Genomic DNA, 143,562 nt, shown 5'->3' with positions numbered 1-143,562 from the left:
GGAGGGAGAAGGTGTCTGGGCGTAGCTGGCCGGGTGTCACAGTGACTGTCATTCAGAAAGCCATATGATTTATTTGCATTACTGCAAATTAACAAAGAGGATGTTTATCTCTCCTCCCAACAACAGGGGCGCAGAAAATTAACTCCCAACCTATTGTTAGGAAGTTCTGAAGATGCCAGTTCAGGAGTAGGACTTGCACCAGTAAGAGTTCCTCTAGAGCAGTGGTCCCCAACCTTTTTTTGGGCCACAGACCAGTTTAATGTCAGAAAATATTTTCACGGACCGGCCTTTAGGATGGGACGGATAAATGTATCATGTGACCGAGACAAGCGTCAAGAATGAGTCTTAGACAGATGCAACAGGGAATCTGGTCATTTAAAAAAAATAAAATATCTTTCAGACTTAAATATAAATAAAACGGAAATAATGTAAGTTATTTATTCTTTCTCTGCGGACCGGTACCAAATGGCCCACGGACTGGTACCGGCCCGTGGCCCGGGGGTTGGGGACACTGCTCTAGAGGACGTGGACACTCTGCACTATGTATTCTGGAGATGCTGGCCAACTCAGCTCGGGGCAGGGGCTGTGTGAAGTTGAGCGATAAAACACAGGTAAATTGTATCTGTTCTCGAGGTGTACAAAATACAAAAGCCAGGTAAATGTAGTCAATATTCTACATGCAATTAGAGGATAGAATAAAGAGATTATTCATAAGGAAGAGTATAAGGAAATAGTTTTGACTTGGTCAGCATTTCAAGAACGTAATGTCTACAGACAGGTGGAAAACGGTGTCTGCAGAATCCAGGCTATGGAAGCACTTTGTCTGGTTAGTAGAAGCCTCCAACGTTTTTAAAATGTGAGCTCTGCGTAGGTGGGGAGTACCGTTTCGTTTGCTCCACTCCCCAGGGAAATAGTTTTGACTTGGTCAGCATTTCAAGAACGTAATGTCTGCAGACAGGTGGAAAACGGTGTCTGCAGAGACCAGGCTGTGGAAGCACTTTGTTTGGTTAGTAGAAGCCTCCAACGTTTTTAAAATGTGAGCTCTGCGTAGGTGGGGAGTACCGTTTCGTTTGCTCTACACCCCACAGTCCCTGTCTCTGGTGTTCCCTGTACTTCACACGTAGCTCTGACCTTCAAGGCCCCTGAGGACATCTAGGATTGCAACCCTGGCTTAGAGGAACGGGGTGTGGGGGGGGGCCCAGCAGGGAGGAGGCAGCCGGCCTGGACTCAGGCCAGAACTGGGGCGCCCTGGAGGGGTGTGGGGTGAGGCTGCTGTCTACAGACCGGGTTGACTCAGGCCGAGGGACCATGTGGGAAAAGAGGTCACAAGACGCTGAGGGGTGGTGAGGCCTTGAGGAATGCTGTAGATCTGATCCTGCTATTGAGAGCTCTGGAGGGCGAGAGACGCAGGAGGTCCTGGGATAAGAGGCAGGACTCAGCCTGGAAACGCTCAGGGGAATCTACTTCCTGTTCCCTCCAGGATTGACTTCTGCAGATATGAGACTGGAACTGCTTTTCTGAAAAGGGACAGTGGACTCTGGAGTCAAACGTTCCACCACTCCAGGCCGCGCCGTCTCCCTGTGTGTCCCGAGCCATGTCGAACGTTCCACCACTCCAGGCCGCGCCGTCTCCCTGTGTGTCCCGAGCGATGTCGAACGTTCCACCGCTCCAGGCCGCGCCGTCTCCCTGAGTGTCCCGAGTGATGTCGGGGGCCTGAGAGAAGCAGCCCTCCACATCGAGGACACGATCTTGGGAGCACCGCGAGGGACCGACACCCTGCACCGGGCTCAGTGCTGGCCCTGCCGCCGGCACGGGCCGCAGGCTCACTGGGGACACGGTGACTTCATTGCTGCCCCTTAGTTTTCTCATAATAATTTAAAGGGATTGCACGAGGCAGCCTCAGAAGATTTGTTCAGCATTAGTGCCCAGTGATTGGAGCTCAGGAAAGAAAGAAAGAAAGAAAAAAAAAAAAAGCCAAGACCCAGCTCTTAATAAATCAAGCAAGCTATCAGTCAAGCAGGGTGCCTTTGAGAACAGTATGGGCCGCATTGCATTATGGGAGGAAACGGGGTGGGGGGTGGGGGGTGATCAGGAGCAAGATGTCTAATGAGACGTGCCTAACCGTGTGGCCTCAGGAAAGCCACTGAACTTTTCTGGGGCATCTATTTCATTTGCAAAATGTTGATGCTGAGACATGTGTGGCAGGGTTGGTTTTTTTCTTTTTTCTTTTGGAAATTAAATGAGATGGTGTTTGTAAGTTCCTATTTCATCCGTGGGGGAGTCACTCCTGGAACCCTGGAGTCCTGCCTGGAGGAGGGCTCTAAGTGAGAAGTCGCCGGATCCCAAGACATGACGGTTCAACCCTGCGAGAAGAACCCCAGGAACACATGTGCTGACGCTTCTTTGATGAACTCAATTAAATCTCTGACCAATTAGCCCTGTCCAGATAGCTCGGTTGGTTAGAACTTCATCCCAAAGTGCAAGAAGTTGCTGGTTCGGTCCCTGGTCAGGGCTCACACAGGAACAGATCGATGTTCCTGTCTCTCTCTCACTCTCCCATCCTCTCTCTTTAAAACCATAAATGCAAATTAAACAAAACAACACCCTGACCAGTGAGGATGCCGCTCGCAGTGTTTTTCTGCTGCTCTGCTGTCCGAAGAGGCCGGGAGAACGTGGTCAGGATGCCGGGGCTGCTTCCAGAGGAGTGGGGGAGAGCGGGGTGTTCACGGGGGCCGCCAGGCCGGTGCTGACCAGGAGCCTCTGAGCAGGAACAGCCCTGCCGGACCGCCACCCGGGCCTGCCTGCCGGACCAGGACCTCTCTGGAACCTTGTTGACATAAGTCGTCCTGTTCCCCCCGCAGTCATGTGGCCACCTTCAGTAAAAAGCCATGCTTTTCATCACAACTGTGGGATACGACACACGCCTGCCCTTCACGGGCGTGGTCCGTGGGGAAGGAAGAGAGCGGGGAGTGGAGATGGGATGGCTCTAGGTGACGGAAGCCCTAGCAGGTGCCTCTGTGACGTCACCGTGTGCTCCAGAAATCCTCAGTCCGGAACCTAAACCAATACTAAGCTAAGCTGTTCACCAGCCAACTAGAAAGGGCCGTGTTAGAGGGTAGCCCACCCTTAGATAAAAATCTGCTTTGGCTAGAACTCAGCTCGGGCTGTGAGGCAGCATGTCACTAAATGTGGCTTCGTCGTTTGAGAGCATAGCAATTTCTTTGATTTCTGTCTTCCTGAAACGAGGCCTAGGCCTACTGATCAAGCTTTAGCATTCGTGGGGGGCTGTTTAAAACTCAGCCATAGATTCCTTGGACGGACGTTAGCCGCTTAGCTGAGGGAGAGGGGAGGAAGGCTTGGGGGGGTGAGGGCGGAGGGGAGGCTGGGTGGGCGTTCAGGAGGGGGGGGCCCAGCACGTGGCTTCTAGGTGGTGATCAGAGGAAGAACACTGAGCTTCCGGCCCAGGCAGAGGGGCAGCTGGCCTGGGAGCTGGGGGCAGAGCGGGGACTTGGGTAAGGAGGAGGCAAGTGAGGCCACCAGGTGCCACGTTCCAGGAGGCAGCCATTGCCAGATTCCGGGGAGTGAGGGGCTGGTACCTGAGACCGCATGTCTCCTGCGGGTTTGCAGCAGGGATGCCTGGGGGGCTTATCCTAGTCCAGGCCCCGGACGAAGCTGGAAAGACATTCTGGTTTCTCCAAGGTGGCTTTCAAATTTACTTTGGTTTGGTTACCCAGATAAAAATCAACGTAGCACAGTTTTGGGGAAGAAAGCCTCAGATGATTACAGAGTTTATGCGAAAGCAAAGGGAGATCACAGCTTAACAGAAGTAAGCATTGGTCATTTGAGATAAAACGTATGCTTAGATGAAAAGATAATGGAGTGAGTCCAGTGGTCAAGGTCCAGTCTCCTGAGATGCAGTGAAGGGTTCCGGGAGACTCGCTCTTAGGAGTGGGGCTCCCCAAAGAAGCAGGGGTCCCACATCTCATCTTCCACCTGGAGGCTCACCGTGCTGCTAGCGCCGGTGTGGAGTGACCTCTTGGGAGGCTTAACTGGTGCTGCAGGGGTTCGGAGCTCATCTGAGCCCAGGGGCTACGTCAGCCCTCGGATTTCTGCGAGCAGGAGCCCTGCAGGGTCATCCGCTGCTAAGGAGCGATAAGGGGTGGGGGGCAGTGTGCATGGGAAGAGGAGGAGGAAGAGGAAGGAAAAGAGGAAGGGGAAGGGGAAGAGGAAGAGGAAGAGGGAGGGGAAGGGAAGGGAGAGGGGATGGGGGAGTGGAAGGGGGGAGAGAGGGGGGGAAGGAGAGGGGGAGGGGAAGGGGAAGAGGGAGGGGAAGGGAAGGGGGAGGGGAAGAGGGGGGGAGGGAAGGGGAAGAGGAAAGGGAGGGGACAGCCCCACCTGCAGCTGCCCGGGTCCTTGGGAAAAACGGGAGGTGGATTCGCAGGGTCCTGGATCATCTTCATGTAAAAGAAGATGAAGGAGAGGGTTGGGCGCTCAGGCCGCCTCCGGTCCAAGGGAGCGTGTAGGCTGAGGGACCGGATCAGTTTCCTCGGGTGGCCATAACAACGTGCCTCAAACCAGCAGGCTTAGACTGCAGACGTTTGTTTTCTCGTGTGAAGACTAGAGGACCAAGATCAAAGGAGTTGGCCAGTCTGGTTTCTGCGGCCTCTCTCCTCTCTCCGTGGCTTGCAGCCGGCCACCATCTCACGTGCCCTCACAAGGCTGTTCCCTCTGTGTGTGTGCAGTCCTGCTGGCTCTCTGTGTGTCTAAATGTCCTCTTTTTAAAGGGACAAGAGTCAGCTTGAATTAGGGCTTACGGTGACAGCTTCGTTTTAAACCGATCCTCTCCCTGGAGACCATTTCTCCAAAGACAGTCACGATCCGAGTGCCGGCGTTCTGGGCTTCAGTAGATGAAATGGGGGGGACACACCATTCGGCTCATAACAGGGACCCGGCTGGTCAGTGGGGCTGGAGGGAGACACAGCTGCCTCTCTCTGAGGTGGCCCCAGACGGCATGGGGTGGCTGAGCACGTTCTGGGGAGATCACCCCCCACATGGAGGCCCCCGGTCAGCACAGTGCCCCAGTAGCGGTGTCGGTGTGGGAGGGGCTAGATGAGCCAGAGCCCGACCCGGGGGGCCTCCTGAACACCCACGGGGGCCAGAGACATCGGAGGGTCTCGGCTGCTCTGATTCCTGCTGCTCTCTGCTGTCCCTCCGGGACCCTGGGCCGGATCTCTGCTGTCCCTCCGGGACCCTGGGCCGGATCTCTGCTGTCCCTCCGGGACCCTGGGCCGGATCTCTGCTGTCCCTCCGGGACCCCGGGCCGGATCTCTGCTGTCCCTCCGGAACCCCGGGCCGGATCTCTGCTGTCCCTCCGGAACCCCGGGCCGGATCTCTGCTGTCCCTCCGGAACCCCGGGCCGGATCTCTGCTGTCCCCCCGGGACCCCGGGCCGGATCTCTGCTGTCCCCCCGGGACCCCGGGCCGGATCTCTGCTGTCCCCCCGGGACCCCGGGCCGGATCTCTGCTGTCCCCCCGGGACCCCGGGCCGGATCTCTGCTGTCCCCCCGGGACCCCGGGCCGGATCTCTGCTGTCCCCCCGGGACCCCGGGCCGGATCTCTGCTGTCCCCCCGGGACCCCGGGCCGGATCTCTGCTGTCCCCCCGGGACCCCGGGCCGGATCTCTGCTGTCCCCCCGGGACCCCGGGCCGGATCTCTGCTGTCCCCCCGGGACCCCGGGCCGGATCTCTGCTGTCCCCCCGGGACCCCGGGCCGGATCTCTGCTGTCCCCCCGGGACCCCGGGCCGGATCTCTGCTGTCCCCCCGGGACCCCGGGCCGGATCTCTGCTGTCCCCCCGGGACCCCGGGCCGGACCTCTGCTGTCCCCCCGGGACCCCGGGCCGGACCTCTGCTGTCCCTCCGGGACCCTGGGCCGGAGCCGGAGCCGGGCTGCACCCCCCCCCCAGCACCACGTCCGGGGGGCAGTGCCGGGTCTACACCCCGGAGAAGGGAGAGGATGCGGGGAACTCAAACGAATTAAAACGAAATGTAACTGAAAGGGCAGGACAGTTCTAGGCTCAGGAGTGCTGAGGAGGGAAGGAGACGGGGAGCTCCGTGGGAGAGCCGGGCTGGGACACAGATAAAGGTGTCTCAGTGTCATCGCCCCTGAGCTGATGTTTCTCAGTGAACCGATGTCCGTTTCTCTACTCAGAGGAGGGAGCCCGTCTGGGGAGACGCAGCCAGCTGTTCTCGGCAGGAATCTCTGGGGAAGGAGAGTCTGAGATGGGGGTGGGTCTGGGGAGAAATTGTACTTTTTGTTCTGTACCCTTTCAAGTTAGAAAGAAATCATGTGCCTATATTACTGAAAAAACCCTCAAACAATGTAAAACTAAGGGATGATTAGAACCATCTGATACTAATAGAGCAGAAGACTGACCTAAGAAATAGCCCCAAAGACACGTGTTAGCTCCTCATTTCAAAGGAGTTTCTCATAAGTGGGAAAGTCACTGTTGGGAGGTGAACCAGGGCACGTGTCAGGGTGAGAAGGGGAGGCTTGCTGGGCGTGAGGGGGCCTGCCCCGCGCCCTAGAGGAAGGTGTGTACCAGACGGAGGAGGGCTGGCTGGACCAGAGCTCGGATGTGGAAACCAGGGTGAACCGAGGGCGGCTGCCTGAAGGCGGTAGAGGCTGTGACAGGAGCAGGGCTCCACTTGGCACGATGCCTTTCGAGGTCAACCTCTTTTGTGTCACGTCGACGCGGCATGTTTTTGGCTCAGCGCTGAACCCTGGGGTTTGGGATTCACATGGTAGTGGAAGGCGCTGAGTCAACAGGCGGTGCACAGTGATGTGGCCAGTGACATTTCTTGTAATTCCTCGCACGTATGTTCAGACAATAGAAATCGGCACCCAAATGGCAGACGAGGCTTCTGGTAAAATAATAGAAAGAAAAGAGAGAAGGTTCTCACACATCTTCATTTTATGCATGTATCATTCATTTCCACACACGTGGTTAATTCTGCTCTCAGGTGCGTGGAGGAAATAAAAACCGTGGAGTCATACGCACTCTGTGCGCACAGACAGCGGCTGAAGAGTGGGACGGTGCCCCCGTTGTGTTCCTGGAACAGAATCAGGCCTGGGTGGAAGGGCTTCTGAGGAGGAAGCCAGGTGCAGAGCTGGGCGTGGGGCTGCACGCAGTCGGCGTGGCCAGTCCCCACCAGTGTCCACTACGGCTTTCTCCCCTTGATCCCCAAAGAGCTGATAGGGGGGGAGGGCGGGCTCTAAAATGATAATACAAACAGTCAAACACGCAGGGCCCTGCCTTGTGGTGGGAGGAGTCTTTGCTGTGGTGCAGCCCAGGCCAAGCAGTCTACTGGGGCTTAAAAAATAAAAAAAGCAGCTGTTGGCTTTATCTTGATGCTGGTTATGCATTCGGGCCACTGGACCCGTGGGTCCACCCGTCATGCTCCACAGGGCTGTCTTCCCAAGGGGGGATTCGGGGACCCACCCCTTGGCACATGCACACTCTATTTCCGTTGGGTTTGAACATGGCAGCGCTCTAGGGACAGCTAGGAATGCTTCCAGCACGCGGGAGAGCCGTCACTCAGAAAAGCTGGAGCCAGAGGAAGAAAGATTTGAGTGGAAAGGAATGGATAAAAATGGAGGTATGTTGAACACATGGAGCAGTTACTATGAACCCACGTGGAAAACAGTGTTAAATAAGAACAGTGAGTTGGAGGAGTCATGCGATAGGCTGGTCTTTAGGTCAATCTTCTAAAGCACCCGGCACTACCATATATTACCTTGGGACAGTGACAGATGCAGGGACAGTATAAATACACGGACAGGAACAACAGACACCACATCGGAATAGGGAAGCAAAGTGGGATGAAGGATTCGGGAAACGTATAAGAGGAATTTCAGACGGTATCTGTTGGCGCTCTTTGACTGAGCTCTGGTGAGGATGGGACAGGGGTGGCGGAGGAGGGGACAGCGCTGGTCGGGAGCATCGCCGTGGGAACAGAGCGGCTGCTCCATTTTTTGTCTTCTTTTTGGTTGGTCGTGTCTTTGCATCTCTGAGCCAGAGCAGACGGGGGTGGGGGGTGGGGCAGAGCCTCTTTCTACCTTCTTTTCAGTGGTCGGGTTTCCTGCCCTTCGGTGCCAGCACAGGCGTGGGTCACCAGCTGTATTTCACAGCCCGGTGCTCAGGGCTGGGCAAAAGGTGGTCATTTCTTCCAGATTTTGGCAATAAATTACCAGTTCTATTGAATAGTTTTCACTACTGTAAGTTTCCATCATGGTTCTTATTTTTATTTATTTATTTTTTTTGTATTTTTCTGAAGCTGGAAACGGGGAGAGACAGTCAGACAGACTCCCGCATGCGCCTGACCGGGATCCACCCGGCACGCCCACCAGGGGGCGACACTCTGCTCACCAGGGGGCGATGCTCTGCCCCTCCCGGGCGCCGCTCTGCCGCAACCAGAGCCACTCTAGCACCTGGGGCAGAGGCCAAGGAGCCATCCCCAGCGCCTGGGCCATCTTTGCTCCAATGGAGCCTCGGCTGCGGGAGGGGAAGAGAGAGACAGAGAGGAAGGAGAGGGGGAGGGGTGGAGAAGCAGATGGGCGCCTCTCCTGTGTGCCCTGGCCGGGAATCGAACCCGGGACTTCTGCACGCCAGGCTGACACTCTACCACTGAGCCAACCGGCCAGGGCTATTTTGATTTTTTTGGGGGGGGGATATATTATTAAGCAAGTCCCCCACATGACGGACAGAGAGCAGGAACAAGCTCCGTGCTGTCCTCCGACAGGAACAGCAGTCGTGTTCGGGGCCGACCCTGACGACCTCATGGAAGACTGGTTCTCTCCCAAAGGCATCTGCTCCCCATGCCGCCAGTTAACCTCAGTGGTTAAAATGAAAACATAGGGAGGTGACTGGAAGGGGCTCAAGTCCGTCCGTAGTTCCCAGGAACGTTGTTGGGCGTGAGCTCAACGTTGTCACCAGCCCTGCTGGTCTCAGTAACGATTATGGAAATAACGGACCCTGACAAAATCACAGCGGTCTAATGCCAAACCAGTTCCAGTCAGGTTGCAGAAGTAACTAACTGCCCACGAATGACCACACTTTCTGTAAGTTCTTACCTCAGGCTGGAAGGAAGCTCCCTTCCCCGAGGGCACAAAGGAACCGCTGTGAGAACGTCTCCCAGACCAATGGACAAGCCTAACTGGACTCCAGCAACCTGTGCCAGCCATTCCCCTACATAACCCCTCCCCCACCTCTGCTGGGGGGGGGGTTGTCCTTCAGACACGACCGCCTGCTGCTCAAACGAGCCTCAAATAAAATATTCTTCTTGTGTGTGTGTGTGTGTGTGTGTGTGTGTGTGTGTGTGTCTGTGTATTTTTCTGAAGTGAGAAGCGGGGAGGCAGATAGACTCCCACATGCGCCTGACTGGGATCCACCCAGCATGCCCACCAGTAGGTGATGCTCTGCCCATCTGGGGTGTTGCTCCATTACAACCGGAGCCACTCTAGTGCCTGAGGCGGAGGCCATGGAGCCATCCTCAGCGCCCGGGCCAACTTTACTCCAATGGAGCCTTGGCTGCGGGAGGGGAAGAGAAAGATAGAGAGGGGGAGGGTGGAGAAGCAGATACGTGCTTCTCCTGTGTGCTCTGGCCGGGAATCGAACCTGGGACTTCCACACGCTGGGCTGATGCTCTACTGCTGAGCCAACCAACCAGGGCCTAAATATTCTTCTTGGTTAGTTTTGCTCCCCTGCGCCTACTTTCCAGCTGTGTCTAACTCACATTCTCCAGAATTCCCAGCTCACAGGGTTCTGGGTCAGGTTCTGTGAGTGAGGAGTGCTCGAGACAGCAGGCGTGGGGAGCGAGGGGCAGGCTTCCTCTCCGCCCGATGGGGGGTCGAGGGCACGCGGCAGTCTCAAGGTTTACTTTGAGTTCTGGGCACTCTTTTGCACTCTGCTTCGCTGTTGCCTGCACCTGAGATCTTCAGCAGATGTTTTCTGAGGTTTCCATGAGCCTTCCGACCCCTGAAAGCCTCTGGTGGTTTTTCCCTGACCTTCGCTGCCCGGGAAAGTTCACCCGATTGTGTGAGCAGTTGTCGAATTGATTGAATTTAAGATGCCATCGACTGTGTCAGTGTGAACGAAAAGAAGTCTACTAATTAGATGGAAAATTTTTAGCCTTAAGATTTTTATTCCATACTTCTTAAAAAGGCTCTTTTCGGCTGATGTAGACAGGTTTAAAAAAACACACATCACAATCATACATACGTAAAAAATGGAAATAAAAGGCGCAATACATTTGCTGCCGTTTCTGAAACGTTCACATTCAGAGGTTTGCTCTTGTGAGTTATTCTTCCACGTGGAGGTCTCGACCTGTGTGTTTTTTTTCGTCATCAGGAAGTATCGGGGCGTTAGTGTCGGATTGTTTCTTAAAAGAGCGTTCCACCATTATCCTCTTCCTGTCTTTTCTTCCCGGCTGCTAACAACTATTCCGCCAGTTTAACTGTTGTCTTGTTTTTATGTGAACTCCATGGTCTGTTCTCAAAGAATTAAATGGTTTGCGGATTCAAAGTGTGAGGATTTGCAATGGCTCAGTCTGCCTCCAGGAATGACCCTACGGTCCTGCACTTCTCAATGAACTAATTCTCTGTGGTCTAAGCCCACATTCCAACAACACACCAAGAGCTGCCCTGATTGGTGGGTTGTGTAGGCTTCCTGGATATCCCCTCTGAAGACCCTCAGCTAGCCCTGTGGTAACCCAGCTATGTTTCTGAACGTACACAGTACTCTAACATCCTGGGGGGGGGGAAGATCTCTCTCTTGTATACCATTTTAAAGTTTAAAACGAAATGTAAGACCCATGGGATGTAAAACAGCGAAAGTGAACCTTACTCTGAACAGGGACCTTGAATGATAGAGACGTGTCCATGTTGGTTCACTGATGATAATAAATGGATGCCACACTGGTGTGAAATGTTGGTGGGGGAGAGCATGCTTGTGTGGGGGCCACAGGAACATGGCAATAGACAGGAAGGGCGAGAGATGAGAAGCATCAACTCATAGTGGTGGCACCTTAGTTGCTCATTGATTGCTTTCTCATACATACTTTGACTGGGGGACTCCGGCCAAGTCAGTGACCCCTTGCTCAGGCCAGCGACCTTCAACTTAAGCCAGTGATCTTGAGCTTCAAGCCAGCGACCTGTGGGCTCAAGCCTGCGACCATGGGGTCGTGTCTATGATCCCACGCTCAAATGGGCGACCCTGTGCTCAAGCTGGCAACCTTGGGGTCTCGAACCTGGATCCTCAGCATCCAAGGCTGATGCTTTATCCATTGCACCCCTGCTGGGTCTGGCTGGGCTGCTTTTTATAACCTGTGTCATGAGCTCCAATCTCTTAGGCACCTTTAGTGGTGATAGCATCAGCTATGAGGTTTCTTGAGCATTTTCTATTTAACTAAACAAATACTTTCATTAATTTTCGCAATTGAATCACTTGTTGCTGGAAATGAAGTAACTTTCCAGTAGGCAACATGTTTCTGAGAAGTTGATATGTAGGGCCTGAAGAATAATGCTGGGTGGAGCATGAATTAGTATTCTCTCTCATCTCTTCTGGATGATTTGTCTGTTTTTCCTGCTCTTATTTCCCTCTGCATTTGGGGTTCCCTTAAGTGCGGAGCCCGAGATGAGGATATGGGTGCACAGAGAGCATATTGAGGAGGTGACCTCTGGAGGCAAGTGACCCTCTAGGGCCCTGGTCGGCAAACCGCGGCTCGTGGGCCACATGCGGCTCTTTGGCCCCTTGAGTGTGGCCCTTCCACAAAATACCATGTGCGGGCGCTACCTCGGTAAGAAATGTACCTGCCTATATAGTTTAAGTTTAAAAAATTTGGCTCTCAAAAGAAATTTCAATCGTTGTCCTGTTGATATTTGGCCCTGTTGACTAATGAGTTTGCCGTCCACTGCTCTAGGCCACTAACTCCCCCTCCCCTCCCCCTGGGGGCTTCTGCTGTCCCCCATACCCTGATTTCCAGGCTTCTCGAGGTATAAAAGCTGAGACACCCTCACTGTTTTGCTCAGAGGGGAACGGTGATGCAGACGGACAGACGGCCCCCGGGAAGCACTCCGCTGGTTTTGGTTTTGCTCAGGAGGTTGGCTAGACCCCCGAGCGTCAAGTTGAGACTTCGCATGAGCTTGTGACGTTTGTTCTCCCGACCTGCATGCGTTTCTGCCGCTGTACCAGCCGCGGGGGATGGATGCTGCTTCTCTTCCCCCAGCCTGATGTTTTTTGCTTTCTCCGGTCCCCTCCTAAGCCCCGTCAGCCCACAGCAAGTGGGTCACCTGGCAATGCCGTGCGGAAGTCAGACCCTAGTGGGTCTGGCAGACGCGCGTCCATTCAGCAGAGCCTGTTGGCGTCTCTGCACGCCGGATTCCGGACTGCGGTCACTCCGCCCAGGCGTGGCCGTACCAGGGGCCCTGCTAGAGCAGCCTGCCAGGGTCAGTCCCGTCCTGATTCACGCTGTCGGGAGAGGTGTTAGGTGCTATTGGGAACTTAAAAAAGTCCATGCAGCTGTGGCTGGTTCCCAGGACTGTAGGTGCAGGCTCAGGCGTAACCCTAGCCTGCATCTGGGGCAGATTACCAAAGTCAGCAGCCCAGACTCCGGGAGGAGCTGAGAGCTGAGAAAAGCCCCGCGAGGAAGCCAGGTCTCCCCAGTGAATCTGAATCAGGGATCAATATTTACTTACTTATTTTTATTTTTTTATATTTTTCTGAAGTGAGAAGCAGGGAGGCAGAGAGACAGGCTCCTGCATGCGCTTGACTGGGATCTGCCCGGCATGTCCACCAGGGGGCGATGCTCTGACCATCTGGGGCATTGCTCCGTTGTAACCGGAGCCATTCTAGAGCCTGAGGCGGAGGCCATGGAGCCATCCTCAGTGCCTGGGCCAACTTTGCTCCAATGGAGCCTCGGCTGCGGGAGGGGAAGAGAGAGACAGAGAGGAAGGAGAGGGGGAGGGGTGGAGAAGCAGATGGGTGCTTCTCCTGTGTGCCCTGGGTGGGAATTGAACCTGGGACTTCCACACGCCAGGCCGACGCTCTACCACTGAGCCAACCGGCCAGGGCCGGGGGATCAGTATTGATAAGGCCCCCAAGACACTTTCGTTTTGGAGCCTATGTCTCGCAAGCAAATGCCACTTTAAAATGTGAGGCTGTTTCTCTCTGGTCACCAAACTGTCTGGTCAGTAGTTGAATTCTGTAGCTCTTAAGAGCAGGCAACCTGATGGTGGGCTGAGGTTAGAGTGTAAACAGGTCCAAATGCGATGATTGCCAAGGGGGTCAGTCGTTTAGCCGTCCTTGGGGAGGCGTGGCGGCGTATTTGGACAGGGGCGGCTCAGTTTCCGAGTGCCCGGCAGCTCTGGGTAGGAGCCGTAGATCTGGTTGGACCCGTTAAGGGGAGAATGTGGTGGTTTGCTTTCTGGGGCAGCTGGACGTAGTATGGGCCATGTACTCGGGTCCAAGCCATTGTGTCACCGGGCCTGCCGGGCGATGCTGCCCAGCTCCTGGGTGGACCTGTGCCCTGTGGGGCCATGCTCCCCTCTTCTTGATCACTGGTGAGAGCTGTACCATTGGCTTTTTCAGGGGCTGAGGTGGGATGGGAGCAGGGGTCTCTGGCGTCTGAGAAGAAGAGTAAACCTTCCTTCAATTTACTCATTCTCTGTGAGTCTCTGTTGTCTGTGAACTCTCACTCGTTAGACGGGAAACAGCTCACGTTCAGATCCAGAGCCCTTGAATGAGGTACCACAAGGATTTATGGTCACTGTTGGGAAGCGCTGTGCTTGGGTCTCAGATCTCGGTTCAAATCTGAATGCTGCCTCTCTGGTGAAAACCGTGGGTGATTCTCTGAGATCCTCTGAGTCTTGGTTTCCTCCTCTATGAAATACACCTGTCTCTTAGCATCACCAGGAGATTAAATGAAATGATGATGTAGAGAGCCTGTCATGGGGGCCCAGAAATATCAGATCTCTTCTAATCTAGCTGAATGTGTCCATTGTGATACTTGAAACGAAAGCCTGAAAAATCCAATTTACTGAAAAAAAAAATTTACATGTTATTTAAAACAAGAACTACTATGAGAGAGGAAAATTTTTAGATTTAAACTGAGATATTCTAAAGGTGGAAGTATGACTTTTCTTTTCTACATGCAGTTGTTTCCAGCCATTATTTTATCCACATTAGGTGGAAAACCAGTATATCATAGAGAAGAGATAGCTTTGGTAGAGAGCAGGGGTCGGGAAACTTTTTGGCTGAGAGAGCCATGAATGCCACATATTTTAAAATGTAACTCCATGAGAGCCATACAACGACCCGTGTACCTTACGCATTATCCAATAAAAATTTGTCCTGGAGGACAGCTGTGATTGGCTCCAGCCACCCGCAACCATGAACATGAGCTGTACGAAATGAATGGATTGTAATACATGAGCATGTTTTATATTTTTAATATTACTTTTTTTTTATTAAAGATTTGTCTGCGAGCCAGATGCAGCCATCAAAAGACCCACATCTGGCTCGTGAGCCATAGGTTCCCGACCCCTGTATAGAGGCATCTGAGGAACGGCGGCTAATTAAACACATAAGTTGGGGCAGACCGTGTACCCAACGTATTTTGGCACATACAATATTTCCTCTGATAGACGGAAGCTGTTACTCTGAGCTGGGCCTGAGTTGTTATTGAGACGGAGTGTTCTTCATCTCACCAACGATAATGACTTCATCCCGTCGGACGCCGTGTGTCCGGTCTCGGCTGCGAAGGAGACTTGACTGCTTTCTAGCTTTCGGTGCGAAGGGCTCGGTAGACTATTTTTCTAAGATCCTGTTTTCGAAAAGAATGTGAAATACTTGTTGGTTTATATTTATATTCAAAACTCTAAATTCATTCCAAACATAAGCAAGTCTCTTAATTGGGAATTCCAGCCTCCCTCCCCCCCATAACATTCAGTTTTGTGTGAAAGCCAAGAACTTGAGCAGCACAAACAGTAGATCAGCTCAAAGCTTCTTTTCAAAATGCCTTGATGTGTTTGGTCTCTCTGCCCTCCCAGTTACCTGATGCATTTGTGTGAGAAAAAGGCATCGTTCTGGTCATGGGCTAAGTAGGTGTATTTTGAGGGAAAAGCAAAACAAAACCCTAACCCGTGCTTCCAGAAGGCGTTGTCTGGGTTTATTTCGGCTTCAAGGTTACTTAGTGTTTGTAAGGTGACTTCCTGAGGGGCGAGTTCTACGTTGGTTCAGCTTTGGTTCCTTCATTTCTGAGTCTCCGTGTGGCTTTGAGAGGTTTGGGGCTTCAGATCTGTGACCTCTTCAATTAGGGGCACGAATGAGAGGTTGCTGACGTTCTCTGAAGCTCAAGATTCTATTTTTTGTTTCTGTTTTTTTTCTGGCTGTCACTGTGTCAGGTGCCATGGGTGGAGTGACAGCACAGATGGTGGTCGTCAGTGTGGGTGGGCGGGGCGGCGAGTCTAACGGTTCATTTGAAATAATTGTTAGACTCCATGTAAAATATTGGACATCTAATCGCAAAGTGATCACTACTATAATAAATAGTAATCTTTAGTTTACCTGGTGAACATACAGTGTGTCCGTAAAGTCATGGTGCACTTTTGACCAGTCACAGGAAAGCAACAAAAGACGATAGAAATGTGAAATCTGCACCAAATAAAAGGAAAACCCTCCCAGTTTCTGTAGGATGATGTGGCAGCATGTGCGCATGCGCAGATGATGACGTAACACTGTGTATACAGCAGAGCAGCCCACGACCATGCCAGTCGAGATGTGGACGGTACAGAGGAAAGTTCAGTGTGTTCTGTGGCTCACTAAATTCGAATCTGTGACCAAAGTGCAACGTGAATATCGGCGCGTTTATAACGAAGCGCCACCACATAGGAATCACATGACTTGGTGGGATAAGCAGTTGAAGGAAACCGGCAGTTTGGTGGAGAAGCCCCATTCTGGTAGGCCATCAGTCAGTGACGAGTCTGTAGAGGCTATACGGGATAGCTACCTAAGGAGCCCTAAAACATCTGTGCATGAGCTCACATCGAACTGCACTGAATAGGTATGAAACTGGGAGAGTTTTCCTTTTATTTGGTGCAGATTTTACATTTCTATCGTCTTTTGTTGCTTTCCTGTGACTGGTCAAAAGTGCACCATGACTTTATGGACACACTGTAGTTCCTAGAAGATTGGAAGGGGAGAGGAAGGAGTCCTACTGATTGATTTGTTTTCGTCTTGAGAAACATTTCAGTGCAGCCTGGTGACTAACCAGCCCACTATTTCCAGGACCGTCTCTTAGTTTGAGCATGGAAGGTCTTGCATCTTGGGAAACTCCTTGCTTCTGCATTAACCAGAGCAGTTGGTTACCATGATGTTTTATATAGTTCTTCTAAAAATCTTCACAACAGCCTTGCGACGTAAGGATCTCTCTCTGAGGTTCACAGAGGGGCCATGGCTCTGGTCAAACCTAACTCAGGTGTGACGTCAGAAGCCTGGTGTGCTCCATTTTACCTGTTGTACAGTCAAAGGTACCTGACTTCTTATTCAGTCTTTTAAATTGTATTTCAGGAGACTCTTTGGTTTGGGATAAAATAAAGGAGGGAAAGAGCTTTAACTTCTGCAAGGTTATTTCAAATAGAAACGAGTAGGTAATTAGGCATATCCTGGACAGGGCAGAATCAGGAGGCTGCCCGCCGGGTGTGAGCCCCGAGGAAAGACATCCCCTCTGAAAGGCTTGCTTGCTTATTGCCAACCAGGGCTCCTCAAACTTTTTATAAAAACCGCCTACTTTTGCAGTGCTGGTCAACCTGGTCCCTACCGTGCAACCAAACAGCGCCGCGATTGGCCCATCATGAAAGCTGGAACGCCCACTAGTGGGCGGTAGGGACCCGGTCGACCAGTACTGCAAAAGTGGGTGGTTTTTATAAAAAGTTTGACGACCCCTGCCGGGGGCAGGGTTAAGACAGGGCAGGAGATTTCAGTAATTCTGAGAGTAGAGCCTGTTCATTTGTGGGAGGGGCTAGGGAAGATCGAATTTCACTACTTTTTTTTCTTCCTGACCTTTTTCTTTCTATCTTTCTAGTCTTCTACCCAAACCACCAGGCACGTGCTCCTTATCTTTCTTCATGTCTTCCTTGTCTTTGTAAAAAATCAATTAGAGCAGATATAATTGAGCTTGGTCACGTGGCAGCAGCAAGGGAGGCCTGAACAGAAGACGGACCTCAGGTTGTCTCAGCACCGTAGGAGCTTTCTAAGTGACAGCCAAGGACCACGTCAGCTAGAGCCCTTTCCTTAATGTTCGCGAGACAAACTCTGTTAACTCCGAACGTATTTCTGCAAATGCTTCTCCAGGGTTGGCTCAGGTTCACCATTAAAGGGAGCTACTGCTCGTTGCCTAAGGAATTTTCACAGTGGATTCCAAAACAGATGTCCACAGTAGACCCAGTGGGCCTTGGGCAAGGTCACAGTTCTGACGTTCTAAAAATGAATTGGAATATTGATATTTAATAGAAATACTTAAAACAGTCAATAGATCGATACATAAAAAGTATAAACTATAAGTAATAAAATCATGTCAGTTATCTTACAATTTGAAGAATCAACAAAATGTCAAAGTAGAGACCCTTATTACACTTACTTATTTATGTCTGTTTTAGAACTGTCTCAGTGGTTAGAGGATTTGAAATACATAATTCTTTGTTCAAATACTTGGTTTAGTTATTTATAAACATTTTTTATGGATGGTGGCTATTTGAATGAAAACGTTCCTATTTCATTTATTTGATGCTCAGTCTACAATTCTAATTGAAGATAAAAGCCCTGTGAGTAAATTACTTTTGCAAACCGTCTGCACAGTTCAGTAAAGATCGCTGAAATTATTGGTAAAAAGTTACTGAATGGTAGAAGGAAATGATGGAATTATTTTATAGCAGCAGTTCTCTGTGTGGCTCCTGAGCCAGCAGCATTGCAGTTCCTGAGACTTGCTTTGTTTTAAATTAATTTTTTATCTTTTTAGAGAGAGAGAGAGAGAGAGAGAGAGAGACAGGAAAGAAGAGAGATGAGAAGCATCAATTTTTCGTTGCAGCATCTTAGTTGTTTATTGATTGCTTTCTCATATGTGCCTTGACCTGGGGGGGCTACAGCAGAGCGAGTGTCCCCTTGCTCAAGCCAGCGACCTTGGGCTCAATCAGCAACCATGAGGTCATGTCTATGATCCTGTGCTCAAGGCGGCCATCTTGGGGTTTTGAACCTGGCTCCTCGTTGTCCCGGGCTGACACTCTATACACTGTACCACCACCTGGTCAGGCCTGAGAACTTTTTAAACATGAGAACATAGTGCTTTATCCCAGACCTATTGCTTCAGAAACTCTGGGGGGGGGGGGGGAGGGGACAGCTCAGCAGTCTGTGCTTGCATCCGCTTCCCGGGCGATTCCAGCCTGCGTCCACGTGGGAGAGTCCCTGGTCTAGATCAGGGGTCTCAAACTCAACTCAGCATGTGGGCCGCAGAGCAAGATCACAGCTGTTCGGCGGGCCGCACTAGGTCTACAAAAGGCAACTGTTACACAACACTTTTCTCACTGCAGTTGAAAACAAAAAAAAAATCAGTACAACAAGCACAATTGTACATGCAGTTTACTCAGTGTCACAAAACGACCAGAAACTGTAGTTCGCATCACAACTGCTGTTAACTAAGCTAATATCTAGCTAGGATGCTAGAGAAATGAAAAATACAAGTAGGCCCCTAGGCTTACTTAATTTTATTCAAAATATTTTGAACTTCGTGGATTAGTGTGCGGGCCGCACAAAATTGTTCGGCGGGCCGCATGCGGCCCGTGGGCCGCGAGTTTGAGACCCCTGGTCTAGATGATCCAGGAGGGCGTGTGCTCGGTGGTTAGCGACATTTGAGTATCAGAACCTATATTGATGACTCACAAATGAGATGCCCTCTTTCTCTCTCCGCCTTCTAGGGAAAGATCGTCGGACAGTGTGGTGCAATGAAAAGAACTTGTATTTTGATGTGTGAAGATCTAGTTTCAGTTTGTACCTTGATGCGTGCAGGTCATGCAAGTAATTTGAGTCACGGTTGCTAATCTACAAAGTGTGGATGATGAACAGCTTCCTCTCAACCCGGTCGCACAGGGTTGTGATCCAATGCAGATAGGCTCGTGAGGGCCATTCTTACATTCCCCGGTGCTATGCAAATGTTACCTTTCCTATGATCGTGACTGCCGGTGTGATTGCAGTTCTCAGAACCTTTTCTGCTCACCCCTACCTACCCTTTGACCCATTAACACTGAACTGCCTTTTGAAATTTAAGTTTTGCAAAGCAGAGATTGAAGAAGCAAGAAATTGGGGGATTTAAAAATAAGAAAATAAAATGCATCAGCGTTCTTTATTTTCTTTTATCTAATAAAGGAGAGATAAGGATTTTTCCTTTGTTTCATGAGGAGTCTTTTAAAGCCTTTAATCCACAGCGTAACGTGAGTCAGAAGCACTCTTCACTTGATACCATGGCAATAATAATGCATTTGGAACATTAAGTGTCAAATTCCCTTCACATATTTCAGAAATTGTTCTATCATTTTCTGGTTTAACCTCTCTTGACACCAGTGAACTTACGGCTTGTAATTGAAGGATAAGTGAGCAAAAAAAGCAGTTCAAGTGATAATCTATCCATTTCAATCCCTATTTTCTGGACGGAGACCTTTTATGCTAAGTTCACGTGAGAGTAAATTTTTATGACAAAATTACCACCCGCACGTCGATGTTACTCAGGCAGATTGGAGTCTGTCCGGGGCTAATGGGTTTTGTGACAATGAGGGGCGAGAATCTCCCAAAAGCTGAGCCTGAGGAACTTCTGACAGCAGCCTTGATATCGCTGCTGAGATTTTCAAGATGCTATTATGACTCATTTCTATTCATTACAGAAAAATGGCTTGGTATTTTAATCATGAAATATAATTGTGTTGAAAAGGAGTGAGAATTGTCAAGGCATAATCTTTGAGATATTGCCACGTATTCGTATTAGCCACACTCGTGTGTAAGTGTGGCTGCTTTGAATGTGGCTTTACATCATAAAACCTTCCCATTTGGAAGGCTGCATCTACTTGTTACTCCTGATTTGAGTTCCACTCCGAATTTTCTGCGTTTATCACTAGTTGAATGAAAAATAGGCGTCTTCTACAACCAGAGGTAATCTGGACTTCATATAATTCTCTATCAACCTTTTCTTCACTAAATGCTTCCATTTCAATGGGTTAAATTTTGGGGTGTGTGTGAAAATATGCAAAGTTGCCTCAAAATATTGTAACATGTGCAGTGACAAATATCATGGCATCTATAAGAGTCATGCATTTTCTTCTCTCCCCACCCTCCAGCTTTATTGAGATATCATTGACATAGACGTTGTATAATTTAAGGCAGGGGTCCCCAAACTATGGCCCGCGGGCCACATGCGGCCCCCTGAAGCCATTTATCCGGCCCCCCGCCGCACTTCCGGAAGGGGCATCACCATCTCATTAGCCAAAAGCAGGCCCATAGTTCCCATTGAAATACTGGTCAGTTTGTTGATTTAAATTTACTTGTTCTTTATTTTAAATATTGTATTTGTTCCCATTTTGTTTTTTTACTTTAAAATAAGATATGTGCAGTGTGCATAGGGATTTGTTCATAGGTCTTTTTTATAGTCCGGCCCTCCAATGGTCTGAGGGACAGTGAACTGGTCCCCTGTGTAAAAAGTTTGGGGACCCCTGATTTAAGGTGTACGACCTGATGACTAGTTCCATGTATATGTGGTGAAATGATTATCGCAACAGGGTGAGCTCACATCTTTACCACCTCACATAGTTACGTTTTTGTGTGTGTGTGTGTGTGTGCGTTGAGAACATTTAAGATGGACTCTTAACAACTTTCAAGCATATGGTACCCAATGTCCATCCATTTGGAATGAACAAAGGAGTTTAAGCACTTCTGTAAGAACAACTTGCTAAGGGAACACCTGAGAACAGAGAGAATTTGTGTATGCTCAGTGATCTGTTGTAAGTTTCCTGGGGATTACTTGTTAATCTTTTCCATCTAAAGAAAATCAGGCATAGGTGCTTGCTTTAAAAGAGAAACCGACTCGTGTGAACGAGACTTTTGTTTTCCTGGCCCACGAACACTTCCGTAGTGACAGCGTGTATCCAATGTGTAGGATATGGGGAGGGGACCTCTGATAAGACATTTTAAAATCAGCATGGGGTCATAATGTCCCTTGGAAACTCAAATTTATTTACATTAGTGAACACAGTAAAATCTTTTATTTATTTATTATTTATTTTTAATTGAATTCATTGGGGTGACATTGGTTAATAAAATTACATAGGTTTCGGTGTACGATTCTATAATACGTGAGCTGTATGTTGTGCTGTGTGTTCTCCACCCCAAGTCAAGTCTCCTTCCATCACCATTCATGCTGTTTCTCCTCTTTGACCTCCTCCTCTACCTTACTTTCCTATAGATTGGAGATGTGTGTCTCAGCCGTAGACCAGTGCCAGAAAATAATTTCAAAATATAAAACAATGCTTCTTGAGTAAATTTGGTAGTAAGAAAACTAGAAAAGGAATGATGATTTAGAAGATGTGTGTGTGTGTGTGTGTGTGTGTGTGTGTCACATATCGTAGGAAACAACGTAACTTGAAACTTGGGTACAGTCCTTTCCCTGATAAATGAGAAACAACACAGGGGGAATCACAACATTGAGTACCCAGACTTTCCCATAAAGTTTTAATTTTAACATAGATTTCTTTTACTTGTTTACATTCACACTTGATCTGAAGTCAAAAAAGCAAAATCCCCTGAGATACCCTGCAGACGCTATTTAATTAAGATAAGAAATGGTCTTGTTAGAATTTTTGATTTTTTTCCTCACTCAAATGATATTCCTCTGATTGAGAAACACAATTGTTTCTTGCTTAATAAAATAGTACATAAAACTCCTGTGTCCTTTATCAACTGACTAATGAATGAACACAGGAAGATGGTCAACAGTTGGGATTATCCCCTCAACTCCTCCACCTGTACACCCAATGGAATTAGAAATATTGATGCAAATTTCAAGGTTAGAATTTCAGTTCTTTCTCAGTTGAATAAGTGTGAATAAGTGTGTGAATCCCATAAGGCATGTTTAATGGACCGAGTTTCCGTTTCCATATTCTGAGCCAGTTTTGAGTGCTAGAAATTTAGGTGTAGATTCCCTATTTTTCGTCAGGCACAGTTTTGTGTCTGACTTCTTGGCTCTGTCATTTTCTCCCTCTGACACTTGTAAAGCAGTTCTGTCCGTTCATGTTGGTGTCCCCCAGACCCGTGGTCCCCAACCTTTTTTGGGCCACGGACTGGTTTAATGTCAGAAAATATTTTCACGGACCGGCCTTTAGGGTGGGACGGATAAATGCACAAAATAAAAATTATGCGACCGGCGTAAAAACTGTGGTATTTTAAAATATAATTGTTGAACTTATGAGACAAGCATCAAGAGTGGGTCTTAGACGGATGTAACAGAGGGAATCTGGTTCATTTTTTAAAAATAAAACATTGTTCAGACTTAAATATAAATAAAACGGAAATAATGTAAGTTAGTTATTCTTTCTCTGCGGACCGGTACCAAATGGCCCACGGACCGGTACTGGTCCGTGGCCCGGGGGTTGGGGACCACTGCCCCAGACGATCTTACATAGGAAACTTTTACCTGCCTCCTAACTAAAAGAAACACTACCACCCTGTAGATTGAATGACGCTCTTTCTTTTATGGGCCCCTAAAGGGGTCATGAGGCACATCCCCGACTGTTGACCCGGTTTCTCAGGATTTAAGGATCCTCAAAATTTTAATCCAAAGTGTTCTGAAAAGTAAGTTTATAGGAAGTTAAGGCACTTTCTACTCGGCTTGAAATTCTGTCAGGCACCTGAGTTCTGGACTTCTAGAACGTAGACGCCACGGGTGTCCCATGATGAAGAACTTCAGCATTAAGGTCGGGAACAAGGTGCTCTGTGACACTCTCTTAGACAACAGGATTATAGACAGTGTACAGGTGATCAGTTACCCCACTGCCCTCGGTCAGCATGACTTCCTCCTTCAACTGCATTGCATTTCCAGGCTTCGTTCTTATCTACTGTGGGGGCCGGGCTCATGGGGACCAGTCTGTCTTGGCTGGGTCTGTAACTGCCAAGGGATGTTCCGGCAAGTGGCTCCCCCTGGTTAGGACAGGTTCAGTTAAACTACTTCGAATTTAATGTATATTATATTGGTGGCAACTGGATGGTTAAAGTGCTGAGACTTGTCTCGATATGAACCATTTTATTTCCTGCTAGGACATCCTTTTGCTGTCGTGAAGATATAAACAACGCCTCCTTGTATTTAAAAATATACATCTGTCAGCAAACTATGTTCTTGAAAATCGAAGATTTTCTTTCTCATTAATAGAATGCATGAGAAATATTCACGCGTGATTATTAATATATAATAAAGGAGAACATAGAGAATACATTGTATATAAAAAAGCAGAAGATGCATTTTGGAATAGGTTTTATTTTTATTATATATATTAGTACATAAAACGATAAAGCCACATTGTAAAAATCTGATTCTGAAGACACCAAGGGTTCTTTCTCAGTTCTTTCCTGTGACCCACAGTGTGTCTACTTTGAATATATATATTTAAAATAATAGTGCTGGGTTCAAACTTGATGCAAAGCAAGGTAGTTAGAAGCTTTTCTTTAAAAGCTATTTGTTACGTTGCTCCTGAGAGAAAATACAAGCAAAAAGAAATAACATAGAACTTAAACGAGCAAGCGTCTGGCGACATGGCGGCTTTGTTTAGGGGTGATTGAAGATTGACATTTCGGTGACCCGGAAGAATTAAGTGGCTTATTCCAATCTGAGGACACTTCTTCAGGAAGTAAGCTTGAGGATGGACTTGGCAGCAAATTCGACGGCTAGTACAGTCTCTTCACAGGCTGACCTCATCTGAGATTCTGGAAGGAGGAAGCTCACCTGGCCTTGACCTCGGAGCTCAAAGGCAAGCGCCTGTTTGATGCCCAGGTGGTAAGCCCAGTCTGGAGGACAACCTGCCGTCAGGTCTGTAATGCACGAGCAGTAAATATTTAATTAGAAACAAACGCTAATGTTTTCCTTGACATGGAAATTCCCTGGTGTAACATGAGCAATAAAAAAAATAATGATGTGTACAGTGAATGGAGCTAATGAATGGGAGTAGTGGTCTGCAAGTATCGAGTGCTGAGTAAAATATAATCATAGCTTTGGGTCTCACCACACATGTGAAATAGGTGCCGCCGTTTCAAAATCACACTTCGCTTGGGTCAGGACGCTAAATTGTGTTTGTTTCCCGGGCACGCTCTGTTGCAGGAGAAGGTGGTCTGAGCAAGGGAAAGCAACTGAGGGAATCCTCTGAGGAGGGGTCGCTGGTCACTGCAAACCCACCAAAGAAAACCACATGCGCAAGCTATGCAAAAATCACACTCTTCCTAACAGTCTTCTTCTGTTCACATTGCTAGGGTAAACTCGTTTATAGTTAAAAGACCAAGAAAGTTACCTTAAGGATGTATTTAATTCCCTCATTCAACTTTTACAAGTCAACGTTTATGAAATTTTACTAAAAAATATTATCATTTGGTAAAAAGATTGAGAATATGAACATATCCAGAATTTATATAATGTAAGTTTTGTATAAGTGCATATAAATACTAAAATGCGCTTATGTATGTTTTGCTTTACTGAATAGAAAAACGATTTTTTTTTGGTACTTGAAATAATTTATGTTCCAGGATAAGTAAGTATTGAGTTGAACTGACATGAACATTTTAGGTTCAAAAGATAAGAATTCAAAGCTGTGATGAAAAAAGAGAAGGAATATTTTGGTGGAAAGAGAGGAGGTTGGCTCTTAAATGATTCATCCAATATTTATTAAATAGGTACAGTGCACTTCATTGGCGCCGCAGAGGGTGAGTGGCGCAGGGCGCAAAGATAAAGACACCACCAGTGTCTCTGGGAACTTAGAATGTAGGGGAGAGAAGTCCAAGATGCAGAGCAAGAGAGACTACAGAATACACAAGTAGCGTTGGAAAGGTGCAATAGCTTATGAGTGTTTTATTTTTATTTTTTATTTTTTTAATTTTTGTATTTTTCTGAAGCTGGAAATGGGGAGAGACAGTCAGACAGACTCCCGCATGCGCCCGACCGGGATCCACCCGGCACGCCCACCAGGGGCGACGCTCTGCCCACCAGGGGGCGATGCTCTGCCCAGCCGGGTCATCGCTCTGCCGAGACCAGAGCCACTCTAGTGCCTAGGGCAGAGGCCAAGGAGCCATCCCCAGTGCCCGGGCCATCTTTGCTCCAATGGAGCCTTGGCTGCGGGAGGGGAAGAGAGAGACAGAGAGGAAGGAGGGGGGGGGTGGAGAAGCAAATGGGCGCTTCTCCTGTGTGCCCTGGCCGGGAATCGAACCCGGGTCCCCCACACGCCAGGCCGACACTCTACCGCTGAGCTAACCGGCCAGGGCCTGTTTTATTTAAAAAAATTTTTTTTTTATTTACAGGTACAGAGAGAGAGAGAGTCAGAGGGACGGACAGACAGGAACGGAGAGAGATGAGAAGCATCAATCATTAGTTTTTCGTTGTGACACCTTAGTTGTTCATTGATTGCTTTCTCATATGTGCCTTGACCGTGGGCCTTCAGCAGACCGAGTAACCCCTTGCTCAAGCCAGCAACCTTGGGTCCAAGCTGGTGAGCTTTTTGCTCAAGCCAGATGAGCCCGCGCTCAAGTTGGCGACCTTGAGGTCTTGAACCTGGGTCTTCTGCATCCCAGCCCGACGCTCTATCCACTGTGCCACCGCCTGGTCAGGTGCTTATAAGGATTTTAAAGAAGAGATTGTGTCTGGTGAGGCAGCCGGTGTTTCCTGCTCGATGGCTGCTCTCGTATCGCCTTCATGGCGGAGGTGGTATTTGAGGTGAGCCCTTGCAGAACGGGGCGCCCTTTCAGATGGAGATGGAGAAAGGCATTCTGGCCAACGGGCCACAAGGACTGAAAAACATGGAGGCATTTTTGGGGGGACCAGTGACATCCAGTGCGACTGGAACAAATGGAGCAGTGAGAATTTTTAGGCAAAACCCGGAAAACCTGACAAGTCAGGACAAGGTGTTATGTAATTAATATTTAGGTAAATTATTGTTAGGACTTAAATCTGCCATGTTATTTGATTAATTTTTTGTTCTGTTTTTATTACTCTAAAATGGAAATTTATATTTAATATATTTAATATTTATATTTTATTTATTGTCTTCCTCTTGGTTACACAAGCATTTTTAGAATTCCCTTTTGATTTATTATAATAATGCTGTTGAGTATATCGCTTTGTACAGTTTTCTTAGTGCTTGTTGCAGGTATTAAAATATACATACACAACTTGTCAAAATGCATCAGTATCAATATTTTATCACATCACGTGAAATACAGAAAACTTGCAGTGGGGTTCTTTACCCTTCCCACTTTTAAATACAATCATCTTGAGTAGTTCTCCACATACTTGAGCATCATATCATGGAGTTATAATTTTTATTCAACCATCAGGATGAGAAAGATCACCTATTTCATTGATTGATTGATTGATTCATTCATTCCCTAATCCATTCTTCTTTCTTCTTTTCTACAGTTTCAAGTCTTTTTCTGTTGTCATTTCTTTATTTGGAGAGCTTTTTCTATTTTCTAGCCATTTTTAAAGGGTAGGTCTGCAGTTGACAAATTCTCTTAGTTTTCCTTTGTCTGAAAATGTCTTTATTTTTCTGCATTTCTGATGGATATTTCTGGTCAAATACAGAATTTGGAGTTGATAGTTCCTCTAGCACTTGAACGATGTCACTTTCTTTGGGCTTTTCATGGCTTCAGATGAGAAATCTGTTGTCATTTGAATTGTTTCTCCCCTGAGTTATTTCTCTCTGGTTACCTTTAAGAGTTTCTTCTTTAGTATTTGGTTTTAGAATTTTAATTACGATGTGGCTTGATGCGGAGTTCCTTTGAGTTTATCCTGTTTGGGTTTCAGTCAGCTGAAGGGGGAGGGGAAGCAGATGGGTGCTTCTCCTGAATGCCCTGCCCGGGAATCGAACCCGGGACATCCACACACTGGGCTGATGCTCTACCACTGAGCCAACCAGCCAGGGCCTAGTTATTGTGCCTTAACTCTTCTCAGCTATCTCTCAAAGCTCCAGAGTGCCGGGAAATTTTTTGGTGGGCGTTCTATAAATTCTTGTGGCAGTTATTAGGTAGGCACTCCATAAATTGAATGATTGCGATTCAATAGCGTGCCTAACTCTGCTATGCTCATAACTTGCATATACAGATGTGCAAAGTATGAGACTAACAATCCTTTGATTTTCTAGTTGCCATTTGCAAAGTTGGTTCCTGTTTGGAACCCTTTTTCTCTGATGCAGAGAATATCTGTGTGCTTTTCTTGCTTATGATGTAAGAGTTGCTATGATGTCATACCTGGGTGGTGTACCTGGCCCTGCTGTTTCTCAGTGTCCACTAAGTGGGCGGCTATTTTAGACTGTTTGTTCCAATCTGTTCTCTTGTTCTTGAATTTGCTTGCTTTCTGTCCATGCATGTGGCTGGGTGTATCATTTGCTTTGTAAAGCTGGGTGTCATTCACTTGTATGTACAACGAATTCTTGACGTGGCTATGTCGCCACAGGATCAGTGTGGATGCTGGTGGTTGGCTGTGTCATTGTACTTTTTCTTCCATCCTTAGACACCGCTGGTTGATAGGTGAGCGCTGATGAATGTTCTCTAGGCATGGGACTTGCCTGTTGTATGTTTTTTTTTTTTTTTTAAGTCATTTGTCCAACTCCGCAATAAGTTAAAGGGGCCTCCAATAAGTTGGCTTCGGAAATACTTATGTGATGGCTATGGCATTTTCAAATTTCATGGCAGTTGTTGAGGGGCTAGACTTCTAGTTCAGAGTTTACACTTTTAGCTTGGGTTAAGGCAGTGGTGGATAAGGTGTGGCCAGCTAGACTCATCGCAAGGAATCCATAGGTTCATATGCACGTGTTCCCTTTTTCACTCCACAAATTCTAAAGGTATAATGGAAGTAAGAGCGTGTGTATTTGGGGGTGGTAGTTGTCCACTAAATTCAGTCTTCATGCTAAAAATATTGGCTATCATGGCCCTAAAGAGTGATGCAGTGAAATCAAGTGTAGTCCTGTGGTTTTCAGTGCACCCAGTCTTTTTGAAGAAGTCGGGGCACCAGTCTCGCGGAGTGACTTTATAGGAACCACTTCTGATGTTCATGTCCTGCCCTGTGCTAGACAGTGTACGGTCCAAGAGGAGGCCAGACATATAATCCTTGCTTCTGAGGAATTACATTTTCTTAAGAACTTAAGGTTTTATAAGCCATTTCATTGGGAATTTTCTGTAAAGTTTGGGCCTACGGACTGCAGCTTGGGGCTGGGCTGGATTGGAGAAAAGGGGTTTTTTACTCAAATATTTCCTAACTAACACCCATGGGATCTGGCTATAAGAGCAGACATAATTTTTATTTCCCAGGGTCTGAATGAACGGTTTTGATTGGTGAAAACCTAATGAATTTATTTTCATTGCTTAAAAAAAAAAAAAAAATAGAGAAACCTGATTAGGTTAGCTGCAAAAAACAAATGGGAAAGCATTCAATGCTCAGGGGTCAAAATCACGGGCTTCGGTTTTTGTGAAAACCTGGGAGTGAATGAATCCCAGTTGAGCTCGGAGCAAGTCCTGCCCGAGTCGTAGCGTGTTGTGAGATTGTGAAGATCCAGGGCTGAGCCTGGTGCCTGACTTGTGAGAAATAGAAATCGATCATTTAAGACGCACGTGACGTCCTTTCCTAATCCGCCGTGGAGATTTCCGCCCAGCGCCACGGGAAGTGGCCGGTGAGAAGGACAGGAACCCGGTTTCGTAGATCCAAGTGGCTGAAGCTGTTGGCCTTCCCATTTTCCCACCAGGCGCTAGGGAGAAGGCTGTGCTTCTGTGGGGACTAGCCCAAGTAAAAGAGTCCAATTCAAGTTAAATGATAAAAAAAAAAAAAGTACCAACTTTGCCCCAGCTAATTCTTATGATTCCTAGGAGGGTACAATGTTGTGCAGTTAGTGGGAGACAGGCAGGGAGAGGAATTAAATTGTAAATTCGTCCTGATTTAATAACGCCTATTGATCTTGTAACCTTGTAAAAAAGTTCAGTCTAATTGGTTTGTAGAAAAACATCATCCTCACTGCTGGCTGATTTTATCCGCCACATTCACACGTAATTCAAAATCACCTGTTGAAAAGAAAGGTTAAGTGAGCAATCCCAAATGTTCTTATCCTAATTTACAAACTCTATACTTTAACAAACTATAGCAATGATCCCTGAAAGTATAGTCTTAAACTCTACACTTTAAAAAGAAATTTATAAAAAGGAATTAGGGAAACTGACACAATAAGTAATAGGAAGAACTTACAAATCGTTGCTGCTGTCAGGCCATACATGTAGCGGGTTTCATATTCATACCGAGTCGATAACACACCGGTGCCCACCTGTGCAACATTAACATTGGCCTGGAGAGTAGGGCAGTTAGGGTACCATGTGAATGCCATTAGTTTACTGGGGATTAGAAGAGTCAGTTGCACTGCTTATTTGGCATTTGAAGATCAAGACAGAATAAGTGGATACAGGAGAAATTTACTTTTAGTAAAATACATTGTCCTTGTGACGACTTTCTCAATGTGAAATCAGTTATCCGCGGTCAAGTCTTACCTCATTCTGTGTTTCTGTACCTCCTTTTCTCTCATTCCTTCCTCTCTCCTTCCCTCTCTGACTTCCTCCCTCTGTTCATTCTATCATTCCTTATCATAAAATATATCTTTCTTCTTCCTGTCAGATTTTTTTTTTTTTTTGCTGGCTTCACATTGTTTTTCTTTTAGCTTTGATATTTTATTTTACTTTTTAAATGAACTGTATTGGGGAGACCTTGGTTACTCAAATCATCCATGTTTCAAATATATATTTCTAATAATACAGGATCTGTAATTGCACTGTGTGCCCACCACCCAAATTCAAATCATCTTCCGTCACCATATATTGGGCCCCTTTACCCCTCATGGCCCACCCTCTTCCCCCTGGGAACCACCACACTGTTGCCACTGTCTGTCTGTTTCAGTCTCTATCTCCCATTTGAGTGGAATCACATGGCGCTTACCTTTCTCTGCCTGACTTGTTTCCCTGAACGTCATAGCCTCCAGGTCCGTGCACGTTGTCACTGGCTTTGGTCTCTTCCAAGCCACTGTCCCTCAATGCTCTTTCCTTTGTCTTTACAGTTTCGTCATCGGAGAGGGGTTTTCTCCACGCTGGATTTTAGCATGCCGGGGCAAGAGATGGGGTGGGCTCCTCTTTAAGGTAGTTCTGTTCAATTAGAGTTTTTCTTCCAGAGTAAGCACTTCGTACCCTTCAGTACACAGTAGTGTTTTGTGCTACGAGAAGGATATGTTAGAACAAACGTTCGTGGAATATAGTCACTAACATAGTTGTCGTCTAAATGAAGTTTTTTTTTTTTAAAAAAAAGTCTATTTGTCTAATGTGTAGAACCAAGAAATATTTTTTTTTCATTGTCAATTTAGTTGCCATGTGAAATCTCTTACTTTACCCAAATGGTTTGTTGTGTATATCTGTGTTTTTTTAAATACATAATGCCATTTTCCTAAGGACAGATTAAAATTGCATTGCTGTGTCTTTGTATAAGTTATTCATACTCATGGATTCAGAGTCTCAACGAGATTGGTTAAAGAAATGACTCTATGGGCCATACTCTCTTTGTTGTACATACACAGATGGTTTTAATGATTGGTCCAAACCTCTGCTTCAACTCAAATCAGATGCTGTTCGGAAACAATTGACTGAAGTCAGAATGACAACTATGATCTCTTAAAGAATTTTTAAAAAAATTCACGAGGCAATATTTGAAGCACAGCTTTTACAGGATGTGTTATACTTGCCAACTGCCGTGGGATCTGGGACACTGAACTTTCTCTACTTCACTTCTTTTATTCGACAGCAATTAAAAAGATTTACTTCTTTATATGGATATTTGTTTATTCACACTGCCAATTCTTGTAATTCACTGAAACCCACATGTAGAATTAAATTCTTTTTTAAAGCTAACAAATTCAATTTTGTAGAATGAAAAAGGATGCTTAAGGGATCATAGTTTTGGAAAGACTGCTCTTTGTGAGGGAGTTTCGCAAACATTCTTTGGATAGTAGGAGAATTCATGTCCTTTCCAAGTTTATCTGGAGGATGAAAAGGCAACGGGTCGCCCCACATCTGGGGTCTCGGGGATAGGAACAGCAGATGTCTTTGCTGTTCTAATTGGCTTTAGCTGTATGTGGTTCTATAGCACGACGTACTGTCAAAGTTTAGTGGTCTGTGTAGTAATGGAATTCTACTCAGACGGCCTCGACGTTTCCGACTGGCTTTTTCTTAGAATCCCGTTGAAAGGTTTTAGTAACGGTATACTTTTGCCACGGGAAAAGTTAATCTCAGAATTCTGATTTTGGACTCCAAGGTAAACGTCATTAGTTCTTTTCTTTGGAATCAAAATGTGGAAGTCTTTTAAACGCAATCCAAGCTGTTAATGAAGAACAGACTGAAAGTCAGTGGTGGTGTCAAAGCCTAACCCAGAGGCTCTTCTCTGCATCCCAGTCCTTGTGGTTGGGTGGCGGTTCCGACGTGCGTCCGTAGGGAACAGTAGCATCTGGGGTAGGGGTGCAGGGTGATGCAGGCTTTGAGTGGTCGCAGGTGGCTCCGAGTGAAGGTCGTGACAGCTGTGGCCTCTTCCTCAGACTCTGGCGTGGGACCCCGATAGGCTTCCTGACATGGGTCCTTGGCGTCAGGAGAAGCTGCAGAGGACATGGGAGGGGGTGCGGTCACGGCCTGCTCCCCCCCCCCCTCAGCACAGCCCCCGCTCCTCCTAGTGGGGACTCACAATGTGTTTTTGAAGTTTTTTTGTTTTTGTTTTTGTGACAGAGATAGAGAGAGAGAGTCAGAGAGAAGGACAGATAAGGACAGACAGACAGAAAGGGAAAGAGATGAGAAGCATTAATTCTTTGTTTTGGCTCCTTAGCTGTTCATTGATTGCTTTCTCACATGTGCCTTGAAGGGGGGTGGGGCGCTACAGAAGAGCGAATGACCCCTTGCTCAAGCCAGTGATCATGTGGTCATGTCCATGACCCCACGCTCAAGCTGGTGAGCCCGCGCTCAAACCAGTGACCGTGGGGTTTCAAACCTGGGTCCTCTGCATCTCAGTCGACGCTCTATCCACTGCGCCACTGCCTGGTCAGGCCAACGTGTTTTAAGCATTGTACCCTTCCAGGGTTACAAGACCCTCTATGTTCCTGGTGTCATAGTGGCTGCAGACTTAACTTCGCACACTCAACTCCAGACCTAGCGCACTGGAATAGTCTTAGCCTTAGTTTATTTCTCTCCCTTTTCCCCGAGTCACAAAGATAAAACCCCCAAAGCAGCCCAGAGCCTGGAGCCAGACAGACAGATCCCAGTTCCAACTCAGCCCCAGCTCTGACTTGCTGGAGACGGGCTGCCATCCTGGAGGCTGAGTGTCTTCACCCTGTGCTAGCAGTCAGCCTTCAGTTAGGGAAGCGTCTCTTATCATATTCTAAATGGTAGAATGGAATTACAAGCTGAGCTGGTATTTTCAACCAAGTCAGGTAACGAAAAGAAAAGGAGGTGAGTTGAGGTAGTGGTCGTTTCTCCTGGAAGTTGTGTAACGATGAGGTCATGTTTGTGTGGCCACTGAGAGTCACTTGATGTGGCAGGTCCTTGCTTGTCACTGCATTTCCACTAAACCTTTGCAGTCTCTTTCCCGCAGATATTTCCTTTGACTAAACATCTGCAGAACTACCTGCGTGCTGGTTTTAACCCCTGGTCTGTCTCAACTTGTATCACAGCGGGATGAGGAAGGACCTGAGACCTCGCTTCAGGCGATCGGAAGTTTTGAGCATCTGGATGGCGGCTAATTTTTAGCAAGCTAACTATATTAAGAGATGGTTTGAGAAACAACCCCACGTCCCACTTCCTCCCATCCAACGAAGCATTCATAACGCTCCTGTCGGAGTCAGAATCAGCTTTCTTTCTTTTTTTTTTAGATTAGAAAATTAGAACTCACCCAGGTAATACCCATCTTTACTGAAATAAGCAGGTGGTTTAAGTCAACCTGGCCAGTGTTTATAGTCTAAACACTATAGCGCTTTCCCTTGAGGCCAGGTCAACTCTCAGTTCCACGAGGCACTGACGTTCCCCTGGAGGTCGTGCCGACGCCCGTGGAGTTTTGGTTCTTGGACCGGTTTTTTCCTCCACACGTGGTCCTGCAGGACGAAATGATGGAGGAGTTCAGGGTCCATCATCTCAGATCCTCTCTGTGAGCACCGACACGACAGCTTTCTCGGAAATCTAGTTCAACCGAGGCCCTTTGCTACAAAGAAAAATACATCGTTTTCTTATAATGTCACATACTGCTTACAAAACTTAGGGGGTATTGTCTAGCTTCATGTTCATTTTGAAAGTAACCCCTAAGTTTTGTGAGCAGTCTACTTTCAGGAACATTGCTTTTGGTATTACTATCCTGACTAGTTCAGCTCGTTTTCACCGGGTAGCTGAAAGCTGTGTAGTTATTTTAACCAGCGTCACCCCCATGCCATGCAATTCAAAAAAAATAAAAATAAGCACTGTGGATTAGTTTGTAGTATTAGAAAAGACCAGTGATGTCCGGAAATTACCTGTCATTTAAATTATAACTTCATTACATCTTTTTCCATTTATAAATTCGGATATGACACAGGTCAAATTGTGACTGTTGGAGCATACTTTGCAGAAAAGAACTTTATGTGATAGTATCTGTCTGAAAGTTAATTATTAATCCTATTTAGCAATAGTAGGAAAACAAAGAACCCTGTTACAAGACAGAGAGATATCTGTGTCTCTTTTTATTTTAGTTTTAATATAATTATTCCTCCTCAAATTCTGTCCCAAGTTGATGGGATACAGTGTCTTTTGCTTTGAAGTCAATGTGTTTATAGTATCTTTAAATGCCTTGTATTCTTAAGTGGAATATGCTTTTGCCATATCATAAAACACACATTTCCTTTATAATAACTGCTTTATTTCATTTTTCCACATTACAAGCTTCAGCAGCAAACATTTCATGTTATTTCAAGGATGCCAATGTACAGTGTGTCTGTAAAGTCATGGTGGATTTTGACCGGTCACAGGAAAGCAACAAAAGATGATAGAAATGTGAAATCTGCACCAAATAAAAGGAAAACTCTCCCGGTTTCATACCTATTCAGTGCAGCTTGATGTGGGCTCACACACAGATTTTTTATGGCTCCTTAGGTAGCTATCCCGTATAGCCTCTACAGACTCGTCACTGACTGATGGCCTACCAGAACAGGGTTTCTCCACCAAACTACTTGTTTCCTTCAACTGTTTATCCCACCGAGTAATGTTATTCCTATGTGGTGGCGCTTCATTATAAACGCGCCGATATTCACGTTGCACTTTGGTCACAGATTCGAATTTAGCGAGCCACAGAACACACTGAACTTTCCTCTGTACCGTCCACATCTCGACTGGCATGGCCGTGGACTGTTCCGCTGTATACACGGTGTTACGTCATCATCTGCGCATGCGCACATGCTGCCACATCATCTTACAGAAACTGGAAGGGTTTTCCTTTTATTTGGTGCAGATTTTACATTTCTATCGTCTTTTGTTGCTTTCCTGTGACTGGTCAAAAGTGGACCATGACATTACGGACACACTGTAGTTAGGAAATCATACTTGCCTTAGTCTGAAATTGAGATTTTTAAAAATATACTTTTCTGAATTGGAATGAACTGGTTACCCAAGTCTTAAATGTAATGCATAGCAATCAGTGTGCATTAAAGTCAGTAAATATAATAATATATCATCTAAATTCAAAGAAGACACTACAGAATAGTACCTGTGTCCATGACTGAATATGTCCATCAATGTTGAATACAGGAAGAACGTAAAAGTTCATTTGGTCCAGGAGTTTGGTTATAATTTTGTTTTTTTCCATAAGTTTTGTTTGCCTGTAAGAATAGGGAAAAAAATGAAGCTATTGGTGGAAAGTTAAGCTACCATGTGGAAAGCTGTGGTTATCATAGGGATACGACCATTCCTTAAGTCATTTGCCCAAGGTGACATGATTTCAAGCATATGTCTCCTAAACTGCTCAAAAATCAATGACTCATAGAGATGACAGAAAAAAAAATGACACTTATTCAGACTAATGAAATGAATTGAACTGAGCATTCTTCAAAAAGTTCATTTAATTATTGAGACTGACAGCATTTCAGACACAGCATGCAAGATACAGTTCACAGGAGGCGAAGAGACCAAGTGAAAAGTTAGAGCAACTCATGTCAAATGGCTTATTTCCCACACACCCTTTAGGTAAATATGGATTGAGTCTGTAAGCATAAGAATATGTAGATATTGGAGAGGATTCATAAATTAATTGTAAACAGGATAAAAGAAAAAGCGCTCTATTGATTAAAAAAACAACACGTGTTTAGAAATTGACTTTTTTTTTTTTTAATCACATCTAATTGAAAAATTTCTAACTATCTGGAATTTCTATGGCTACCTAAAAAATCTCTGTCATCATTTTTGGAAAATCTCTTCCAGGGACAACTCTTCTGGAGCCAGGAGATGTCGTCTAGCAGTCCTGTGATGGGTGTTCCCTCATGGGCTGAGTAAGTGGAGCCACGCCATTGCGTGGACCAGGGGTCCCCAAACTTTTTACACAGGGGGCCAGTTCACTGTCCCTCAGACCGTTGGAGGGCCGGACTATAAAAAAAACTATGAACAAATCCCTATGCACACTGCACAGATTTTATTTTAAAGTAAAAAAACAAAACGGGAACAAATACAATATTTAAAATAAAAAACAAGTAAATTTAAATCAAGAAACTGACCAGTATTTCAATGGGAACTATGCTCCTCTCACTGACCACCAATGAAAGAGGTGCCCCTTCCGGAAGTGCAGCAGGGGCTGGATAAATGGCCTCAGGAGGCCGCATGTGGCCCCCATGCCGTAGTTTGGGGACCCCTGGCGTGGACGGATCGCGGTTACCCGCAGAGCCATTCCTAGTGAAGCCGTTCGTGCCCAGAGAGCCGCCGTCATGCCTCGTTCACGCGTGTGCTGTATGAAAGAGCAAGTTAGACGTAGCCGGAGCCAGAACACCGTAGAAACAGAAGGAGAGGAGGAACAAACCGAGACTTGTTTAGAAAGGGAGTTTTCCCGCTGGGAAAGGGATTTGAGGCATGCCGCGGGCAGGGGCGGGCAGCGCAACGCCTACCCAGGAACTGAGGTTCTCTGCTTAGAGCTCACTGCAGAAAGACCACCTCGGTAGCTTGTAAATGGTAAGATAGTTTCAGATTTTCCCTCTCAGCTCTAGGGAAAGCTCTCCTATTGTGACAACAACAACAAAAAAGTTGTTTCTTTTTTCATTTTATAAGCTGTCAGCTGGAGTTGAAGAAGCCGGAGGAAGGTGTCAATTTTAATAAACACCGAATGCTGAGTAAACACCCAGCGCATTTATTTCCTGACAGCTGGAAGGGCGGGCTCGCCTCGTTCAGCGGATCTGCGCCCACTGGGGAAGGGAGGGTGCGGCTCAGTGCCCTGCGGGAGCCCCGACCGTGAAGGGGAGCTGGGTGCGTTCCATCTCACTCACCCGGTGGACACACCACTGCCGGGGAGAGCCACGCGCCTGCATGAATGCCCACGCTCCATAAAAATAGCCTTTCTCCCTTGGTGCTTTTTCCCAATCTATTTAGAAATAAAGGCAAGTTATTGTTTGGCACACATTCACACATGCATCTCTGGCTGTCCCATCATTCATTCGTATTCTCAGAGCCATTCCCCTCCCCCCACCGTCCCCCTCTCCCCATCTCCTGCTCAGGGAGCAACTGTGTGAGCCACAGGGTGTTGTTCTCAGGGAGGACGGCGGCGGCTGTCCTTAAATATCTATACATAATTCATAATCTATCACAGAGGATATATTTTTCAAAAGTTTTCCTTAGTGTCAGTGTTGCTTTTAGGTGTTTTTGTTTTTTTTTTTAAACCACAATCTACTTTTCTTATTATTTTACTGCTGGTCTTCTTGCATATGTTTGGTCAGAGACATAGATGATAAAGTTGCTTCTGTTTCTGCCACTTTCTTTTCTTTCTTTCTTTTTTTTTTTTTTTCTTTTCCTGTCTTTATAACCGGGGGGATGTTTTGCTTGGAGTGGAAAGGATTTTGTAGTCGTGTTTGAAGTGAGAAGGAGAAATAGTGCCTGGATGTTTGAAGGGCTGTCATTTTGAGCAGAGGTCAGATTTGTTTTGGGTGCTTGGAGAGAATGAGTGGATGGGAGTTCAGGACAAGGACGGGCCTCCCAGCTACTAAGGGGATGTAGCGGGGAGCAGTGTCTTTGAACGTACAAAAACCCAGCAGCAGCAGAATGGCAATTGTTAGCTTGATTGTAGACGGGAATTCCCCATCAACATGGATTTGAATGCCTTACTTAACTTCTGGGACCCTAGGAGACTATGATTCTTTTTTTTTTTTTTTTTGTATTTTTCTGAAGCTGGAAACGGGGAGAGACAGTCAGACAGACTCCCGCATGCACCCAACCGGGATCCACCCGGCATGCCCACCAGGGGGCGATGCTCTGCCCACCAGGGGGCGATGCTCTGCCCCTCCGGGCATCGCTCTGCCACGACCAGAGCCACTCTAGCGCCTGGGGCAGAGGCCAAGGAGCCATCCCCAGCGCCCGGGCCATCTTTGCTCCAATGGAGCCTTGGCTGCGGGAGGGGAAGAGAGAGACAGAGAGGAAGGAGGGGGGGGGATGGAGAAGCAAATGGGTGCTTCTCCTGTGTGCCCTGGCCGGGATTCGAACTCGGGACCCCCGCACGCCAGGCCGACACTCTACCGCTGAGCCAACCGGCCAGGGCCTATGATTCTTTTTTTTTTTTTTTTTAATGAGAGGAAAGGAGACAGAGAGACAGACTCCCATATGTGCCCCAATTGCGATCCACTCAGCAAGCTCCGTCTGTGCTGATGCTCAAATCAACTGAGCTATTTTTAGCACCTGAGGCTGATGCGTTCCAACCCAGCTATCAGCCCGTGGGGCTTATGCTCGAACCAATTGAGCCACTGGCTGCAGGAGGGAAAGAGGGAGAGAAGAGGGAGGGAAGGAGAGAACAACATGGTCGCTTCTCTTGTGTTCCCTGACTGGGAATTGAACCCAGGATGTCTATATGCTGGGCTGATGCTCTATCCACTGAGCCACTGTCCAGGGCCATTATGATTTAAAACATTTTTTTTTAAATTGAGTTTAGAGAGAGAGATAGGAAGAGGGGGAGGGGAGAGAGAGAGAGAAAGAGAAACAGCAATTTGTTGTCCCACTTATTTGTGCATTCCTTGGTTGATTCTTGTATGTGCCCTGACCTGGAACGGAATCTGCAACCTTGGTGTATCAGGACAACACCTTAACCAACTGAGCTACCCTGCTACGGTGTGAGTCTATGATTCTTGAAGTTCTCTTTTCTTCGTGACATTTTAATCATCAGTTTCACTAAAGTTTAATGGGTGGAAAACTGTTTTATACACTAGAGACATCATAAACTCTTATAATAAAGATACAGGATAAGATATTTGTCCATTGTGCCTGACAAATGGTTTAACCAGGAACTATCTGATTCCCCCTAAAACCGCCTGTGACTTCTATTCTAGAATGGATGTCTAGAGTTTAAATGTTCTTCAAAAACCAAGACTTCTTATTGTATCAAAGTTAGCTAGGTGTGTCAAAAAGTAACTTTGAAATTCATGCTTTCCAACAATAGTAAGAATCCGTAGTTCTTGGAGTTGTTTTTACTTTGAGAACATACAGTGGATTGTCTTCAACCGTAGTTCCAATTTTAATACGAGAGACCATTTCAGAGCGCTTATACACCAATTTTTCAGTGCAAGCCACAATCTTAAGAGCAAAATCAAATCGAGGAATTAGAGTGAAAGAAAATGAAATGACAACAAAGGTTGGGGATAACTCTTCCGTTTTTTCTTTTGGAAGCACAGACTTTTATTATATACTGCACCTGACCCCCGGTATTGTATTTTGCATAGCTGTGCCTGCCTGAGACGCCTTCTTTAACATCCACCTGTTTCTCAGTCGCTTCTTGTAGATCATGAATCAAGATTCTGTGTGATGGGGGAGTGATAAGGTGCACGTTTACTAGAGCAAGGAAAACACGGTTATCTTCCATTGGCAGACGCGTTCCCTTTTCTCTATCTCAGATCAGGTTTTCTCTGTGTCTTGATTATGCTCTTACCATTTCCTTTAGATATGTCACTGTATCTGGCTTCAGACCTTTCTCTTTATCTGCAGCTGTGCCAGGCAAGATCACACTTAACATGGGCTTGTCCAAACCCAGAGACTGCTGTAGGTGTGGGATAGCTCACTAGTAAGCTACATTCATTGCATGTTGAAATAAGGTTGCAGATATGTTAGAGTCAATAAAGTGTTTTGTTGAAATTACTTCTTAAATTGTGGCTACTCAAATATTTTAAAATTATACACGTGGCTTGCTTTATACTGCTATTGGTCAGTGCTGCTCTATAATCTAAACACCACCTTTCTTCAAAGCGCACACACATCCACAGGTACGCAACACTGGCCACAGTGGATAGATAGTCTTACGCACAAATTTACTGGCTGTCCCAGGAAACATGAGTAACCATAATAATAAGCACGTACTTAGCGCTTACCATGTGCCAGGCATTGCCCTAACCAACTTACATACATTAATTTATTTAACTTCCACTCTGAGATTATTATCCTCATGTTTACAGATGAGAAAGATAGGGCACAATAACATGTTTCAATAACCTGCCCGTGGTTACAGAACTAGAAAGTGGCTCGACTGGTTTGGAGAGTGTGACATAAGATGCAAGGGGAGTCATCGGAAGGCTCGTGTTGGGGACCGAAAGGCTTCTACTCTCTTATCTATTTCGTCTCATCCTGAGTTGCCTCCTCCCCTCCCATCACCTCACTGAGTCACATGGCTTTAACTGCAGACCAACAGTCATCCATGTTTGTATCTCTAGTTCCGGCTTCTCCCCTGAACTTACCTCTCTCTAACCTCTTCTCCTATGTCACCTGTGACTTGTACATCCAACTGCCGACCTGACATTTTCACCTGGACATCCATTTATTTAGTATGATCCAGGTACTGCTTTATACATATTGTTTTATTTTATTTTTTTGAGTGAGAGGAGGGGAGATAGAGAGACAGACTCCTGCATACATCCTGACTGGGATCCACTTGGCAACCGTTGTCTGGGGCTGATGCTCAAATCAACCAAGCTACCCTCAGTGCCTGGGGCCACACTTGAACCAATTGAGCCTCTGGCTATGGGAGAAGAAGAGAGAGAGAAGAGAGAGAGGGAGGAGGAGAGAAGCAGATGATTGCTTTTCCTTATGTGCCCTGACCAGGGATTGAACCTGGGATGTCTGCACGCCAGGCTGACGCTCTGTCCACTGAGCTGGCTGGCCAGGGCCTATTTTATTTTTATTTTATTCTATCTTATTAACATTATCACCATTTTACAGATGGGGACATTGCTGTTCAGGAAGCTTAAATATAATTTGTATGTGGTGAAGTCGGGAATTTGAATGTCAGCTTGTTTGACTTCAAGATTTATGTTTCAAAAGTTCCACTGTCATCATATATACAAATATTTTTGTATATTTTGTGCCTGTTTAGGAATTTTTTATTTTGCTCTAGTGATTTATTTTTCTACTCTTGTGTAAGCAACAAACCTTATTTAATTATAGTTTTAATACTGAATTTTAGTATTTCATAAAGTGTCTCATTCTTATTTCCCAATTTTTTGAGTAATTTCACCTATTTTTAATAACTGTTTTATTAGAATCATTTTAGAAATTATTAGAAAAGTGGGCTTTTGATTAGAACTGTATTAAATTATGAATAAATTTGATAAAATATAATAAAGCATAATGTAGATTTTTTGATTTTTTTAGTAAAATTTTATATATTTTGTTTATTCATATATTTTTATTAGTCTTATGAGTGGCTTTTTTCCCACTAAATACATGAACTGATTATTATTTATATAGTAAAAAACATGGCTTTGATTATGTTTATTAGCCATTGTCATTTAAAACTATCATTTTATTTCTGATATTTTTTGGTTTTGTGTTCAGGGTTTTCTGTGTAGTTATTCTATAAAATATTATACTTTTTAGTTTTTTTCTAATGTTTATTTCTTTTGTTTTCTTGCTTTGTTGCATTGGCTAAGCTCTCTGAAAAGGAAAAATAATGGTACTGAAAGAGGGTGTTCTATTGTGTTTTGGTTTTAACAAGAAAAATCTGTCTTTCACTATTAAGTATATATGTATATAATGTTGATTGCCATTTTGAAATTAACATGGCGGTGTCTTTGTGATCAAATTATTACTGTCCGTTGATGTGCGGTTGCAATGAAAACTTGTTATTAGATATCTTAGTATGTTAAATATTATGTTGCAACCAGGGGAGATTTGCACACATTCTCACAAAATGCTTTGTTCATCTTGTTTTCGATCTGGCTATACAAAGCTGGTTTAACCTAGGAGGAATGCAGTGGACACGGGGAACATGACTCAGCAGAAGCAAGCATACCGTCAGTAGGTGTTAGCTGACAGCAAATAAAGCAAAGTAGAATTACATAGACAGGGGACACAGGAAACCCAGGGTCAAATGGAAGTTCACAAGATCCAACTTATTTTGGAACCAAGCCCCTGGAAAGATCATTCATTCTCTTACAGCGCGGGATGAAAATTCGTGCTCCCAATGATAATCTCTCAACCCAGAGTGAATGGTACGCAGTACACGCTTGATTCTGCAGGGTAGTGTGGTTTGTAATGGACACGTTTCTGAAGGATTTTCTGAAGTTGTACTGATCTGAACAGTTTTTTTATTTGGATTGTCTCATTTTTCCCATTGACTTCATGTACAAGAGGCATTACTCTACTTTTGTTGATGGAACGCATGTGTATTTTTCTTTTATTATCAGTGAGTTCCTAAGTAGGAAGATGCTGTTTATTTTTAAACATTTACTCTAGCCCCTTAGGACAGTATCATGCACGCCCTAACTTCCGTGAATTCTACCAAACAGGGAAGCAGGACTTTAGCGGGAAGAGGCTCCGTGATCAGACATTCTCGGGCTCTAACCCCCCGTTTGGCTGCCAAATACTTAGTGTGACCTCGGGCAGGTGAGCTATATCTATCGGAGTCTCCGTTTCCTCCCTTGTACAACGGTACCAAACGTGTCAGCCAGGATCGCGGTGAGGGTGAAAGGAGGTGAACTCTGAGAGGTGCCTGGCATGCCACAGACCCCCAGCACACCTCAGCGTGACCGTGCGGAGGAGCCACTGAACCGACAGCCACATCACTGCTGTGACATGTCTTCCCACCAGGCTTTGATGCTATGGACTTGTTTGACTCTGCTGATTTCTCCGATTTCTCATGATAATGAAGCCGACTACGTGTCAGTTTCTTGTCGCTGATGGACTGGCTGATCTGAGTTTGGAGGCAGAACGTAACTGAAGTCTACTCCTAATTAGAGTTTATTTAGCACATGAGACCAAGTACCGCTCATGAATATGGATCCCATTAACAACACTGACAAGCACGTTATTATGCACATTAGACGCGACTCACTGTTTGCTTGGCTTTTGACTTATGATGAATCTGGTATTTCTGAGGAAGAAAAAAAAAATCGTGCCAGTTTTGGAATCAGGTGGGGGCATGTTGCACTAAAACTCACACCAAGCCTGAGAAGTTTGGAAATTATATTTTGGTTGGCCGCTCTAGGCGTAACGAACTGTTTCGTAGGCTGTAAAGCGGGCATCTGGCTTTTTGCTCTACCTGCGTTAATAGGAATAGAGGAAACGGGCCAAGGAGACATTCTCTGGTCCCAAAGGTTGATTTGTAACATAAGGCAGTATTAATTAATCACAGGAAGCTGGTATCTGAGAATATTTTTAGACTTAACACATATCGATGTGGCTCTTGTGGTAACAGCAGCGAAAGAATGTGGTGTGAGCTGAAATACGACCTTCCCACACGGGCAGCTGCACAAGGACGTCAGGGCAGCACCAGATTGGTGCTGATCGGGACTAGAAATCAAGCCTGAGGCTGAAAATTCAGAACGAGGGCCAGATGTTATTTTCATGAGCCCTTCTAATAACCAGCAGCCGGGCCGGCACAGATGGAACCAAACGACTTTCCCTCAAATATTATTTCAGCACTCCAATAATCGTTTAATTTGTTACAAACATTTCTGAACGTCGGTGAAAAGATAAATATTATCACTGAGGATTTAATGATATGAGTGGCTATTGTTTATCCAGTCTTACGTGCCAGGCCCTCCGCTCAGCATGGTGTTTTCCGTATTTCCATTTTATCTTTCACTCTTCCCTCCAACGCTGTTTGTTGGGTACCATTGTCATCCCCCATCTTCAACTTCTCTGCAGGTTAGGGAGATTTCCGCGGTTCTCACAATGGGTAAAATATAGAAGTTGGGATTTGAACCCGGAGATGTCTGACATCTAGCTGTGAACCATGATACAAAACTACCTTCGTTACCAGGCGTGACAACCCTGGGTAGGGCCATCAGACCTGCAGTTTTTAAGAGATTTTTTTTTTTTTTTTTTTTTTGTATTTTTCTGAAGCTGGAAACGGGGAGAGACAGTCAGACAGACTCCCGCATGCGCCCGACCGGGATCCACCCGGCACGCCCACCAGGGGCGACGCTCTGCCCACCAGGGGGCGATGCTCTGCCCATCCTGGGCGTCGCCATATTGCGACCAGAGCCACTCTAGCGCCTGGGGCAGAGGCCAAGGAGCCATCCTGGCTCCGATGGAGCCCCGGCTGCGGGAGGGGAAGAGAGAGACAGAGAGGAAGGATGGGGGGCGGGGGCGGTGGAGAAGCAAATGGGCGCTTCTCCTATGTGCCCTGGCCGGGAATTGAACCTGGGTCCCCCACACGCCAGGCCGACGCTCTATCGCTGAGCCAGCCGGCCAGGGCCAGACCTGCAGTCTTTATTCGACCGAAGCTTGTGCAAAATCTGTCCAGGGGATCGGCTGTCCCAGAAAAACTGTGTCGCCACGTCAGGGCGCAGATGAGAGGTTCAGAGAAGAGGCAAGATGAACCTTAGTTTGATAGTGTCAAGGGACCCTCCTTCTGCTGCTCTTAGGGAGGAACAAGGACGGGATGATGGAAAAGTGTAGGCAGGTGTCCATAGTCTCCCCCCTCCCCCACAGTTTCACTCTCCAAGGTTTCAGTGGTCCGAAAATATGAACTGGAAAGTTCCAGAAATAAACAGCTCATAAGTTTTTAATTTGCACGCTGTTCCGAGCACCTCAGTTCATCTCATCACGTGGGCACCGTGACATCGCACATCAGGTCGTCGCAGGAAGAGGGTGACTTCCACAGTCACGGAACTCTTACGAGAGAATCCTGTTGTAATCGTTTTCTTTTGTGATTAGCGATTGCTAGCCTCTTACAGGGCTTAATTTATAAGTGACACTTCATCGTACACGTGTATATACAGTATAGGAGAGGAGACGGTATGCGCGTGTGTGTGAATGTGTGTGTACCGGCAGCGGGAAGGATGTTTCAGGGAGGCCGAGTCGTCGTTATGGTGCCTTATAAACTGCTCTGAACCGCCCGCGCCCACATCCCAGCAGGACAGGGGCTGCTCAGCAGTGTGATCTCAGGTTCCCAGAAGGTCCCGTTTATCCCAGTGACTCCCTAACTGTGTGACCGTGGACAAAAGTCGGTGCTTAGTGTCACGGGTTCCCCCACATGCCTCTGCGCCGGGTAATAAATGTGAAGGCACCAATTGGCTCACTCGGAGGGGACGGGAGCATCTGTTGATAGTGGTAGCCATCCCCTTGCAGCACGGTGTGTGTGCGCGCGCACTCGCGGGCACGCGCACCTGTGTAAACACGTGCCAGTGGCCCCTCCTCCCCTTGGCCGACGAGAAGTAGAGGAGCCAGGCAGAGTGGCTTTGCAGTCCCCGTCGGTCCTCACGACACCCCTAGGAAGCAGCATTGTGCGCACACTCGCGGGCACGTGCACCTGTGTAAACACGTGCCTGTGGTCCCTTCTCCCCTTGGCTGACGAGAAGTAGAGGAGCCAGGCAGAGTGGCTTTGCAGTCCCTCCCAGTCGGTCCTCACGACACCCCTAGGAAGCAGCATTGTGCGCGCACTCGCGGGCACGCGCACCTGTGTAGACACGTGCCGGTGGCCCCTCCTCCCCTTGGCTGACGAGAAGTAGAGGAGCCAGGCAGAGTGGCTTTGCGGTCCCAGTCGGTCCTCACGACACCCCTAGGAAGCGGCATTGTAAAGACGGAAGAAGTGAGGTGGAAGGAAGTTCAGTTCATGGCTCGTGTTGAACACCCACAGCTCGGTTTGCAGGGGACCGGACCCAGACGGACTCCCTCCAAAAGCCCCATTGGGACCGAGCACACTCCCCTGCTTTCTGCCGCGGCCAGCATCTCCTCAGCACTGGAGGCCGGTCTCAACGCGCCTGTTTGACTCTTGGGCAAGTGATATATAAAAACATAGAGCAGTAGGACAATGAATGGGATGACACGTTAGAATGATTTACTGTATTTTTTCGCTCCGTAAGACACACCTTTTTTCCCCCCAAAAGCGGAGGGGAAATTGCCCGTGCATCTTATGGAGCGAATGTTCATTTCTTTCAGCTGCTGCGGGTTCCCGGACAAATAGAAGAATATTTGCACATTAAAGTCTCTTCTCATTTGTTAATAACAGTGCTGATGGTTGTTAACACTGCTGCTGAGCTTACATTGTTGATATATTATTGTGGTATATTTTATTAAATGTTTTAACACACCATTTGGTTCAGAATATTCTTTTCCTTATTTTCCTCCTTAAAACCCTAGGTGCGTCTTACGGTCAGGCGCGTCTTATGGAGTGAAAATTACGGTATTTAATTCAAATGCCTATTTCTAAGACTGTGTCTATCCTTAGAGTTTGTGTCTGGCTGAACATTACTAGCTAATTAGACATTTACACGAAGTGTTGACGATGGCTGTGTCCTTTGGGTAGAGGTGTCTTATATCTCCCACATAATCTCACGTGGGTCTTAATAAGATTTTACTTCACTGCTATCATTTGAATTTTACTATTGCATCAATAGTGGTTTTCCGAATGACCTTTTATTAGCAACTCTTTTATCTTCTCGTTTTAACTTTTGATCAAAGAAAAGATAATGCAAAATGTCTCTAAAATACAGATATCTAAAATATAAAAAAGTAGTGAAAACACCGGGGCTTTTTAACTGCCGAATCTCACTCTGAGGTCTGCTCCTTTAGGCTCAGTTGAATGGGCGGACTTTCCTTCCGGTATTTTTTTCTCCAGTCTGTTCTGGTTGGTTAATATATACTTATTATTATTATTATTATTATTATTGTTATTTGATTTGGCCTTTCATGATTTTGTAAAAATATAAATAAAAAGAGAACAGATAGGCCACTTTAAAATCAAATTTGTTTTAGTAATTTAATTTTCTGAAAATTAGAAGAAATCACACACAGCGGCTTTTTTTTTTCCCCTTTTTTTTTTTTTTTTTTTTGTATTTTCTGAAGCTGGAAACCGGGAGAGACAGTCAGACAGACTCCCGCATGCGCCCGACCGGGATCCACCCGGCACGCTTGCTGCGGGAGGGGAAGAGAGAGACAGAGAGGAAGGAGAGGGGGAGGGGTGGAGAAGCAGATGGGCGCTTCTCCTGTGTGCCCTGGCCAGGAATCGAACCTGGGACTCCTGCACGCCAGGCCGACACTCTACCACTGAGCCAACCGGCTAGGGCTCAGCGGCTTTAAACTAAACAGTGGTTTATGCGCACTTTCCAATGAAGAGTGTCTAAACTATCATGTCAAACCGGCCTGGTCAGGTGGTTTTATTGAGACCGGTGCCTGGGTCCAACCTGGTGTTCCTGTTCTTAGAACCCTCTTCTGTTACTGACTGACACCATGGAACGCATAAAATTAATATGCAAATAAAATTATCTGCATAATTAGTACTTGGAGACAAGATTTTAAACAGTTCTTGTCTGCAAGGATCACTTTACATATTTATATTTCTGAGGAAGGTAACTATCTAATTATGTGGCTTTCCTACAACCATGGCTAATTGGGACCAATTTCTAGAAATCATGTCCTAATTAGATAAAACTAATTTGTGGAGGTAGTTTACCACTTTGGCTCTTGACGTGGATAACGAGGAAGGATCTTGGCATAAGACACTGAAGGACACACTACTATTTATAAGAGTCTGAATTTAGAGATCAGGTTTCTGTTTGCAGTCGGAATGATCTGGGGCCGGGAGAGGCCGCGGGCGGGCCAACGCGGAGAGGGAGCTGAGGCGAGCTGTCTGATAACTGGAAGGAAGGCAGCCACCTGCCTGGCTGTCTTTAGCCATCCTGACTTATTCCTCTGTCCGCACTCCTGTGAAGCAACTGGCTTTTTGTCTCCATTCCCAAGATATTGAGGAGGACACAGTGCTTCATTTTTACCCTGCTGTTCAAGCCAAATTATACAAAACTGGCCAGTTACCGTTGATCTCGGCCTGGGCTGGATATGTTGTGAGAATTAGTTGATCGCAGGAATCCATGTCGGGTCTATACTAACGAGGCCAAGTGAAGAGTGTCGTAATGAGGCCCCCCCGTTTGAGAAGCCTGGCTGTGACGTGAGTGGAGACACAGTCCCCCCCGGGGGAGGGGTGGTGTCTAGGGGGAGGGGCGGTGTCTTCTACATGGAAGAATCCGGACGCCATCTGAACCTTGTTCTTCAAGCCCTACTCATTCCTGTGACCTTGGAGGTGTATTTCTAAAGCGTCTACTCTAATTTAATGGTGCAATTTATAATAAAAAAAAGCATAGAAAAGCACGCAGCGATATGGGACTTGAAGAGAGGTAAATGCTGGTAGAAATTAATTTGGAACATGCTCTCCCTACTGGGCAACTTCATTGGTTCCCATCACTCTGGAAACCAGAGCGAAGACGAGGAGATCAACAATGACCTGCTCCTTTTCTTTTATCCCCGGAAGAGCCTTGAGCAACAATGTGTTTAACTTGTCTGCCGTGGGTCCTTGCTGAGCTTCTGTGAGGTTTATATTTATTGATGAGGTTTCTATTTATTGCCACAGTGTAGCAATATCATACATGCAGTCCAGGGTGGTGGTGAGCAGCAGGGGATCCCGCTCTGCAATAGATGGAAGATGATCATACATCTTGTCTCAGCCGGAAGGGGAGGCCTTTCGAGTGACAGCACAAGCTCCTTTAGCGGGGGGCACGGAATTGCAAGTCAGAAAGGGACTCACTCGTGCTTCTAGCAGGGGGTTGGCTGTGTGGTGAGGGTCTGAATAAAGGGGACTCCCGGGATGATAACAAGAGCTGGGGCGTTCAAACGGGACCCTTCCGTCCACCAGATTGCTAAATGTCTGCCAGTATAAAAACACATTTTGCTTTCTGTGTTGTGTGCTGATTTGTAACATTCCCGGCCAGGCTCCCTTCCTGTTCACCGCCACAGGGTCCAGACAGTGCACGGGCCCGCGGCTGCTTCTCCACGTGTTCCAATCTCCCCTCATTTTTTACGGGACTGCAGTGACGCGGGTCGGCATCTTTGGCTATTCGAGATTCTGTGACTTAAAGAGGAACTGTTTGGGTCTCCTTCTCAGGTACCAGGAGAAATCGAACACAAGGATGTGGTGCTGGTGGTCACCAGGGGTGTCTGGACGCTGGGTGATGGCCCATTGGGGTGAGGAGTGTGGCTCGACTATCCGTGTCTGCTCACCTCTCGCGGTCCTCACTGTTGAGGGGTCAGGGAGGGCGGAGGCAGAGAAGTGCCGTTCTTGAATATCAGAGCCAACCTAAGATGGAAGCTGAGCGGCCAGGTTTGATGTCGTCACCTCTACAGGCACTCTACAGGCAGCCCTCTCTTAAGTCTGTTTGGAAGTGACTATAGATTTTATGTCATGTAAATATAGTTTCATTTTTTACCCCCTCATTAAAAAATAAGACTTCCCTTTTTTTTTTTTTTTTTTAATTTTTCTGAAGCTGGAAACCGGGAGAGACAGTCAGACAGACTCCCGCATGCGCCCAACCGGGATCCACCCGGCACGCCCACCAGGGGCGACGCTCTGCCCACCAGGGGGCGATGCTCTGCCCCTCCGGGGCGTCGCTCTGTTGCGACCAGAGCCACTCTAGCACCTGGGGCAGAGGCCAAGGAGCCATCCCCAGCGCCCGGGCCATCTTTGCTCCAGTGGAGCCTCGGCTGCGGGAGGGGAAGAGAGAGACAGAGAGGAAGGAGAGGGGGAGGGGTGGAGAAGCAGATGGGCGCTTCTCCTGTGTGCCCTGGCCGGGAATCAAACCCGGGACTTCTGCACGCCAGGCTGACACTCTACCGCTGAGCTAACCGGCCAGGGCCAAGACTTCCCTTTTGATGACAAGACTCCCCCAACTTTGAATATTCAACGTTTTTGAATAGTGACTGTTAGGACTTACTGGTAGTGCATTTTACTTTGATCCAAGCTGACTGGATGGACTGAGATTCCTTCTCCCGAACTCGGACGTCCACTGTCATGTTGGCAGCCACGTGGTGGGGGTGGGGCATCTGATTGCCAGAAGTGCAGCTGGGGAAACAAGTTCAGTGTTAGTCTCAAGCTTATGAGGTTTCTGCAAATATACTCAAAGATCTGCTGACTATGGCAGGGCGAGGAAGGAGCCATTTGTGCCAGTCGCACGGAATGTATAACTATTATACAAAAAGAATGAGCACCTTTCGGTTAATTTGTCTGGTTCCACCATCCTGGGGTTGAGTGGGGTCGCTTCATAATTGATTTAGCCCCAGCCCCTGGCTCTGATTGGGACTCTAGGTTCCATATAAGGTTCCCAACTCCCCTTCCCAATTCAAGCCTCAAAACCAAGTGTCCCCGTAAACTCTGGCGTTCCTGGAAGGTGTGTGTCTAACAGAAGGTGAACTCTCCAGTCCTGCCATTGTTCTAGAATGTGTCCACGGGCAAGTTCGAGTTCCTAACACTCCTTGAGTTTCAGTGTGTCCCCCTAAAAGGTGGGGCAGACAGGGCTGCCGTGGGATGTTACCCAGACTGTGACGTGGCTGTGGGGTTTGGGACATGCGGGCACTGGACAGCTGCCCACTCCCTTCTCTTCCCCCCGCTGCTGGGAGTTTCAGAAACGTCGGTGCACGGGCCCAGAAGGATAGCGCACGGTGGGAGAACTGAGCAGAATCTGATTCTTGTTCTTCGTCAGATCGTACTCCGTTGCGAAGTCTTATGAGGTCCAGCCCTCCCACCTGGCAAACGGGAGGGAGGGGCCCGTTTGCTCCCACCCCACCAGGCTGTGGGCACGGCCGAGTCTGCTGGACTGCTTCCGAGCTGGGTCCAGGGGACCTCCAGTTACTCGTCATGAGACCGCTGTGACCTCACTAATGTTTATTGGCTTCTTTTGATCAAAGAGCAACAGACAAACCGGGCATATGAGGGGTGTGGCGAGTTACAGGTGAGTTTGGCAAGGCCGCCTAACCACAATAGCAGCGTCCCTGTCCTCACAGGGAAACGTGTGACAGGCATCCAGAGGGCTCAGTGAACTTCCACGAGCACTTATCAAGCCCTGGGCACAGAGCTGGCGGCACCACTGAGGAGGCTCCTAAAGAGACTAGAAGAAGCGGGAAGCGTCGTGTGAGAGATGTCCACAAATGCAGTCCACACCTGCTAAGCCTGCTGAGTGGGGGGAGCCCGGTGCCCCGGGGCACAGGAAGAGTCCGAGCTGCGTCACCAGAGCTGATGGGCAGAGCAGACTTCCCACTGGAGCCACTGTCTGAGCTGGTCTTGGAGAATAATAGGATCTAGCCAAGTAGAGAAGGAAACATTTTTCCTGAGTCAAGGGGTTCAGGACCAAAGTGGGTGAGTCTTTGCTGTTCACAGAGTTTCAGAGGAAGAGGGCGGGGGAGGAGAAGCCGCAGAGAGTGGCAGCTGGGCAGATCACGAAGGACTTGGCCACTCCAATACCGATAGAAAAGGCTTCTCCAGTGTCTATTACGGCCAGGCCCGCCACTGACCACTTCCCTAGTAATTAGTTCATGTGGTCCTTATAACAAACTTAGGAAATAAGTCGGATTATGGGGTTTTCTTTGTGTGTGTGTTTTTTTTGTAGTTTTCCAAAGTTAGAGAAGCTGGAAGGCAGTCAGACTCCTGCATGCTCCCGACCGGGATCCACCCGGCATGCCCACCAGGGGGCGATGCTCTGCCCATCTGGGGCGTTGCTCTGTTGTGGCTGGAGCCATTCTAGCACCTGAGGCGGAGGCCATGGAGCCATCCTCAGTGCCTGGGCCAACTTTGCTCCAATAGAGCTTTGGCTGCAGAAGAGAAAGAGAGAGACGGAGAGAAAGGAGACAGGGAAGGGTGGAGAAGCAGATGGTCACTTCTCCTGTGTGCCCTGGTTGGGAATCAAACCCAGGACTTCTACACACCAGGCAGACGCTCTACCACTGAGCTAACCGGCCAGGGCTATAATCTCATTTGATGAAGAAGGAAATTGAGATCCAGAGAAGTTAAGGAACTTGCCTAAGATCGCAGAGCTGGGTGGGGACTTCTGAAGACCATATTCTCTCCATGATAGGCCACTTCTCGTGGAAAAGTGTCCAGTGGAGAGTCACGGCCACCCAGCTTTAGAGAGCCCAGTTGAGCTGTGGTGTGGACTGGCTCTCTGGAAGGACGGGCCAGTACCCTGGATACTACTTAAGGGGCTGTGGAAATTGTCCCAGGAAGAGGTAGAGCCAACATGAACTTGGCAGTGGCAGGGGAATGGAGAGAAAAATATGGACTTGGAAAACATTTGGGAATTAGAGTGGGTGTAACTTTTGATGAATTTGAGGTGTGGATAAGGGTATGGGACTGAGACAAATCCCAGGTTGGGTTCTGGGTTTAACTCTGATGTGCAATCTTGATTCTTTAACCAACCCTCTATGAACTTCAATTCTGTTTTCAACGGGTTAAACTAGGACCCTGACACTGAAACTGTTGGAGAATTTGAAACAATGTATGTGAGATGGCTGGCACAAGGCATGTTTTTGTATAGGAACAACTGATAAATGACAAAATATGTATGTTAGTTGGATTTTAAAAAGACTGATCTAACTTTAAGAGTTTCTTTTGCTCTGGCCGATTGGCCCAGTGGTAGAGCATTGGCCTGGTGTGTGGATGTCCTGGGCTTGATTCTTGGTCAGGGCACACAGGAGAAGTGCCCATCTGTTTCTCCACCCCTCTCCCTTTTCACTCTCTCTATCTCTCTCCCCTCCCATAGCCATGGCTCGATTTCTTCCAGCAAATTGGCCCCTGGTGCTGAGGATGGCTCCAGTGGCCTCCACCTCAGATGCTAAAAATAGCTTGGTTGCCAAGCAACAGAGCAACAGCCCCAGGTGAGCAGAGCAGCCGCAGGTAGGGGGCTTTGCCTGGTGGGTCCTGGTCAGTGCGTATGCAAGAGTCTGTTTCTCTGCCTCCCTTCCTCTCACTTAATAATAATAATAATAATAATAATAATAATAATAATAATAGAGTTTCTTTAAAACGGACCTGCTCTTGGAAAGGGTCACATCTTGACATGATCATCCAGCTCCTTCAAGTTATCAGTTAATATGTGAACAGAACCGTGGTCACAGTGAAGGCGGGGTTGGGTGGGAGGAGCACAGTGGAGGTGACAGGCAGTCGCAGGGAGGGGAAACGAGGCCCCAGGAACGTGTCAGGAGCAGCCCCTTGGGGCGCAGTTTCAGCGAGAGGAAGTCCTTGTGTGCAAGGCTTTGGGGAGGGAAGGTGGAAGTGGTCATCTGGGGGAAACACAGAAACAGACACAGAGGCAGGGAAGCCCTGGCGACTGGTGAGGTGCCCGAGCGCTCCTGCCACCCGCCTCCCCCTTGTCTTCGGGCGTTCACCCGAGATGGACAGGAAGCCGCTGCTACAGGACAGGAGGGAAAGCCGCCCGGTCTCGCCAGTGCTTGACCGCGTCGCTCTGGCCGGGTCCTCGATCCTCGAGGGCGTGTCTGCTAGTTCCTCATCCCGGGGCTTCAGGCGGAGCGCCGTCTCCCTGTCACGTGGCAAAAAGACGAGAAAACGAGAGCTGTCAGGAGGGGGGCCTTACTCCTCCTCCCCCCCCGCCCCTCCCCCCCCCCCAGGGCAGCACAGGGAGGCGAGGCTCACCTGTCAAAGCGGACAGGGCCAAGCGCCAGGGGGGGTGGCGACCACAGCCACGGGCAGGAGGAACCGCATGGCCCCTCTCTGCCTGCCCCCAGCCCCCGCTGGGTTTATGCCTCTGCTCTTACCTGGACCAGCGCCTCATTTCCTGGTGGGGTTCTGGTGCATGAGCCCTTCCCCCCGCCCCGTGCTTTCTCGTGGGGGGCCGAGGGCCAGGGTGGCAACGTTAACACCGAATGCTGTGCTACTCACATGCTTTTCATAATAGTGAACACTCATTTTACAGACGGCGGAGCAGCAAACTCCTTTGCCCAAGGCGACAGAGTGGGTGCGTTCACAGCGCTGGGATTCGAACCCAGTTCTTCGCTCTAAAATAACAGCTCTACCGTATGCTTGAGTTGAACGATGGAAGGACTCTGTCTAGATTTGCCTTTGGCAAGCTGAGACAAATTTGGCTACCTGGCCACAGGACCTTGGAGGGGGACCCTCAATAATGTGAGATATGTATTTGAAGCTCCGTGGTAAATCATTGAATTAAAAACACTAAAATTACAAAATATTTTGAATGTACTAAAAATACACGGCTCACAAAAATGAGGGGGTGAGGGAATGTGCAGATTCTCCGGTACTGCAGCCTTTTATAGAGTGCGTTTTCACCAGTGAAATAAAACTTGGTTTTGCATCTCATTTGCATACTCAGACAACTTTCTTTGACTTGTTGTTTGCTTTTCTGATGTTCTTGTTTAATAAAAAAAAAATCAAATGTTTCTTTTTTTTTTTATCGCTTCTTATTCATTTTGAAACATCTCCTGATTTTTGTGAGCAGTGTATTGTAAGTCACCTAGGAAATCTTGATGCGTTCACCATGCAGAGTTTAGGATGGCTGCAGCTTTGCTGGGTTTGCTCTGTGCCTTTCTTTGTGCAGGAGTAAGCGTTACAGAAAGAGGTGAAGCACCCACAACCCCTCTCCTGTCCCCTCTTCTATCTCCTCTCCTGTCCCCTCCCCTGTCCCCTCTCCTCCTCCGTCCTCACAGGCAGCCCCATTCCCACAGTCACTGGAGGACTCCGGAGGGCAAGGTGAGGTGGTCGCTCATGTGTGTGCCCCTTGGCCGCTCTCTTCAGGATGGAGGCACTGCCGGCGCCTGTTAAATGCTTTCTGAAAGTCGCCTGAATGAATAGGCCATTTTAAGCAGTCTCTTGGGGTGGGGGGTGGGGGTCTTTAGGCTTGAACACAACTCAGTTAGTTATGGGTCATTTGGGAGATGGTACCGCCTTTACCCAGAATCTTAGGTAATCTAACAGAGGGAGTGCATTTATCTAATCAGATAAGTTATCAGAATTTCCTTTTTTTCTTCTTCTTCTTTTCCAAGTGAGAAGAAGGGAGATAGAGACACAGACTCATACATACACCCTGGCTGGGAGCCACCTGGCAACCCGCTTCTGGGACTGATGCTCTGCCCATCTGGGGCCATGATCACAATGGAGCTGTTTTTAGTGCCTGAGACAGAGGCTCCACCAAGCCATCCTCAGTGCCTGGGGTTGTTGTGCTCGAGCCAATCAAGCCATGGCTGTAGGCGGAGAAGAGAGAAAGAGAGAAGGGAAAGGTGGAGATGGGTGCTTCTCCTGTGTGCCCTGACCAGGAATCCAACTGAGACTTCCACATGCTGGGCCGATGCTCTACCACTGAGCCAACTGGCCAGGGCCTGAACTTCCTTTGGAAAACTACCTTTTCATATGGACAAATACATAAATGGTCATATGTAAAACTTCTCAGGATCAGTCATGGTTGCATATTTTTATTATCAAAATAATGTTTTGGGGGAGATTATACATTTTAAGTAGCAGCAATAGCTTCATTCCTGTCCGTCTGATAGGTGTGCGTTGTGACGTAAGTTTTTCTTCTATTCCTTCTGACATCCCCTTGCCCCAATCCTGCAAGTAAAGAGAGGAGGGTTTTACAAATGGCTTCTGTGTCACTGACATGGGACAAGCTCATCAGCACTAGAAACTCCCAAAGCAAATGCTTCTTGTTCCATTGATTCGGAGGGTGCATTGGGCAGGGGTACAGAGGAGAAGACAGAGTGTGACTTTGGACTTAGACAGATAGAACCCCAGAGTAGCTCCCAAACACTGGCCACTTTGCGTTGAGCAAGCTGCCCAGCCATTGGGGGCCCTGGGTTTCTCGCCCAGCCGAGCGGGAGGGCTCACGGCACCCTGGCAAGTGACACTCAACACTGGTAGCCACTTAGCCTTTGACTTCCACTTGGCAAGAGATATGCAAATGTCACTCTCAAAAGGGGCTGTGGGGGTTAAATGAGGTAGCTCACTCATTTAATGTCACTCACAGGTAAGGGACATGGTGAGTGGTAGGCACTAAACAACACAGTGTGGCCGCCAGGTGTTCGATGAAACTGTCGGATTTCCTAAACAGACCCACAGCTGCCACCGACAGGCGGCAGAACGGATGGGGGTCAGCGTGCAGCACATGACAGGCTAGCGTGGTGGCCGTGACTTCGAGGGGTGAAGTAGCTCTCTATCTGTTTCAAGGTTAGACTACTTCAAGGATTCTTTTAATGTAATAGCTTTGCTTTGGAAGCATTTTATTTTCTGATTCTCCAAGTAATAAGTGCCTAAGAACAATAATTTAACAAAATACAGAAAAGTGGAAAGAAGAAAATAGAAATCACCGGTAATTCTAACATTTTGACATCTTTTTCTTGGAAGCTTTTTCTGTGTGACTAGTTTTAAAACTGTGTAGAAAAAAGGCTCCTATATCTGTTTTTTTATAGGTCAAGTAGGAAGGATCCTTGTATTTTATTTTGGGATCCAAGTAAGTGTCTGAAGGCTCCTGATATTTGTCAGGATGAGACTCTGAGGATAAATAGTCTTTGACTTCTTAGTATCTGTTGCATATGGACAGCTTCCTGTTTCCGGAATAAGATGTAGATACATGACACTTTCAAGACCTCCTATTTCTCCCCATTCTCTGTAGCCTCAGAGGGATCGTACAGCACACGGATATCAAGAATATACTGGAGAGCCTGACCAGGCGGTGGCGCAGTGGATGGAGCATTGGCCTGGGATGCAGAGGACCCAGGTTGAAAACCCTGAGGTCGCCTGCTTGGGCTCATCCAGCTAAAACACGGGGTTGCTGACTTGAGCGTGGGATCATAGACATGACCCCATGGACACTGGTTTGAGCCCAAAGGCCGCTGGCTTGAGCCCAAAGGCTGCTGGCTTGAGCCCAAGGTCGCTGGCTTGAGCAAGGGGGTCACTGGCTCAGCTGCAGCCCCCCCCCCCCATCAAGGCACATATGAGAAAGCAATCACTGAACAACTAAAGTGCCGCAGTGAAGAATTGATGCTTCTCATCTCTCTCTCTTCCTGTCTGTCTATTTTACCCATCCCCCCTGATTTAAAAAAAAAAAAAAAAGAAGGAGGAGGAGAGGTAAGCTGACAGCCAGGGTTCCTGGGGTGAGGGCCAACTGGACCGGGACCCTCAGCGGAGTCTGGTCAGTCGGGCAGGAGGGTTCACGGCACCCCAGCAGAGGGGAGGACTAGAGCAGACTCTTCTCTCTGTTTATCTCAGGCAAGTGACATGCTTAGCCCCTTAGCTGTTAACTTTCATTTGACAAGAGATATAGGAGAAAATGTCTGCAGCACAGGGAATTACGGTTCCATGGTACTTTGAACAAGAATATTTGTGTATTTGCTTTCCTAGTCTTTATTCATCTTCTGACAAATTCCTGGTAACTTTAGACAAGCTCACCTATCTTCTTAATTTTCATTTCAAAGCACTCACTGTAGGGACTGTGGAGGGTTCTTTTCAGTTTATCTACGTGAGTCCTAAGCTTTGTGTCCCAGCGTCCCTCGGTCCGAGGTGCTAGCGGCAGGAAGGGGGTGCCCCGTGGAGCTGTGTAGGAGCTGAAGGTTGCTCCTCCAGCCAGCACGGAAACTTCACTCGGGGACTACAGCTGAGCTAGCTCCCAAGTCACCACAGATAAATCACATCTGTGTGTTTTTGTTTTTTTTTTTTAAATCACCATCAGTAGTGCTTAAGAATTGATGGGAATTGCTTTGTTGGCCCTTAATGATGTCTCTTTTGATCTTCCTATTTAAATAATGTATTACTAAATTATTTGGTGATCGCTTGACAGATTGTGGTAGCCTCCCTGCTACCATCTAGTGGACAATTACTGCAACTAATCATATTTTGGTTTGACGACTTCTAAACACAGCGTTGTGACTTCAGAGTATTCTTTTTTTAGTTTTTCTGTCACATACTGTCATTTTTTCAGTTGATTTTTTTTATTGGTTAATAACGTTATATACACTTCAGGTGTACAACATTGTAAGTCGGTATCTACTGTATTGGGTGCTCTTTTGATGGGAGCACAGAATAGAATTATTTTTTTGAATAGAATACTGTCATAGATGTTCCCATGTGTTATGCTAGATGTGGAATCCTGTTTTCCTTGAATCTTCATAGAAAACAATGAACTGATACGGGGATGGGGGTCCTCAGGTTACGACAGCCTGGACATACGACATTTTGAGTTTACAACACTCATTCTCGTAAACACTTAAAAGAATTGGGATGTGATTTTTTCGGCTCTTAAGGATGCCTTACACTGCTATAGGCAGATTTTGGAAGAGAAGTCATCAACCTTCCAGACTAGCCTGGAACAATTCTCTAAGGAGGTAGAGAGGCCTGCAACAGATCCTGTACCCTCTACATCAGCTGCTTCTCGAGATGAAACACCTGTAGCACAGGTAGAATCATCCCCAGTGTCTCCTGCATGTCCCTTAGGCAATCCTGACTCACCTGACCCAGTATCTCCAGCACCTTCTGCAGGTTCTCCTGCCTCTCCAGCTTCCTCCTCCCGATAGGTCACTCTCTCCCACCTTGTAATGTCCCTTCTAGTGTGCAAGCCCACCACGGGAATGAAGGGGAGGAATTTATTTTACACTCAGTTTTTGTCAAATTTTTTCTGTTACTACAGCACAGTGTACATACAGTATATTTATGTCCTTTCCCTTTTTCTGTGGTTTTGTTGTGTTTTTACATTCTAGATTATGCTTTTACAGCTATGTTAGGATAGGTAAGTGACTTAGGCTAGGGTGTGTTTCGACTTACAACAAAATTCAGGTGATGTCCCTGTCGTCAGAAAGGCACTGTGTTTTCACCCGAGGACCCCCGGTATATTGTCCTATGATTTTTAAAGCAAGAGACGCCCTCAGATGATAACTAAACATGTGTTACATTAAAATTTGAACTTTGCACAATACACCCTGACATTCGCTTGTTCAGTTCTAATTCCGGGAAACTTCAAGGCAGGGAGTGATTTTGGGGGGCAGCTGGGGTTTCTGGTACACCTGGTTTTACCTCCAGTCTGCAGTCCACACCTGACCTGGTTGGTGTTTTGAAAAACGATCATGTCCTATACCACTTAATGTCTTTCACTGCGGTCCATTGTTGCAGTCCTTGAGATGACCTGCCTGGAGGGGGGGTCCCCACCGCCTTCCTCAGCCCACCCACCAGGCCCTCCTTGCCTGGACCGAGTCTCCCCCTCTCTGGCCTCCTTCCTTCGTGTGTTCTGAGTAGTCACAGGGCCTGGAGGGGGACTCCTTCCCTCCCGCTCACTGTGACGTCATCTCCGGGTTCTGTGTGTCCGGAGAGGATGTTCCTCCCCTCATCAGGTGGGCAGACCTTTCAGTTATTTCATTTCTAAGGCAGTTTGTCCCGCCCTTCCTTGCTGAATGTAAATGAACGACTTGGTAATGGATAAGTTACATCACTGTTTGTCTCAGGTCTGTCTTTCCGAGGGGCCTGTACAACCACCGTGGGCAGAAGTGTTCTCTCTCTGGTCACTCTGTTCTCGGTGGCTTAGCCGAGGGCTGGGCACGGAGGAGGCAGCCAGCTCATCGTGTCACCGGAATGAGCTGAGGTCTGTTCTCGGTGGCTTAGCTGAGGGCTGGGCACAGAGGAGGCAGCCAGCTCATCACGTCACCGGAATGAGCTGAGGTCTGTTCTCGGTGGCTTAGCTGAGGGCTGGGTACGGAGGAGGCAGCCAGCTCATCACGTCACCGGAATGAGCTGAGGGAGAGGGAAGCCAAACCCAGACGGGGCCTTGTCACCGACACCAGGGTTGACAGTCCTCAACTGCCCCTCCTCTTTCTTCTTCATCACAGCCTGTTCCTCTCTGCACTTTGCCGGAGCTGGCCAGCGCCCTGAGGACTCGGCCCCGGTGGGTGGCTGACCCATCTAGTCACCTGCTCACAGCTTGCATAGTCATGGGTTCACCTCACTGTTCCCCAAAGAAGTAAGCAATGTTCTTCGGAAGGCTGGCTTTTTTCAATGGTAATGATTCACTTTAATTATGACAACTTGGCCCTGGCTGGTGGCTCAGTGAATGAAGCCCAGACCCGGCATGTGGACATCCTGAGTTCGATCCCCAGTCAGGGGCACACAGGAGAAGCAACTATCTGCTTCTCCACCCTCTCTCTCTTCCCCTTCTCTCTCTCTTCCTCTCCTGCAGCCAGTGGTTCGATTGGTTCAAGCATTGGCCTCAGGCTCTAAGGATAGCTTGGTTGATTTGAGCATCGGCCCTAGACGGGGGTTGTGGGTGGATCCTGGTCGGTCGGGGCACATGTGGGAATCTATCTCCCCTCCTCTCACTTACAAAAATTATTATGACAATTAGTAAAAGATCCAAGAAATTTAATAGACCCATAAGCTGAAAAGAAGGATTGGGAGGTGATATTATTCAGGCAAACAAGAGTGAGAACCCAGGACAGAAAGGACGGCGGCCGGCGGCCTGCCCGGCTAGTACGGGTGCTCCAGGACGTAGCCGGCGATGTGCTTGATGGCCAGCATGGTCTCCTCACAGGTGGGCCGGATCTGGGACTCGGGCAGGGCGAAGCCGTATCTGCCTTTGTCCCGCAGCTCGAAGGTGAAGGCGTACTTGATCCCTTGGTCGTACGCCCAGTCGTCAGAGCCCCCAGCAGCAGGGTCTGCAATGTGCCGACAGCAGAGAAAGAAACCTTTACATCTGAGAAGGACATTAAAACAAACAAACAGACAGACAAACAAACATGCCAGCTTCCTTTTATAATTACAAATGTTTCACTGCAAAATAACAGCCAACTAAATAGCTGGCTGTTTAGTCAAAGGGATCATTAAAGATGTATGGGTTTTTAAAAAAAATTCGGCCCTGGCCGGTTGGCTCAGTGGTAGAGCATTGGCTTGGTGTGTGGATGTCCTGGGTTTGATTCCTGGTTAAGGCACACAAGAGAAGTGCCCATCTGCTCCTCCACCCCTCCAGCTCTCCCTTCTCTCTCTCTCTCTCTTCTCCTCCCGCAGCTATGGCTCGATTGGTCCCAGTGCATCGGCCCCAGGCGTTGAGGATAGCTCCATGGAGCCTCTGCTTCAGGCACTAAAAATAGCTCTTTTGCAAACATGGCCTCAGATGGGCAGAGTAGCAGCCCCAGACGGGTTTGCCAGGTGCATCCCGGTAGGGGCGCATGTGGGAGTCTGTCTCTCTGTCTCCCCTCCTCTCACTTAGAAAAAAAGAAAAAGAAAAAAAAAAACTAGTCCACTGTCCCCTCTTAGCCTGTCTTGTGGGAAGGAGATGCGGTTATTACACCTTAGGATGCGTGTACTTGTCCTAGAGAAAAGTCTCGGAGTGCTTGTCTGCTATGGTAGTCTATGCTAGAGTATGTCATTTGTTACAAAATAGATATAATTTCTGGGAAAAGAGTGCGTATCTCCTAGGAGAATAAGAAAAGCTGCTGGGTGACTGGCGAGAGGAGAGGACCCCGCAGGCCGCGGACACGGCGGGCGCTGAATGATGCACTCGCAGCCGCTGGAGGGCAGGGCTGTGCCTGGGCTCCTGTTCCTTCAGGTCTAACGTGTTCACCCGATGACAGGTACGATGTCACTGCTTCCTCGAGTGTGGACTCACTTATTCATGCCCTTGGTCGTTTATTCATGCGTTCATTCCTTCCCTCATTCACCTATTTCATTCAGCCTGTGACTACAGCTCCCACTGAGCGTCAGGCCGTGGGGTCAGCTCTGGAGAGGCCAGGATGCAGAGGAAGACGGGGCCTCGCCCCCCCCACCCCCCCCAGGCCTTGCAGAGTGATGCCCGGCCTCGCTGAACCAGCCTCAGGAAAACAGACGAGGCGTGCTCAGCCTATGAACAGATAGACGGGTTCCTTCGGCTGGACGCTTTTAAGAAACCGAGGGCCGTTTGAAAAAGGACAAGGATACAGAAAACTGTATTCCACGTAAAGCTTTGAGGGAAAGAAAGCCGTGGGACTGGGGCCTCCTCAGCTGCGTTGGAGGCCCCTTTGATGACGGGACGGGGACTTTTTTCTTGTATCTCTCGTCCTTTCAGAGCGGGGCTTACAGAAAGGGATCACGCAAAGCCAAAGGCAAACACCGGCAGACGCTGAGCACAAAGCCTGCGGGAGGGGCCTCCGGGGAAAGCCGAGGCTCTGACACCGACCCCCCCCATGCTATGCTGTGTCTCCTGTCACTCGTGCCGACACCCCGAGTGACCGCTTTGAGCCTGCCGAGGCCTCACACCTGCAGGCTGCTCAGCCAGGGAGACACTCACTCCTCTGTTCCCCTCTAACAGTCGTCCTTCCGGGTGGAGCTTCTGCTGTCCTCGTCCCGGGAGGCCGCCCTGACACGCGGGCTGGGTGGCTAGCCTCTGTGTGTCCTCCCGGGAGCCGCCTCTGTCCCCGCCCAGCTCACTGGTGCCCACACTGCCCGCGTCCCCTCCCCGGGAGCCGCCTCTGTCCCCGCCCAGCTCACCGGTGCCCACACTGTCCGTGTCCCCTCCCCGGGAGCCGCCTCTGTCCCCGCCCAGCTCACCGGTGCCCACACTGTCTGTGTCCCCTCCCCGGGAGCCGCCTCCGTCCCCGCCCAGCTCACCGGTGCCCACACTGTCTGTGTCCCCTCCCCGGGAGCCGCCTCTGTCCCCGCCCAGCTCACCGGTGCCCACACTGTCTGTGTCTCCTCCCCGGGAGCCGCCTCTGTCCCCGCCCAGCTCACCGGTGCCCACACTGTCTGTGTCCCCTCCCCGGGAGCCGCCTCTGTCCCCGCCCAGCTCACCGGTGCCCACACTGTCTGTGTCCCCTCCCCGGGAGCCGCCTCTGTCCCCGCCCAGCTCACCGGTGCTCACACTGCCCGGGTCTCCTCCCTGGGAGCCGCCTCTGTCCCCGCCCAGCTCACCGGTGCCCACACTGTCTGTGTCCCCTCCCCGGGAGCCGCCTCTGTCCCCGCCCAGCTCACTGGTGCTCACACTGTCCGTGTCCCCTCCCCGGGAGCCGCCTCTGTCCCCGCCCAGCTCACTGGTGCTCACACTGTCTGTGTCCCCTCCCCGGGAGCCGCCTCTGTCCCCGCCCAGCTCACTGGTGCTCACACTGTCCGTGTCCCCTCCCCGGGAGCCGCTTCTGTCCCCGCCCAGCTCACTGGTGCTCACACTGTCTGTGTCCCCTCCCCGGGAGCCGCCTCTGTCCCCGCCCAGCTCACTGGTGCTCACACTGTCCGTGTCCCCTCCCCGGGAGCCGCCTCTGTCCCCGCCCAGCTCACCGGTGCTCACACTGTCTGTGTCCCCTCCCCGGGAGCCGCCTCTGTCCCCGCCCAGCTCACTGGTGCTCACACTGTCTGTGTCTCCTCCCCGGGAGCCGCCTCCGTCCCCGCCCAGCTCACCGGTGCTCACACTGCCCACGTCCCCTCCCCGGGAGCCACCTCTGTCCCCGCCCAGCTCACCGGTGCTCACACTGTCTGTGTCCCCTCCCCGGGAGCCACCTCTGTCCCCGCCCAGCTGACCCCGCCCAGCTCACTGGTGCTCACACTGTCTGTGTCCCCTCCCCGGGAGCCGCCTCTGTCCCCGCCCAGCTCACCGGTGCTCACACTGTCTGTGTCCCCTCCCCGGGAGCCGCCTCTGTCCCCGCCCAGCTCACCGGTGCTCACACTGCCCGCGTCCCCGCTGAGCCCCCTCTGATGACCATGCGGCCCCTTCCTTCCCGTCCCCTCCTGCCTCCCTTCTCTCCTTCTCCCCTTCCTTCCCCAGCGCCTAGCAAGGGGCCGGGACGCTCCGTGGGCGATTACAGAGAGCGAATGTTTCCGTGGCGTGCACGTGATATCATTTTCTCCTATTTTTTTTTTTTTTCCCCCTGAGCAGAAAACTGATGGCCTATTTTATAATAAATTCATGGTCAGGCAAAAGCCACTTTTTTTTTTTTTTTTTTTACGTGATTGGAAAGAAAAGGCCCTGGACGCATGCATCTGTTTGTTCTTAGGTGCAGTTCTGAGGGAGACTCACAGATCGTCGTGGCCCCGGGGCCGTACGTGTACTTGGTGCCGTGCAGGGTGGCCAGCTCCTTCACGGTGGCTTTAGCCAGGGCGTTCTGCAAAGGAACCGCAGTCGGTGAGAACGTGAATGACAGACAGGCAGACAGACAGACAGACATCCACACGGTATTTGTAAGACGTCGAAGGGGCGTGAATCACAGCCCCGTTAAGGTTTTATACTTAGTGACCCCCCCCCCCTCCCCATTCCCGTTCTTCCAGCTGACGCAGTCCTGTGGTCCCCGGGGTGGCCACCTGAGGGTGGCCTCGCTCTCATGCCCCAAGCAGTCACTCCAGCTCCTGCTATCACACGGAATGTGTCACCTGGTGTCAACACCATTTGCCAGCTCTCCCGCCCCTCCCCCCCCCCTCCCCCGAGTTCTCGGTGATTTTCTCTGTCTTTCATCTCAGTGTCCCCAGGGTCCAGCCCAGCGGTTGTTGGTTGTCTCTTGGTGGTTGTTCAGGAACGCTTTGTTGGAGCTCGGAGGATGGTCACACTCTTTTTACTCAATTTGACAGCGAGGTCCTTTATTTTATTTAAATCATCGTTCCAGTAAAGTATGAGGTCTAAGAATGAGTTTGTGTTTTCGTCAGAAGACAAGTCTTTTGCTTCATTTTCTTTTTTATTTACAGAGAACTTAGTTTTTCTTTTTTTGCTGGAATTTTTATTTCAGCTGGTTAAAAAAAAAAACGATTATTATTTTTTTTAAACCTTAGTTCAGGCTAGAGAAGCAAGGCGATGGTGTCTGTAACTGCCCCAGACATCACATTTATTGACATGATATAATTTCAAGTGTGTATTAAAGGTTAGGTCACATCTAAGGATGAGCGTGGCCAATTCATTTCGTCTCTGGAGCTTGTCAGAGAAGAGCGTAGGAGGCGAGGAGGTCTTCGTGGCTGTGCAAAGAGGTTGTCTGCCTGTTACAGGCAAGAACACAAAAATCAAACACATGCAGAATAACCTCAAAGACAAACACACAAACCACCCGGAATGGAGGCGGGTTACCAAGCGAAGATACAGCCGTGACGGGATTATGGGTGTCAGGGCCGAAGCGCATTAGAAGCTGCAGGTAGGAATGAACAGTCCATGCCACGTGCAGCGTCAGCCTACAGAGGCCAAGGACCCGGCCGTTCCAAGGCTGGGGGAGGGGCAGCGTCAGCCTACAGCGGCCAAGGACCCGGCCTTTCCAAGGCTGGGGGAGGGGCTCCTTCCAGCTCGGAAGGCTTTTTAGGTGGAAAAACGAGCGGCCATATATATTCCATTTCAAAACGCGGAACATCGAATTCCAGAATGAAAAAAGTTAGCAACTATTACCTCAGGCGGATTCTTTTTCTTTTTTTCCTGAGAAGCAGCATCCCCCTCTGAGAAGCACTCAGCTCACCCCGTGCCCCCCACTCAGCTCCTGAAGAAGGGCCCTGTGCCCAGCTCTCTCCCCCCGGTCAGCGCCCTAACACCGACCGCATGCGTGTCCTGCGTAAAGGAAGTCACCGAGAAAGCAAGGCCGCCGTGGGAGGTCTGGGGAACACACCTCTGAAAACTGTACGGAATAAACCACAATTCCTCCTGCTTAGGAGACGAGCTGTATTTCATACCTCGGCATCACAATGACGCTCGGAAAACTGTGAGTTTGGCGATGAGATCAGAATAACTCTATTTACAAAGCAGCCACTTCCTGTAGTGTTCTCTCTAAGGTTAAAACCAGCTCAGTAGAGTCTCCCATCAAGTTGAGGAGGGCGTGTCCGTACGACTTCCAGGATGCCAGCTCCCAGAGAGCGAACACTTCGTCCACCCAGTGGGAAATTAGAACATTAAAAAAAGAATTATAAAATTTAAATGAAGATTTCCTGGTTTAGTTGACTGAAATGATGCAATTGCTTTTTTTTTTTACAGAAAGAGAGTCAGAGAGAGGGATAGACAGAGACAGACTGACAGGAACGGAGAGAGATGAGAAGCATCAATTATCAGTTTTTTATTGTATACTGCAACACCTTAGCTGTTCATTGATTGCTTTCTCATATGTGCCTTGACCGTGGGCCTTCAGCAGGCCGAGTAACCCCTTGCTCAAGCTAATGACCTTGGGTCCAAGCTGGTGAGCTTTTGCTCAAACCAGATGAGCCCACGCTGAAGCTGGACACCTCGGGGTCGCGAACCTGGGTCCTCGGCATCCCAGTCCGACACTCTATCCACTGTGCCACTGCCTGGTCAGGCTGCAATTGCTTTTTTTTTTTTTTTTAAATATATTATTCTCAGACTTTTGGACAGTCACTTGAGAATTTTAGGGTTTAACTTCCTTTTCCCCCCCCAAAACCGGTAAACTAAGACATGCCATAGGATGTTTACTGATGTGATCTAAACGTCTAGTTCTGGTTCAGTCTTATTCTGACCAACAACACACTAGGGTTAGAGCTTCTCACTACCTGTTAGGATAGGGCCTTGTGCCAAACAGAACCAGAATAATCTACAAACATTGCCTATGCTCAGAAAACATTTAAAACCGTCCTTTAGAGATAAGAAACATGGGGAGGTACTAATTCTTTTGGGAGGTAAACAGTTTGTTTTGACTCTTCTACAATTTCTTTAACTTGCCATTACCCAAGGACCTCTCCCATTAGTTATTTTTCTGGAAGGCAGAACCTCTGATCCTGAAAAACTTTTATTCCTTCCCTGGTTACCTTCTTCAGGCTTTTTTGTCTCTTCTGTTTCTGTTCCACTCCACCCCACACCCCCTTGAGCCTTGAACTGCTACTTTTATTTAGTAGAAATATGATTCAAATAAGTTCTGGCGAGCTAAGGGACAGCACTGTAACTAAGTTAGCAACACTCTACCGAACACTTGAAGGCTGCTGTGCTGTGTGGCGGTTTAGTGTTCTCACTGTAACAACAGCTGCAACATGATAAGTATGTGATGTAAATGATATGCTGACTAACAGTGGTAAACAGGTGACAGTATATACATCTATCAAGTCATATTGTACACCTTACACTTACATTAGTGCTGTATGTCAATTATGTCTCAATAGAGCTGGAAAAAAAAAAAAAGAAAAGAGAGATGATTCTTTCGAGTTAGTTCCAAATAGGAAAAGCTATGAAGACTAGAGAAGATTCCAGACAAGAAGATCCTTGTCGTCATCTGCCGAACTCCTGTGTGTCCGTGGACCTTCAAGTCTCTCCATCTATTTACGGGTGTAACATAGCATTCGAGTTATCTGAGAAAATCGAAGGCACTTACTCACGATCTGTCCCCTCACTGGACTTCATCAAGTTTCCAAGTTCAGTCACAACAACCGTTAGGGTCATGCGAAAAAGTCCAGTTTGCCCTTTTTTTTTTTCTCAAAATGATAAGTTCTTTGTAAGGCTCATGGGCGTCTTTGGGAAACAGTTGCTCCGCCCTCGATGCTGAGCAGTATCTGAGGTTGATGTTATCTCCTGACCAACGGCTGTCGTTCTGCTGCCGAGGCTGGTGCACGTTGCGGGAACATTTCGTTTCTGCCTGAGCGGTGGCTCTCCTTGTCCTCGGTGGCTCTCCTTGTCCTCAGCTGCTCTCTCACCTGGGTATCGACCTCATCACCCATCTGATGAGCATCACCTCAACACCACACCTGTCAGTGGCTCTCACCCTCTCCCGAAGGCAAGCCCCCTTTCTTGACGGCAGAGCGTGGGCTAGTCCCTCCCTGCTCCCTCAGGCTCTGCCACTTACTGTGTCTCCCCACGGTTCTTCTGAGCCAGCTTTCCCTGGCCTCCTCTCTGTGCACCCTTCCCTGCCTCTCCTTACCTTCCTGACTCTGGGTATCCTTCTCCCTTGGTTGAACTCCCTGTCCTCTCCTTGTTCACACGGAGAATTGCTCTTGTTCTTCAAGATTCGGTTTTAGTACCACTTCACTTTGTGAAGCTATTTGAACTCTCTTAGGGAGCTTTGAGCCCCCTCCCCTGTGAGGGCTCACACCTCTATCATAGCTTTTACCACTCTGCTAGAATACATTTTTTTTTTTTTGCATGTATTTGCTCCCCCACCCTAGGTGACCTCTTTGTGGGAAGGGATTCTTGGCTATTCATTTTGTATCCTCAGCAGATTACACAGTACTCAGCACATGGTTGGTTGATTGAGACTTGTTCTAAGCCTTTGAGGCATTACAGGGGGGACCTGATTTGGAAGGGAGTGCAGAGTGTCGAGCTCTGCAAGGGCGGAACTGAGATTGGGATGCTTTCGGGAGGGTGGCAGTATCCTATAAGGATGGCTGATGAGTTGCCGCATTTAGACAATTGACCTCAGTTGTGAGCTTTACGCATTTCCATTCTTTTTTTTTTTTTAAAAAAATGCAAACTGTGGCCCCATCTCTCAGCTCCTCAAAGCCAAGAGACAAAAAAAAAAAAAAAAAAAAAGTCAGAACAGACATTAATCAACCAAAATATCCTCTTGAAAATTCTGACGATCTTAACAAACATCCCTGGAATCAATGTGGGTCTTTTCCTTTGAAGAGTTCAAATACTTCCACAAATGTGAGTCATTTATCTTCCTAACATTATCCGTCCACATTTCATCGACGCAGAACTTCCTAGCAGATTGGAATGCCATGGGGGCAGCGTGCGTGGTGGGGATGTTTCGACCACGCTGGGTGACTAGCCCCTGCCAGGAGTGGGAGAGAGGGAGGCGGTTCCCGCTTTAGCTAAAACGTTCAGAGCGGCAACTCCTTCCCCTGGTGTGGCTCTGTGGGAAGGGACGAGACACAGAAGCGATGGCACTTCTGTGTGCCATCGAGAGGAGGAGCCGCATCTTGAAAAGCTCCAATTAATGACACTTCCCGTACAGCCTGTCACTGGAGGGGGATCTGACATCTTTGCTTAGATGGGTTCAAAACAGGAACTGACATTTACATAAACCCGTAGACTCTACAAAGAACTCTTGATAAGAGCTAGATATTTTTATCCCCATTTTACAGATAAAAGCCCCTCGCTCAGCGAGGATGAAAGACGCCGCCCAAGGGCACGCAGCCCCTGGTAAGTGGCTGACTTGAGCTAGCCAGGCTCTTCTTGCTTTAAATCCCGTGCCCTCTTTTCCCTGCTCCTTGTGGCCTTCGGATACTTCAAAAGGAGTGCTGCTGGGGCTGGTTTTACCAGTTGTAAAGAACAGAAGAAAGCTAAATATAAATCAGCCTCAGGGAAAACTTCGCTTCCAGCCAAGGCCAAACATGGCCAGCCTTTATTAATCCTCCGATTAGTGTTTCCTAGCACATCTTATGCACGCTCTCTTTTGTCACCTGTTCTCTTAGAAAGAGGCCCTTGGTCACACGGCAAAAGACGGGGAGAGCCTTGAGTGTCACATCTAACTCAAAGCCCAAGAGACAAAGGAGCGACTTGTGTCCTGGCTGCCCAGGCTCTGAGCTCCAGGGGGGCTGGTGGGATGAACAAAAGCAAGGGTGTCCCCCCCCACACACATACACACACTGACTGGTGTTCCCAGGTAGCCTGTGAGCAGGGGTCCCCCCGTCATGTGACTGTGCTCAGGGTCCTCATCGCGGCCCCTGGGGACACCAGCGGGTGTCACGGCAAAGGGAGGCTGCCTGCCAATATCCCACGGCTCCGTTATCATAGTCCAAGAAAACAGACGCCCCCAAACAAACCGGGGGTCTATCTCAACCAACTAAAAAGGACGTTTTCTTGAAAACTTTGTCCCTCGAAGCTCTGTGTGTCACCCCATCCCTCTGGGCCGGGCCGGGGCGGGGAGGGGGTGCCTGTGATCGTGGAAGCATCAGAAAGCTCTTTGACCACAGTTTCCTTCCTTCTGTTGCGCCCCCCTGCCCCGGGGGACCGAGGAGCAGCTGAGCTCCTGTCCTGCGGGCGTCCACTCAGTCCTCCGCCGCCAGCTGAGCTAGGAGGGGCAGCAGCTTTTATCATTCTGGTGCAAAAGGAAAAGCGGGCAGGACCCACCAGCAGGCACGCAGGAGAGAGATCCCTGGGGCTTGGGAAACACAGGCCTGTTTCCGTGTCCAAGCAGGACGCAGGAGGAGGGTAAACAAGCCTGGCTCCTGCCTGGACCCACCCGCTAGATCAGGGGGCGGCCCGGAGGAGACAGGGACAGCCTGGCTTGGGCAAGCAAGGCCCAGGCCCGTCTCCGCGGGGCCCGCGGGGAGTGTGGGGATGTTTCCACTGATGTCAACCAAATTTGTGTTTTGGCTGATCTACAGACATATTTTTTAAGCACTTTGGAATCCAAGGGAAATGTGGAGCATGAGTCAGCTGCAGTTTCAGAGTCCAGAGAATTTAATTTTTTTTTTTTTTTTTGGTGGTAAGGGTGTTTCTTCCAAATCAATATTATTAAAAAGTAACTGCTTCAGCATGGGGGTGTGCAAGGTTTCCCGCACTTCAGAGCTGCAGGAGATGGGCAGCTCTCCGGGAGAGGGGCGGGCCAGCCTGCGAAAGCCGGCGCCTTGGGCCCCGGCCGGGGACTGTCCTCATCTATGTCTAACAGTGGGGTTTCTCAACGTGGGCACGCGTGACCCCCCCCCCCCCGGGCTGGATAACCCCCCGCCGTGGGGCCGTCCTGCGTCCTGTGCACTGTGGGGCGTTTGTCCGTGCCCCCTGGCCTGTACTCACTGGGTGCCAAGCACTGCCACGGTTATGACAACCAAAAATGTCTCCCCAACATTGCTAAATGTCCCCCCGGGGAGGGAACAACACTAGTTTAAAGGAAAGTCAGATAAAAGATATAATGACTGAGAAAGGAGTACATTTTTTTTTTCTGTGGTTGGGAACAGGGAGGCAGTCAGACAGACTCCTGCATGCGCCCGACCAGGATCCACCCGGCATGCCCACCAGGGGGCGATGCTCTGCCCATCTGGGGCATCGCTCTGCCGCAATCAGAGCCATTCTAGCGCCTGAGGCAGAGGCCACAAAGCCATCCTCAGCGCCTAGGCAAACTCTGCTCCAATGGAGCCTGGGCTGCGGGAGGGGAAGAGAGAGACAGAGAGGAAGGAGAGGGGGAGGGGTGGAGAAGCAGATGGGCGCCTCTCCTGTGTGCCCTGGCTGGGAATCGAACCTGGGACTCCTGCACGCCAGGCCGACGCTCTACCATTGAGCCAACCGGCCAGGGCCAAGGAGTACATTTTATAGAAAAAGACAGAAAAGTAAGATCACTGTTTTTAAAGGTGCCCTGGTCCTCACTCTCTGTTGACAGTGACCTGAGTGTCTGCTAAATACTGCGGGGGGTGGGGGGCTGACTCATCACTCCCTGTCAGCTGATGGCCTGATGGGTTTGCGGGGGTGGGGGGGTGGGGGGTGGCCTTTGCTGTTGAGAGTAGGCAGGGACACGGTGACAGCGGTGACTCCACCGTTGTCCACTTCCTAAACACCATAGGTCTTTCCTCTGATTTTTGGGTTTGTCTCTGATCAGTCCCGCTCTGTGCTCACCTGCCAGGCGGAGAGCTGAGTCTCTGCCTCAGGGGCTCCTGAACTGACACTTGAACGGGGAGGTAGGAGGCGCCTCGGGGCTGGGAGGTGTCAGATAGGAGAGGAAGATTTCTCTCTTTTTTCGGTCAAGTTTAATAATTTTTCCGGACGCCTGTCCTTGTGCGCCGGTGTAATGACTGCGAACCCAGGAAAGCACAGCCGGAATCGCAGAGACCGGGCCCTGAGAAGCCAGGCCCCTCGGCCGACCCGGGGACATCCTTAGCGAGGTCCAGGGACGGAGGTTGGGGAGCCTCTACTTGGTGAAGAACAGCGGTGCCAACCCAGGCCATGGCCACCCCAATGTGCGGGTGCGTCTGTGGAAATCGGGGCAGCCTAGGGAAGTCTTAGGGGTCCAGTCCTCCTAGGCCCCCCGCTGCCTCCACTACGGCTGCTGGCTGCAGCCAAGCCTCTGCCGTCTCAGCTGGACCATGAGAAAACCACCTGAGAAACCCCAAGATTTCCAGCGGTCAAATTCTGTGCTTCTAACACGGACACGGGGGTGTGACATGCAATCGCCTTTGTGGACCTTTGTGTGGGGGGTGGACATCGGATTTCCATTCGGTCAACTAGGGCAGTTGGGTCGGGCACTTTGCTGACCTGTTACTACTCTGGCTTCCTGCTTTTTAACTTAGAAGTAGTGTCATAAGAATTATTATTGCTAACAGTGCCATGTAGGCCTTTTTTGGGGGGAGAAGGTATTCCAAAGGTTGGGAGCATCTCAGTACTCAATAAATGCAGAGAAATTATAGGTTAGGAGGGAGCCTTTCCAATTCTGTCTCCCGGTCTTTCCTTCCCCTGACAATTGAAAGGTCCTACAATTCAGTAATTCATTATCATTTAGAATTTTGAGAATTCTCTATCTGGGGCTAAAAACTTCCTTTGAAGCTAATGACAGCTTTATATGGAGGGAGTCAACACTGGGGCAACTGGACGGTTAATTCAACCGCTGGTCACTCATGGTGCCCCTTCTAGTCTTTCTTGAAACAACACAGCGTGTGTAAAAAACACAGTGTGTGTAAAAGTGGTTTGCGAGCCACGGAGCGTGATGCGTGTAAGATACTCTGACACTTTCTCACACATTTCTTTTTGTTTTTACACTGATCTGCTGAAGCTGTATTTTTTGGTAGCCTTCCTGGTAACCTGTGATGTCACCCTCGTTCTTTCACCCCATTGGTTTTCGCTTTCCTGGCCTCTGAAGGTTGTCTCGTGATAGGAGCAGTCATCAGCCAATCTACCTGCGAGACCTTTCAGAAAGGAAGCCACATACCTTGTCGCCAGGACTCAGAATTCTAGGATGGCTACTTCTGCTGGGTCCTAGATCTGGGCTGAGAAGGCTAGTCTAAGCACAGAATAATTTCCTTCAGCCTGGAGTCTTATTCTCTCTTTGAAGCACTTTTTTTTTTATGGGAGAGGGAGGGCAACAAATATAATCTTATCAAGTTGATAAGTATATAGAGAAATTAGGACCATATATATATATATATATATACACACACACATGCCAAATTTTGTATAAGGCAAAATCTGCTTTGCATTTATTCCTTTAAATTTTTCTGACTTATCTATAATGTGGTATGCCCAGAATTTATCCTGTTAATTTTTATCTTACCTTTTGTTTTCCACTGGGGGGGGTCACATTTTTCTGAGAGTTAATATGGAAGCACTAGTTTGGATTGAGTGTTCATCTTTCTAGATCAAGAATCTTACTTTTTCCTTGCTGTCCTCCTTACAGATAACAACCATGAAAAAGCCAATGTGTTTCTTTCTGAGAAACTCAAATTCCCTTTTGACTCCACATTTATTGGTAATAAATGTTATATTTGAGTCCTTCTGACAAAGTAAGTGAATTGAACTTATACAAAAAAGGAAAAGGGTTGAAAGGGCCTTTAGTTATTCAAAACATTTAAAGTTACTTTGGAGTGCCAAACCAAACTTAGACCCCATATGAATCAAATAATCAAATCCTACTTCCCTTAGATTTTACTAGTGGTATTTCAATAATACCTTTAAGATACTAGGCAAAAGTTTAATCATAGAAAAATTGTTGGGAATGAACTTTTAAATCAATGACTGTGATCTAAGTACAATGACATTTTGTATTTTAGTCACCTGTCTTATTATGCTCTGAAAAAGATAAGAAAGAAACATGTAGTTTTCCTTGAATTTATCAGTTTTGTGAACACAAAAATCAACATCCAAAGTAAGTTTATTTTGTGGTTTGTGCTCTTTTTGAGAAGAGATTGCAAGTACTTTGATACAATTCTGTTAATTACGCTTCTTTGCGAGTTAGAATGTAAAAACAATTTTGGAGGACAGGGTGTCTAATATCTTTTCTACTATGACCCCTCTTTCTTTGATACTGCGGGAAGGCTTCACACAGCTTGGGGCACATGTGAACTGGTCCACTAAACCCACCCACTCTGAGTCTTGGGTCTTTTCCCAGATAAAAGTACCATAGGAAGTAGCAAAAAATTATTCCTGAGATTTTAAAGTAAAGTTGTTGTTTGTTTTTTTTTAAAGGGTAATCTGTAGACTTTTAGAGTAGACCAGATACTGTGTTATTATTGCATGGAGTGACAAAGTTTTGATCTGAAAGGGCTTAGATTTATTCTCAAAATAAGAAACAATATTGAAACTTTATGAAACTGCTCCATTTCCAAAGACTATCTTAAGCACTGGTCTTTTAGAATGTATGTTTACAACTAGCTGCTGTTAAGCAAACTAGGTATCCTGTTTTATTACACTTTATAGGGTTTATAATTTTTGTTTTACTAGCTGACTTATTAACAGCTCATTAGTGCTTAGCAATTATGGCTTTGTCCTTTTCTCTTCTGCTGCGGTACAATTTAAGCATATTCACGTGAATTAAGCAAACAACACATCTCCACCTCCTCTTCTTTGGTGGCCAGAAATCTAAGACTGGAACAAAGAGCTGACCACACCCCTCTCTGGGACAGCTGGCTTGTGAGCCCCCGCTGGGAACACTTACAGACCTAGTACAACTGGAAAACTAAAATATTGACTGGTTCCAACTAATGATGTTTTCCTTTGTGTTTTGGCTACAGATAAGGAAAATGGGAAGCTTTTTGAAAAATAGTTTTTTTTTTTTGTTTTTTTTTTTTAAGAAGGACCTGGCCAACTATCATTTTTCTAAGAGGCTGAATTATTTTTCTGTTTTGTTCTTCACAAAATATTTTCAGCTTTACATGTTTTATTCGGTCTCTGAAAGATTGGATCTGAAAACACAGAACAATAGTTTCCAGTTGTGAAAGTTACTGGCTCTTCACATTTATGTATTTAGGTAAGCCAGATATCTGTGTCATTGTCTAAGTGGAATACTTTTTTTTTTTTTTGGCATAACTCAAATGCTTTAAATCTTATACTTGTTCTTTTAGATCACTGGTCCCAACTTCTGGCAGCCAGATGTTTCATAAATTAAAAAAAAATTGTTTGAAGAATTCAAATCTGCTTATTAAAAAAATATACTATATGATGGATGTGTGTGTGCGTGCTATTTGGTTAATGATATAATTTAGCTTTGCTGGTGGTTATATCTTGAGTTTCCAACAAGACTGCTAGTTTTTTGAACCAGAGATATTAAAAAAATTTTTTTGGCATTATTTCTTATAACTAGTCAGGACCCATTCACATCTTTTTTTTTTTCATTGATTGATTTACTTTTGTATCTCACCTCATCAAACAGTGAAATAAGCAATTTTAGGATCTTGTCACTCAGCTCAATGTCAACCAAATGTGCCACACTCCTCATGACATCTGCCATGCTCTGCCTACGTCACATCCAGCTCAGCACAACTAGATAGCATAGACTTTCTGATCGAGATCACGTGAGAGACAGAGGAACCCTGCTGATGACGCCAGATGCTTCCGGAATCATCACGTGAGTCAGGATTGTGGGGAAGCAAGAGGAAGGGAAACCCTTGTCATGTTGAAGACGAGTGAGTAAACCAGTGGGGCGCCATCACCTACATCAAAATCATATTTCTGGTAGCTAATTTAAAATCTAGTTAGTTCTACATTCCTGTGAATCTAGTAAATTTTTTGCTTACAAAAAAAAAAATCATTGATGCAGCTTCCAAAATTGTTCTTATAGCTTTTTTTCTCTTTCAGGAATAGAATTAAAAAAAAAAGTTACAGCAGTGGGATGCCGTATCCACGGTCATGACGACTTACCAATTCAGCGTTGTTCTCCGTGAGTTTGTAGTCGTAGGAGTAAGGGTAGAGCATCATCTGGGAGTAGGAGTGGATCGTCAGGTACGCTTTGATGGAAGACAGGTGGTTGCGGATGAAGTTAGCCAGGGCCTTGGTCTCTTTCTCGGACTCGGCGGAAGGTCCACAGTACGTCTCATCACAGGGGCTTCGAGAGGCTCCGATTTCTGGAAAAACATACGTTATTGTTAACGGTACATGGTCCTCTACCAAGGTTCTCATGTGGCATGTTTCCAACTTCCAAATTAGAGAGTTAAAGAAGAGTGGTTTTCACAGAAGTACTTGTAATCGTCCTCCTGTATGTATACATGATAAAATATGCACACATGCAGCTACAAGATTAGAGTAGTATGTTTTTAAGCTCGTAGGGTAATAGGTTGCGTGTGAACTCAGCAATGTTTCCCTGTGTAGTATTTATGCGATGAGATTGATACAGTGTAAGAAAACAAGTAAGTAGAGGACCCACTGATACCCATGGGAAATTTCCATAGTATTGTAATCACTTTCCGAATGTCGAATCACAAAATTATAATTATATCCGACATCTATTTAAACAACTCTTGAATGATGGTCTCCTCTAGATTATGCCTCGCGTATGTCATAGGGTTCTGTCTGGTTTGTTCAGACTTAGGTTGGCAGCTTCTAGCACGGCAGGGAGCACAGCAGAGCACACGGTATATATTTTTCTGACTAAATAAATGAACTTTTTTGTCTGGGCTTTCAGGAGTTAGAACTCTAAACTATAAATTTGGATGTATTTTCCTTTCTTGTCTTAGGCACTGTGGTGTTTCCTGTGTTATTTTTTCACCTAGGCTTCCCAACAGAAGACACGAAATGGTCCACCAGCCGGATACTTACTGCACCAACCGGCGTCGAAGTTTCTGTTGGGGTCCGTGCCGATGCATTTGGTTCCAGCAGAGGTGGAGCGGGTCTTCCTCCACATCCGGTTCTGAAAGTGGATCAGACGTTTGGAGTAAGTAGCGTAGAAAGTGGTTGGCTCTAATTTTGACGGGTGCCCCTCTCTGTGGGCTTACATACATTGGTCCAGGTGTAGATGTAGCCATCGATGTTGAACACAGGCAAGACGTAGAAGTCCAACTTCTCAAGAAATTCTGTCATGTGGATCTCACGCCCGTAGGTGCGGACAGCCTGAGTGTGAATTATGCAGCAAGATTTCATGAAAAAAAGAAAAGTGAAACGCACGATGCTGTTAACATTTACATAGACTAAATGAATGTTGACTTTGGAAATGAAAGCAGAGTCTCCTATTGAGGAAGATATTATTATTATTCTTTAGAAAGCATTTAGAAAAATAATACTGATAGTTTTGTTTAAAATATTTGTTTCTCATTAGTCTCTGTTTCCAGGATACTCTATTGCACATAAGTATTATTTTTTATTTTAACTTTTTACTTAAAGATGAACAAAGATTTAACTAAATTAAAAACTTTTAAAGAATATATGTTATATATACTCATTTCCTTTGCACAAATAACTGCAATAACTCTTTTTTCAAAGTTAGTTAAGATATGAAGGTAAGACTCATTCTAGAAAGTAAAGAATGTCTATGGCTGGCTATGTGTGTTTCTCATTATATTATCTAGAAATAGATTTAATTTCTATGAAACCTTCTGTAGATGGCCTCACCACAGTGTCCATCGTAGAAGAAGAATTACGAACTATTCCATTATAAATTAAGTTCTCAATGATGGATTTTGGGAGCCTCTCACTCAGGGTCCAACTTGAAAAATGATGGACATCTCCTTCTTCCTCTTCATTTTTGAGAAGGAAACTTCGTTACCTGACTGGACTGGTTCTCCACGCGGAGTAATGCGCACTCTTATCTCTGAATGAAGACCTCATACCCACTTACTATGTCCCCTTAGTCACAGTCCCTCAGCCCCAGAATTATTTTAAACTTAAATTTAACTCTAGGGCCTGACCAGGTGGTGGCACAGTGGATAGAGCATTGAACTGGGATGCCGAGGACCCAGGTTTGAGACCCCGAGGTCGCCAGTTTGAGCGCGGGCTCATCTGGTTTGAGCAAAAGCTCACCAGCTTGGACCTGAGGTCTCTGGCTCAAGCAAGGGGTTACTCGGTCTGCTGAAGGCCTGCGGTCAAGGTACATATGAGAAAGCAATCAATGAACAACTAAGGTGTCGCAATGAAAAAATTAAGTTCCGGTCTGTCTGTCCCTATCTATCCCTCTCTCTGACTCTCTCTCTGTCTCTGTAAAATAAATAAATAAATAAATAACTCACTCTAGGCTTGCTTGAATAGACTTTAGAATGTGTAAGGCGTGTATGTGTCAGTAGTTTTTCTAGACTCTCTGTGGCTCTGTGTGTGTATGTTCATTGCAGTCACTGTGAAGCGTGGGCTCTTCGGGGCGGAGCAGCTACAGAGCCATGTCCATTCAGTGGTCTGCACTTGGAGATCACCAAAGTAATGGCCGGAGCTCTTTCTCTCCAGAGGACACATGGTGAGACAGCCACCGATGTTACATGGTGCCCACTGGATACATACCATGTCTAGAAACCAAAACCGTACCCATAGACGAGGAAGTGTTTCACAGAAATTATTTTGCATATAATAACATTCTTAAATTTTTAAAAACACTTGGACTGTTTTAAACCTCAACTTCTGAAATCATTTTAGACTTATAGAAGGGTTGTCTACCTTTCACTCAGCTTCCCTACCATGTACAATGTCACCAGTTTACACAACCGTGGTAGGGTGACCAAAGTGATACACTGGTACAGTATGAACAAAACTGCAGGCTTTCCTCGGTTTTTATCAGTTTTTCTGCTAGTGTCCTTTTCTGTTCTAGGACCCCACACTGCCATAGGATGTCGTGTCTCCACAGTCTCTTACCTGTGACAGTTCCTTAGACTTTCTTGTCTTTTATGACTTTGACGCTTTTGATGAAGAGTTCAGGTCTGCAGAAGTTCCCTCCATTGGACTTCTCTGGGTTTTTTTTTTTTAATAATTAGAGAGAGATAATGCATTTGGGGGCCGAATACCCCCAAGACGATATGCCTTTTCAGCACATAATATCAGAAGGTATGTATGTTGCATTGATTATGTCCTATACTGGTGATGTGAACCGTGATCACTTGGTTAAGGTAGTTTCTGCTTGGTTTTTCCACTGTAAATTTTGCCTTTATAATTTGACATATGTATGAAAAACTTTTTTTTCCCCCATTGATTTTACAGAGAAAGAGGGGGTTGATAAAGATGGGGGAGAGAAGAGAGAGAGAGAAACATCAACTCCTTCCACTTAGTTTTCCCACTTAGTTGTGAACTCATTAATTGCTTCTCGTATGTGCCCTGACCCGGGATCGCACCCAAGGTCTGGTGTGCAGGGATGATGCTTTATCCACTGAGCCACTGGTCAGGGCCTATAATTTGATACTTATTTTTGAGGAGATACTTTAGAGACTGCAAATATTCCATTTCTCTTTAAACTTTCACTGCTTGATTTTTTTTTTTTTTTTCATTTTTCTGAAGCTGGAAACGGGGAGAGACAGTCAGACAGACTCCTGCATGCGCCCGACCAGGATCCACCCGGCACGCCCACCATGGGGCGATGCTCTGCCCACCAGGGGGCGATGCTCTGCCCATCCTGGGCGTCGCCATATTGCGACCAGAGCCACTCTAGCGCCTGGGGCAGAGGCCACAGAGCCATCCCCAGCGCCCGGGCCATCTTTGCTCCAATGGAGCCTTGGCTGCGGGAGGGGAAGAGAGAGACAGAGAGTAAAGCGCAGCGGAGGGGTGGAGAAGCAAATGGGCGCTTCTCCTGTGTGCCCTGGCCGAGAATCGAACCCGGGTCCTCCGCACGCTAGGCCGACGCTCTACCGCTGAGCCAACCGGCCAGGGCCCACTGCTTGATTTTTGAACCTATCCGTGAGTGTCTCTGAAATGATTATTACTATGGCGTTCCAAAGGTGATTTTTTTTATTTTGCTCATTCTTTGTACATCTGTCAGTTGCAATTCTGAAAGAAAGACTCATTCTTTCTTTCCCCTTTATTTATTTACGTAATCATCTACTTTTATCAGTATGGGCTTACAGATAGTTAAAAATTTTAGTTTTTAAAGGGCTTTCACATATATCTTATCATTAGAATTGTAAGGAATGAAAATAGTGTCTTTTAGAGTAGGGACCACTATGTACCATTTTCTTTATTCTGAAGCATGCAATGGTTATTATCCAGGAGGTAATGATCAGATTAGTGGTTTATCCTCAAATATTAACTTTTATCCATTATACTACCTATTAGCCTCTCTAGCAAAGGTGATTATGAGGGTTCAGATGAGTTAAATTCAAGTAAATATAATTTGTTAACTTTTTTAAAAAATCTTGCCTTATAAAGGTCTCTTGGTAAAAGTTGAAACTAATATCCCCAAAATGGGAACTTGAAATTATGATGTCTTTCTGTTATTATTCTCTGTTATTAGAGCTAGGTGATAAGGAATTGATTGATGTAAATAACAGTCCCTACGTCCCTCTGCCCAGAATCACTCTACATACTGACCTCTCTCACGAACCACTGGCAGAATGCAGGGGAGATCCACTCCCGGGCGTGGAAACCACAGTCCATGAAAATGGCAGGCTTGTTTGGTCCGGGTTTGCCAACCTGTTGAAAACAAGAAGAAGACTATGATTCATCACATTCGGGGTTTAACATCCACTACGCGTCTGAGCTTTGGACTCAACAGGTGAAACTTGACGGACACAAGAGGTCTATCCCATGATTAAGTTAAAACATAATACTGGCTAGTACACTGCGTTCTTGTCTCTAGACACCCACAGCGTTTGAGCCTGAAGGCTTACATGACCGTTTATTATTTTTATTAAGCTTGACAAGCTCCTATTTCCAGAAGATACTTTATTGCCATGCTTAATTGTCCTCGTGTGAAACTTAGTTTCAGCTGCTATTATTATGTGACAAGGACCAAGATGACTGGGTGGGTAACTGGAAGGTTATCGACATTGTGGCTGATCTTGTAAGAATATTTCTTTCACTCCCACTTCTCCCTCATTATTTTTTTTATCTTCTCCATTAGAATGATACGACCTAAATGGCGTGAGAGGACGACAGAAACAAATCGTTGCTAGGTTCCGTAGGGTCGTCTGAGAGACAGGAAGTTTATAAACTTTTCGAGTCAATGGATTTGTGCACAACATCTGGGAGAGAGGAATTTTCATCAAGGTGGATGATCCTTCACACTGCTTAGAGGAATATGGTTACATTTACAGGACATCTATTTTATTGCATATATTTTTTCCCCTTTTGAATAAATCAACGTGATGATTTCAAAACCCACATAGGATAAAAGGAGCTTAGGGTGTCTGTTGGATTCCCTGGGGGGGTACAGGCAGGGAAAGAATAGCAACAATGTTTGGGACGACCCTATCTGCCAAACAGATGTCCATGTGTTAGAATTCTTCCACAGCAACCCGACCCGGCCAGGTGGCGGTTAAAAGCAGTCCGTTACCTTGAGGAGGTACATGGTGCGTCCTTCAAAGGTGGTGCCGATCGCGCTGCGCGAGACGAGGTCTGGGTTCTCCTCGGCGATTTGTTCGGTCCACGCCTCAATCTACCAAACGGAACCACGTGGATTAATTAGTGCGACAGCCTCGGTTTTCAATTCCCAAAGTCCTGTCTGACTCGACGACGTGCGCGCCATACCGTTTCCCACTTGTTGTACTTCTCGTAACTGTGTCCAGCCGCCCGGACCTGGCTGTCAAACTGGGCCTCCAGCGTGGCTCTCAGGTTGCTGATCAGTACCCTGCAATCAAGCAGAACGGGTGCTGCCGTGAACACAGGGGTAGTTCCGAGGGCACCCGTGCAAATACCCGGAGTCGCTGCGTCAGCAGGTGGCCCAGGGCGTTCTCCGTGGGGTCTCGTGTTCTCTGATAGCTGCTTCTCACCAATAGTGAGTAAGTCACTCAGAAGGATGCTGTAGGGTGCAAACAAGGTTAGCTCTTCCCGGCCCTAAACTTGACATACTTGGCTGTTCTAGGACCCTAAATTGTTCTGGGATCTAGGAAATGGTTCACCCTGGTACCTGGGTCATTCTGAGTCTCAGGGCCACGGGTTGCCACACAAAAGTGTGCCCTTGTGCCTTGCCTGTAGTCTTTCTTCCTCAGGACATTCCTGGTGTTAGCATTAAAAGTCCCATGTCCAGGGACAGTTGGTCACCTGAGGTCTTTATGTTTTTCAGAAAAGTGCCTTAAGGCCCTGGCTGGGCTGCTAAGTGGACATCCTGGGTTCGATCCCAATCAGGGAACACATGAGAAGTGACCATCTGCTTCTGCCCCCCCATCCCCCTTCTCTATCTCTTCCTGTCTTGCACCTAGTGGCTAGATTGGTTTAAGCCTTGGCTCAGGCACTAAGAATAGCTTGGTTGGTCTGAGCATTGGCCCCAGGTGGGGGTTGCTGGGTGGATTCTAGTCAGGGTGCATGTGGGACTCTATCTGCCCTCCTCTCGCTTAAAAAAATAAAGCAAAAAGAAAAGTACCTTGATGAGTAGAAATTAAAAAATATTAACAAGAGAAAGATTTATTAGATAAAAGAATACTGGGTTTGAAGACCCAGTTTTTGCATGCCTGTCTTTCGACTGTTTAAAGCCATCTAAAACGAGTTCCAGGGCACGGTCATGTGGAAACTGGCCCTGGAGGCCGGCTCATGGCTGGGGTTCAGAAATGACTGTGCAGCTGGAAGTTCCTGCTCTCAGAGGCAGCCCCCAGGGTACCTGCATGTGCAACTTTGTTTCTCCTTGTGACTTTCGAGTAGGAGGTGTGTTCTGAAGTGGCAACAGTTTGCAAGCATTAAAGTCCTTAATCACAGCACTGTGAATGTGATGGGTGGAGGCCAGTTTGCAGAGACTTCTGTTAGCCACGGTCAAGCCTCCAGAAACATTCTGATCTGCCCCAGGGAGAATCACAGCCAGGCATCAAAAGTCCCGCCCTCCCCCTGGCCGCCCAAGGGCGTTCCGGTGAAGTTCGGAGGGGACCCCCCTCTGAGCCGCCCTCCTGCCTGCTTTCATTTGGTGAACGGGGGTATGGACTTGGGTCGGCGTATGGAAAAATGCAATAAATCAATACTGAATGCTATTTACTTCCTAGCAAAAGGCAAATACTGTCTTAAGGTCAATTTTTTTTTTTTTTTTTTTTTTTTTTTTTTAAGGAAAATGAGCAGATCTTAAAATTGATCCCGTGGAAGAAACATTTTCTGGTGGGCACTTGGTCAGCGCATCGGTTTCTATGGCTGCCGTGAAAGACCGCAAACAGCCGGAACTGGCTCGTGGACGCTTCTGGAGGTTAGAAGTCCAACACAGGGTCTCCCCGGGCGCTAGCGTCGGGGGCACCAGCGGGGCTGCGCCCCCTGCTGCGGGCCCAGGGGACACTCGGCTTCCCGGCCCCTGACAGCCGCTGGTGGCTGCCCTGGGCTCCTTGCTCTCTATCACCTCGGAAGCAGCACTGGTGCTCGAGTCCTTCTCACTGCGCGCCATCGGAGTCCCTCCTCTGTCCCCCTCTTCCAATTTCAGGGACCCTTGTGATTACAGTGGACCTATGGACACGTCAGGGTCATCTCCCCATTTTACGTGCAGCTGCTTAGTAACCGCAACCACAGTTCCATCTGCAACACTCGCTCCTCTTTGCCAGGGAAGATGACAGGTTCCCACGCTGCAGGGGTTAGGGTGTGGGCGCTTTGGACCCGAACCGAAGGGACCATCATGCTCCCTTCTGTCGTGAGGGGCAATCATTTCAGTAAGTGCTATCACTGTGTTCCACACCTACACTGGATTATTTGGGAGGAGGGTAGAAGCAGAAGAAATCCTAAATTCAAAATTGAAAGATCAAGGTCAGAGTTTTGCTGAACTCATAAACTGGGTTCAGAAAAAAAAATAATTTCATCTCTGGGCCTGAATTTTTTCTAATTTTTGGAATGAGGGCATTCGATTAGCTGGTACCGAATGTTCTTTTCAGTTCTAAGACGCAGTAGCTTGACTCCAATCCATAGGCCCTGGTCACTTACATAAATGTCTTCCGAGGTTTATGGAAAAAATTAAACCATGGTCAAGTTGCTAGTTACCGCTTTCATAAAATTCAGGAAAACACAGAGGGAACTAATATCTAAATAGAGGCAGTTTAAGAAAATGATGTTCAAATATACCTAAAAACTAAAAACAAGCAAAAACAAAAACCTTGGAAAAAAAACCCCACAAGCAGACACTTGTAAGGAAACATCCACATTCCAAGGTCATCACATCAAAAGAACAAATCCAGCCCAACAAGGAAGAACTTCCTGACCAAATGGCCCAAGGCAAAATCCAAGAGGAAGCCGTCAGTGACGTCCGTTTTCACTTTAACAAGATTTTCTCCATGATCAGTGAGCAGGCAATGCAGCATCTCAGGTGTATGGCCTCGTAGTAGGTGCCCAGGGAAAAAAGTCACCAGCAAATGGCTCCCAGGCACCCCACGCCCACGGGAATTTCATGAGCACGCAGTCAGGATTGCACCAGGGACTTGTGGGAATGGGACAATCATGGCTCAGGTCCTCATGGCAAAACAGAGCCAGCCCAAGCAGGTTCCACAGGCCCTTAGGGGCCAGTCCTCATATTCAGATGATGTTGGGGAACCAGTGACTTATGTAGAGGCTGCTGTTTTGTTCGGTACTAAGACAAGACCTTCTGTTAGCGTTATTACTATGTTACATAGTAATCATCTTCATCAATCACCAGGACAAAGAGGCATTAAAAAAAGTTAAATTTCAGAAGATGCCTAAGACTAAGAGCATCCTCTAGTGACTTGCCAAACAGCATCAGGATGAGGTTGAAATGTGGTGCTGACTTTTGCCTGAAGGCGGTGCGGGGGTGGGGTGGGGAGATTGACCTCAAATGATCTTTCCAGCCCTATGGTTATCTGGTTTTATTAGATTTAGGACAAAGCACTAGTTTAACTATATTACAAAATATTATTACTAAATAATGAGCTTCTATTCTAGGAGATTAAAGCAATGCCTCTTACTGTAATAGAGACCGCATTACAGCTCCAATACACAGAGGCTGTGTACTATTTTATACTTTTGTATGTTCCTTTTATAGCGCTATCTAACCTTGTTTTTTAAAAACATACACACACAGGCAAATTAGATAACGGGGACTCCCAACAAAGCAAAGAATACAAGGCCCGAGGAGGGAGGTGACTCAGTTCTCTCCACCTTTCAGATTCCGGTAAAAGGAGTAAGTATTGCTCAGTGCCCACAAGAGGAGTCCATTGCTATGGAGGGACACTAGGCACCCATTTCTTCCCAAGGACACTTTCTTGTGTGGATCTGAAACATGTAGAAACACGATGTTCTAGCAGGCAGTTAGCAACAATCAGTCTCTCTCTGGGTTGGAGATTGACACCAGCCAAATCTTAGTCTTTCTGTATCAAAGGGTGCAACGTTAGCATTGAAAAATCCTTATTTTTTTTTCTGGGTACACACATTGTCAATTGTTAATTAAGAAATCTGATTCAAGTTGCCAAGTGAGACGCATCTTGGTGAAGAGGGCTGGACGCATGGCAGCATCTGGAAAGCTACTTTGGGTGGGTGCTGTGCAGTGGACGGACGGTTCTTACTGTCCATAAACAGGCCTGCAAGTTCCCGCCGGCAGGAAATCTGAATACAAAGTAGTCACCACACGAGGCAGTCATGGGACGCCCGGGGACCGCTCGCAGCCCTGGCGAGGATATTGCTGGTGCGCCTTTCCAGGATTTCTAGGGACTTATTATTATTTAATATTTAGAAAATGATATGCCACAGAAGTGCTCTGCAGTGAACAGAGAAGCAGAACTTAACAAGAGCTCAGCCCTCGGGGACGTCCTGTGTTCTGGATGGGACAGCGCTCACACACCATTCCCCCAAAGTTTAAAAAACACTAAAAACACACATGAATTTTCCACCCGACACATGGGGATTGATGTGTGGTTAGAAGACATTTTTCTACTTCGTGATCTGGGTAGAAGTAGGACATCATTCCGGCAGCTAGGGTTAGCTTATGGTCCCTGACCTTCCTTCCTACAGAAAGGTAAGGAGGTCCTCCTCTGTTCTGAACGCCACTGGCGGCTCCCAAAGGCTAGAACTTAGAAGTCCTTCCTAGGGTGATAAAAAGAGCCAGATGTCACAAACATCCATCTTCATCGCATTTGGAATCTTTTTTTTTTTTTTGCATTTTTCTGAAGCTGGAAACAGGGAGAGACAGTCAGACAGACTCCCGCATGCGCCCGACCGGGATCCACCCGGCACGCCCACCATGGGGCGACGCTCTGCCCACCAGGGGGCGATGCTCTGCCCATCCTGGGCGTCGCCATGTTGCGACCAGAGCCACTCTAGCGCCTGAGGCAGAGGCCACAGAGCCATCCCCAGCGCCCGGGCCATCTTTGCTCCAATGGAGCCTTGGCTGCGGGAGGGGAAGAGAGAGACAGAGAGGAAAGCGCGGCGGAGGGGTGGAGAAGCAAATGGGCGCTTCTCCTGTGTGCCCTGGCCGGGAATCGAACCCGGGTCCTCCGCACGCTAGGCCGACGCTCTACCGCTGAGCCAACCGGCCAGGGCCTACATTTGGAATCTTACCGTGCTATATACCTTTGTTCTAAAAAGACAGTCCATTCTTAAGGTAGAATTTTGACTTGCCACAGGCAGAAGCTGATAGCTAAGTTATGCGGTGGGTGATAATGGGGTTCCGTGTAACCCTTTCTAAGTTGTGTGATTGGCAAACATGTCCTCCCATTCAGTGGGTTCTCTTTTCATGTGGCTGATGGTTTAATCTTTTCAGTTTGGTGCCGTCCCCTTTGTTAATTTTTTTTCTTTTGTTTCCCTTGCCCGGAGGAGGTCTATCGGAAAAAATGTTGCTGTGGAAAATGTCTACGGTTTTACTACCTATGTTTTCTTCTTGGATTTTTAAGGTTTAGAGTCTAACATTTAAATCTTTCATCCATTTAGAGTTTATTATTGTGGGTGGTGTAAGAAGGTGGTCTAACTTTTCTTTCTTTCTTTTTTTTTTGCATGTATCTGTCCAATGTTCCCAACACTATTTATTGAATAAACTATCTTTACCCCATTGGGATTCTTATTTATTGTCTGTTTTCCTCAGAGGCGGGTGGGACCCTCTCTATCCTTTTTGGGATGTAGTATATGTAGGCACTCACTGTTTGTTGGTTGAACAGGTGGACACCAGCCTCTCTATTTGGGAAGGCGTTCTCATCTTAAAGAGCTTAAGTGAGCCAGGGTGCTCTCTGGGGAGAGGAGACTCTAGGCTTTTGGAGGACCACTTTTTTTTTTTTTTTTTCAGTCCTCTCCATGTGTTTCCTACCATTAGAGAGAACAGCGGGGCTTTGGGGAAAAAAGGACAGAAAGACCACTCAGTCTGACTCTGGTCTGGTCCTTAATCTGAAGGAGCATAACTAGCCCTCCTGGCTCTTAGGAGGTCTGGCTGCTCACCTGGAAAAGGAGACTTGATATCATTTGGGACGAAAACTGTATCTAGCTGATAAGAGAGTATCTGTTGGTTTGGCCTGTAGTCTATAGGTCACTTACAAGCCAGTAGCAGGTCGGATATCTGTCTGAAGATTTGGGGTTCAAGAATCAAAATCATTTTTTATTAGAGCAATAACTAAACACAAAATCTACCAGCCCTGACATCTTAAAAATATTTGGAATCCAGGGCCAGATATGCCATGACCTAGTTGTGGGTCCCCAGGGAGCGATGGACTTGGTCTAACGTTCACCTTCCCAGAGGTATTCAGAGGGGTGGGTGAGTGCATACGTGGGAGAGAATTTCAATAGCTGGAAATGGTAAACTTACTCATACTGCAGCTCGTTCTGCTCCAGAAAGTCTTCGACAGTGGAGATATCTTCTGCTTGAACACGGAAGTCAACTGTGCTTTGGGGCTTGATTTGGGCGGCAGAGTCTGGTTTCCAGAAGTCGATCTGAGTAAGGAATAAGATATATTGTGTTGGACACCTATAATCTCATGGGCAAATTATTATTGGCAAGCGCCCCATTGCTGTACTCCTTTGAATTACTTTCAGACTCAAATTATTCATGAAATCTCTTAGAGATTTATCCTTTGAGTGAATAAGAACTGGGACCAAACAGATGTCGATAGAAATGTTTACACGTATATTTATAGCCCTAATTGATTATCAACAATCATGAAAAGCATATAATTATTTTTTTTTCCAGCATGCTAGTTAATTGCATTATTCTGTAACTACTCTTTTCTTTTTTTTTTTTTTTTTTCATTTTTCTGAAGCTGGAAACAGGGAGAGACAGTCAGATAGACTCCCGCATGCGCCCGACCGGGATCCACCCGGCACGCCCACCATGGGGCGACGCTCTGCCCATCAGGGGGCGATGCTCTGCCCATCCTGGGCGTCGCCATGTTGCGACCAGAGCCACTCTAGCGCCTGAGGCAGAGGCCACAGAGCCATCCCCAGCGCCCGGGCCATCTTTGCTCCAATGGAGCCTTGGCTGCGGGAGGGGAAGAGAGAGACAGAGAGGAAAGCGCAGCGGAGGGGTGGAGAAGCAAATGGGCGCTTCTCCTGTGTGCCCTGGCTGGGAATCGAATCCGGGTCCCCCGCACGCTAGGCCGACGCTCTACCACTGAGCCAACCAACCAGGGCCTACTCTTTTCTACTTACTGATTTTCGGGAGCAGTGGCTTATTGGGTTAGCAGTATTTGTGGTCGTGGATAAATGTGCTGAGTGAGTAATGAGGAACTAACTAGAGCCACAAAACTTAGTAGAGAGAAATGGAGCTTTCTTTTTTTTTAAGTAAGAGGAGGGGGGATAGTGAGACAGACTCCCACACACACCCTGACCGGCAACCCCGTTTGGGGCCAATGCTGAGTCAACTGAGCCATTGTTAGCATGTGAGACTGACTCTCGGACCACTGGCTGCAGGAGGGGAAGAGAGAAAGTGGGGGGAAGGGAAGGGAAGAGAAGCAGGTAGTCATTTCTCCTGTGTGCCCTGACCGGGAATCGAACCCGGGACGTCCATACGCCAGGCCGATGCTTCATCTACTGAGCCACTGGCTAGGGCCGTTAATTTTTAATATACTTATTTATGAGGAGCTCAGTGCTGTATGTGTCACAGGACTGTGTGGACCCAGGAATGCTCCTGACCTGTGGGGGATACAAAAGGGAAGAACAATGTATCTTTCCATAGTGGTCCTCTTGGTTACCATGGCTAGAAATAAAAGACCCTGGAAGATTCAGTAATCATACTGACATTTTCATTTGTTCAATTACTTATCAACCATTACTGAGGACCTACTATGTGCTAGGCTCTGTGCAGGAGACTAGCAATACACTGGTGAGAAATCCAGCCTGCCATCTGTCCCCGTGAGGGATATTCCAGAGAAAAGGATGCACAAAAATAACAGGAGGTTGTCTGTGATCATTCTCACGATTTCCTGTGTGGATGTGTGCTTTCCCATCTCCTCTCCCCGTGGCAAAGTAATGGCCAAGGACTGCCTCCTGTAGGGGTCTGTCTTCCCGTTCCTTCCTTGAGCTGAGGCAAGGGCTCGAAGCCTGTGGGGAACTTGGCAGTGGGTCTTTCTCTACCTCGGCGTCCGGCACAATCCCTGTTTAGATGTCTACAAGCTGGTCTCGAGCTGGAGATGTGACAGGCGGAGATATTTAAGACCATTGCTTGGAAACCTGGAAGGAGTTTGGGCCGACTTAGAGGTTGTTTAATAGAAACGGATGAGGTAAAATAGTAAGAGGCCCAATTTTGGACACCCCCATGGAGAACCCGATAGGCCGCGTCTTGTCCTGGTAATCTTCAAGCCACTGCAGGTGTCTCATGGGTGCTGAGTCATGGGTCAGGGGTCAGAGGGTGTGTCAGGGGACTGGGACACAGAGTGACACCAGGAGGGAGTCCGGAGGAGAAAGTGTGAGTGTGTCTGCCCCTGGGCTGTTGGAAGGCGAGAGTATCGATGGTTTGACAAGGACGGGCTCCAGTAGGTGCCCTAGGAGTCAGAGACGAGGGGATGAAACGGGCTGTAGAAAGGTGGTGGAGGAGTGTAAAGCTATGTCATGGTCCAGACAGAGGAAACAAGGAACCGCTCATGAAATCCAGTCGGCCCACGTTGTAAAGAGAGGCGCCACGAAGACCAGCACAGGGTAGGAGAAAGCACGTGTTTAAAAGTCAATTCCGAATTCGTGTTTTTGATAAACCCTTGCCATTCTAAGGTGGGATGGGAGAGGGAGGTGTATCTGCACAGAGAGCTGGTGAAGCACACAAAGGCCTCCCAGTATCTGTAGCCGGTTGGCAGTGGCCGCCCATACATAACGCTGGGACCTGTCAGCGTGCTCAGGGACACCTCGCCGTCAAGGTCTGCAGCTCTGTGCTTGAGAGCTCATTCCCCGAGAACTGGGAAAAGCCAAGCCTACAGAGCGAGGCAGGCAGGATGGCCAAAGAAATAACTCTTTTCAGAGATGTGCTCAATGATGACCCCGGACGTGGATGTCTAGGTACTCCAACTCCTTCCCTTCTTGGGGGAGATGACACTGACGTGTGGGATTTGCACCCCTTCCTAGAGTTCCTGGGAAACTTGGAGAATTAGGCTCTAGCCATCCTCTGCGGTCACGGACCCAATAGGGCCCCCTTGTCGGCTTCTCTAGATCACTCCCCACTCCTCTGCCAGGGCTCCCTGCTCTTCCCAAAGGGAATCTTTGTCTAAGGAGAACCTATCCGAAGACGGAACTTTCCACTCAGCGCAATAAATGTCTGCATGATATCCTTGGTGGTGGTTATAATACAGGCTGGGTATGTCTGGTACTGCTTCCCAACAGCCTGGCCTCATGGGTAGTTCTAGTTTTGTTAGTCGGTTGAAAGTTGCCTTCCTTGATCTCCTAACCTCTTGCCCATTTCTCTTGGCTCTGCCAAATATTGCATAGGGTGAGGGGAGAAATAGATATATATATATATATTTCTGCAGTAAAAACAATGGATTGTTTAAAATAAGGTAGAGAAATCTCCTAAATATATTTGGCGGAAGACCTGCACACCTAACTTGAGGTCTCTTAAAAATTTCATTTTGTCAACGGAGAAATTGTTCAGCAAACAAACCAACACCCAACACTACAGAGTCCGGCAAGTATGATGCAGAGTTATTACACTGATGTTATTCCCTGGTACTTAGAACTGGAGCCCCAAATCAGGAGCAACACTGTAGCCCCACAGATGTTTACCAAGGCATCAAAGTATGGATACAAAGAATAAACTCAAATTATTAACACAAGGAGATAAATATAAATTTCAGTAATGACCAAGACCTTGTGAATGAGATCTAGGTCTGAAGCATGGAAATGCAGTAAAATATATAAACTGAGGTGTGTGGAGCTGAGTTATATGTTAAGAAGATATAGAACTGAGGTCATAGGATTATAATCCAGGAGACTGAGTGACAAAGAACCACAAAGGACATTTGCTGAAAGATAAAAAAGAATATCTTTAAGTGATAGCACTGTGGGAATGTCGACTCAATCAGACAGCTGGCTAATAACTAGAGTCCTTAAAACATATCACAAAACTAGTGAAAATTCTTTACCCTCACAAATTCTTTTTGGAATAAGATAGGCCTATAAAAGAATATTGGTGTGGGAAAGCTGTGGTTTTTCACAAGTTTACACAAATTTGTTTCTTCACATGGCCATTGATTATAAGTTGAACATCTTATAGAATCATCATTTATCTTGATGGAATTTTCCTTTCTTATTGAATGTAGAACTGACCTCTATTTTAGGCTTGATTCCCCCTGGCCCCATGGAAGACCTTACTAGTGTAATAGGAGTCAAGGGAACATCGGACGGCTGTCACCAGCTTACTCTAGGCAGAGATAATCATGTACCTTAAACCAGGGAAACAGAGTTTACACAGTACGGAGAAAAGAGAGTGGGTTCTATGGTAAATGTCACCAAAATAAAGAACAAGTTCAACCCTGATTACAAGGAGATAGAAAAGCCCTTACTAGACAATTACAGATGGAAAGGGGGAGCCTTTGTAGTCACAGATCTCTCCAACACATTGAACTTCTAAAAGGACAGGTTCAAAAGCCGGGGGCGGGGGGGAGGGGGGGGGGAGGACACATGGCCAAGGATAAATATGAAAACTAGGAGCCCTTGAAATGATTTCATCAGGAAGGCTACAGTCCAGAATGTGCTGTACTCGCAAGAGCAAGATCACGAGGGAGAATGGAAATCTCTCTTTCAATCCTGTTGGGAATGAAATGGATACAGAAGAGACAGACAGGCGTTTCCACCGCTTGGAGCAGTAGCATGGTGTTTGCAGCCGGAAGAGAGAAAGGAGCCTTATTTCACTTCTGTCTGGCTTTGTGTTTTATTTTCCCAAGGAATTAACACTGTCTTTTGTTTCTTCTACTGAGAGGTGAAATGAATATAAGTCAAGAATGTTTTCACATGTTACAATGTTAGCAGAAATAACCTTCTGGAAAGAGAAGATGGAGGCTCCCCCTACCCTCATAAACGAGGAGGGAGGGGTATTACACTGGCCGTGTAAGTTGCCTTTCAAATCCCAGATGTAACAAACGTTTATGTAGCTCTTATTATATAGGTTCTGAGTGCTTTACTTACATTGATTTTTTTTTTTTTCTTAAACCTCACAACAATCCTGTAAGGTCAGTACTATTTTTCTCCTCATTTGATTCATGAAAATGTTGAGACCCAGAGAGGTGTCCTGAGACCCAGCTAGCCGGTGGTGGAGCTGTTGTATCAGAACAGCGAGAAGCAGATGTTTTGCCAAACTATTAATTAGCCAAATTAAGTACTCTTTGTTTTAAAGCCAGCGACCACAAGGAGACCTAAGTCATTCAAATCATGTGGCCCCGAACACAGTTTGAAGTTAGCTTTTAAAGACAGGATCACACACTGAGTGGGGGATGGGGAGGAGGGGAGCCTAGCAGTAAAACAAAGCAGTGAAACAAGCTTATTTACAATGATTACCTAGAAGATTAATTCAGGAAGAAACATTCTGGGAACATCTGCAACCTCCCAGAACCGGCCCAAGGCCACAGCCTGGGAAACCAGCCTCAAGGCCAGGGGTAGGGAGTCCTTTAGAAAAAGTAAGTTCTGCTAAAAGTCCCTTTGTTTCATTTTTCATTCTTTTCTATTTATTTATTTATTTTTGTATTTTTCTGAAGTTGGAAACGGGGAGGCAGTCAGACAGACTCCCGCATGCGCCCGACCGGGATCCACCTGGCATGCCCACCAGGGGGCGATGCTCTGCCCATCTGGGGCGTTACTCTGTTGCAACCAGAGCCATTCTAGCGCCTGAGGCAGAGGCCACAGAGCCATCCTCAGTGCCTGGGCCAACTTTGCTCCAATGGAGCCTTGGCTGTGGGAGGGGAAGAGAGAGACAGAGAGGAAGGAGAGGGGAAGGGGTGGAGAAGCAGATGGGCGCTTCTCCTGTGTGCCTTGGCCGGGAATCGAACCCGGGACTCCTGCACACCAGGCCAACGCTCTACCACTGGCAAAACGGCCAGGTCCAGTCCCTTTGTTTTAGAGAAAGTGAGTTCTGCTGCTTCATTTCAGAGTCAGGAGTGGAACCCTGGGCGGTCTGACTCTGGACCCTCTACTCTGGATCTGTGTAAAATGCGGACGTCCAGGTAACTAAGAATGTCCCGCAGATGTGACTGTAGCCCTTCCTTGGCAATCTCAGGGGAACCAGAGCCTTCAGGGACCACTGAGGAGTGCAGTGGGCAAGTCTTGGGTTTCATGAAGAGAAAAAAAACAGGTGAGTTCCCGCAGGGAGCTCCCAGGCCCCGGCAGGCATGGGCGCTGGCCAAGCTGCAGAGTAAACGGGAAGCAGGTGGACTGTGAACGGTCGGAAGAGGAAGCTGCGATCCCTGGGAACTGGCACGGCGTAAAGCCAGAGCAAGGCAAGCCTGGTCCCTTCATCGTGTTACTATCACTGGCCTGAGTGCTGCTGACTCTGCTGACTCTCTGGAGCTCAGCAAAGCATTTGACCGCCTCTCTTCATGTCTACTCTGCTTCCCAGGTCAGAAAGCACGGTGTTATCTGTAGGGAACACCCCGGGAACATGGATAACGCAGCAACCTTATCCAAGAAGAGCTCATCAATGAATCGTGCTCGGGGCTTAACACGATGCCCGTCACCCTGGAGGGTCGAGAAGAACAGAATTCATTGAATGGATAAACCGCGAAGGAGACCTCTACTTCTGGGCTGTCCCCTGACTTGCTGAATATTTTTCTTCACAAGTGACAAAGATAAAGGTCGACAAGGCACACTTAGCAAACGAGCTGGGGATGCAAAGTTGGGGGAAAGAGTTATTGCCCTGGATGACTGACTGAATTCATTTTTAAAATGATCTCCACATGCTGCAAACAGGCTATCAAGATAAAATTTTAGCAGCATGAATCTATAATCTTGCATTTTGGTTAAAAAATTGATTAGTCAATTACATAAGGAAGAAGATCTTCCTTGAGGGTGATTCATTTGAGAGAAAAAAAAAAAAAAAACCCAACCAACCTAATGGTTTTGTTTGGCCGTAGGTGTATTATGAGCTGAGAGTATTCAATAACTGTTCAAGATGCTAAAAAGAACCCTGGGCCCCCTGAATAAATGTCTGCTTTACAAACGAAGGCAGGCAGTGACCCTGCAGGATGTGTCCATCAGGGCATACCTGGAGGTCCACTGTCAGCCCTGAGAGCTACATTTTAGAAAAGAAACATAGACAGAAAGCTTGAGCAATATCCAGAGGTGACCAGAATTACCAGGTGCCTGTACGCCAGCGCTCAGAGAAACGGTGGAAGGCCCGGGAGAGATCGATCTTCGACACGAGACGGTTTTTGTCTCAGCTAGGTCCAATGGGTCAGAGTTAGATAAGGTCGCTTTCAGACTTATGTAACAATTAGAATCATTTTAAAGGCAGGTGGGACAGCCTGCAATGCTTCCTTTCCCTAGAGGTGCTCAAACTGGTTTTATTAAGACTAGCCACCCGGGATGCAATTTCTATGGGAGGGAATTCCAGATTTGAGTGGAAGTCTGGAGTAGACGACTTTATATTATCTTTTAATGCTAAACTTCGGAATCTGTCTCAGATTAGGACACTGTCTACTTTGATTACCCCCCCACCCCCACCCCATACCTTACAGGGCAAAAAGAAAAAAAATCTATAGAAAGAAAAGGTAGCTGGATAGCTAGCAATTTAAGAGTTAGTAGATTATGTTGGTTCATATATTTGTGAAGAAACGGCATCCACCTAAGTGAACTATTTGTGATCAGCCATAGCTTCTTGTTCCATATACAGTGGGTTTCTTAAAGAAGCATAGAGATTTTGGGTTTCTTAAAAGCCTTTTTTTTTTTTTTTACCCTTCTTTCCCCCACCGCATCTCATCTCACGAAGAGGGCCCGAGTCGAGGTGGGGAACACTCAAGCTGTTTGATTTGGAATGAAGGAAAATCAAAGAGAGCCCACGATGCATGGGGTGTGGAAATGAATGTCACCTTGGACCGAAGCCCGGTTTGGGGGTGATGTCGAAGTCGCTCATTTTTCTTTCTTGCCTTAGGAAGGAAGTGACTGCCCGCGAGATGTTCTATGACCTTTGTGACAGTTCCTGGACAGTTCCAGCCCCTCCAGGTGTCACGCTCTGTCAGCTCTTTAAACAGTTACCCGGGATGGATCACACCGCGGGGCTTATGGCAATCCCATTTTTTTTTTTTTTAAAAAAAGGCGTGTTGGCACTAAACATTTATCAAGTTTTTACGTCTTGCTACGAAAACGCGACGGTTCATATTTCACGCCATTCCTCTTTTGGTGAAATCACTGGGCAAGCGAGGCTTTTAGGGTGAGCCTGCGGTACCCCCAATGGCACAGGATGGTTATTTACCTGGCTGGTGGCGGCCAACTCACGCAGCAAGCGGACGTGCTCCTCATCTTCCACGGCCACACGGAACACCTTCTCACTGCACGGCCCGAGGGCAGAAGAAGCAGGGACAATGTTCAGTGGAGTCACGCATTCAGAGTTGGGAGCGAGCAAGAAGCAAGGGCTGGTCCATCCAAGCAGGGCTGCTCACTTACCCTTCGAAGTGCTCACCGGAGTGGTGAGCGGACGCGAGGGCCACGGCCGCGAGAAACAAGAGCGCCAGCATCGTGTCTGAATGGGCCTTCTGCGGGCGCTGCACCCGCTTTTATAACCCCGGCGTGTTCTCTGCGTCCTTCTTCGGACTGCAAATAGGCGCTATCAAATCTCGATGAGTGGTTTTCCTGGCCTGGTAGCCCTGGTGGCTTGTTGTGTAAAGGCTGGGAGGATATCTCTTTCCACACCTGTGGCAACAGAACAAATAATCTCAACTTCCAACCTGTCCAATTTGAATGTCAGACCTTGAACAGTCTGAAGATAAATGAGTTTTAAAATAGAATCTATTTGTAGACTTAAAAAATTTTTTTTAATCTCTCTCTCTCTCTCTAAATATATATATATTTTTAATTGAGAAATTAAATTTAATGGGGTGACATTGATCAATAAGAGTACATGGGTTCCAGGTAAATATCTCTAGAGCATTTGAACTGTTGACTGTGTTGTGTGCCCATCACTCAAAGTCAAATCATTCTCCATCTCCAGATATTTGTCTTTCTTCATTTTATTTTTTTTTTAAATTTTGAGTTGAGAATAACACACTATCAATTCTACAGATTTAAGTGTAAATTTTGATGAGTTTTGACGAATGTATACATCCATGTAATAAACATCCGGATCAGGTATAGGGTGTTTCCATCGTCCTGAGAAGTCCTTTCTAGTACATTCGAGTTTGTTTCTCCCTCAGGCAATTACTATGCAGATTTCTAACTTCATTCATTAATTTTGCCTGGACTAAAGCTTCATGTAATGGAGGGTCATACTGTATATATTCCTTTGTGTCTGGTTTCTTTCATTCAAATCACTTTTTTAAATGTTTATTAGTATTTTTGTTTGCATTATTGGTCTGTCCCTTTTGATTAACAAGGAATATTCCATTGTATGAATATATGCCACAATTTCTTTATCAATTTTCTTGGTGACGGATACTTGTGTTGTTTCCGATTTTGCATTATGATGCATAGAGCTACCATAAAAATTGTTATACAGATCTTTTCATTGACATGTTTTAATTTGGGGAGCAGGTAAATAGTATAGAACTGCTAAACAATGAAGATGTGTCCTAACAATCTAGGATTTTGCCATTTTCCTGCAGCGGCCGTACCACTTTGAGTTTCCACCAGCACCCAGCTGCTTCACACCCTCCAACACGTTGGTATTTTTAGTCTCTGATGCTGGTCATTCTAGAGAGTGTGCTGTAGCATCTAATTGTGGTTTTAATTTGTATTTTCCTAATACTAGTGACACTGAACATCTTTTCATGTGTTTATTGACTATTTGTCATTCTTTGGAGAAGCATCTATAGAAGTCTTTTGCCTTTTAAAAGAAATATTTTTGACTGTTTAAATTGTTTTATAGCAGTTCTTTCTACATTGTGGATACAAGCCCTTTATTACAAATATATCTTGCTGGCTATACTTGTGGGACAGATTAAAACTGCAATGATTCAAAGAGGGAGGATTTATTTGTGTCCTCCTATCACATCTATATCAATATCTCTCTATCTCTGCCATCTATCTATCTATCTATCTATCTATCTATCTATCTATCTATCTATTATCTATCTATTTATTTATCTATAATCTTGTAAACATTTTTCCCAGCATGTGGCTTGCATTTTCATTTTTTTCAATATTATCTTCTGATAGCAGAAGTTTTAAATTTTGATGAAGTTCCAGTTCATCAATATTTTTTATTTTATAATTCATGTCTTTTGCATTCTTTTCTATTTTTTACTTTCCAAGGTCTTAAACATATTTCCTTATGCTTTCTTACAGAAGTTTTGTACTTGAGGTCTTTATGTATGGTGTGAGGTATGGATCAGCAAATTTTTATTATGGATATCCATATGGATCTATATATGGATTTAGTACTGTTTTTTTGAGAGTGCTTTTCTATCTTTATTGAATTACATTGGTTTCTCTGTCAAAATTCATTTGGCCATATATATGTGGGGTTATTTCTGGACTTTCTATTATGTTTCACTTGTCTATTTTTCTAATTTTATACAATTATCACAATGTTTTGGTTATTATACTATACAATAAGTCTTAAGGTAATATAGTATGTCATTCCTTCAACTTTGTTCTTTTCCAAGATTTTTTGGACTATTTTAAGTACTTTACATTTCTCTCTATATATGTATTTCTATATATGTATTCATATCAATTTATCAATTTCTATAGAAAGTATTGCTGGGATTTTGATTGGGATTGCACTGAATCTCTAGAGCAATTTGGGAAGAATAATATAATTATGATATTGAGTCTTGCAAATCATGGTATTTTTTTATAAATAAATTTTTATTTTAATGGGATGACATCAATAAATCAGGGTACATATAGTACATATATTCAAAGAAAACATATCCAGGTCACCTTGTCTTTCAATTCTGTTGCATACATTTAACCCAAAGTCAGATTGTCCTCCGTCACCCTCCATCTAGCCCTCCTTGTGCCCCTCCCCCACCCCACCCCCTCTCCCTCCTTCCCTCCCTCCACCCCCCGTAACCACCACACTCTTGTCCATGGCTCTTAGTCTCGTTTTTATGTCCCACCAATGTATGGAATCCTGCAGTTCTTGTTTTTTTTCGATTTACACATTCCACTCCATACAATGTTATCAAGATCCCACCATTTTGTTGTAAGTGACCTGATGTCATCATTTCTTATGGCTGAATAGTATACCATGGTGTATATGTGCCACATCTTCTTTATCCAGTCCTCCATTTTTTTTTACAGTGATTAAAGCCTTTAAGCAAATTCTTGGCCAATATAGCAAGAATCCATAAAATAGTAGTGTCCTTAACATGTTCACCAAGTCCAAGTTGGCCCCAACACCATGCCAAATCCCTGAAAAATGCAACCCAACCCCAGTTCAGTCTGTTATTTTTGAACGTTAATCTGGGTCTTAGTCAAAAAGTGTGAAGAGGTCTGAGATTTTAACCTACCTTCAAGAAAAAAAGTTATCCTGCCAGAGTTTCTCAGATGCTGACAGAAAACAAGAAACTCCTGGGCCAGAATTAAAGGACTTTCTTGTCTGTGGCTCAGTGGGTGACACAAGCTTTTTGTTTGTATCTGTTCTTTCACACCCCAGGCTCACGGGATGATGGGCAGGTGGGCACAGGTGGATGTTGAGTGTGCAGGTTTGTGTCACAACTGAGGAAATTTGAGTTTAGGAAACTCAGTTTTATGAGGGGGCTGCTATGCTAGCACATCTGCCCAACCTTAGCTCCAGAGGAGCCATTAGCTGTATTACCCGGAGAGCCAACAGCCAACAGCACTTTCTTCTGCCTCACAGGCGGACGCCAGTTCTGTCTTCTGAGTTGTTCGTTATACAAAAATATATTTGGAAAGATAGTTCCGATTAACAGCTGTCCTAAGACATGCAGAAACAGAGGACTTCCTGGAGAATTGTCTCTCAACAATTCCTACCCCTTTCTATATACTCTTGACTTCTGGTGAATTTCCCCATGAGCATGTTACTCTCTCGGTCACTCTGGTTAATCTGACTGACAGGAACTGGGACCAAACCCATTGACTTCGTCTAATATGGCATTTAATTAAAATGGATATTATCAGAACCTCCAAGCAGCACAATGAAACCAATCTGTAGCACTGACCTCAGCCACGAGTCCCCAGGATACTGGGTCCAATCGGCTGAACAAGTTCCAAACACCATCAGCATCTGCTTTAGAAAGACAGGTAACTTCCTTCTTAAATTTCAGTGTTGACCATTCCACTTGCCCTGAGGCAATCATACGCACACAACAGGCTCTATTAGCTACTACACACACTTCCCCACGGCCTCCAAGGGGGGGACTCGAGGACAATTCTATCACGGCTAATCACCTTGGTCTCGACTAGCTAACTGAAAGAGAGAACTCATTATTTATGTAACCGTAAGTTCTGCGATCGTCCTGACTTCACAGATCCAGTTGATGATGTTTGACAAGCCTGGGTCTCTCTTGCGGGTTAGTTCGGCCGTGTGATAACAGGGTGACCCCTCTTGTCCAGTGTTGCCTCCGACTGGATTGGCAATCTTATTGGAAAGGTAGTTTCCTCTTCCTCCACATTCCTGCGCAGATTCTCAGATCGAATCTCAGTGAACGGAGCTGGCACGGGTCCCTCCCTGTCCTTGAAGCAATCCTGTGGTCAAGGTGACAAGAGGGACTGATGACCAACCCTTGACGTCAGCCCCACACAGACTATCTAATACTGCTATTATCGCCGCTCCTGCCATCTCCCCCAGGAGGGGCCTTGAGCCAGTCCTCCCTTGTGCTGGTCCCCGGGTCATAGGTCAGTGCCCTGGCCACAGGAGAGGTCGGGGGTCTGATGTTTAACTTTGCTAGTGAAGAAGGTCTCTGCCTCCTGTGGCTCCTTAGCTAGAGCCTTCTGCAAACTTGCAGAGAAGGGGTTTACGTCTGAGTGCCTAAAAAGAGTGACAAAAAATACCCTGAAGGAGGACGTAATTATTTGCGGGTGACCTGGGAGGTTGTACTTGGAACTAACTGTAAATATACCAGAGGGTTTATTTCAGTTGATGTGTTTTGAATCCAAATAGACAATTATGATTTCCAGTTAGTAATTAAAATGTGGTTTTTGTTAGTTGCGATCATTTTTCCTCTGGTACTGAAATTTCTGTTTCCCATCTCATATTTATATATTTAAATTATTATTATTATTTTTTTATGCACAGCTTTGGTAATTAATAAGCCCAGAGGCACCTTGGTGCCTGTGTGTGTGTAAAGCCGCAGCGTGAGATTTCTGTAAACTGCCCCATGCGGTCGTAACTCATCCTGTGTGATGTCTCCGCTCCGGGAAAAGCAGATTTCCCCAAGTATACTCCATGGTGTTAAACAGGAAAGGTTCTGGGGTCAAATGTGTTTGCTTTAAACGAAAACAAACACGCTCTTTGAGTGTAAGGCTTTTTTTGCGAGTCTTTAATGTGTATTGTAAATCATCCCAAACGGGCTCTGATAGAGCATTCCACACGTCTCTCCCCGGAGGGTGCCAGGTGGCTTCCGTCCAGCTAAAATGAGGAGACTGAGGACCACGGGGACATTCCAGCTTGTGTGGCTGTGAAACATGTCCTTCAGAAGCACCACCTCGGCCCAGTGTGTTTGGGGAACACCTTTCGGAAAACAGGACTAAGTTCCCGAACGGCATCTCAGTAAATGAAACGTCTGGCACCTTGGATTCCTGAGGCGTTTTGTTCAAGGTCAAAGGGATTATTTCAACTTCAATGTTCAGGTCACTGGGGTACGTGCCATGGAGCCTTCAGAGAGAGAGAGAGAGGGCATGCCACGGGTAGGCACCAATATTAAGGAAGTAGTTTTCTGGACATCTCTCTTCTTCTGCTTTGGAGTGTGGGTGCAACAATGGGGTCAGTCGATGGTTCTGGGTAAACCATTCTCTGAACTTGAATGCTACCTCAGACTGGTCAGTGAGGAGCAAACAGAAGTTTCTTTTCCACCGGGGGGGGGGGGGCAGGTACTCTAAGGGAAGAGAGATAAATCAGAGAATGTGTAATTTCTGTTAAATCGGAGAAAAGGGCTCTAACGACTCAGAGGAGTTAAAATGCTTCGCACATGTATTTGGGTCTATTGGGCAGCAAGTGAAAACATTTTTATATAAAAATTATTTTCTCCGAAATCCTGTGCAGCCATCACCATTTTTGTCATCACACGTTGTCATCAGTTGCTAGACCGTCCACCAGGAAAGGGGAGCACTGTCGTTTCGAGGCTGATGTTAAAAACACCAAAGGGTTTTAGGCGACAGAAGAGGGTAGCTTCTAAATGGGACATTGTTTCTGAAAAGAGTTAGCTTTCGTTTTTGGTTGGTTAGTTATTGATCAAAATAACTAGCCGGTTAAGTTAGTCCAGTGAAAATCGTGCTCATTGTCGTATCTTTACCAAACTGTCCAGTTACTCGTGGGGCGGCCCGTTCCCCGTAACTTGACAGGTCTCACTGATGGATGACCCGATCTATTGGCATGACTTCAAGAGGGGAAAAAAACCCTGAAAATATTATCCAGGTGCACCAATGGCCTGCTAGTGTGATTACATTTAGTATTCTAATTAACTGCCTTTCTACGGATACGAGGAGGGAGGCTAGCGAATGTTTTCTTGGCTGGCTTGTCTCTCTGGCATCTACTGATGTTGGGATAGCTATCTATCTATGTATGTGTACATATATACACGCACGTATATATGTGTATTAACATGATTATTATCATTAATGGGCATAGTCTGCATATCTCCGGGGGGACTGTTGTTTGTTGCGAACAGCAGACCCGTCTTTTTGAAAGCTGGGGGATAAACAGAACGACTTCAGCCCATAAATCTTACCACCTGACTCATCAATTTGACATCCCTTCTTGAAACAAGGGAAACGTCTTTAATCATGCAAATATTTGGAAACTGCAAGCGTATCTCTATTTGGAATTTGGGAGATAATTAAAGCGGACAAGTGGTGATTGATTACCTCATGAAGCATGGGTGAGTGAGAAGACAGTTGGTTTTCTTACTAGCCTTGGACCGACACTCCATCAACAGGAATTAAGGAAACAGCATAACCAGGCTCCAGCGCCCGGCTGAGGGCAATTAATCAGGACAGAGGTGTGGGGAGGTAACCTGGAACAGGGCCAGGTAAGTCAACTTGTCCTTGTATCAACATTTATCTTTGTGAAGTCTTACATGCCATCTTAATATTTTGATCTCTGATTTCTGTATGCGATGATGCGTGTTAGGCAAACATTCCCAGGTACTTGGGATTATTCTGTGCATAAACCACATGTTCTATTTCCACATTAACGCCTTTACTTCATAGATAATGCATACCTCTTCTATTTTAGTTTGTAAGGTAACGGGGAACTGTTTTTATTCTTGGAAGGCTGCGACACAACATTAAAGCTCCTCAGAACCTTTTGAAGAAAGAGCAGGGTTTTCATAAAACAAATGCTAATAATATGAAATGTCATAAGGGTAGGAGACCTAAAAGCATAAAATCAATTTAAGAAAGAAAAGGTCGATATTGTCCGACAAGCTATTTACTATTTACCAGATAAGAATTTTAAAAAGGTCTGTGTTCTCCTCTCTGGCTCCGGTCCAACTGCAGTTCATTCCTGAAAGTGGTTAGGAAGGACGACCTTCAGCAGGCGGGGGACGCAGCTGACGCCGTCCCCTGGAAGTCTGGTTCCAGCCACCAGGCTGGTTCTCTCTGTCCCCCGATTCTAAGTCACCGAGATGCCTGTGTTTCTCTCTGTTATGTGACTATGAAGAGCGTCACCGGCTGACCCTATGACAACCACTCTGGCTGGCACTTGAGGATAACAGGGGGAGGGAGGGCCCGGAGCCATCTGAACAAGCGGACGCCCGAGTGCTGAGGGAGATGGTCAGTCTGATGGACGGCAGCACGGTGACTTTTACCTGTGAGGAGGGATAGATTTTAATGTTGGAATGCTACACAGCTCCTTTCGAGGACCAGCTCTTTTCTCATGAGATTTCTAAGTGACAAAATCCTTCCAAAGAACCCCGGGAATGAAATAGCTACATTGACACCTTGATGGAGATTAGGAAGAAGATTCCATAATCTTTGCTGGGCTTCCCCTTTTGCCTCAGGGTGTTGGTCTCCGAATGCACGGACTGTTACCCTCGCTTCACAAGGAACGGGTCTCATTCTGCAGCGCCGCGCCCAGCTCCCCGACGCTGACCTGCCTCGGAGGCGAGTCTGCTCAACACGGTGTCAGCAGGAAGTTATTTTGACAGCTGGCGGAGGCGGAAACATAAGACTCGAGATGTTTGCATTTTAGCATGTGGCGTTCTGGAATAGTGTTCTGATGTCTGCATGCTAACGGACACCATCGCAGACGGTAGCACAAGGCTGAAGAGGAGAACCCCCCAAGGAAAACGTGATCACACCGATCGAACAAAACACGGGCTTTCTGCGGGAACACTGGAGGGTACGCCTGAAACGCACAAAAATCCCCGCTAATGTCAAGTCAGAGGCCCGTCCTTCCTCTTGATGCACGACTGCCAGGCGTAGTGATTTCAAGCCACGTGAAGTGCGTCCCGGACACACAGCACCTTGGTGGTTGACAGGGGCCTCGGAATCTGAGGACGGTGCCTCTCCGGGAGCCGGTTTCCATTCTCAGGATCAATGAACCGGCCCCGGATGACATGATCAACTTGCTCCAAGCGTGGCCTTGTGTCTCCTGACAGCGCTAGATGAACATTCAGTGTCTGCATTTCCGCGTGGCGACACGAGGATCAACCGAAGAGCGAAATTAAATTTAGCTGTGCCATCCGCTGCCTCGGCTTTATGAATTCCAGCCCACGGACACGGACTGGGCTCCGATGGGTCAGCCATTGTCTCTTATTGTCCAACTTACAGCAAATGTTGGACAGATATGTTCAGCAAAAGTGAATGTTTTGGGGGTTATCGTTAAGATTTTTGTCTTCATAAGAATACAGTGGGCTCTGGCCGGTTGGCTCAGCGGTAGAGCGTCGGCCTGGCGTGCAGGGGACCCGGGTTCGATTCCCGGCCCGGGCACACAGGAGAAGCGCCCATTTGCTTCTCCACTCCCCCCCCCCCCTCCTTCCTCTCTGTCTCTCTCTTCCCCTCCCGCAGCCGAGGCTCCATTGGAGCAAAGATGGCCCGGGCGCTGGGGATGGCTCCTTGGCCTCTGCCCCAGGCGCTAGAGTGGCTCTGGTCGCGGCAGAGCGACACCCCGGAGGGGCAGAGCATCGCCCCCTGGTGGGCAGAGCGTCACCCCCTGGTGGGCGTGCCGGGTGGATCCCGGTCGGGCGCATGCGGGAGTCTGTCTGACTGTCTCTCCCCGTTTCTAGCTTCAGAAATATACAAAAAAAAAAAAAAAAAAAAGGATACAGTGGAACAGAAGGAGAAGCCGCGTGGACCGGAGCCTCCGAGGGCAGCATCTCAGCCAGCGCGCGGGGCCCACCCACGAGGTGTGGGGTGTTGAGTGCGTCACCATCGGCAGAGCCGTGGAGAGCCACGAGGAGCGCCCCGGACTCGATCCTCTTCCTCTGGTGAGGCTTTGTTACTTCTCCCTGGGCCCCTAACAGTTACGGCTCTTACAATGTTTCCATTTCCAAGAAAGTTCTTGATTTCTTCTGATGGTGTGTCTTTATTTCATCATCTTTTCTTTTCTTTTCTTTTTACTTTACTTTTCTTTTTCTTTAAAAAACAAAATAAAAAAATCTCTGTTTTCTTGAGCAGTTGAATGTAAAGCATGGAATTGCATTTTGATGCTGTCATTTGGAGTGGTTTTTTTATTTTATTTTTTATTTATTGATTTTAGAGAGAGAAGAAGGGGGAGGGGAGAGAGAAAGATAGAGGAAGGAGAGAGACAGGAACATCCATCTGTTCCTGTATGTGCCCTGACCAGGGATCGAACCGGCCACCTTTGTACTTGGACCAACACTCTCTCAGCTGAGCTATCCGGCCAAGGCCGGGGCGTTTTTGTTTTTTATTACCTGTTGTCAGTCTGGTTGTTTAGCAGCGTGTGCTCAGATGCCGGGGCTCCCAGGCCTGCTCAGAGCTGCTTTTCAAGGACTCCTGTCGATTTTTAGCTGACGCCATCCAACGAGTTTTCCATTTCTGAGGCTAACAGACGTCCTAATGGGCTGCACATCCAACAGATGGGACGGAGGGCGACTTTGGCAGTGGGCAGTTGGAATCGGCCCTCAGTTGTTTGGTCTACGGCCCTCGCTGAAGTCAATAAAAGGTAATTTTCATGCACAATTTAGTCCAGAGAATGCATTGTGGGAAAGCGTAGCTGGTGTACGTCCAATGGGCACCAGGGTAGCAGTCGGTGAAAGTTCTGTTGGATGGCCAATCGTCCCTGGCAGCCTGGCGAGCTGATCAAGAGAACCGCAGGACCGAGTCACAGATGGTGGACGATGGCAGGGCTTCAGAGGCAGGGCAGAGGACACAGAGGAAGTCATTGTCCCCAGCAGCAAAGCTGAAAGTAGCAACACCTTCAGGATACGGTCTTCTGAATCCCACGTCTCTGATCGAAACCTGAGGAGAAAGGTAGAAATACTGTCCAAAAACGAAACCGGAAGGTTAATGACAAGCCTGTCATACAAAATAAAAATATTGTTCTGTCCTGTCAATTATGTCTCTTCACATAATTGATCTTTGATAAGATGTTTAATGTTTGCTTCATTTGGATGTGACACTATAGGATCCTTAGTTAAAATATGTCTGCTCTCTTGGGTACCAGGTTTCCAGATGAAGTAGGACTTAATTTTTAAGATCAAACTTTTCTGTGTCACAATGAGTGCTCTATCAAGTGACATCTCGGGACTGAAATGTGTTACGAGTCAGGGAAAACGCTTTGCTAGGTTTTGAGAAGGAAACCTAGAAACTCACGATGATATCCTCTAAGAGAAAAAACCCTTTTCAACACAGGAATATACCATGTTACACTTCTAGTTTATCAAAATATAACTCCAGCACAGGGATATACCATGTTACACTTCTAGTTTATCAAAATATAATTCAAAGGGGTGTGGAATTATCCAGTGACCCTACAAAGACAATTGTACTAGATTCCAAAATCTATACATTTTCTGAGGTCTAGACATCTATAATATTGGTTGAACTACCCCAAGTTCACTCCTGTTTCTTTTTAGACTTTACTTATATAAAACTAACAAAACACTGAATTCCAGTATGATAATACTGTGCTTTATCATAGGAAATATACATGTGGTTTTTGTCCCCATTCCTAGCACAGAGCTCCTAAACCACTGAGAATTTATTGAGTGATAAGAGCCATAAAGGCGCCTTGACTTTCCTATGAAACCCCTTTCACCCACGCTTGAGTGTATGTTAGTGAGGGGACTTTTAGAAGTCCCTAAGGATGGGAGCTGGTTGCCAGAGGAACCAACTGTGATTAGAAGATTAAGTTTTCTTTTTTGGGGGGGAGAAGAAGGGGGATAGTGAGGCAGACTCCTGCATGCACCCTGATTGGGATCCACCCAACAACACCATCTTGGGCCAATGCTTGAGTACTGAGCTATTTTTAGTGCCTAAGACTGATGCACTTCAAGGGAGCTATATTCAGAGCCTGGGGCCACACTCAAATTAATCAAGCCACTTGCTGCAGGAGGGTAAGAGGGAGAGAAGGGGGAGAAGGAGGAAGGAAAAACCAGATAGTCACTTTTCCTGTGTGCCCTGACCGGGAATTGAACCCAGAACATCCATATGCTGGGCCAACACTCTATCCACTGAGCAACAAGTCAAGGCCAGAAGGTTGAATTTTCAGTCCTACCAGCCCAACCTCAGGAAGGAGAGCAGAGTAAAGGGTTGAATCAATTGCCAGTCGCTAAGGATCTTAATTAACTATCCCTGTGCATGAAGTCTTTATAAAAACCCAAAAGAATGAGGTTTGGAGAGCTGCTGGGTTGGGGGGAGTTGTAGTTTTGGGGAGAGCAATCCTTCCAGAGAGCATGAAAGCTTTGAGCCCCTTCCCACACACCTTGCTCTATGCATCTCATCCATCTGGCTGTTTCTGAGTTATATATCCTTTTATAATAAACTGAAACCTAGTAAGTAAAATATTTCTCTGAGTTCTGTGAGCAGCTCTAGCAAATTAATCTAACCCAAGGAGGGGGTCGTGGGAACTTCTGCTCTATAGCTGGTGGGTCATAAGCACAGGTGACGATTAGAACCTGCATTTGGCATCGGAAGCAGGGGATGGGTCGAGCCTTGTAGGACCGAGTTCTTAACCCGTGTGATCCAACGCTATCTCTAGGTAGATAGTGTCCAAATTGAGATAAATTGTAAAACATGAGTTGGTGCCAAGAAAATTGCTTGGTGGTTTTTTTTTGTTGTTGTTGTTTTAGATTTAGTGAGAAGAGGGGAGACAGAGACAGACTCCCACGTGCACCCCCACTGGGATCTACCCAGCAAGCCCAGCAGGAGGTGATGCTCTGCCCATCTGGGGTCCCTTGCTCCATTGCAACTGAAGCCATTTTCTAGAGTCTGAGGTGGAAGCCACGGAGCCATCCTCAATGATTGGGGCCAAATTGCTTCAACCGAGTCGTGGCTGTGGGAATGGAGGAGAAGAGACAGAGAGAGTGAGAAGGGAGAGGGAAAGAGGGGGTGGAGAAGCAGAGGGGCACTTCTCCTGTGTGCCCTGACCGGGAATCAAACCTGGGACATCCACATGCCGGGCCGACACTCTACTACTGAGCCAACCACCAGGGCACTTGGTGATGTTAAAACACACACACACACACACACACACACACACACACACACACACACTCCAGAAGTATTAACCAAAGCCAAATTACTGAGTGCACTTAGTAAAAGATTCCTTGTCAGTGTAATAGCTTCTAAATTAAAAACAAAACAAAACTGTGTTTGGTATTGAACTATCAGGATAGAAATACAAGTGTGTTCATTGTCTGCCGAGAGAATAGGATCAGAAATCCATGAATACCTCCATGACCACAGGCCCATTGGAGAGAGAGGGATTTTGAATACAACAGGAAATGGTCCCTGAGGAGTGCCCCCCCCCTCTGCCCCCTTTTCTCCCCGTGCTGTGCGTATGCTGATGGTGGCCAGGTGGAGGAGTTGGCTGGCCCAGTAACTGCTTCTATCTGGAGGAAGAGTACGTGGTGCTGCAAGTGTGTGCTGCCCCCAGAGACAGATTAAATGGCACCAAAGTGCCCTTAGAAGAAATTAACCAAGCTCCAGAATGGAAAGTGACTTTAAAAAATTCATTCTCTTTTTATTTCAAGTTTACGATTAATGGGAAATGAATAAATGAAAAGACCAAGGAGAGAGAGAGGAAATAGTAAGGGATTATTACCACCCCACAAAGCTTTTATTGATATTATAGTTGGATGTCTCAAATAAAGGAGATGGATTTTTAATCCTTCCCCTCGTTTCACAGATCACAATTACTGCGAAACTTACTACTCCGGGAGTCTGCAGGCTAAGCCAACGCACTTTGGATCCTGAAGCACAGAAATGACGGCATTTTCACTTCTTCTCCCTCAGAGAAACGATGTGGTGGCTGTCCTTCCTCTCCAGGTGGATGAGAATTTTTTTCTCTGTGTTGTGTCAAAGCAGACCACATAGTCCTAGTCGTAATTTGAGCGGTTTATACTTGAAATTAAAGTTATATTTCTACCAAGGTGGGCTGTAAGAAATGACTCAGCGTTGGCACAACTTTGGTGTACATTTCACCAGATATAAGGAGAGAGAAAAAAAAAAAGAATTCCTAAACAGGCAAAAGGCACAGAAAATTCAACTTGCTTCCTTCTCTTTGTTTGAAGTATTATCAGGTCAGTTGGCTGGGTCAGCTAAACAGACTGTCACTGCATTGAGAACTTCGTACCAGGCCCCACGCCCACAGCTAAAACTGGATTGTCTATCTTGATTTTTATAACTGCTCTAGGAAGTAAGGGCTCCTGTCTTATATTTGTAGAAACTGAGACGTAGAAAGAAAATAAATGCATAAGATCACGGGAGAGCCAAGATTTGAATCAGAGACATCACGTTTATTTGTACTTGAAACAACAGGAAAGGAGACCAGAGGAGTCCTCTGGGAAAAAAAAAAGTGTGAGTTCAGGTGTGACTTTCCCACTTACGCTCTGCCTGCTTCCTGACTGGGTCTTCATGAGGAATTAGGAGCAAAATAACCCGAAAGTTGTATGTCAGGTAATGAAGTAGTTGGGGTAGATCTCATTTTCTGTGGCTCGAAAGCATCATACTGAGGCTTTTCCTCAACTGGCATTCCTATTAATTAGCACCCCCCCCCCCCAAACTGTCTTCTACCCAGGTGGCTGAATTTCTGTTGCAAAATTCGTTCAGATAGTTTTACGTTGAATTAATACATTAGATGAAATTACTTCAAATGTTGTTACACACGTGCTTTATTGAAATGAAATATTTAACGTTTAATGAATCCCCACTCCTCCTTGGTGTGTCTAATTTATCCAGCACAATTTGAAAATAAAATTTCATTTATGAGTCTCTTGTTTTACTGTTGTTTCCATATTTATTCTGTGTTTTCCTTTAACTACTTCCTGGGGGATTTAACAGTCTTCTGGATTACCCAGCAGTGGCCCAGAGGCCAAATCAGAGAATCCAGTGACCTCTAAGAGAATAAATCTATAAGATGCTTCTAGAATATTATTTGAGGAGGAGGGTGGGAAGTGTGTGTGTTTGTGCATGTGAAGTATTATTACACTTTTATTCAGATTTCATTTATTCATTTTTAGAGAGAGAGAGAGAGAGAGAGAGAGAGAGAGAGAGTAGAGGGGAGGGACAGGAAGCATCAACTCCCATATATGCCTTGACCAGGCAAGCCCAGAGTTTTGAACCTGCGACCTCGGTGTTCCAGGTGGATGCTTTATCTGCTGCGCCACCACAGGTTAGGCCTGTCATTACACTTTGCATGCTTGTGTATTTGAGGTATGTGGATAATAATTTTTAAGTGCTTGAGCTTCTGTACAATATTCTGGACTGACCAGAAAGGTTTTATAGTATGATATTTATGTGCTAATACTATTTTCTAGGATGATACGGCATTAGCTAACATAACCTTCATTTCAACAGGCAGAGCTTGATATTTATTGTTTTTTTTTTTGTTTTTGTTTTTTTCTCCCTTTACAGGGACAGAGAGAGAGTCAGAGAGAGGGATAGATAGGGACAGACAGACAGGAATGGAGAGAGATGAGAAGCATCAATCATCCGTTTTTCGTTGCGACACCTTAGTTGTTCATTGATTGCTTTCTCATATGTGCCTTAACCGCGGGCCTCAGCAGACCGAGTAACTCCTTGCTGGAGCCAGCGACCTTGAGTCCAAGCTGGTGAGCTTTTTTTACTCAAGCCAGATGAGCCTGCGCTCAAGCTGGTGATCTCGGGGTATTGAACCTGGGTCCTTCCGCATCCCAGTCCAACACTCCATCCACTGTGCCACCGCCTGGTCAGGTAGAGCTTGATATTTAAGGAATACAAATAACGTCTGCAAATATCCTACTTGGGAGACTGAATAACCTGACTGTGTATCGATTAGAGGTTGCAAACTGAGCTGTGGAAGCTGCTCTCTCTCTCTTACGTCTGACAGAGATGCCATGCCTGGAGCCGGCGTCATCCGTCTCCTGCCCCGACGTCGTATTCCGAGGCGCCCACCCTTCTGTGCCCGGACCTGCGCTGCTCGCCACGGAAGACCGAGCCAGGGGCCAGCTCCGGGGGGGGGGGGCGCTGGTGTGCCGGGTGCACGGAGAGGTGGGCTACGGAAAGTGAGAAAAGCAAATGAAGGGAAGGAGGAAGTAAGGAAAGGAAGAAGGGAAGACAGATACAGAGAAGACATAGCAAGAAACTGCGGGGAAAGTGGAAGGAACAGGGTTTAAGGGGCCCAGGACACGTCCAGGGAAAGGGAGGACTAGAGAGCCACAGGGAGCACTCTTGTTTACTGAGTTCTTCCAGTTCAGGGTTCTCAGCCCGAGATCTGTGGGGAAAATGCGGGTCTGTGAGCGGGCTGTGAAAAAATATGACCGCCCCATTTTCTCTCGCGTCTGATTGAAAGTTGGCATGTCCCTCAACTGTGAATATAGGCCACAAACCGCTGGAGGATTAGCAACACCCATGGCTTTGTAGCAATAGCAAATATTTTCATATTACAATTTAATTGTGGCAGAGATCTTAAAACATTACTAATACTTATAAGGACTTGGAAGTCATGGTAGTTACTAGACTTGTCCCTAGAGGTTATTTAAGGCTTTAATGAAAGAGCATCTATGCTAAGCTCTGGTTGGCTGGCTCAGTGGTAGAGCGTCAGCCTGGCGTGTGGAAGTCCTGGGTTCGATTCCTGGCCAGGGCACACAGGAGAAGCACCCATTGGCTTTTCTACCCTTCCCTCTCTCCTTCTTCTCTGTCTCTCTCTTCCCCTCCTGCAGCCAAGGCTCCACTGGAGCAAAGTTGGCCAGGGCACTGAGGATGGCTCCATGGCCTCCAACTCAGGTACTAGAATGGCTCTGGTCACAGCAGAGCAACAGCCCAGATGGGCAGAGCATCACCCCCTGATGGGCATGCCTGGGGGATCCTGATCGGGTGTATGCAGGGAGTCTGTCTCTCTGCTTCCTCGCTTCTAACTTCAGGAAAAGAAGAAAAAAAAAAAGCACTATGCTATATCATGCATTGGTTTTAAAATATTTTATAACTGTATTTTAATGGAATTAGTTTCCTTTTCAACCCTGTGACTTTCATTTTATGCATTTAAAAATATTATTCTGAGATGAGACTTCTATGTGTCACCAAGTACTTAACGGGGTCTTTGATACAGAAAACGTGGAGAGTCTCTGCCAGACAGGAAAGCGTCCCATGTGAATGGCTTCCAGGGGCCTGAGAGACACCGTCCCCAGAGAGGCGGGCTGCCACCCCGGGCAGATGGCCTGACCTCACCCCGCCTTGTGCGTACAAACATGAACTTGACGCGTTCCACGATGCCACAAAGGTTGGCGATCACTGTCTCAATTACTACTACTGACACGACTCTTTGAACTGGTCTTCGAAGAAAACCCACAGCTCTGGTTCTTCCTGAGCCGTGGGCTGCCCCCTGAGTCCAGAAATTCTCTGCTATCATTTGGGCGTAAAGTCCAAATGGCTTTCAGCCTGCCCCTCGTCCCATCTGAGCTGTCGAATTTTCAGTTCGTTAAGTTTCATCTCATAGAGCATGACGGTGTCTTTAAACGTGGGCAGGTAGAAAAGGGCTCATTTCTTATCAGAAATGGCCAAAACTTCCTGTCAGAGGTGCGGCTGATGACTACCTCTTTACGTAGTCATGTCTCCCTTTTTATGTATGGAACAGACAAGGCCAAATTTTAACAAATTCAGAGTCACACTCTGTTTGTCGTTTGGTTGTCTGTAGCTTAACTAAGGACATGTATGTATCCTTTGTGCCTCAGTCTTTGAAAAATAAAGTGATTCTTAAAAAGAAAGTAGTCCGTGAAGTTGATTGGATTGTTGGTTCTTTTTCTTTTATGGATTTGTGATTTTTTTTTTTTTTTGCTGTGATATGTGGCGTCTGCATCCCCAGCTCTGCCATAAAAGGCTGTCAGAGGAAACAGTCCTTTTCCCTCCTGACCGGCACGAGCCGTGGCCGTCCGAGCGCCCTACGAGGAAGGGCTGCACTCAGATGAGCAGCATCTCCCGGGTGGAGAACAAGACCGCTAACTGGCCATTGATGACACTCCCTATTACTCCGTAACCAGGAGACTGAAAATCATTTGGTTTCCTTTATCTGGGCCACAGCTGTCTCCGGCCCGATTCCAATTACTCTGATCTGCTGCGTCTTCTTGTCGGCAACATAGAGGCCGTTGAGCGGGAGCTCTAATGACACGGCAGTGACAGCTGAAACGCGTTTCCTCATTTTGATCTAGGTGAATGTCCTCCGTCCGATTGCTGGAGACCAGAAGCTTATTTCTCTCACACGTCCAGGAAAAGTTTTTTTTTTTTTTTTTTTTAAAGAAACAGAACAGCATTTTTTTTCCCCCTTTCCACTAAACCCTGGACAAAGAGCGACAGCGAGCCAGCGTTGGTTAATCCATCATATGAGAAAGCATGAAAATCAATAAACCGAAAAAATGCAAAAGACCCCAATATGGGTGTCCACCACGCCCTCCGCCTCCAAGGAGTGTGTTCCCCGGGGAGAGGAACGTCAGGACTGAGTCGTTAGCCTAAAGATGATGCATTTCCTTTTAGCCCGTTTGTACACAGTAATTGACCAGAAGTCTTCATAACAGGCTTCCCAGAGCAATTCAAACGCTCAGCCAAACAGGATGAGGACTGTCCCGAGCACGTGCGCCTCATAATCATGTTGTTAGGGGGTGGGGGGTGGGGGGATGGGAAAGAGAAGCACCGCAGCTGTAGCCCCGTGGAGGTGGCCATCAGAAACAGTTGATTTATCAAAATGAATTGATCTTGGCAGCTTCAGTTCTGGGGCTGAGAGAGAGAGCAGCACAGTCAGAGTCCAGCGCGCTCACACGGCCAGAACAGAGTCCTCTTGGCGCATCTTCCGCTCACATAACGGGCTCTACCGGGGAGAAATAGAAAATGCAGAATTTACCCAGCTGGACGGAGTAAGCCTCGCATCTCAGTGATCAATAAGCGGAGTAAACACGCTCCCTGCTCTCCCGCTCCATGGGTACACAGGACAGCACAGAGCCCTCTTTTAAACCTGGACCCGCTGTCTTGGTTGGAGACACAGGGCACCACTAGCGATCAAACACATTTCGGCATCGCGGGAGAACAATGGACAGAGAGAGTTAGGGTTGAGCTTGCAGAATGACCACCCCCTATCCATGCCCCCAGTGGAATGGAATATCGCTCTGACCCTCCAACGGGGGGGTTGCACTGTGGCAAAACCCTCAATTAGTGTGCACAATTCTGATTTTTAACCATCGGTCAGACCCCTGCACAGCTGCATACATGAAAACATTCTATGCTGTTCCCATCCACACGCTCTCTCTCCCTCCGGAAAACCGGTGGCTTGACTCGTGTGGTTCAGCGGCCGCCTCCTTAGAGCCCATTGCCTCCCAGACACACAGATTACATCGATAACCGGCCAGCTGCGCTGGACAGGCACCCTCACCAGCTCCACGTCTTCCCGGCTCCTCTCTCCACGCTCTCGGTGGGAGTCCTGACCCCCAGGTTCTGGGAGGCGGTCAGAGACGCGAGGAACTTCGGATCCCGCACGAGGTGGGGGAGGGGCCGGGGCTGGATGACTTTCAGGAAAGCGGCCCGGAAGCCAGTGTGACCGTTCTGTCTGTAATGCAGAGAGAGAGAGAGAGAGAGAGAGAGAGAGGCTGCAAACACCTCCCACTGACCTTCACATCGCCTTCACCTGGCCTCGCCGAAGAGGACAGGGCCCGCGTCCGTTTGCTGTTGCCACCGAACTCCGAAGGTCCGAATGCGGCTCTGCCTCCCACGGCCGCCGGGGAGACCGCTCGGGCCGAGTGCACTATCTGCTTCCAGCATTCCCTCTGTTTGGAGACGCTGTGGTCTGCCTAACGCCATCGTCCTGGACGCCACGTCTGTTCTGTGGGGACCGATCGAGAGAGACAGGGACCTGGCTCACACGCTGGGGAAGTCATGGTCACAGAGCTCAGGGCAAACAAACCGAACCCCCCACGTCTCACAGGGAAGAAAGTCTGTGTCAGCTGCTGAAGTTAAGAGTGAAAGAACCAAGCCTGGACTCCGCCGAGACAGGAGGGTGACTGAAGGAATTCCTGGAAGGTCCAAGCTGGTGCGGTAGCTCAGGGCTCTACCGAACATCGGTTCTGCTCCAGGTGAGAACAACGTTCACCCCCCCAGGAGCTGCCGAGGCTGTAGGATCAAGTGTCGTCGCGAACCACAGTGCAGTGGAGATGTTAGTGTTCGGAATAAGCCAGGGAAACACTGGAGGTTGGATGGCTACGCCGCCCCTTCGCTCTGTGTGAGAAGTAACCGTGGTCGTCCTCGCTAGCGTGCAGAACGGATGGAACACATGATCTCGAGGACGCAGAGCTGGGGTTGGGGTCACAGCCCGTCACCAGAGCTAATCTGGGTTTCCAACCTCCTCTCTGGCCAGGGAGAAGAGGTAAACTGGGGCCTGCGATTACTGAGCCTAACGAGTGCCTCTACTTAAAGGTTTTTGGATCCTGCGTGTGACCTTGGGCGTGTTTTTAGCCTTTCAGCTGCCATCCTCTGCAGACGAGTAGCAGTAGCTCTTTCTGGCCAACTGATTCCCTCCACTCACGCCCTCTCACAAAGAAGACTGTCTCACGGATGCTTCCCACATGTTGAAGGGCATCAGTAGTGCCCAACAGAGGAAGGCCGGACGGAGACGGCATGGCCTGGGGACAGGGCGCTGAGCTCGGGGCACAAGGGGCACTGGGTACCTGTGTGATGTGGGATGGGCCACTTCACCTTCCTGAACCCAGGTGTCCTCTGAAAAATGACAGGGTGCCCATGACAGTCAGATCCTATGGCGACCCTGAGACAGAAAAAGCAAGCAATGCCTTGCTCTTTTAGCACATAGGACAGCACTACATTAGCGTAGGTAAGCATCAGCTACAGGGGCCAGCATCACCGTGGGATAAATAGCAATGAAACATTCTATCTGGATATTAAAAAAACTCAACGTACATTTCCACCCCCCACCCCCAATCTTGTTCACATTCTATTTCAATTTATCGCTTTGCTGTCCTGCAGGAAGTCTAAGGATCCTGTTGTTTCATGTTGGCGGGGACGGGAGATAATAGAATATTCCGGGGTGTAGCTGTCGGGCGCAGTTCGAGAGAAAGGTTAGCCTTGGCGATGCGCCCTGCATTCCCATCGCCGCTCAGGGCTCTTCCTCACCTGGCTCTGGCTTCTCCCCAGAGCCCCGTGTCAAAGGCAATGAATGCTAAGTAGGCTCTGGCAGGGAAACTCCCGGTGACCCTGGAAACGGTGTTTAACCTTTTCCACGGATCAGCATCCAAACTGCAAAGCAGACATGACAGGAGCTGCCTCCTTCCCGGGTCTGCGAGTTACAGGGCTAAGAAAAGGGATTGTCAAACACTCTGAAAATGCTCAGCGCTACCGACGGACCTAGTAACGTGAAGGTTAATAATTCACAAGCGCGCGCTTGCCTGGTGGCCTTGTTGGGCCCTCGCGGCCGGCTGCTGTGTGGTGGTTTGGGTTATTTCCTACTGGAAACGGCAAAACCTCTAATGACAAAATCTTTCGCCAGTATTAGATGCTTGTGATCGGAAAAACGGGATTTTCTGATGCGTGGGAGGCATATCAAAGCTATCAGAAAAGTGTTTCTACGGTGGTGCGGCCGACAGTGTGGCTCCTTCGAGCAGCACTACACAGAGTATCTTTCTAACAAGGTTTTCTTTTCCTCTTTCTTTTTTTTTTAAAAAATTATTTTAGAAGGAGAAAACAGATTTGGCATAAGCTCTATGACAGGCACAATGAGGCTTTCTTATGAATGAAAGACACTGACAGGCAGCCCCACGGGGGTTTATGTAATTTGAGAGTACAGCTTTAAAAACTGTATTACAGGCGGCAGCACTTAAGATTAATGCAGAGGGCAGGTACCCTTTTCCTATACGTTTCACTAGCACTTAGCACCTTGATTTGTGAAAGAAAAAAAAAATGAATACAGTGTGTCCAAAAGCAAAGACTGTGCTGTAAAAATTAACAGGAGAAGGGGATGCCACACTCCTCAGTGTTAGAAGAGAATGTCATTGACAGTTTGTTTTGTTTTTGTTTTGCAAAGTGTCATTGTGGGTGACCTGGGAGGTGATTTTCCAGGAAGGGCTACCTAAAAACACATGGAAGAGAGGACCGCGTCGTCGGGGGAGGTGGTGATTAGGGGAAGACCGCAAGGAATGTGTTATGATGTTTATGACGTGATCAACGCAGAGAAAAGGGCGCAGGGAGTGGTCCTGGGGTGGGAGAGAGGGAGCAGGTCGGAGAGGAGCTTTATCAGCAGTCTGCAGCGGGCCACGTGAAGCTTCAGAGACGCGCAGGTAAACTTTTTAAATTCAAAATATAGTTTGCGAAGTCAAACCTTAGCGTGCTTGCCGATGTCATGAGTTACTACTGCGTCTATATTAAAACTGCGCACATAAATCTTAACGCAGGGTGCCATTCCTGGAGGCCCTAAGGAAATGATCGGATATACTATAGAAAGACGTCTACATCCAAGGTTGTTTATTTTGGTGTCGCTAACTTTCATTTTTTTTTCAATCAAACTTATTCAGTGTAGATATTTGCTTTCCGCGGCATTATTTTTCATCCAGCTTTCTAGAAGAGTGATCGTGCCTTCGTTATTTCTTATTTTTTCTTATACTAATTTGGAAGTTTTTTTTTCTACTTTATGCTATCTTTAAATTGTTATGTGCCTTCTGAAATTCTATGATGCAACACTACATCTCTCCTCCACTGAACCAATTTGGTCAGGTCCTTGCAAATTCTTAAAACACTGAAATTCCCCACTGGTTTTCTTTATTTCTAACCAGCGTTTTAATCTTCTGGTTTTAAAATCATTTCTGTTCTCGGTTTTAAACAAATTAACTCACTGTTAGCTGTGTCTGCTCTGCTATTGGGCATTTCAATTTTTTTTTAACTTTTCTTAGATTTTATTTATTTATTTTTAGAGAGAAAGGAGAGAGAGAGAGAAAGGGGGGAGGGGCAGGAAGTATCAGCTCCCATATGTGCCTTGACCAGAGAGGAAGCTTGGGGTTTTGGTTTTGAACTGGTCATCTCAGTGTTCCAGGTCGATGCTTTATCCACTGCGCCACCACAGGTTATTTATTTAATATAAAATAATTCAATATGAAAACTTGTAAGCATAGGATTTGAGGACTTGCTTTCCTGACACATTTAAGAGGGAGTGCCTGACGTAATGCCCAATATATACCACGCTCTCAGCTGCATAAGTGGGTAATTCTTACCGACAAGGACACTCTCCTATGTAACCACGTAACCACGAGCAAACTTCAAAATCAGGAGACTGACGTCGATACCGTACTCCCGTCCAATCGGACTCCTCTGCAGCCTCCTCATTGGCTCTGAGCTGCCCTCTACCGCCAGGGGTCTCGCGCAGAATCTGGTGGGTAGCTGCCCCGTCTCTTTAACCTCCTTTCTTCTCGAACAGCCCCCCAGCCTTCCTTGACACTCCCCGTGGACACTGTCGGAGGCTGCAGCCCAACTCTCTCGTCATGTCCCTCAGTTCTTGTTCCTCCGCTGTTTCCTCAGGGTGAGACTCGGGTGATGCATTGTGGTAGAACTGCCACAGAAGTGATACCGTATTTTTTTTCTCATCGCGCTCTATCGGGTGGCACGTCGTGATTTTGATGTGTCCCATTACCGACAATCATAACCACGATTAAAGTGCTGTCTGTCAAGATCTTCCCCAGTGAAGGTACTATTTAGCCCAGGGGTCCCCAATCTACGGCCTGCAAGCCTTATGTGGCCCCCTGAGGCCATTTATCCAGCCCCCACCGCACTTCCGGAAGGGGCACCTCTTTCATTGGTGGTCAGTGAGGGGAGCATAGTTCCCATTGAAATACTGGTTTGTTGATTTAAATTTACTTGTTCTTTATTTTAAATATTGTATTTGTTCCCGTTTTGTTTTTTTTTCTTTAAAATAAGATATGTGCAGTGTGCATAGGGATTTATTTGTTCATAGTTTTTTTTTATAGTCCGGCCCTCCAACGGTCTGAGGGACAGTGAACTGGTCCCCTGTGTAAAAAGTTTGGAGACCCCTGCTTTAGCCCTTCGCAATGAGTAAGGACTGTGTGAAGTACTTGAACACTGCTAAACCAATATGCGATTGCTCTGCAAACTTTTTCCACGTAGCTTGATCAATGCCCGGCTGAATTAATTATTAATCGAATGGTTGTCAAACTGATTTCTTTATTCTATCTCCACGTATTCATTGTCAGTCTACTGTAAGGAAAAGCTTTTTTCCACACCTACATGTTCACTTATTTATATCAGTGTGAACTCATGAATTCCTGTTTTATTATAAACCACTGCAATGATTTATTTTGATGCTCAAACTGTCCAGAGTTTGGCTAGAAATCTTTTACACGGTGCCCGTGTCTTTGACATTTCCCCCATGATTCTTCGGGCATTTTCTTACTTTCTGTCCCAAGGATGTTCCAGGCTCTCCTTAGAACTTCCCTGCCTCAGCTCAGGAAGCAGCCGTTTCTCCAAGGAGCCTGGTTCCTCTTTCAGTGGAGGGTGGCGATTTAGAAACTAAGACCTGAGTGTGGAGTGGAGCCACTGCTACAATTCTCAGGCCTCACTCACATTATTCTCTCTCCTTCTCCTGTGTGCGCGCCCATGATACAGAAATACATGTCTATGTATTTATACTCCTGCGCTTACTCTCCACACTGTTTATATCCACATCCGCGGGTTCCACGGACCCCTTCCATCCCAATCCCTCTTACTTGTGCTTTTCATGTTCGTCACTCCTTTCTCCAGCAGTGAGGACGCTGCCCCTTGTCTCCCCCGACAGATTTATTGCCTCAGTCCTGCTCATATGTAACCCACTTCCCATGGCATCTGTGACCCCACTCCCTCACCTCGCAGACTGGGATGGAAACATTTACGGTTTGAAAAATGTGCATTAAATATTTTTATTTCTAGCATTTCTCTTTAAAAAACACTCTTTTTACCTAATCTATTCTATTCTTAACATAGTTTCTTTCTTCTTTCTTTCTTTCTTTCCTTTCTTTATTCCTTTCTTTCTTTCTTTTCTTTCTTTTTTGACAGAGGGTTTTTATTTTTTTCTTTATTTCTTAAATCATTTGAAACTTACTTTCATATTTATTTACGAAGGATTGTTTTTCAGACAGCTCTATTATCTTCAGTTCTTAGGGTTCACATGTTCCCCTTAGCGGCATCTTCTCCCTCTGCTCATTGTGGCTCCTTTCTGGGTCAGGCTGACAATTTCTTTTTTGCTGTGAGCTGTTCTTCAGCAGGGTTGTTGACCTCAGAAGCCTTGTTGTCCAGGGTTGTGGACTTGTCCCTGTGGAGTTTTTTCCTGCGCAATGACTTTGTATTTGCCTCTTCCAAGGTTTGATGAGTCTCACTGGGTTGGACAGATTATTCCACTCACGTTGAGAGACCCATAGCCCAGGAGTAGGACCCTCCCACCCACGGTGGGCGCACGTGTGCTCTGCTCTTGCACCGGTGATCCCTCCCAACTTTGTGCTACACACGCCGTATCCCTCCGCTGCCAGCAGCTAGCCCCAGGGCTCAGGGAACAGGACGCTGCTCTTCACGGCTGCTGCCTTGAAGCAAAGTTTAGATCTGACTCTCCGGGTCGTGGCTTCTTCTCTCCAAACTCCCGGTAAATTCGAGCCTCTAGCCCCCCCATGGTCTGGGTCTGATTCTTATCTCCCTGGTCAGTGGTTTCATCTCCTTGTTTCTGGAACCTAGGAATTTCCTGATCTCATTTCATATTGGACTACATATTGACTTAAAATAATTTTTTTGCTGTTGTTGTACATTAGTGCACAGTTTAGTGTTTTGTCCAGGGACTTCTGCAGTGTTACTAGTAAAGAAATGTTGTAGATGACTTATATATTTAACAATAGTGGACCACTGAAATAAATTATGATGTAGTTGTAAGATGGAATAATATGTAACTAACACGAATAATGTGGCTCAAATATAACCGCGTAGATAGAAAATGCTTCTTGTTCTATAATATTAGGTTATCTAATATTAGGTTAGGAAGCACAATACAAAATTATGGAATTTTAATCGTGTATGAAAGTAAAAACAATGTGTAGGAAAAAATGGCTGTAACTATATACTAGAATAATGATATGTGGTGTCAAATGTGTAAGAAAAATGGCTGTCACTATATACTAGAAGAACAATGTGTGGTGTCAGGTGGTGCTAGATTCATCGGAGGATCACTCTATAAACTACATAGCTGTCTAACCACTATGCTGTCCACCTGAAACTAGCATAATACTGTATGTCAACTGTTATTGAAAAATTAAAAAAATTTATATGGACATCTCTCCAATCCAAAAAATATATATACTAGAATGTTAAGGAGTGACTCTGGTTTATGGTATTATTATTTAATTAATTTTATTTCCTGTAGAGATAGCAGAAAAGTAACTTTGATGGACATCCCTAAACCACAGAATTTCTTAAATAATAATAGTAACAATATCAACAGTGCTTTATAACTCTAGTATTAGCTAATTATCTGTATATTGGTTGACATAAAATACTTTAAGGCTAAGGATAAGGGAAACTAAAGAAATTAACATTATTATTTGAGAAATAACTTATCCTATTTTTTTAGTTTTTAATATTATTTTAAAAATAAACAACGAGCCTGACCAGGCGGTGGCACAGTGGATAGAGCATCGACCTGGAAACACTGAGGTCAAGGGTTCGAAACCCTGGGCTTGCCTGGTCAAGGCACATATGGGAATTGATGCTTCCTGCTCCTCCCCCCTCCTCTCTCTCTCTCTCCTCTCTAAAATGAATAAATAAAAAATATTTAAAAAATAAACAATGAAAAAATGCAGAGTATTTAAGGATTGACTGTAAAGACTACTAGCTAGTCTTTAAAAGTAAAAATAATTTGCAGGATGTTTAATTGTTAGATTTTACCTATATTTTGAATTGAATAAAAAGTTTTAAAATAAAGAAGGTACTTTAACTTGAAACCATTGTGAGCATTCTCAAAGGGATTTTATCACTTGAACTTGAATTGAATATTAATAAGAAACAAGCTTCATCTAAATTAAGTTTAAATACAAATCTGTATCTTAGCCAATCTTTAATTTTTTTCTTAGTGCTCTAGGACTAAAATTAAAATTTTATACTCACTGAATTAAGAAATCCTACTAATTATCAGTTTGTGGAATAGTATATATATTTGTACCCAAGTAGATTTTATGGCGACCAATAAAAAAATAATGCGTTTTAAAAAATGACGATGTAATTAAAAGCTGAATAATTGTGTCCAGTTGGTGATTTCTTCTTAGAGTAAGTACACTGGAGAGAATGCAGATTTGAGTTTATTGCTTTAAGAAAAATAACAAAACAAAACCAAATATTTATTTACCCCTTCTGTGCTTGTGTGCTAGAAGCAGATTTTATCATAAAACAGTTGTGTCAGACACTTGACCATTATTAGAGCATGTGATGTATTTATTTGCCTCTTTAACTCCCTATTAGACAGTGCTCACAACTGTAACTCATATTTCTAATTACTATGGTCTTCTAAATGGACTCTATCTGCATAACGGGCAACTGTCTTTTCAGTGACTGTTCCCCCTTCTGTTTATATGATTCCTCTCATCGGTGCTCCTCCTGTCCGACTTCACGGTTGCTGTTTCCTGGTCTCATCTGGCGCTTTCACACCCTCTCTCCTACATAGAACATACTCTCTTTACACTCTGGGGTCCACAGGCAAGGCTGCTGCTGCCGGAGCCCTGAGGCTGAGTGACAGCGCCTCAGATCCCCTGTCTCCCTTTGGCACGTGGCAGCCCTCTACCCTCCGCAGGGATCACGCGGCCTGGGAAGTCCTGAATTATTCCATCTTGTCGCTGTTTTCATGAGGATTTCCTCAGTGGCCGCGTCTCCAGGTTTTTGGGTTTTTTTTGTGCGCTTGTTAAGGCTTTAAAATCCATAAACCAGCCTTTAAAAAAATGTTTAAGATTGTTTGATTAAATAATCAAACCCTCCCATGCAGAGAGCTTTCTTTTAAGGATGGTCACCGCCCACACGTCAGTGGGACTCACCAGGGTTACCAGTAAAGGGGCGTGACTGTTCTGGAATCACTGCGCCTGTGGCTGAGCTGCCTCGAGGGATTGTGGGAAAAATATTGTCCGCTGAATCTCGAGATCTTGAAGAAATTTACTTTTCTTTTTTTATAAACACGCACACGTCTCTTAGATCCTGGTTTTATATGATTCCGTTCCCCTCCTCCATTTCCCGTTCTTTTCTTCCCTTCCCTTCACTTCCCTTCCCATTCCCTTCTCTTTTCAAATCTAGTCATTTGAGAAAGTTAAGCTCATGAATCATTTATGTTTTGAATTTTATTAATAAGAAAGCACTGTGTCCAGGAAGAGTTTCTGGGAGAAAATAATTTCAAAACCGTGGTATTTTGCAAAGGGATGCTCCCCTGGCCTCTAGAGTTCACGTGAAATAAAGAAATAAAGGCTTTTGGGAGACCGAGGGAGGTAAACACGTATTGAGCAACTTAGTGCTGGACGCTACCTCAGCCTTTCTCAAATACATTAGCTGTTTACATTCTTACATAATATAAAGTTATGTACAAATAACATGTTCCGCTTTTGCCTTTGCAAAACAGAAAATGGATCTGAGACCCAAGTTCAATTACAATCTTCCTTTAGTGTCCTAATGGAACGATCTCTTTCTTCTGTCTGCATGGTTCTTATTTATCTACTTATTTTAATTGTTCCAGTTCACCTATATTTTTAGTATATGTTCCATCAACTCCTTTTTTTCTGAAAAAGAAAAAAACCTGAATAAATAAAATGCGGATCGTGACAGATGCTCTCGAACATAGCCCTGGACCGGGGGTATTCTGTCATTTTATACCGAGAGCGTAAAAAAGTTACCAGATAGTCAAAATTCTTTCTTCAAGCTGGAAGAAAAAAAAAGCCTAATTTAAGGTTTTGGCTCTTCACAAGCATTTCACAAATTCCGAGCTTTGCGGGGGGCATATTTTCTCTGAGGGAAAAATATAATAGTTTATTCCAAACTATGCTAGATATAATTTGATAAAGGAAAAAGAAATCTTAGAGAAGCTCTTTGTGCCCTGGAATGTTTTTGTGCAAACTTCAGCTGTACAATAAGATCTTGGGAAACAAATTCTTTCATTTTGGGTAAAAGCAAGAAATGAGAGCGTAATGGAGAGAACAGTGCACTGAGGCTCAGAGGAACATCTGGGGTGTTGAGAAAAGCACAGGCTTTGAAGATAGGAAGACATATGTTGCCAGTTTGCTGGCCACCTGGACTCATGTATTTTCCATAACGATTGATTCCAGTTTTCTTCACCACAAAAGGAAGAAAATGGTAACTTCCTTGGCTGGGTTGTTCTCAGATATCAAGTACCTAATTCAGGGCCGTTATCATTTATAGCGACAAAACCCTGCTTGAAGTTCTGGTCTTACTGCTGTGTGACCTTGGACAAATCATTTTGCCTCTCTGACAAAGCTCCTAATTCTTGGCCATGCCTCCCTGGGAAGAATTTTGAGATGAACGTTGAGAATCATGACTCTGCTTGGTACATCCATCTCGTGGAGCTGTCCAGAGCGCGCCACGGACAGAGAAAGCTTGGCTGTCTGCGATGGAATCTGAGCCCTGACAGTCACCTGCCATTTGATGTTGGCCAAGTTGCTTTGTTTATTTGGGGTCTCAGTTTCCACATTTGTGTTATGACAATAACGACAGCAGCCACGCCATAGGATTGTTGTAAGAATTATGCAATTTAATGTAGGAGAGTGGCTGGCACACTCTCAGTGGTCAGTAAATATTAGGTATTGGTGTGGCTGGAGTCACTTTCAGAGACAGTATTGACGCCGGTATTGGAAAGCAGTGTGGCATAGAGGAAGGCTTTGGCATCAGCAGAGTGAGACTCAAGTTTTTAGGCTGTTTCCCAGCCTTCCAGAGGTTCTCTGTTAAATGGCAACGCTATTATTTACCTCTTCTGGTGGCTGTGAGGGTGACCTCTTGACTTCTTCCCACCGTGGTGAGGAACTTTTTAGGGGATAATTGAAAAGTACAATGGGACAGTGATTCAACTAGAAATTCGGAGTGACGGAGGCTGTTTGTACCCAGAATTCACCCTTACGCTCTTTAAGACTGCCCCGGTCTGGACACGGGCATCTTCTTCTCCCACTTCTCTAAGTGGGGGACGAGGAAAACACTCCCTTTGAATTTCTCCGCTGGCTCTCTTTCTGAGACAGACAGCTCTCGATATTCCTAACATTTATTTATTTTTTGAGATTTTATTTATTGATTTTTACAGAGAGAGGAGGTGGGGAACGAGAAGTATCAACTCACAGTTGCTTCACTTTAGTTGTTCACTGCTTCCTGTCGGTGCCTTGACCGGGCAAGCCCAGGGTTTTGAACTGGCGACCTCAGCCTTCTAGGTCGACACTCTATCCACTGCGCCACCACAGGTCAGGCAGTATATATATATATATATATATATATATATATATATATATATATATATATATATATATATATATTTGTTGTTGTTGTTGTTGTTGTATTTTTCTGAAGCTGGAAACGAGGAGGCAGTCAGATAGACTCCCGCATTCGCCCGACCAGGATCCACCAGGCATGCCCACCAGGGGGCGATGCTCTGCTCATCCGGGGCGTTGCTCTGTTGCGACCAGAGCCACTCTAGCGCCTGGGGCAGAGGCCAAGGAGCCATCCTCAGCGCCCAGGCCATCTTTTGCTCCAATGGAGCCTCGGCTGTGGGAGGGGAAGAGAGAGACAGAGAGGAAGGAGAGGGGGAGTGGTGGAGAAGCAGATGGGCACTTCTCCTATGTGCCCTGGCCGGGAATCGAACCCGGGACTCCTGCATGCCAGGCCGATGCTCTACCACTGAGCCAACCGGCCAGGGCCTAGGTCAGGCAATAATACTAATATTTATTAAGGGCCTGATCTGCCACGTACTTAGCTATACTATACGTGACTGCATTCTATCTTCCCAATCGCCTTGATGTTGAGCGGTATCCCTGTTTGACAAATGGTTACACAGAGGCTCAGAGAGAGGCAGTGACTGGCTTTAAGATGACAGGACTCGTGGGCAATTGAACAAAGACTTAAATGGCACAGTCCACTGCACCCTGATTCCTCCGCGCGGACGGAACATGAACCTCTCTCTCTGTACCCGCAGGGGCCCGTGTCTATCAGGGGAACCCGCTAGGATAGGAAAAGGGGAACTGTTGGTATTGACTGTAGCTTGAAACAGGCACCCTTGCTCTCTGAACTTGAATCTGAGCGGTCAGGGCAAGCTGACTTCTCGCTAGGCGAGAGGACATGTAGCTGAGACAGTGGGCTGGCACTGGCAGACCCCTGACCGCACAGCACTCTTTACCTGGACCCACTTGGAGCTGTTTCCCGAGAGGTTCTGGGACTCACAAACAGGGCTGCATGCTTCCAAAGCAGCCAATGGCCGGTGAGGTAGTGCGAGGAGACCGTATACCTTCCTGGTTTATACAGTCGGAAGCCCTGGGCTTCCCTGCGGGGCAGTGGTGGTTGGTCCTACCACAGTACACTTGTGATACAATTTTCACATTCGAAACCTGCATCTTGTGCATTCGTGTTGGGTAATTGGGTGTTTATCTGCTCAATTTGCATAACAGGCTTACTGACATTTTTATTTGTAACAGACGCGCCTGTCATTCGCAGGAAGACTGACGCACTTTGGGAATATGGCGTTATGATAATACCACGAATGGCAGACCCTTTGGGCTGTGTGCAGAGTATTGTAAACACTCAATTAGCAGCAAAGGAAAAAAATGTAACCTTCCATGGCTTAGTATTGGTTGAGACATTTTCCACAGAAATATTAGTGTAGAATAATTGGTGGTTCCTATTATGTTTTATGATCTGCAGATTCTCAAATGCAGGTTTGTGATATTTCTTAATTCGACTATAGGTATAGTCACGTGTACCAAAGCAGGATTAATGAAGAATACATTCTATTATATATGTTTACGTTTTGGTTCTATTACTGGACCCTGTGAAGTAGACTCTAAAGTTACATGTTTATAAATTATGTTATTAGCTTGTGAATAATACAATGACTCTATATTTTTTTTCTTGACTTATAAGGATCAATTTACTCTAAGGGCTTCAATATGCATTTCCAGAGACACAATTTGGTCTATAACACACACTGTGCAGGATTTCAATTCTTTTACATCTGTTCAGGTTTGTTTTATGGTCCAGGATATGGTCTATCTCGATGTCTGTCCTGCGGGCACTAGGGAAGAATGTGTGCTTTTTGCTGCTGTTGGATGCAGTGTTCTGTAAACACCAGAATCTTTTGGTTGATGGTGTTGGTGAGGTCTATATTTTTATTGCTTGTCTGCCTACTTTTTCTAGCAGTTGTTGAGGGAAGGGTGTTGGAGTCTCCACTTGTAATTATGAACTCGTCTATTTCTCCTTTCTGTTCCATCAGTTTTGCTTCACATATTTTGCAGTTCTGTTGCTTGGTGTGTACACATCCAGAGTTGCAACATCTTCTTGGTGGATCGAGCCTTTCCTCATTATCTAACATCTCTCTCTGTCTCTGGATATTTTCCGTGCTCTCAAGGCTACTTTATCTGATATTAACACAGGCACTCTTTCTTTGGATGAATGCTTGTATCACGTATCCTTTTTTCACCCTTTTACTTTCATCTTGCCCATATCATTATATTTGAAGCAAGATTCTTGTAGACAGCCTATAGTTGGGTTGTATCAAAAAACGAAAGAAAACAAGGCGACTCTTTCATTTTCTGCCTTTTATTTGGAACATCCGGACCTTTTACATTTGAGGTTGGAAGAATAACGCCTCCACCCAGATGTTCACATGCTGACCCTCAGAACCTATTAAGCAAAGGGTATTGAGATGGATTTCAGATTGTTAATCAGCTGACCTTGACAAAGCAATAACTCAGTTGTTTGAATGGTAACCATGTAATCACACAAGTCCTTGAAAATACAAGAGGGAAGCAGGAGAGGTCAGAGTGATGCCAAGTGAGAAGGATGTGACTGACCTTGAGGACGGAGGAGGGAACCACAAGCCAAGGAATGCAAGCAGCCTCTGGAGGCTGGAGAAGGCAAGGAAATCGATCCCACACAGCCTGCAGGCAGGCAATGAAGACTTGTCGGCCCCTGGATTTTTGTCCAGGGAAACCCGTGCCAGTCTTCTGACCTACAGACTGTCACATAATAAGTTTGTGTTGCTAATAATGCCAAGTTTGTGATAATTTGTTATAGTAGCAATAGAAAATCGATACATCTAACGTAATCATTGATATATTAGGTTTTATTATCTTTTGTTTTTTATTTGTTCTCTGTTTTTAATTTCTATTTTCCCTGACTTCTGTGCATTATTAAACATTTTTAAGAATCGCATTTTATTTATGTACAGTGTTTATGAGTATATATATTGTCTAGCCATTGCTCTAGGCATTATATTATGTAACCTAGTTTCTTACAGTCTACTGATCTCATTTACCCTCTTCCATGTATAATCATCTTAACTATTTTCTCTACTACGTTTGGAACCACAACAGACAGTGTAATAATTTTTCCTTCAACAGTTGAACGTAATTTAGAAATCTTAAGTGAAGAGCTATTGTATTTACTATATTTTGCTCCCTTGTGTTTGTGTCTCTCTGTGTGTCTGTGTATTTCTTATCATGATGTCCCAAGTTTTCTCCTTTTATTTTTTCCCTTCTGCTTAAAGCCATGCCTCCACCATTCTTTTGGGTAGGTGTGCAGTAGACAAACTCTCTTAGCTTTCCTTTACTTGAGAATCTCCACATCCTCACCAAACCCTGCTGTTTTTTTTATTTATTGATGATAGCATTCTGATAGGTGCAAGGTGACATCTCATTGTGGCCTTAATAGTGACATTGAGCATCTTTTCATATGTCTATTGGCCATCTGTATATCCTCTTTGGAGAGGTGTCTGTTCAGGTCCTTTGTCCTTTGTCCATTTTTATATTGGACTGTTCGTTTTGGTGTTGAGTTGTATAAGTTCTGTATAAATTTTAGGTTTTAACGACTTATCATTGGCAAATATGTTCTTCAGTTCAGTGAGTTGTCTTTTCATTTTGCTGAGGGTTTCTTTTGCTGTGCAAAACCTTTTTAGGTTGATGTAGCCTTATTTGTTTTATTTCTTTTGTTTTAATATCAGAAAAAAAATATTACTACAAGAAATGTTAGAGATTTTACTGCCTATGTTTTCTTCTAGGAATTTTATGGTTTCGAGTTTAACATTTAAGTCTTTAATCCATTTTGAGTTTATTCTTGTGTGTGGTGTAAATTTGTGGTCTAGGGTCAGTTTTTTGCATGTATCTGTTCAGTTTTCCCAACACCATTTAAAAAATGGACTGTGTTTACTCCATTGTATGTTCTTTCTTCCTTTACCAAATAGACTGACCATAAAGGTGTAGGTTTATTTCTGGACTCTATTCTGTCTCATTGATCTATGTGTCTGTTTTTATTGCCAGTATCATGCTGTTTTGATTACTATAGCTTTTTAGTATAGTTTGATATCAGCTAGCATGACTCCTCCTACTTTATTCTTCTTTCTCAAGATTGCTGTGGCTACTTGGAGTCTTTTGGGAAAACACTATTTTTAGGAAACGATTTGATTTCTTGTGAGGCACTTATTTTGCATTTATTCATTTATTCCTTTGCTAGATCTTCTTCTAAGTTCAGAGGGCACCACAGTGGCAGCCTCACGGGTCTTTCTATGCCCACCTGTGCCCTCCCTGAGAACATGTAGTCTCCACCTGGTAGCCAGAGTGAGCATTTACAGTGGCAAAGCAGTACATTAACTCTTCTCTTGAAAATATTCCAGCGGTTTTTCACCATAATTCAGAATGAATTCAGAGGGCTTATTATGAATAATTCAATAAGAAAACATTCCCGTGTGAGGGGCACTGGAGTTCTGAATTCTAGCCTTGGCTCTGCCACCCGAGGGTGACAGAGGGTGTGACCTTGAGAAAACAGCCAGTTTCTCTGAGCCTCTCTTCCTCTGTCTTAAAAATAAGGGTTTGGTGACCCCCCCCCCCCGCAACCCAGCACTATCTCCTCTATTCCGTGGAGATAACAAGCATAAAAAACTTATGTGAGGCCCTGGCCGGTTGGCTCAGTGGTAGAGTGTCGGCCTGGTGTGCAAGGGGTCCCGGGTTCGATTCCCAGCCAAGGCACACAGGAGAAGCGCCCATCTGCTTCTCCACCCCTCCCCCTCTCCTTCCTCTCTGTCTCTCTCTTCCCCTCCCGCAGCGAGGCTCCATTGGAGCAAAGATGGCCTGGGCACTGGGGATGGCTCCTTGGCCTCTGTCCCAGGCGCTAGAGTGGCTCTGGTCGCAACAGAGCGACGCCCCGGAGGGGCAGAGCATCGCCCCCTGGTGGGCAGAGCGTCGCCCCTGGTGGGCGTGCCGGGTGGATCCCGGTGGGGCGCATGCGGGAGTCTGTCTGACTGTCTCTCCCCATTTCCAGCTTCGGAAAAATACAAAAAAAAAAAAAAAAAAATCTTATGTGCGGAATTTAGAATCTTCATGTGTGTAGAAATGTACATCTCCTCGTCTCTGAATGAATCCAGACAGTTTTCTACAGTGATGTTTCTTACAGCTCTTACAATACCCTGGCGGATCCTGTCAAACCTTCACATTCCCCACACTTTTTTCCTGGGACGCTCTTGGCCCAGGTACCACGGTGGCTGGCTTCCCGTCACCTTTGCTCCAGGGCACCAGCACCCACTGGTCCTCCAGAATGCTACCCTGTTTTCAACTGAACCCCTGCGCTCTCCCCTAAACCAGGCCATCGCTATCCCTCCCCCACTCTGTTTTTCTCCACACAACACTTATCACCTATATGTTCTACGTATTTTATTTATTTCCTTGTATCTACTTATTTTACTTAGATAATTTATTGATCTAATTATCTAATATTATTATTAGATAGATTTATTTATTCTCATTTATTATCTTCTTCTAGAATGTAATTTCTGTGATTGCAGAGGTTTGTTTATTTTAGCTTCTAAATATTCCTTGGAAGCTCAATTTTAACAGTGCCAGGTGCCGAAAATATTTGCTGAGTGTGTGCCTGCCAGAGGGGATGGATTTCTCTAATGTGAACCTTGCGAAGATTTAATAATATTAAGACGGACTCCTTGTGGTTAACTGGGCCCAGATTTGAAATAGTTCCTAGAAGCCATTTGTTGACCAAGGCCTCTCACGTACTCTGCGTGCCAAGAACAACCACAGGCTGAGCTCTCAACGTTCTGGACGCCTTGTTGGCCTTGCCTGTGTCCACCCCGTCAGGCAAGTTCCCGGTTTAGTCATTATCATACTGCCATTCAACCGGTTGACTGTAACTTGCCCCGGCCAATCAGAGATGCGGAAACTGTATCATCATCATCATCTGCATCTTTGCTAACTGCTCCCAATGGCTCATCTTTGAAAGCTCCGTTTGCACTTAGCGGACCTTGGTGGGAAATCTGGGCGAGAGCTTTATCTTTAAAAGTTGGTCTTGCCTTTGGCGTGGGGAGGAGCACACTTTCAGTTTCCCCGGTTTGGAAACCTTTCTCTTGGAATCAAGTCTGTCCTTTTCTGTAGGGCCTTTCAGTGGATTTGTTAACACACGGATGGCTCAATTCACGTCTAGTGGTGCAATCTAACTTCTTTGTCGGTGAAATCAAGTCTGTCCTTTTCTGTAGTGCCTTTCAGTGGATTTGTTAACACACGGATGGCTCAATTCACGTCTAGTGGTGCAATCTAACTTCTTTGTCGGTGACGACCAGAGAGGAGGGGTCGGAGGACTCAGAGCCTCCTCCACACCGGTCTTCAGCTCTGCGCGCACAGGTCGGTCACCCTGGACATGCCACCAGGCGCCATTTAACTGCAACATCACACGAACAGGAGGAAGCAGATTCCAGCGGCACTTGGAACACGAGGGAACAATATTCATGCCAACAAAACGAACAACATGACCCTCTCTACTGAAACTCCAAGACATTATATGTGGGACACAAGCTGCAAAATGAAAGCGCTGGTTCACTCAGCACACAGGACTGTTCCCTGCGGGGAGGGGGGGGGTGATTGTGAAGGCGGGCTGGGGGGGAGGTGGGGGGGTCTAACGGGGGTCGATGGTGATGGACAGACACCTGGCTCAGGGCGGTGAACACACAGTACAGCGTACAGATGACGTGCGGTATGATTTTGTTAACCAGTGTCACCCCAAGAAATTCAATATAAAGGAGGGGGCACGATTGCTGTCAGGACTGGCTCTTATGTGTGTATTTCAGCCCTGGGCGGCTTCACTAAGTGCGGGTGCTGAGCGAGGCCTGGAGGGGTGGAGCGGGCAGTGCGGAGGCCTTCTCGCCGCGTGACCGCGCATTGCGGCGACCCGGGACGCGCTCACCCGTGTCCTACCTGCGCCTTTCCATCTTCCCTGAGACGGGAGTGGCTGCGCTGTGGACCAGGGATGGCTCACTTTGGAACTAGGATCCTACTTTGTTTTGAAGTGGGATTTATCTTATTGTTTATAATTCTGAAATGTACGCATAGGTATAGACAACAGGCTAGCAATTCCCAGAGGGAAGAAGGGGTGGAGGTAGGGGGAGGGGGAGCAAAGGGGGTGCAACGGGAGTGGAAAGGGACTTTGAGTGGGGCGTGGGGGCACGGCACGTTATACTGAGTGGGGCACTCGAAACCACGTCAACGCAATAAATTAAAAATAGATAAAATGCCACCCAGATAGAAGCATTTTGTTTGAAAAACACGGAAGGCATCGATGTTCACGTTTTCAGTCAGGCCACCAACTTTTAATCTAGCGTCAGAGGTTTAAGGGGGGAAAAATCTTGTTTTTTAAAATAATAAATCTGATTTCTTTTTATGCCAATGTTTGGCTGAAGAGCTCAACGTTCTTAACTCTCAGTGCCTAGCCCGGTGCTGGGCCTTCACCATGAAACGTGCAGAAAGTATCAGGAAACTGAAGGCTGAAGGAGAAGCCTCCGTTTTCCTCTGTGTCTTGGCCTCCTGCCGAGGATGCTGGGCCTGTGCAGGTTTTTGCTGAGGTTTCAGGAACGAGCAGGGCCTGACATTTCCTTAGCGTATCCATGAGGTCAGTTTTATTTCTTGTGTAGACTGTTTTGTTTCTGACATTAACAAACCAGGGGGATGAGAAACAAGCTGGCTGGCCCAGAGGGAACGTTCCTAATTCATGTGAACATATGAGGCAATGTGGCAACATTGCCATTCTCTACCCCCAAACCCCCTGAAAACTCCCAAAGAAAAAGCAAAACAAGCAAACAGAAATCCCCAAACGGCTCTGGCCGGTTGACCCAGTGGTAGAGCGACGGCCTGGTGTGCGTAAGTCCCGGGTTCAATTCCAGTCAGGGCACACAGGAGAAGCGCCCATCTGCTTCTCTACCCCTCCGGCTCTCACTTCTCTCTCTCTCCTCCCTTCCCACAGCCATGGCTTGATTGGAGTGAGTTGGCCCTGGGTGCTGAGGACGGCTCCATGGCCTTCGCCTCAGGCCCTAAGAAGAGCTCCATTGCTCAACAACTGAGCAACACCCCAGATGGACAGAGCATTTCTCCCTACTGTGCTTGCCAGGTGGATCCTGGTTGGGGCGCATGTAGGAGTCTGTCTCTGTCTCCCCTCCTCTCACTGAATAGTAACAGTAAAAAAGAAATCCCCAAACCAACTGAACAACAAACAAAAAATCCTCTGCCATGGCCTTTGCCGACTCTCTGAGTTGTCTTCTGCCATCCTCAGTCGGAACAATTTTACTTCTCATGGGCTGTGTACAATGAAGCGGGTGGTATCATGCACCTTCTTTCTTCCATTATTTCACAGAGAACCAGGGCTTGCAAAATAAATAAATAAATAAATAAATAAATAAATAAATAAATAAATAAATAAATGCCACACATCATTTAAAGGAAGACAGATGGGAAATGGAAGCCATCTCTAAGCCCTGAAACCTGAAATGCTCAGCCTGCCCAGTAGCTTAAAAACTCATTGCCTCCTGGGTAACCTGACTTGATAGAGGAGCTGGACTGGTGAGAACCCCGGATCCGGTGTGGTGTGTTTATAACGGTACACACAGGTCATTTCCTCTCCTCTCCTCTCCTAAACAGGCTTTTTTTTTTTTTTTTTTTTTTTTTCTTTTCAGATTGGTTTCAAGTTGATCCAGCTGCCTCTGGCTGAGGATATCGAGAGCATAAATGTCCTCAATATGACAGAGAGCTAGCAGCTGTGGTCGGAAACCTGACTCTGTTGGAACCACCACCACCGTGAAGTTGCTCACTGCGGAAGCCACACGCGCTGAACTATTCGCCTCTGCGATAGCTTTCACACGGCGTCTGTCTTCACGGCAACGCTGAGAAGGTACATCTGACTGTCTTCGGTTTGTTTGTTTGTTTGTTTGTTTGTTTAGTTATAGATCTTTCCAAGAAAGGAAAGTAAACCAAGAGCTGTCATATATATTGATCAGTGCAGGTCCCACATTTTCCACGCTGACTTTAGATAGTTTCATTTCCTACTCCATCTAGCACAACGTGGACTCTGTCTTCATTACCATGAACTACGCGCATTTCGATTTGCTTTATGATTTTTTCTTTTTTGGCTCGATGCGTGTAATATTTCTGTGCGGGGAGATGATATGACAATATATAATGTTAAGTGGGGTTTCTGGGAAAGGAAATGGAATTTGTAAAAATAATCTGATCCACGTGGGTATTTCCCAGCTCATCATGGTGCTCTTTTAATCCAAGCCTTTTCTTAAATACTGTATTTGCAATTTAAGCGCTGCCACATGCTGCCACCGCCGTTACAAAGATACATTAGATTGATGGAGTGATGCTGCATTCTTTATGGCTGGAGAAAATAATGACTTCCTCCGTTCTCTCTAATCATGTTTTTATGGTTTGTTTTCCAAACTACGGCATACTTGACCTTAAAAGGGGAAAAAGACTGCACATTTCATTTAACGAGTAATAAAAAGTTGGGTTCTCATTTTGCATTTAGACCTATGGGGAATATGTTTTACTGTCAGCTCTCTTCATTATGGTCCCCAGGTCTCAGCCAGTGCGGGCCGACTCTGGCTGCTGGAGGGCCGCGCGTGTCAACAATCGAAAGTAGGGGCAGTGCACTCCGACCTAGTTTACTTCTGGTGCCTCCCACTTGAAATCGACTTTCTTGTCTTTGGTGAGATTTTAGGAAGCTACTCTTTCTTTCTTTTTCTTTTATTTAGTGAAAGGAGGAGGGACAGAGAGACAGACTCCAGCATGCGCCCTGAACAGGATCCACCTGGCAAGCCCACTAGGGGGCGATGCTTTGCCCATCTGAGGTGTTGCTCCATTGCCCAGCAACCAAGCTCTTCTTAGTGCCTGAGGAGAAAGCTATGGAGCCATCCTCAGTATCCGGGGCCAGCTCACTCCAATCGAGCTGTGGCTGCAGGAGGGAAGACAGAGAGAGATGCGAGAGGAGGAGGAATGGAGAAGCAGATGAGCGCTTCTCCTGTGTGCCTTGACTGGGAATCGAACCTGGGAGACCCACACGCTGGGCTGATGTTCTACCGCTGAGCCAACTGGCCAGCGCTAAGAAGTCACTCTTTCAAATAAAAGGCAACTACAAAACAAAACTCATGCTTTATCCACTCCCCATCACTATTTAACTTTAATGGGTCTCCCATTAAAATACTAAAATAAAGGATGATAATGATACTCTCAGTCATACCTTGTTTGAGCAACTATTTTGACAGCTGTGTTCTGCTTTGAAGTATACACATGCGGAAGCTGGTCCTCTTCAAACTTCAGATGTCTTACCTCAGGCAATTTTGTGTGTTTTGCACCATTCATAACAATGGGAAGACCCCCAACAGGACACTGGGAATAGTTAAAATAAACATTTTAAACATAATAAAAAGCATAACGACTCCATCCCTTTGGGAATGAAAAAACCTTGTAGATAAGATAAAAATAAATTTGGAACTTTCCCTTTCGTTGTTTAGAACTGGAACTCCTCCTATTTTGACTGTGAAGACCTTACTTGTAAGCTATGAGGTTGAGGGATAGAGTAGGTTTATTTTTATTTATTTATTTTTTTAAAATGAAACCAGATTCACAGGATGTTTCACCTGTCATTTTGGGACCAAAGACTTCTAATAAAATTGCATTACACTCGTGCACTACAGTGACTAAGCACTTGAGTCGTGCTGATTAACTTAGTATCTCCCAACTTGATGCGTGACTCTGATAACTCACGTAGTTTAGAATTCTGGTCTGTTATTGAGGACTGTGTGGCAGTCGTCCTTAAGAAATCTTTGGAAATTTGAAGTAATATATTTTAGAAAATACGTTTAACAAAGATCTGTATGCTCTAGTTCATTCTGACTAGCCACAGATGAGTAGCAATTTGATACCTCTATTTATTTTCTCCTTCTGAGCCGATGGGAGAAGGATCCTCCGAGGTCCCGTTGCTCTCGCCACGCCTCGCTGAGCTTCAGTACAGGGTTGGATCCATGCTCTCCGTAACCTCTCTCCAGAAGGAATTACTAGTGTAAATGAGACATAAAATATTCAGAATCCATCTAATTCATTTCATGATCACTCAAGAATTTGATGTTTCTACTGCTTCCTAACACAGTGTAGAGAACATGTTTCACTTTATCCATTAAGATTTGTTTGATGAATGTCAACTTATTTTTTCAAAATATCTAAGTGGATCAGCCTTAAAATTTAGTCAGAAAAACAGTGACCAAATTGTCACTCAAGTCTACGCGTAATCCAGGCATTGCACTGCCACTTTCTAAATAGGTTTTCCAGGTTTGTTGTTTTGAGTCTTCGTCATTGACACTCAGTCACCAAGCTCAGTCCGTGAAGATGGGCAAAGAGCTACACCTGTCTGGAGGTTTGTGTGCGCACAGGAGGCGCAGTGGTGGGGGGTGACTTTTTTTTTTTTTTTTTTGTATTTTTCTGAAGCTGGAAACAGGGATAGACAGTCAGACAGACTCCCGCATGCGCCCGACCGGGATCCACCCGGCACGCCCACCAGGGGCGACGCTCTGCCCACCAGGGGGCGATGCTCTGCCCCTCCGGGGCGTCGCTCTGCTGTGACCAGAGCCACTCTAGTGCCTGGGGCAGAGGCCAAGGAGCCATCCCCAGCGCCCTGGCCATCTTTGCTCCAATGGAGCCTTGGCTGCGGGAGGGGAAGAGAGAGACAGAGAGGAAGGAGGGGGGGTGGTGGAGAAGCAAATGGACGCTTCTCCTATGTGCCCTGGCTGGGAATCGAACCCGGGTCCCCTGCATGCCAGGCCGACGCTCTACCGCTGAGCCAACCGGCCAGGGCGGTGGGGGGTGACTTTTCTTGCTGAATGTCCACCCTGCACCGAACATACCACGTCATCACACCGGTCTCCTTCTGTGACACAACCTTGTATGTTTGGGAAGCATATCACACACCAGCAGCTGTGGCTTCTGCCTAATTTCAGTGTCTCAGCTCTGACTGCTGGTTTTCTTTTAGTTGCTTGTAGTGAAGTGTCAAAGTAGAAGGCCATGGGGACTTTCTTTTTCTTTCTTTCTTTTTTTATTCTTTTCCGAGTGAGAGGAAGGGAGATAGACAGACTCCCACATGCATCCCAACTGGGACCCACCCAGTGACCCCTGTCTGGGGCCAATGCTCTGCCCATTTGGAGCCATGCTTGCAACTGAGATATTTTTAGTGCCTAAGACAGAGGCTCCATGGAGCCATTCTCAGCACCTGGGGTGATGTGCTTGAACCAATCAAGCCATGGCTGCGGGAGAAGAGAGGGAGAGAGATAGAGAAGAGAAGGAGGTGGGGTAGAGAAGCAGATGGTCGCTTCTCCTGTGTGCCCTGACTGGGAATCGAACCTGGGACACCTGAGGGTCTACCACCAAGCCAACCAGCCAGGGCTGGGACTTCCTTATCGATCACTGGCAGCATGTAGATACCAGATTTTGGAGCTGCAGGGACTTCAGAGCTCATCTCAGCCAATCCTTCATTCTATGGAGGAGGGGACTGGGACTCAGGGAGATTAAGCACCTTGCTCTGGGCTCCACGGCCACTAAGCCGTGGGCTTGTCTGACTGCCGGACCACCTCCACGCTCTCCACGGGTCCCTGCGGGGCTGTGTGGGTGGGCTGACTCAGGGCTCGTACCTTGAATTGTGTGGAGTCCCTTACCTGGTTCTGTTCTATTTCTTAGATGTCCTCCTTTGCCTTCAGGTCCATCGTCTTCCATTTCCTCTGGTGGCTTCTGGATCTTTGCAAAAAGCTTGCTGTAGATGCCCTGGGCTCGGGGAGGCTGAGCAGTCACACAAGAAGGTGGACGTGCTCGGACTCCTGGGAAAGACAGGAGGGCTTATCGAAGTGGACACCAGGCAGCTCAGCCCCAGGAGTGCTGGGAGGCTAAGCGTGAACATACGAGTCTCCGCGTGTGTTTCACGGTGCATTCTTCTGTGCCTGCACTGCCTATTAAATTTTTACGAGCGTGTTTTATTCAAGCCAGAGCTAGAAGGATGAAGAGTTTATGAAAGGATCAAATTTCCTTGGGCTGTAGTAGGAATCCCTTGACATTGGTCAATCTGTTCATGAAACATACATGCTGTGTGTGTGTGTGTGTGTGTGTGTGTGTGTGTGTGTCGGGGCATGACAAATTATTATTTCCACAAACTTGCATTTTCTTTAGGATGCTTGTGGGATTTTACTGAACAAGCTACCATGAATTGATTCTGAAAATAATTTTCCCTGGTCTATTTTTTCTTTTTCTTTTTTAAAGTGAGAGGAAGGGAGATAGAGAGACAGACTCCTGCATGTGCCCTGAACAAGATCCTCCTGGCCACCACGTCTGGGGCTGAAGCTCTGGCCATCTGGGGTCATGCTCCCAATGGAGCTATTTTTACCATCTGAGGTGGAGGCTCCATGGAGCCATCCTCAGCACCCAGGGCTGCTCACTCAGATCAATGAAGCCAAAGCCATGGGAGAGAAAGAGAGACAGAGAGAGAAACAGAGAGCAAGAGAGAAGGGGGAGGGGAGGGGTGGAGGAGCAGATGGTTGCTTCTCCTGTGTGCCCTGACCAGGAATTGAACCAGAATGTCCATACGCTGGGTGATGCTCTACCACTGAGCCAACTGGCCAGGGTCCCTGGTCTCTTGAACAAGGACATATGTTACTATTTTTACTTCAGTAAGTATAAACATTGATGATATCTTAAAACTGCTCCTTAAGATACTTTTTTTACAATAAATGAACCCGTTCTGGCTTCCACCTTCTATATACTTTCTCAAAGCCCTTTCCTTTGTGACATTATGGGCATGTTTGTGCCTTTCTATTACATAATAAGAGGGCTGCCCTCTAACGTGCTTCTGGGTGTACTTGGGGCTGGTTTGAGTTGACACAAATGAATTACAATTGCAAATTATGATGTAACTCTGCCATTCTTCCTTGGGAGCTGTGGCTGAAAGCTGGCACGGCCCAATTACCAGGCAGGACCCTGCCTTGTGAGAGAGGCTCCGCCACGGAGGAGGCCATGCCTTCTCTCCGGAAACAACAACAACAAAAAACACACAACAGCTTTGAACTGTCAGGAAATAGCAGCGGCTCTTGAAGGCTAATCATTACCAGCTTTTGTCATATGGTTGTAATTGTTGCATGAATTCTGCTTCAATCAGGGAAAAGTACGCTTAAGTGCCAGTAAAAGTTTTTACGCCGCTATGAAATTTTGCAATTTACGGCTTTGTGCAGATCGGCCTGCGTTACTAGGCAACACGGTGCGTGTCGTTCACTCAAATTATTCCTTAATCCCTGGCATTGCTACAAACTCTAGCAGGAAAAAAAAAAAACAAAAAAAACCCACCACCGACAACAAAACCATCATAAAATTTTATAACATAGGGACAAATCCGATGACAACAGTGAAATGTAAGTTGCAAAGCTGAAAAAATAACAACCCAAAAGCAGTATTTAAAAAAAAAAATGCACTGGATGGAAAACAATAAGAGTACTTAGCTTCACTGTAGTCACCTCAGAAAGAAAGAAAAAAAAAAAGTCATTGCAAATGGATTTAATGATCACGTAGTTCTCTGATTGGCCATTGAGCGGCCCGGTTTTTGGCACTTGAGCAGTCGTATTTGTGATGCTGCTGTTGATTAAGAAGTACCCAGCAGGCTCGCAATGACCAGGGAAGTGTGTATTGTTGCTTGCTGGCTGTGCATCCTTCTGCATTTGGCGGGAAGATAAAACCTGGAGACAGACACAAAGGTTCTGGCGCTCCACCGCGGAGGAGACTGGACGGACACCAGGGAGCCGCCCTGCTGCGCGGGGACCGCGTGTGGGCATCTCCACGCCCTCTGAGCGCCCTCAGGTCACAGGCAGGAGAGTGCAGCTTGTTCCCCAAAGCCAGACCCAGTTACACGGCCGGGTCAGAGCCACAGACCTCTCCGAGATGTCTGACGGCTCAGAGCAGGAGGAGAGCAACCCCAGACGCCCGGTGGGGGCAGCCCTGGCGACCCTGGCTTCGTGGGGTTTGGAAGGGCTTTCTGGTCTGAGTGCTTTTAGTGTTCTGAGCGTCTGTTATTATTCTTCTCAAGCAGGCTCCACTGATGTTTCGTACGAAGGCACCCCGTCAAAAGGAACAGACCTCAAGTCTCAAGCAGGAGCTCCCCGAGGCTCATTTTAGCACAGCTGTCACCCACAGGACTGTCACCCACAGGACGTGCTTTCTGGGCATGTGGCTTACATACCCACTGCCCTTCTGGACTGGACCGTCACCCTCACGTTCGAGAATCACTGCTCCGGACCGGCGCCCTCCTGAGGCAGTGGTTCCTCCCTGCCACCGGCCGGCGGCTTTGCAGGCTCAGTGTCTCAGGGGCTGGGAGTCCTGACCCCCGGTGACATGCAGAAGTTGTCGCCGTGAACTGGGGACAAGCTGCCACCGAGGAGGGTTTGGCCTTATTAGAGCAGCTTCCACGTGGAACGAGGCTGCTTCTTCCTAATTGCCTGCAAACGAACTTGCCTTTGCTCCTCCCCCTCCCAGATTCCCGGGGGGTGGGGTGTGTGTGACTTGTCATTTCCTCTAACTGCCTGGCCCTATTGTCGGGGTCGACCTGTGAGGTGCCTTTAAGAGTCCCAGAAACACTTTCGTTCGGCTCCAGAGCTCTCTCCTCTCTGTCTGATGCTTCAGAAGTGAAATTCCACCTGTGAAGTGCCTTCCCTGCGAGCCGCTGTCCCGTGTGGGAGCAGAAGGCCCCCCGGGAGGGCCCAGTTCACCCTGCAGGGCCTTCGTGTCATCGTGGGTAAAACGAGGGGGCTGCGGAAGATCACACCCAAGGACATTTCTTGCCTAAAGTTGGTAACACATGATATCTTATTAGGGTACTTCTGAAGGAACTGCAGCCCACCTGGGTAAGGGGCAGGAGGAGAGCAATGTATAACATCAAAGCAAGGGATTCAGTAAGCAAGAGATTAGCCAAGAAGGTTATGAAAAGAACATATGGCTCAAGGGAACAAAAATTAATCTTTAACTTCAGTAACATTCATCACCTGCCACTAGTTTTTTTCCTTGTTTGTTTGTTTAAATGTGAAGTTACATGAACAACATCAATAAATTTCTATGCTTACACGTGGTAAATAGAGAAAATGAATGTGTACTTCTAGGTATTCGCTACACCAGGGGTCCCCAAACTACGGCCCACGGGCCTCATGCGGCCCCCTGAGGCCATTTATCTGGCCCCCGCCACACTTCCGGAAGGGGCACCTCTTTCATTGGTGGTCAGTGAGAGGAGCATAGTTCCCATTGAAATACTGGTCAGTTTGTTGATTTAAATTTACTTGTTCTTTATTTTAAATATTGTATTTGTTCCTGTTTTGTTTTTTTACTTTAAAATAAGATATGTGCAGTGTGCATAGGGATTTGTTCATAGTTTTTTTTTTATAGTCCGGCCCTCCAACGGTCTGAGGGACAGTGAACTGGCCCCCTTTGTAAAAAGTTTGGGGACCCCTGTGCTACACAATGATTTACATTTAAAAGTTTAAAAAATGCTGTTTTAGAATTTTCAAATAGCTGTAGATTACGAGACCTTCTTAAAAACTAAGCCCAATGATAATGAAATGAATGTAAGAAGAAAGATGGTCGCCTGCTCTGTGGTGGCGCAGTGGGTAGAGTGTCAACCTGGCACGCTGAGGTCGCCTGTTCGAAACCCTGGGCTTGCCTGGTCAAGGCACATATGGGAGTTGATGCTTCCTGCTCCTCCCCCTTCTCTCTCTCTCTCTCTCCTCTCTCTAAAAATGAATAAATAAAATCTAAAAAAGAAAACAGAACGTTTGAGAAGTGATTCCAGAGTTCCATCTCATGCGCCCCACGAGTGTGCCTTCACAAGTGGGTGTCCGCGGAGATCACAGGTGCCCTGCCACGCACAGGGCAGTGGGTAGCCGGTGAGTGGGAACAGTAGTAAGTGACAGATCAGATTGGCAGAAAAAAAGGGATAGATGGAGATGGAATTGGGAGCCCCTCGGTCCCATGAGAAATGCTTCTGCTTCCCGCCATTAGGGCGGGCACACCCATGCGAGAACCCCTGGACTGCCAGTCGCCGTGTGGACACTTCTTTATCTTAGTAGTGTGAGCACCGGAACTTCTCCCGGGAGAGGTCCGGACGCCGTGCGTGCGTGCGTGGGGGAGGTGCGGACGCGGTGCGTGCGTGCGTGCGTGCGTGGGGGAGGTGCGGACGCGGTGCGTGCGTGCGTGCGTGCGTGGGGGAGTAGAGGAGTGCCCGCCTCAGCTGTGGGTCATGTCCCGCAGCAAGGAGGCCGCCCATGAGATGGAAGGCTAGACTACTTCACAGGGGAAACGGGTCTCACTGCCCCAAGGAAGATGGGGACGGACGAGAAAGGGGTGCAGAGGGGGTGTGTGTGAGATGGGGCGAAGTGCGGGCTGCATTTGGTCTGGAGAGAGGTGTCCAGATGGGCGGGGAAGGTTTTGAATCAAGGAAATCCGTGTGTGTGTGTGTGTGTGTGTGTGTGTGTGTGTCTGAGAGAGAGAGAGAGATAGAGAAAGAGAGAGAGAAAGAGAGATTGGAGCTGCTTCATGCATGTATCACACAGAACAGGGGTGCCTTGCACGCAGCTGGTGTGGAATAGTGAGCTAATTCGTACACTGAACTGGGGAAAGCAGATGGATGCTTATTTATTTATTTATTTATTTATTTTACAAGGACAGAAAGAGAGTCAGATCGAGGGATAGATAGGGACAGACAGACAGGAACGGAGAGAGATGAGAAGCATCAATCATCAGTTTTTCGTTGTGACACCTTAGTTGTTCATTGATTGCTTTCTCATATGTGCCTTGACCGCAGGCCTTCAGCAGACCGAGTAACTCCTTGCTCGAGCCAGTAACCTTGGGTCCATGCTAGTGAGCTTTTTTTTTTGCTCAAGCCAAATGAGCCTGCGCTCAAGCTGGCAACCCCGGGGTCTCGAACCTGGGTCCTTCCGCATCCCAGTCCGACGCTCTATCCACCGCGCCACTGCCTGGTCAGGCGGATGTTTAGAATTAGACCACAGGAATGTGAATC

At 46.8% G+C, this 143,562-nt stretch overlaps 2 protein-coding genes and 2 long non-coding RNA genes across 4 annotated transcripts; 1 reads left to right on the top strand and 3 right to left on the bottom strand.

Annotated features, from left to right (window-relative positions):
* Positions 1–23,978: 23,978 nt before the first annotated feature.
* Positions 23,979–53,561, bottom strand: LOC136379478 (mast cell carboxypeptidase A-like). Its single transcript, XM_066346898.1, is given in 16 exon segments — positions 23,979–24,166; positions 29,568–29,664; positions 31,780–31,855; positions 31,857–32,001; positions 33,393–33,428; positions 33,431–33,469; positions 35,108–35,258; positions 36,893–36,931; positions 36,933–36,974; positions 39,065–39,166; positions 39,285–39,387; positions 49,786–49,813; positions 49,816–49,913; positions 53,146–53,379; positions 53,493–53,524; positions 53,526–53,561. Coding segments are annotated over 16 exon segments (1,446 nt in total).
* Positions 53,562–57,643: 4,082 nt separating this feature from the next.
* Positions 57,644–60,368, top strand: LOC136380147 (uncharacterized). Its single transcript, XR_010746849.1, has 2 exons — positions 57,644–59,433; positions 59,588–60,368. It is a non-coding gene; the product is annotated as an uncharacterized lncRNA (long non-coding RNA).
* CPB1 (carboxypeptidase B1) lies at positions 60,190–95,793 on the bottom strand. The gene is made up of 11 exons (XM_066348041.1): positions 95,635–95,793; positions 95,444–95,519; positions 87,374–87,498; positions 81,211–81,310; positions 81,017–81,118; positions 80,053–80,154; positions 76,558–76,668; positions 76,378–76,468; positions 75,484–75,686; positions 63,823–63,907; positions 60,190–60,499 (listed from the first exon to the last, which is right to left on the bottom strand). The coding sequence occupies exons 1-11, from the start codon at positions 95,703–95,705 to the stop codon at positions 60,312–60,314; spliced, it is 1,254 nt and encodes a 417-aa protein (XP_066204138.1). The 5' UTR covers positions 95,706–95,793; the 3' UTR covers positions 60,190–60,311.
* A 31,943-nt stretch (positions 95,794–127,736) lies between these two features.
* LOC136379713 (uncharacterized) lies at positions 127,737–140,974 on the bottom strand. The gene is made up of 3 exons (XR_010746785.1): positions 140,740–140,974; positions 138,182–138,340; positions 127,737–127,839 (listed from the first exon to the last, which is right to left on the bottom strand). It is a non-coding gene; the product is annotated as an uncharacterized lncRNA (long non-coding RNA).
* Between the last annotated feature and the right edge of the window lie 2,588 nt (positions 140,975–143,562).

This window comes from Saccopteryx leptura, chromosome 8, assembly GCF_036850995.1.
Source record: "Saccopteryx leptura isolate mSacLep1 chromosome 8, mSacLep1_pri_phased_curated, whole genome shotgun sequence".
Classification (NCBI taxonomy): Eukaryota; Metazoa; Chordata; class Mammalia; order Chiroptera; family Emballonuridae; genus Saccopteryx; species Saccopteryx leptura.
Note: the sequence above shows the minus strand (reverse complement) of the source record. Positions and strands in the feature narration are given on the sequence as shown.

Coding starts and splice junctions, on each gene's coding strand:
- CPB1 (XM_066348041.1), bottom strand. CDS start 95,705: ATGCTGGCGCTCTTGTTTCTCGCGGCCGTGGCCCTCGCGTCCGCTCAC. Junction 87,499..95,443: donor AGTTGGCCGCCACCAGCCAG/GTAAATAACCAT, acceptor TTCCTTACTCAG/ATCGACTTCTGGAAACCAGA. Junction 63,908..75,483: donor CGGAGAACAACGCTGAATTG/GTAAGTCGTCAT, acceptor GTTCCTTTGCAG/AACGCCCTGGCTAAAGCCAC.